Below are 122,805 nucleotides of genomic sequence, written 5' to 3'. Positions count from 1 at the left end.
TCAGCATAAGAAGACACTTGAGAAGGTGAAACGCTTCATGAACTCTCTTTTTGTCAAATTGACCAAATAGCCCTCACTTGAGCATGCCTTCCGGCCGATGGATTAGAATTTTATCAATAAAAAAAAAGTAATTAATTCAAGGTCATTTGAGAACCAATTCAGTTTATTTTTCACTTCTTCTTTTGCATGGACTCTCACCACCCTTGCCACAGGCAAAACAACCCATTAAACTTGGGGGCTGCAACATAGTGCAAATGCTTATAAAGTTCTGTTTTTAACGGTAATTTTCAAAATAAGTCATTCAAAACTCTATTCGCAGTCTTGAAGGTACAATATGTCAAAAATCCGAGTCACGTCCTATAAAAGTAAAAGTTGCTTGGTTGGTTTGAGGACTCGTTGGTTGGCAAAAGCATACACTAACTTTTTGCTTTCACTATTTCACCCAAGAGACTCTTAGGGGGCGTTTGTTTCCCCTCACTAACTCGGACTGGACTGGACTAGACTAGCTATTAGTCCAATACTGTGTTTGTTCCATGCTAGGACTAACATTAATGAGACTAAAGGGGACTAGCATGGACAAAACCCTTCACTAAGAGGTCTTAGTGAGACCCCCCAATAACCATGGGACTAGCTAAGACTATCCTCTATTTCTCGTCTTTGTCATGCTCAACGACCACTCTTGATAGACTCCTCGTTATCGCCGATCATCTAGATCAATCATTAACTTCTCGACTCGCTTTCAGATCCATTTCACAACCAACTTTCATATAAAATATACCAAATTGAAGCTGGGAGTGACAAGATTACGATTTTACTTGAATCGAGGCCAAAATGTGGTCGAATGTGGCCGGAAAATGGCCTGGAAGTCTCGGCCGGTTTGGGCTTCTTCAAATCCATAACAAATTTGAGCATGCAAAGCTAAGATCTCGGTCCAGGGATGGTGATGAATTTTTTGGCGATGCTAACTGGCCAAAAAACACATCGGGAAACCTGCAACTCGTCGGGAAAATTGGAGCCGTGAGGTTCCGTTCGAACAACACATAGCTAGAGAGGGAGGGACGACAGAGAAATAGAGACTGGAATCAATAAGGAGTTTGACCAGGAATGAGAAAGAGACATGAATTGAAAGGTCTGAGAGGAAAAAACGAAGGAGAGGGTGGGACGATGAGAGAAGAGGAAAAAAGTGGGACGGAAATGGTAGGAAAAGATGGAGAAAAAGATAAGATCATAATAAAATATTAATAATTTATATATTAAATAAAATAATATTAGAATTTGTTATTATCCAGCTTTTTAGTCCAATACTGCACCAAACGCTTCACTAAGTTAGTCCAGTTTAGTCTAGTCTAAGCCAGTCCAGCTTAGTCATTGAAGCTAATCCAGTCCGAGATAGTCCGACGCAACAAACGCCCCCTTACTGAGTAATGTAGGACAATCTCTGCACTCCAGCGCTATGTAATTTAGTCTTTATTCTTTAATCTACTTTTTTCATCTCTCATTTCTCCCACATATTCCTCTTATAACTCTTAACACAATAAAAATAAAAGCGAAAAACAAAACAATTATCAAAACGAACATTAAAGTACTAAAAAAACAAAATAATTATTTTCTATTTGCAACATTTTTGTTTTTGGCAATAAAGGGGACGGTCTGTTGGACAAGTAGACAAAACTTCTTTACCAATATATGCGAGCTAGGTGTGAACGGTGACCATCTCTCAGTGTGGTAATGCATATTTCAGGTAGGTATATAGTCGACTCATGTGTTTGGTTGTATATATAACGATGATGCATCGAGGAACTTGCTCCAACTTGAATTAGCTAAAAATCATGAAGTTATAGCCCTTGCGTGCACTTCTTTTGCCTTATATTTGGGGCTCCAAACTAAAAGTTTTCGTTGATTGAAAAAAATTACATGAAAATATAAGGAATATCACCCCAAACGGGTAAGTAATGAATCGCTTGTAAAGATGAATTACCAAATACATTAGGACTAACCTCATTTTACAACTTAAGGTTTGGAGTCATTTTCCAAAATGAGAACACGCAAATTTTCTCATATTGCGTTCATAATTATGCTAATTTAACTATTCTCTTAATTTTTACATCTAGTCAGCTGTTTAATGCTGACGTAACTTAGAATTAACTTAAATATGAAACGCATGAATTCCTTTCACAGTCAAATTACTCGTGTAATATCACACGTAACTACAACTAAAACCAAATTACTCACATTGAAGACAAGAACAATTCCATAACAAATGTTGCAATTTACGGTCCAATTCCATCAACCAAAAACCGACAAAGTCACATTCAATTCGTGAAATAGGCAGTCAATTTAAAAAGAAAAAAAAAGAAAAAAGAAAAAAAAGGGTGGTGCATCAAACCACTGAACTTTTCAAACTAGTTTTAGTAATTATGCTATTACCTCAAATGCACCCATCCAAAGATTAACTTCTGCCAACAAGATCTATTGTCATTGAGCAAAGGCTTTTTAAGTCAAAATAGTTTCTGATTCTCATTAAATTGTCACGTGAATGATCATATGATTATTTTTCAAGGGTATTATTGTCAAACCAACACCTTCATTTAATGAGGATACTGACAGATTTTTCACAGAATGACCAAAATGATTTAATGAGGATAATGACAGATTTTTCACAGAATGACCAAAATGATTTACACTGGACAAATTCAAGGATCACTTTTAACGATTTTCATTGTTAGACATCAGAATAAGGAATTATGTCAGTCTGAAGGATCATTTTGATTAAAAAACCTCCAACAAATAAATAAGATAAAAAAAAAAAAGGGACCTATGGCTTTGCCTTGAGAAACTATATGTAGTATATAGGGTCCCAACTAGCTAGCTAGCTGGTTTCACAGAAATTTAAGTGTGGGTTTCATAGTTATCAATTATTTCTGGGTTCACCTAAGGCACATGGATGGGGCATATACGTCCATGGGCTCAACATTTTCCTGAAACGAATGGAGCGTCTGAGATTGATGCTAACATAATTCAACATTGGTAATAGCTTATAACCGTTTTTATGTGGTGCAGGTGTAAACACCAAGGTCATACAATTAATAAGGTTGAAAACACATAGATCATAATAACAAATCCACTTTCAATATCTTGACTACAAGCGTATCAGAAACCCACGTTCACACGTAATAATGCATTTTGGTACTAGCTCGTGTGTTTTTCGTCAAATTTTTCTGTACTATGTATTGTTTAGTACTTAGGTTTGGAAAAAAAAAAACGATTCCTCATCTAATTTGCAAATACCTAATCCAAACTACCCTTTTAATTAATAGTGTTTGATTTAGTCAGGTTATTATCATATGGAAATTAAACATGCACGTGCATTTTGTTACATCCTCAATGCCAACAAACAAAGCAGCAAAATTTGGCATCATTAGCAGCTGCGTTGATTTCCATCCCGTGCCTGGTTTTCAATAACTATATAATTAATTAACCTTTTACGTTCTTGATTAATCTTGATAAGAAATTAAACGCTTTCCTTTTCAGGAAATATTTTAATAATGTAGTTGAAAGCGTAGGGGTAGGGACTTCATCTATTAAAGATTTAAAAAGAAAAAATATATATATATCTGAAAGAGAAAGAAGTTGAAAAGAAATGTAAAAGAGAGACGGGAAGAAAAAGAGAACATGAGAGTGAGATAATTTTATTTTTATTTTTAAAATTTAGAGGCGTGTTTTGATGACATGTTTGTAAAAGAAAACAAAAGAGCAAAATTGTTTATGCGAAATTACTTATTGGCTATGATTTTTTTTTCTAATATTTTCTTTTAGGATGATGTTATTCACACATTCATTTTACCTTTCATACATCTTTGTTAATTTTCGATTGTCGGATCGAATTAATCGAAGAAGATCAATAGACAAAAATTAATAAGGGTGTGAGAAGCAAAAAGGAGTGTGTCAATATCACTATACTTCTTCTAATTATGAATGGAAGGGTACAACGGTATTTTCATTAGTTTTTAGTTAACAAATAGCTTTTTTTTGGATGGTACTATCCAAACACTGGTTTTTTATCTCTCAAACACTCTTCTCAATTTTTGCTTATAAAATCAAATAAATTGCAGAAAATTAATTGACAAAAATTAACAAAGTGCGTGGGACATAGTAGTATAACTTAGGGTTTCCAATCATCTCGGCAACCTTCATGATCGGACGGCTCATGTTTGATCGTCCGGTCAATATTAATATCTACCATCCGCCGTCCAGAAAAAAAAAAAAATTGACTGTGCCGCCGTTGCCCACTGAAAAGCAACCAAACTCATAAACTTGGCAAGTTCTGATTGGCTGAGAGGAAAAGTTTGTGCCAAACCTAAATTAAGCTACGTTGACCGTAGGTGCTGTGTTGGCATTTGTGGGTCCTGCTTCCTCCACTCCGACAAGAGGCCACGACTGAGATTGAAACGTGGGTTAATGCGGTTCGCAGAAAATGTTGACCAAGTGAAGGTATGATAATTGATGGAATTGGATCTGCTACGAACCTTAGTGTCTGAATGCTAGATATCAATTCATTTGGACTGTTAATTGGTGTGTAAAAGAAATCAAAGTTGTTGATTTTGTGTGGTGGGCCAAGAAAATGAGTTAAAAAAAACCGTTAGATTCAATTTATACGGCCCAGATGAATTGCTTCTTAGGCTCCGGACATTAAGGTCCGAAGCCGATCCAAATCCGTTTATGATAATGTGATTACATTATTAATTATTTTTTATTAAATTTAAAAAAAGTAGGTTAGGCAATAAAAAATAATAAATAAGAGGAGGCTACAGCTGCCTAATTGCTCTCTTATTGTTTATTAATTCATTTTATTCTTCCATTGACCAAGACTTTGGATGGAGGCATAGAAATTTGGGTTTCAATCATTGGGGTAATATTTGTGTGCCAAATCATTACCTCAAAATGGTTTTTTTTTTTTTTTTTTTTTTTTTTTTTTGGGTGTTAATCATAACCTTTGGACTCGTTTGGAAGTGCTTTTAAAGTGATTGAAAATACTTTTGGTAAAAATATTTTTAAAACCAATTATCAGCAAAAACGAAAATGTTTCAAAAGCACTTGAAGTACTTTCAGGAAGCACTTCATGTGCTTTTGAAACTCAAAAATATTTTCTCTATAACGCTTTCGATTATTTTAAAAACACTTTCAAACGAGCTATATAATTTGGGAGTTTTTTTATTAAAAAAAATTATAACACACAGTTCAATTTATTCTAAGTACTCCTCACCACCAATAAGATTAGTCTACTAAAGGTAAGATGAAATATTAATGATATGTTGAGTGAAATTATACAACTTTCTACATTGACTAAAATGACATAAATACAACTTTCTACCTTTAACATACAATTTTTAGTACGATAATTATACTGTCACGTTTTAATTTACGTTTTAAAATATGAATGAGCGACACGATTGATATGATACACCCCGACCGAAATCAAGGTTCCTCTGTCTCCCAAATAGCCTCTTCCACCGAGTGATTTCTCCACAAAACTTTCACTAAACGCACGGTCTAATTTCTCATAACCTTGTCTTTCCAATCCAAAATAGTCACTGGCTCTTCATTATAAGTCAAATTTGGATTAATTTTCAAAGGTTGAGGAGGTAGTGACTATTCTAGATTGGAAACATAAGGTTTTGAGAAATTAGACTATGCGTTTAGTGAAAGTTTTGTGGAGAAATCACTCGGTGGAAGAGGTTACTTGGGAGACAGAGGAGCGTATGAAAGAGATGTATCCACGCTTGTTTTATGATTACTAATAGTTTGTATTTGTTGTGTGAATTTCGGGGACGAAATTTTCTTAAAGGGGGTAGGTTGTGACAGCCCGTCCCGAATGATTTTTATCAATAACGTGAAATGACGATTTTGCTCTTGAACGTTGTGTGGTTGTGTGTGTAAATGGGCTAAGCTTTTGGACCCATCTATTTTCAAACTAACACACCCCGACCAAAATCAAGGCGTGCTGGTCGTTTCGCGAAGGTGACGTAGCCATGTGCACAGTGCGGAAGAAATAATAATATAAAAATGCGAATAAATAAAAACCAAACTAACTGGAGCACGTACGTGTGAATTCACAATCAAAGCACAAGTAGCCTAAGTGCAGTCCAACAAGACAAATGCTAATTATACAACACCCAAAGGTGACCAAACAATGGTGGTCTTAAACACCTCGATCTGTGAGAGATGACGAGAGTTGAGAAGATGACCGTACGAGTGTACAGACGAATGGAAAAAAAATTCGAGAGGGAGGAGAGAGAGGGGCAACGAGATTGGATGTGTGTGTGTGCATGTGGTCCAGTTGGCAACCAAACAAAATCAACAAAATTTTACTTCCAATTAGGTCCAAAAAGTTAGGAAGAAAAATAGATAGGTCCAATTAGGTCCAATTGACGGAATATTCCTAACGGCGATTAACGGTGTCAGGTATGTTTAACGGAATATTCCTAATGGCAGTTAAGTTGCCGTCAGGGTTGGCCGTGTGTGGGGGCGCGTCTGGCCGTGCCCTTGCCGGCACGTGGATGGTCCAAAAATTATTTTAAAAATATGGGGATGTTTGTGGTGTTGATTAGATCACGTTGGTATATTCAAACACCTCATTTGAGCAATGTATGATAAGTTATTAGCTGGTTTCGTTTATGTGCTTTAAATTAACATTTATATAATTGTTTCGCATATAGGTGAGACCTATCCTTAGGACGAGTGTAGTCAATCGAGGCTTGGGGGCTATGACCCTTCCACATACCAATGAGTGGGCTTTTGGTTTTTCGTATATACCTATATACTTGAGATTTTTCCCAGAAAATCGATTTAAATGAAATTATTTTTAGAAATGCCATGCATATTGATTTATACGTAGATCATTGAATTAATATAGTGTGCATATTGTGATTTGACGTGGTGGACGCTTAGGTAAGTACCAGGTGAGTTGTAGATTGTTAAGGTAATTGAGGATTATGTGAGATGTGTTGAGAGCTCATAAACCTGCACCTCGGTGTTAGTGCTCCCACCCAGAGTTAGGGCATAGTCTTTCACATGATGTTCACCTCCCGCACCATACGCTCACCTTGGATCCAAGTTAGGTGCACAATCTTGTCGTACAGACCAGTATAGGTGGTTCCGACTCGTAGGTGAACCGTGATTATTCGCACAGTCTTCACGTGATCGTAGCGCTTGAGCGTATTTATTTACACCCAGTCTTATTATACATACCACTTTAGGTGGTTCTGACTCGTGTGCAAGTGTATTTGATGAGATGTGGATTTGAGCTGTATAGGTCACGTTAGGTAACTCCGGCTAGATGGATAAGCTCTAGATTCAACCATACAGGTCACGTTAGGTGACTCCGGTTGACATATCATTTGCATTGATTTATATCACATGGCTTACATATTTTATTGCTGAGATATTCGACATGGCATATTTGTGAATTTTTCTATTCTGAGCATGGTTGTGGTATAGTTATATATTCTATTTTCTAGGAAATTATACAGGTTTTACGGCGAGGGGTTACAATCTTTGATAATTGAAATGGTTTTTAAAAGCTTTGTTTTTGCCCACTCACACTTTCTGTTTTGGCGCCCCTCCAAGTTCTAGTTAGGAGTGCTTTTTGGTGGCTTGCGAGGAATTCACGACAGCTCTGACAGATTACCACCATTGTATGGTCACCTTTGGGTGTTGTATAATTAGTATTTGTCTTGCTGGACTGCACTTAGGCTACTTGTGCTCTGGTTGTGAATTCACACTTATTTCGTTTTGCACCTTATCTTATTTAGTGCTCTAGTTAGTTTGGTTTTTATTTCTTCGTATTTTTATATTATTATTGCTTCCGCACTGTGCACATGGCTACGTCACATTCGCGTGACGGTCAGCACGCCTTGATTTCGATCGGGATGTGCCATATATGTATGTATTGACGCCGAAAACTTCTCTGCAATATGACTAATAGCTTCTTTTCATCACATATTTCTAGTTACCATATGCATTCGCTTCTTTTTTTCTTTTCAAAGAGGAATAATTGGCATGGCATCTAGCTAGACCTAAAATGTCAGATTTAATTAGTTATTGATAATTGATCTTGTCTAGATTAAGGGCACTCTAATTAATTTAGGTATCTAACTATAGGCTTATTGGTGATCAAACTTGGGCTAATGATGGAATTAGTGCACCTAAATCAAACGATTTGGGATATTTATACAGACTAATTAGAACTATTGGGAACATGATTCAAAGTCCCTCTCCTTAATCAGACCAAATTCAAGCAATTCACAAACAAATCGGCAAAAGCTTATCGGATGCTTTTGAGTTGCTTAATCGAAAGTGGAAGCAAGTTGAAGCAAGTTGTTCCACTTAATTCTCACTTATCTTTGAGTGCATGGGGCACATCAAAAACCTAAAAGCTTATCTTTGCGAGAGTTGTGGAAACGCAGGATACAAAGAGAAGGGTTAGGACCACAGGTCCACAACCATCAGACAATAAACCGGCTTTCTTTCTTTCGAAAAAGGGGATCGGCTAATAGTTTTATCACTGTAGTCTACATTTTTCAAGACCAGAAAAACTCGTAAAGACATTTCAACATCTTTCTGACTATCACCGAGTGATTCATCAGCGTCAGAAATTAATCGAACCCCAAATATACAATATAGAATACAAATACAAAATTCGTTTCTAACCACTAAACTAACTATGGTGGTGCGGACAATACACCAGTTAGAAGTTATAACATTATCAAATACCTTTATTAGATGTACTGTTTCGTACTCTGCCAATAGTGTGACGACATTGACGAGACACAAATGCTACAGTGAAATTTACCACCCACTTGTTAGATAAATATCAACAATCAATGATAAATTTATATATGCTAATAAATAATAAATGTGAATAAATATCTTAACAAAGTAAGAACAAAAATGAAATAATATTAAATAGATAAATTGAAGATCGAGGCTTGCGTACCACATTGTCCTTGAAATAAAAATTTCATCCTTATTCAGTGCTTGTAGTGCTACAGACGTCTGCTTCACTAGGATTCAACGATCTAAGTCAGAATTCCAGCACTGGAAAACTTGACTTCTGGAGAATTTCCTTGTGGTTCTCTGAGTATGAATGTTTTGGATTGTAGAAGAAGAATATTACATTTATGTGTACTAAATACTATGCAGATGGATGTATATATTATAGGTTCATGCCTATATCAACAAGTATGAGAATGAGATGCGTCTGTTGGAAGCCATCTTCTCAAAGGGGTGCTTTGCTCTTTGGCATTCTTTCATCACTTCAAACTTCATTTGAAAAGATGTATGTTGATATAAAAATAATTATCAATTAATTAGTACACCCCAAAGTCCAACCCCAAGGTTGAGCCCAATTTTATGCTTCATGATCCATCACTTGAATAACTTTCTATAAGGAACAAAGCCTTATAAAGTGAGGGGACATTTTGGTAGTGACCATTTCCAACTATCTATTTGAGAATTATAGCATCTATATGCTCGTTTGGAAGTGTTTTTAAAATGACTGAAAATACTTGAAGTGTTTTTGGAACTAATCATTAACAAAAATACAAGTAAATTATGAGAAAAAAAAGCACTTAAAATGCTTTTGGAATCAAAAAATAATTTTAACCAAAAAGCTTTAAGTTATTTTAAAAATACGTTGAAACTAGGGCTGGAAAAAAATCCCAAAAATCCCAAACCAAACCGAAAAAATCCCAATCCCAAACCAAAAAAATCCCAAACCAAAATTCCCGAAATTTTCGGTATGTCATCCCGAACCAAACCGAAATTTTCGGTATGGGATTCGGTATTGCATCTCCATTTTTTCGGTATTCCCATACCGAATTGAAATAAATATTATATATATATATTATTTTTTCATTATAAGAGAATTATTTCAACCGTTCATTGTTTTAGATTTAATCTGTGCCGTTCATTTGTTTTTAGGTTAGATCCCCATTTCAATTTTCACTTCCGTTCGATTTCCTTACTTCCAGCAGCCTTCCTTCACGGCTTCACCAGACACTTATATGCAGCTTCAATATAGAAGAAATGCGATGTGGGACTAGTGTTGTGATATACCTTCTTTTAATTTGAGGAAAGCCAAATCAGTTATGATGTTGATGTTCGGTCCTTTGATCTACCTTTTCTGCCATCTATTGAGTGGATTATCCAGCCCCTTTGCCTGCTTAGACAGTCTAGTTTGAGATGATATAGTAGCTGTGAGTGCCTTTCGCACCGCGATCAGTCATTCAATGTCCACCAGGATTGCAGTTGTGGTGTAGCTTTGTATACTCGTCATACCATATGATGCATTACCATTGTCATTGCGTAAGTTTCATCTGGTGCCATAAGGTCACAGGGTTAACTTAGTTGTTTGGTTCATGTCTGCGAGAAATTGTGTTATCCTCGTTGTTTAGAAATAATTTATCAGTTATCTGTTATCCTTCATTGTAATCAATAATATTCTCAATGTTACATATCTGTAATGTTTTGCAGGTACGACTATTCGGGGTATGGGCAATCAACTGGAAAGGTCTGTTGGATATTTGAACAGTTTTTGTATTAACTAGTTGTTTGAGCACAGTGCATCACGTAAGTCCCATATTTTCATTGTTCCAGGCAAGTGAGCAGAATACATATGCAGATATTGAAGCTGCATATAAGTGTCTTGAAGAAAGCTATGGTACTAAGCAGGAAGATGTCAAATTAGTATAAAATTAAATAACAAATTGGCAGTTTGGGCCTAAAAGCATAATATGTCAAATTTTAGCCCAAAAACATAATATGTCAAATTTTAGTCCAAAAGCCCAAAAGCATTTCGGGATTCCCGATTTGTCCCGAAATCCCGAAATTATTTCGGGATTCCCGAAAATTGGGATTCCTGAAAATTTGGTTTGGGATTGGTATTGAATTTGGGATTCCCAAAAATTTCGGTTTGGGATTCGGGACAAGGGTTTCGGTATGGGATCCCATACCGAACCACCCCTAGTTGAAACGAGAGATATATTCCTCATATAATATTGTTGAAAGATAATATTTATAACTATATACCAATGACTAGTCTTCTGTGACATAAACATCGCTAATTAAATATATTTATTCTATTCTTTAAGATGTGATAGCTATCAGAAGTACCTTATATTTTATTTGAACAAATTATATATGATATCCGGGGGAGGCCGCAGATCTTCTTTTTCTTTCCTTTCTTTTTATTTGCTCTTAAAAAATGCAACATTATTTCTTCTTTTAAAATTATTTATCAAGAACATGTTTTTGTTGAGAAATCAGGATGATCATGACTGTATCGTTGACGAAATTATCATGTTAGATTCTTGGGGATAGATTTGAAACAATTTCTTATGGAGGAGGCAGTTGTAGGGTTATTATTTCATAGATTTGTTACCACCTAAGTTGATTTTTTTTTTTCACAATTATTTGTGCTTGATTTAATTATTGTTTGAAACACACAAGCACCATGAACAAAGTGCACGTTACCGTTTATATTAAGAGTGACAATTCTAGCCGACATAATATATAGTTCGAAACTTGCATGAAAAATTTGATGCGAACATGTTAAGAACGTAGCTAACATTGTCCAACTATTATTGTATTATTAGATTATTATTTTTGTATTTGGACCAAAAAAAAAAAAAAAAAACTTTTGTATCATTTTGCATGTTAATCAACTCATCGATTGATATGAACATAACACAAAAATATAAATTGGTATAATTTAAGACGATCCATTTCCACTTCTACCCTATATTATACAACACTCACAAATGATACAAATAACTAGGTCTTGCCATGGTGATGCTGACAACTACGATGATGAAACATATAGCTCAAACACACAAACCAGTTATTACGTAGATCGTTGATATGATGCCCATAAATTATTGATAATATATTAGTAGCAAAACATATTGACGAGTTATTGATCTTCTGCGGTTTCAAATATCAACACTACTAATACAAAATTTATGCTTTAACGCACATAAAATTTCTGCCACAACTATTCCAACTATTTAAACTCTCACTCTTTCTAATTGTGCGTTGCTCCGTTTCAATAATTTGAGCCTAAAATTGTAGTTTGGTGATCTATTCTAAATTAGATGGGCCGAAAATTCGAGCTTAAAGCCCATTTTCAGCCCATTCTCCTTTTAATTTGAGTTTGGGCTTCCTCCCAGGAGTCCTAGCGGCGGAGCTACATGTAATGATCCGAAGGAGACCAAACGACAGGAGCGCCAACCGCCACTAACGGTCAAGCCTATGGCTAAAATGCACCAACCTCCGAGCTCTCAAGCAAGTCTACGGCTCCATGGTGGTCAACGGCTTCAATTCGAACTATTCCGCCATACGAGAACTCATATTCTGCAGCGCCATGGAGATTTCAGGCACCATAAAGTATGCCATTCGATCATGGGTCTGAACCAGACACCTTCATGTGGAACACCATGATCAGAGGCTCAGCTCAGAGCCAAAACCCTTTAAATGCGGTTTTACTGTATACCCAGATGGAAAATCCTGCACTAAGCTTTCTTGGGTTAACATGGGAATGGGGATTCATGGGAAGGTTGTGAGGTTCAGCTTCGAGTCGAACACGTTGGCAAGCGCGCTTTTTGATGACTCGGCGAAGAGGGGGTTGTGCCGTGGTCACCCTTGACAGCAGGATATGCAAGAAGATGGAGAGTGCAAGGAAGCTCTTTGATGAGGTTCCGAAAGAGACGTGACTTGGAATGCAATGATTGCTGGTTATGTACTCTGCGCCTCAAATGAGCAGGCATTGCACATGTTTGACGAGATGAGAGAAATCTGGGAGAAAAGCCTGATGAAGTGACAATGTTTTTGAGTCTTTTTGTTAAGATTTATCTTTAGATTATTTATTTTTCAATAAAGTGGTTGCACATAGTTAGGAGACCTGTTTACCTAGTCTACAAGAAAATTCCTAAGTTGTAGGAGTCATGGTTAGGTTGTTAATCATGTTTATTTTTCATGCTGGAGTCGTGGTATGTAGTTCCACAAAATCTGCAAAGTGAACGTTATGTTGGTTGCAGCAGTAGACTCGTTTTTCTTATTTAAGTTGTAATTTCTCATTCAAAGTTGAATTAATGAAATTCAGAGCTTCTTAGCCATCTCTTTATCAGCAAGCTTAAGTTTACAGTTTCAAAAAGTTTAACCAACATTTGGCATCAGAGCCCCTACTAGGCATGTGTTGAGAATCTCACATAGAAGCAGCAGCTTTTGTCCTTGCAGTAGCAAGCATCCATGGCGTTTGACAAGCTAGCAGAGAATTTCGTTCAACCAGCGATTCCATGCTTCGACGGCCACTACGATCATTGGAGCATGTCGATGAAGAATTTCCTACGCTCCAAAGAGTATTGGGATCTTGTGGAAACGTGATATACTATACCCAAAGAAAGTACTATTATGGCTGCATAGCAACGGAAGCTTGAAGAACTGAAGTTGAAGGATTTGAAGATAAAGAATTACCTATTCTAATCAATTGATAGTGCGATTTTGGAGACTATTCTTCAGAAGGATACTTCCAAGCACATTTGGGACTCCATGAAGAAAAAGTACCAAGGGTCAGCAAGAGTGAAGCGTGCACAGCTTCAGGCCCTAAAACGAGACTTTGAGACTCTTCAAACAAAGAATGGAGAGTTTGTCATCGAGTATTTCGCAAGGACCATGGAGATTGCAAACAAAATATGAATCCATGGTGACAAGCTTGATGATGGCTCCATTGTAGATAAGATCCTGAGACCTATGGCTCCAAAGATTAACTATATCGTTTGCTATATTGAAGGGTCAAACGACACCGTGGAGATGTCGATTGATGAGCTCAGAAGCTCCTTGTTGGTCATGAGCAACAGCTGAACCGTGGCACCACAGAACTTGTTAACTTAGAAGAACAAGCTCTGAAAGCTTCTACCTTTTCTAAATCCTCAAGCTCAAGAGGAAGAGGCCAAGGTAGAGGTAAAGGAAGAAGTGGTCGAGGCAACCGAGATGGAGACAGATAACACCAAAGTTCTAAGAGATATGATGATCACTCTCAGAATAGAGGAAAATGACAAGTTGACAAGTCTGACATTGAGTGGTACAGGTGTGGAAATTATGGGCATTATCACAATGAATGCTACACGAAGTTGCCAAAAGACAAAGAGAAAGAAGAGAAGTCCAACTTTCTAAAAGAATGATGATGAGACACTTTTGATGGCTTTCCACGTCAAGGAAGAGATGGATTCATAAGTGTGGTATGTAGACACAGGTTGCAACATTCATATGAGTGGTTGTAAGTCATCATTTTCATTTCTGAATGAAAACTTTCAAATTACTGTGACCTATAAGGACTAAGAATAGGACTAAGAATGATTTTGTTGAAACAATTTCAAATGTGTTTTATGTGCCTAGTTTGAAAACAAATTTGTTAAGCGCTGGACAGTTACAAGAAAAAGGTTATATAATAACTCTTTAGAAAGATGCATATAAGATATATGATCCTGTAAGGGGTGCCATTACTGTGGTTCAAATGAGCCAAAACAGATTTTTTCCGCTGAAGATCAAGACTATCCAAACTTGTTTGAGGCTAAGAAAGACAATTCATCATAGCTGTGGCACTTTCGATATAGCCATTTGAATTCCAATGGCTTGAGGACACTGCATCAGTAGTAAATGGTGAATGGCCTTCCCATGATCACACCTCCATCTGAAGTCTGTGAAGAGTGTGTTGTAAGCAAACAACATCGTGATCAACTTCCCAAAGGAAAGGCTTGGAAAGCTCAAAACCTACTGGAGTTGGTGCATTAAGACATATGTGGTCCAATCAATCCAGTATCGAATGGTAAGAAGAATTTTTTTTACTTTTTATTGATGACTTCAATAGAAAGCCATAGGTGTATTTTTTACAGGAAAAATCAGAGGCTTTTAATGCATTTAAAAGCTTCAAGGCACTTGTTAAGAATGAAAGTGGAAGAATGATCAAAACCCTTCGAACTGATCATGGTGGTAAGTATTGCCCAAAAGAGTTTGAAGTTTTTTGTGATGAGCAAGGGATTCGAAGGCAACTCACTACTTCATATGCACCCCAGCAAAATGGTGTATCTGAGAGAAAAAAATCGAACCATTCTTAACATGGTCATAAACTTTTTAGTTAAGGGAGGAGTTCCTAAAAGTTTTTGGCCTGAAATAGTTTTATGGTCCATTCATGTTTTGAACAGGTGTCCCACTTTTTCTATTAAAAATATGACACCTGAGGAAGCTTGGAGTGGATAGAAACCCTCTATGGATCACTTTAAAGCGTTTGGGTGCATAGCATATGCACATATTCCAGACGAAGAAAGGAAGAAGCTCGACGACAAGGGTGCAAAGTGTGTCTTTCTTAAAGTTAGTGAACACTCCAAAGCCTACAAATTCTTCAACCCAACTACTGAGAAGGTGATTACCATCAGAGATATGATTTTTGATGAAGAAAAGACATGGGTTTGGTCTTGCAAAGACAAGCAGCAACATCAAATTCCAACTAACTTTGATGCAACAGACGATAGGATTGAGCAGTCTTTTAAGCCTGACGAAATCCCACTAGAAAATGCTCAGTCTGCAAATGCTCAACTACCTCAAGTTCAACGTCCAAGGAAGAGACCATCTTGGATGATTGATTATGGAAGTGGAGATAAACTCTCTGATAATGATACTACTGCATACTTTGCCTTGTTTGCAGATTATACTCCTCTCGCCTTTGAGGAAGCAATTGAGGACTCAAAAATGGAAAAAGGCAATGGATGCTGAAATTAAGTCAATTAAGAAAAATGATACATGGGAGATTACTAATTTGCCTAAAGGTCAGAAGACTATTGGTGTGAAGTGGGTTTTTAAAACCAAATTGAATGAGAAAGGTGAGGTGGACAAGCACAAGGCCCGTTTACTAGCAAAGGGATACAAGCAAGAATATGGTGTCGATTTCAAAGAAGTGTTTGCCCCATTTGCAAGGTAAGACACAATTCATTTGGTAATCTCTCTAGCTGTTTAAACTCCTGGCCTATTTTTCAATTAGATGTGAAATCTGCCTTTTTACATGGTGAATTGCAAGAACAAGTGTTTGTCGATCAACCTCGAGGCTATGTGCAGCAAGGTAAAGAGAAGAAGGTTCTAAGGTTGAAGAAGGCACTTTATGGGTTGAAACAAGCACCACGAGCTTGGTACAGCCGCGTAGATGCATATGTCAAACAATGCTTCCAAAAGTGTCCATATGAGCATACTTTGTACGTTAAGGTTGGTGATGAAGGTAAAATGCTCATTGTATGCCTTTATGTTGATGATCTAATTTATAATGGAAGTGGTGTTGATATGTATGATGATTTTAAGAAGTGTATGATGAAAGAGTTTGATATGAGTGACTTGGGACTGATGCACTACTTTCTTGGCATAGAAGTAGTACAATCAGCAATTGGTATTTTTATTTGCCAAAAAAAATATGTTCTGGAAGTATTGGAAAGGTTTCAAATGCTGAACTGCAACCCAATTGGAACTCCAGCAGAGGTAAGGATTAAAGTTGAGTAAAGATCCTGATGGGGAAAAAGTTGACAACACTTATTTCAAACAGATAGTTGGAAGTTTGATGTATCTAACTTCCACGAGGCCTGATATCATGCATTCTCTAAGCGTGATAAGTCGATATATAGAGAATCCCACTGAGATGCATCTCAGGGCAGCCAAAAGAGTCTTTCATTACCTGAAAGACACAACAGACTTTGAGATTCTTTATAAGAAAGGAAGAAAGTCAAGTTTCCATTGGTTTTACTGACAGTGATTACACAGGTGATATTGATGATCGTAAAAGCATTTCTGAAAATGTGTTTTTAATAACTTCAGGTGTAGTTTCATGGTCCTCGAAGAAGCAGCAAATTGTGACATTATCCACTACTGAAGCTGAGTTTGTGGCAGCTGCTTCATGTTCCTGCCAAGCTATTTGGTTGAGAAGAATGCTAGAAGTTCTTGGTAACCAGCAACAAGATTCAACAATTTATTGTGATAATGTTTCAGCAAATTTCCAAGAATCCAATTATGCATGGAAGAAGCAAACATATCGATGTTAGATACCATTTCTTGCATGATCTATGCAAAGATGGTGTGATTAAGTTGCAGTTCTGTAAGAATGAAGATCAAGCTGCTGATCTCATGACAAAACCTCTCAAACAATCAGTGTTCGAGAAGCTTAGAAGTATGCTTGGAGTTTGTTCAAGGGAAGGACTCGCACAGGAGTGAAGTGAAGATGAAGATCAATCCTAAACTGTTTTGTCTGTAGAAATCAGTTTAAGGGAGGGTGTTAAGATTTATCTTTAGATTATTTATTTTTCAATAAAGTGGTTGCATGTTGTTAGGAGACTTGTTTACCTAGTCTACAGGAGAATCCCTAAGTTGTAGGAGTAATAGTTAGGTTGTTAATCATGTTTATTTTTCATGTTGGAGTCGTGGAATGTAGTTCCACAAAATCTGCAAAGTGGACGTTATGTTGGTTGCAGCAGTAGACTTATTTTTCTTATTTAAGTTGTAATTTCTCATTCAAGTTGAATTAATGAAATTCATAGCTTCTTAGCCATCTCTTTGGCAGCTTAAGTTTACAGTTTCAAAAAGTTTAACCAACACTTTTGTCTGCGTGAAAGATATCAGAGATTTGGACGTAGGGCAATACATTCCGCTCTTCTGGAGATGGGTTCGGGAGATATGAGCATCATACTTGGAAATGCGCTTATAGATATATATATATTCTGGCGGATGAGGGACAAAATTGTGTCTTCATGGAATTCGGTGATGGGAGGGTTGGCATTTCATGGCCACACCAAGGAATCGGTTAATCTGTTTAAAGAGATGCGAAGGCTGAAATTCAGGCCTAACGAGATCATGTTGTTGGAGTTTTGGTTGCTTGCAGTCATGCCGGGAAAGTAGAAGAGGGGCGCAGATATTTCAATCTAATGAAGAATGTTTACAGAATCGTGCCAAACATAAAGCATTGCGGGTGCATGGTGGATTTGTTAGGGCGTGCCGGGCTATTAAATGAAGCATTTGAGTTCATAGAGAAAATGGAGATTGCTCCCAATGCCATTGTTTGGAGGAATCTGCTTGGGGCTTGTGGAGTTTATGGAAACCTTGAGCTGGGAAGGCATGCAAATAAGCGACTACTTGAAATGAGAAGGGATGAGACTGGGATTTCGTTCTATTATCTAACATATATGCTTCGCGAGGTGAGAGGCAAGGGGATGTAGAGGTGAAGAAGGAGCCTGGCTATAGCCTAATTGAAGCAGATAACAATGCTCTCGTGCATTTTTTGTCCGATTGCAAACCTAAGTCCTGTTAAAAACACCGTGGATTTAAGCCTCAGATTGTTGACCCAGTTCTCTGATGTCATTATAATGTGTAGTTCTAATAGAAAGTTTTGCTTCTTAAAGTTCTGATATGATTTGTAAATGAGTTTGAAACCTTCTTGGCTACCGGTCTTCGTTTGCATTCATTTTAGTTCGTTCTAAGAGCAACATTTTGTGTCCAAATAAAATGATAGACTGCATGCAATATAGCAGATTGAAATAGTTACACAAACCCGAATTCACAGTCGAATTGAGCAAGGAAAGAAAATGGAATACATTAACACAATATACATTTTGTATCAAATGGAAAAACAAACATCTTAGATGACACACGAGTCACGCAAATTCACTCTGTCACGTGAATCAACAAACTGACGCACGAAGCATGTGTTAAACGCTCAGCGCTTAGAGAGGGCCGCAGCTGACAGCAAGATTAAGAGCATGAACACAACAACTCCAACAAAAGATCCGATCAAAGAGCCAGAGATACGCTCACAGAAGGCGTTGAATTGTTGGCAAATAGTAAACCAATTCGCCTTGGCATTTCCCTCGTGTGCTAAGTACACAATAGCTGCTGCTGCAGAAGCACCTGCCATCAGAAGAGCAAGCATTGCCTGCACAGCGGTACAAAACTCACTTTCGTTAAGCGAACTTTAAGCGTAATGGATAGTACGATGTAAACTCGCAAAATCTTAATGAGGTATTACCGTGTCGAAGAAGATCAAGATAATCCTGCTCTTCTTAGCATTGCTTCGTATGATGTGGAAGACGGAAAGGGCTAGAGAAAACACCAGATAGGCGCACACAATGGAACTCGCAACCACGAAAAACCTGTTATTGTAAGAAGATTAAACTTCATTAGTTTATGCATTAGAAGGTCTACTATTTTATGAGCACAGAAAAGTTGGTGGTGAGGAAACATACGTGAATGTGGGAAGATCATCGTACTCAGCCCTGAACTGAAGGAACTGAGTGAAGAAAGGAAGCCTTTCCCGGGTGGTTCCCATGGCGATTGCGCTCACCAATGTCCCAAGAAACGCAACTATACGCAGAATGAAGTCGAGGATAGATGCTCCTCGATTCACCCCTGCGCTTGCAGTGGTTGAAGCTATCCCTTTGGAGTTGGACTCACCATGACCAAGCTCAATAGCTGCTCCTGCCTTCATGTTTCTCCAAATGTTTTTCGTGCTGGATTAAATTCGCGGTTTTTAATCGGTTTTGGAAACCCGAGTTGTGGAAGCTAATTGTTGTGCTTGGAACAGGAGTCGAAGGGGTGTTTATATGCATGCAGTAAACACATAAAGTCTCTCTCTACGTTTGCATCAGGACCTGAAAAGATTCATAAAAATTGAGAAATTTCAGGAAACTAATGAAAATGACTTGAAAACTTTAAGTTTTAACGATAATGACAAAATAAAGGGTAAAGTGAATAATATAAAAATTGATTTTTTAATATAAAAATGTGATTTTTCGTTATAGTGAACAGTACTAAAGCTCCCAAAAATTCTTCTTTGGGCGTACGGATCCATGAATTGTGAAGTGTATTACCTGCTCTCGTACTTGCTCTGATATACCAAATAAAAGAGGTCACCACACACTTCCAACTGCACCAACTTTGACCCCAATTTGGCAAAGTGAATCACGACCAAATTGGAAACATGTATATGATATAAGATTTTGAGACTTGACTTGCGGAAATTTCAGTGTGCTGGGAACACAGTTCAGTACACCTAATGTTATAATACAAGTGGTTGGATACTTGAATTTTTTTTTCAACCACTTGTATTACGATACTTGCTGTAGTGAACTGTGTTCTTGACACATAGAAAAAACTCTCCATACACCCATCATAAATTAAATTTAATCATTTTTTCGGAATTAAGAGTATTTACCTCTGTGTTCAAAGTCCTAATTTCAATTCTCTCTTCCTACTATCGCTTGTATAAAAACAATCCTGCTCTGCTAAGGCTCCATTTTGAGGACTTATGAGGACCTAATACATATTAGCCACAAAATTAGATTAGTTTAGATCCAAAAGCTTAAACTATTTGACAACTTAACAAAGTAAAACCAACTTGAAATTCATAAATCATTAAAAAAACATATTTTCTTGTTTTACATTATAAAGTTGTCAAATATTTTAAGCTTTTAGAACTAAATATTTATGTAATCTTGTGATACTTTTCATTTGGTCCTCAAATGTCCTCAAAAGAGGACCTTAGAAGAGCATGACTTTGTATATAAAAAAAAGGCAATAATAATAAATACTTTACTCCATTTTTACAACCATGATAAGATTTATCATCAAAGTTTCCCCACTCCATTAAACCTAATTATACAATCTTGGATGTTGGATCTAAACCTTTGAGTTTGACTCCTTTCCATTTAACAATTTTCCAAATTCCCCACCGTGTTCCACAACAATGTTATATATCTGGGTCGGTTTTTTCCCTCGAGTTGGTAAGCTTTTCTAGTTTATAATATCCTTGACCCCCCGAAAGCTGCGCCTGCATGCTGGAAAAACAAGCCAGCTCTCGCTTATCTTTCTACTCCATCCACACACTAGTGCTTGCTATGTTGTACGTACAACTGCATCTTGCCCTACTCACTACATACGCAGAATCAACAGCTTTTGAATTTCATTAAGAATTCGGGCTATCTCTTGATGTGCTGTATACCTGCGATTTTCCATTCATAATCATGAGAAGCACCCGAAGGTTAACCCAACAGGACTGAAGCCTAAATGTTCTGATTCTCGCATATATAGTTCCGCCCTTCTTGTTCCGAAACTGGTACATAGAGAACGCATAATCTTTTTCCCAGCCTGAACATCAGGTGCACACTTCGGCATAGAAACTCAACCAGATCATCAAAATCCTTCTCACAATAACCACAAGTAATGTCATAAAAGAACTGAGTTGCTAGGCCTGAGCTCAAAAGCCATAGCCTTCTTCACAAGATTTCTTGCTTCTTGTATCTTTCCATCCTTGCAAAGCAATCCAATGATTTTCTCAACTGTACGCACCTTCAAACCTCCCAAATCGACACCTAATTCCACCATAACCCAACTGTTGGATATATGTCAACAATCTGTGATATAATTATATAAGCTAATAAATAATAAATGCGAATAGGAAATTAACAGAGTATGAACAATGAAATAATATTGAACATAAATATTGAAGATCGAGGCTTGCGTACCGCAATGTCCTTGAAATAGAAATTTCATCCCTACTCAGTACTTGTAGTTTTACGGACGTATGCATCACCAAGATTCAACGATCAAGTCAGAATTCCAACACCGGAAAACTTGACTTCTGGCGAATTTCTATGTGGTTCTCTCAGTACGGATGTTTTGGATTATAGAAGAAGAATTGTATTTTCTGTGTTCTAAATGCCATGCAGATGGATGTATATATAGTGGGATTATGCCTGTTCGCAACAGGTATGAGAATGAGATGTGACTGTTGGGAGACATCTTTTCAGAAAGGTGTTGTGCTCTCTGTGTTTTTTTATTTCAAACTTCATCTGAAAAGATGTGTCTGTTCAAATAAAAAATAATTTAATTAAATTCAAAATTAATTAAAAAAATAATTAATTAAAGAATTTAATTTTCAGAGCCCAAGAGCCAAATTAATTATATATATTAATTATTAATTAATTATAAACTAATTAGTGCACCCCAAAACCCATCTTTTGATAATTAATTATATATATTAATTATTAATTAATTAGTACACCCCAAAGCCCAACCCCAAGGGTGAGCCTAATTTTATTCTCCAAAGCTTATCACTCCAATCACTTTTTATAAGGGACAAAGCCTTATAAAGTGAGGAAACCTTTTAGGAATAGCCAATGTGGGACAATGAAATTTCTACTCAAAATTTTCAACAATACCCCACATTTGAATGCAAATGTATGACTAGGCTGCCAAAAACTGAGAGAGAATAGACATGATATGTATCGGGTGAAGTGTCTTTTGGACTTGAACTTACCCTAGTGAAAACATATCGGGTTTACCTGGTGACGCAGTGGATGTGGAAGATCTTGAAGTGTTCACTGCAATAGTAAACCGAGACAATATGCTACACACATATCATATCTGCCACACGTCAATTCATACGGTTGTGTTCATTTTGGCCCTGAATATATCCCGGATTTTGTAGGAGTTTTAGAGAATTTAGCCATTTCATTTCTCATAAATGCGGCCCCATTTACTCCTATATAGGTGACATTAATTAAGAATAGTCTACCATATTCCTCTTGATAACAAGATATTAATGTCATTAAATGTATAAAACATAACCCCTTAAACTCAACAGACAACACACATTTTATCATAAGAATGGGTAAGTTGTGTGTTCAACGTTTGAATTAAACTCAACTAGTTTGCCTATTGAACCTAGACCATGGGATCTCCAATTAGCTAGGTTAGGTTTCCGCCTAGTTTGATTCATTGAATTGGCTTGAGACTCATTCTTCTCGATGTAAATAATATTTGCTCTCTTGGTAGGCCTTTTGTCAAAGGATCAGCTATATGTTCCTTTGACTTTACATAATCAATGGGTATTATTCCATTGGAGAGCAACTTCTTAAGAGTATTATGCCGACGCTTGATGTGTTGCGACTTTCCATTGTATACATGACTTTTGGCCATTGATTGTGCGGTCATACTGTCATAATGTATACATATAGCAGTTATAGGCTTTGGCCACACTGGAATATCCTCCAGAAAATGTTTGAGCCACTCGGCTTCGTCGCCAGCCAAGTCTAAAGCTATAAACTCGGACTCCATGGTGGAACTAGCTATACATTTCCGTTTAGAGGATTTCCAAGATATTGCTGCACCTCCTAAGGTAAAAACATATCCATTTGTCGACTTGGATTCCGTAGTGTCAGAAATCCAATTGGCATCACCGAAGCCTTCTACAACAGGTGGATACTTAGTGTAGTGTAATCCGTAGTTAAGTGTATTTTTCAAATACCTTAACACTCTTACTAAATCATCCCAATGCGCTTATGCCTGATTACTTGTATATCTACTAAGCCTACTTACTGCATAAGCTAAGTCGGGCCTAATTGAATTCATCAAGTACATTAGACTTCCAATTACTTAAGAATATTCAAGTTGAGATATGACATTGCCTTTATTTTTCTCCAACTTACATCCAGCATCAAAAGGAGTTGCAGCAAGTTTGCAGTCAACTTGACCAAACCTTCGTAATATTTTTTATGCATAATGGGATTGTGTAAGGACATACCCTTCACTATTTCTCTTAATTTGAATTCCTAAAATGACATTGGCTTGACCTAAGTCTTTCATTTCAAAATTCGAATTCAACATTTTCTTTTTTTTGTTTATTACATCTTTATCGTTTCCCATTATGAGCATACCATCCATATACAAGCAGACAATAAAGAAAGTTTTATCATTACTCTTAATGTAGACACATTTATCAGATTCATTTATTTTGAACCCATGTGTCAACAAAGTATGATCAAATATCTCGTGCCATTGTTTTGGTAATTAATTAATTTTATATATATTATTTATTAATTAATTAATTAATTAGTAAACCCTAAAGCCCAATCCCAAGGGTGAGCCCAATTTTAATCTCCAAAACCTATTACTCCCATCACTTTTTATAAGAGATAAAGTCTTATAAAGTGAGGAAACCTTTTGGGAATGACCAATGTGGGACAATAAATTTTTCTACTCAATTTCCAACACCAACAACCTTGAAAAAGCCAATTGCGGTTTCTTCATTTCCTTAATTAGGGACTAATTGCTGCCTCACTCTATCATACATCGAAACGGCCCCTTCTGATTCACCAGTAACAAACCCTTCAATCAAATCACTAAGAACATGAACACTCAATACAATTTCTTTGTTTTCCATTGTGGAAAGCAAGAATTCAACTTCTCTAAGCAACCCCTAACCCACTTGAAAATTCCCAACAAAGACTCAACCTTACTAGCTTCAAACCCAACTTTCCCACATCGTTGAGAGCTACTCTAGTAGGGCAGCTGTATCGACGTGTCCTTCGTGTAACTCTACCACGGTTCTCTTTTTAATTAATCTTTGATTTGAATAAATCATAGACGACTCAATAGACATCAATAAAGAGAAATGCAAAAAGAAAAAAAAAACAAAAGTGTGAAAATCACTATCCAAACCGAATATAACATTAAAAAATGGACTCAATTCTGAACAATATTGAAAAATGAGCTAAATTTTATATCATGTTTAAAAATTAGCCACCTGTGTGATTAGTTATCGATGATCCACCTAAGGGGTTGACTTGTGGAACTCTCAGAGAGCATCAAGGGGCAAGCATTGCCCTTGAGATGCAAAAACCGTAAGAGTTGACCTCAGTTGCTCTTAAACTCTAATCATCCACCAAAATCTTGAACTATATCAGCGTTGAAGTTCATCAAAAAGTGACTTCTCTCATTCCTCCCAAGTTATTAACAGAAAAGGTAAAAAAATGGATCCGAAGTCGAGTGCTTTTTTGATTGGAATAGTTGGTGCAGCAGTGACCTTGTCTGCTTATTCTCAGACTCTCGTCTCTCCAACTCAGTGCATCGGAGTTGGCCTCTTTGTTCTCATGTTTGGATTGCTGGTCAGGGAAGGTCTCATATCTCTTTAGCTAACCCCATCTATCGGTCTTAATTTCTTCCTTCGTTTCCCATTACGGTTTTGTAATTGATATGGTTCACACAAATTTTTCTTGGAGATTTGTATGATCTAGAGTTTGTTTCATAGTAGTTATTTGGATTGGGCTTTTGTTATATGTAATATGTATGTTTCTTTTTTCTATATGTCAATTATGATGCAAATCAAAGCTGCATAAGTGCAAATGGGAATACTTTTTTGAGAAAATAACTTGCTTCCAATTTATTTAAAGGAAATAATTTTCCTTTTGATTTAGGGAACTTTAACAAAAATATCTCGATACTATTCACTTGAACGAAAAACCATATTTTTACACTTAATATCAATTTTGATACTATTCACTTTACCCTTTATTTTATTCTTATCGTTAAAACTTAAAGTTTTCCATTCCTTTTTATTAGTTTTCCTTTTAATTTATTTAGCTCAAAACTATAGAAAGATACATTTAAGAGAGAACGAATGCAAAAAGGGCCCATAGATCTTCATATTTAGAGGCCAACATAGATTACATAACTATTGTATGGCATGAGACCATGGCGAAAATAATATATGTTCTTCTAAAAGAGAATTTTTTCCCCTTAAACAAGTCGTTATTTCAAGTTATTTATAAAAGAGCGATTTGAACTTTAATACAATGAGAGATTCGAACTTGAATATAACAAGAACGACACATTAAGACAACCAGCTTACATTTACTTGGTAATTAAGCCTACTTAAATAGTACAAGGTTAATTTGCCTAACCTACCTTGTTTTCGTACCGCTTTGATCAAATTATGCAACAGGTGGGTGTGAGCGGACCTTAGCACCATTTTTGTGAGGACTGATACATTAGTTTTCTCCCAAAAATCGCCATACCAAGGTTTGGTCGACGACTCCCAATGTAATAATCTCCTAATTATGAATCCCCAGTATTTCTCCAAATCATCGGTTGATTAAATACTTTGAATCAAATTTCTCCAATATTTCTCCAAAAGTGACCTTTTTTTCATAGATTATGCAAAAATATGGTAACACGTTCACGTTATGAGAAAAGTTAACCAATCCCAACTACCTCACATTCACCATTTATCATAAGCTACACACGACCTGTTTATATATACACGAAATTGCCCTAAAATAAATAAAGCATCAACTTAGCAGACAAGGACATTTCCTTCAAGTTGCAGTTATCTGTGATAATACCTAGTGAATGCAGAAAAAGAGAGGATAGTTGGACAGTAAAGCTCCATATACTATCCAACTTCTGTATCATGTAGAAAGTTTTAAAACATCGAACATAAGAAGCAGAAAGTTTCAAGTAAACTCACAGGAAATCGGATATATGCAAGCTGGCGACTTCCATCAGCAAAGTTTGGGAAAGATTAGATGAAAGAATGATGTTTTCCCTTACCTAATACAAGCGATATTCTACCGAAATTCAATCAAATTTATGATGGAGATATGCGAACTTGAGTGCATAAGGAAAGCGTATATACTCTAGTTAATGTGACTATGCCCAAATATCTAAATAAAAAAAATAATGCTAAATACATAAAGAAATAAACGAGATTTCCATAAAAATAGATAAACTAACCCTTCAAATTTGAGGTCACGCTCTCATGACTACAACTACCATCACTTCATGCATATACGGTGGTCCAGATCAGGGTTGTTATCGTCATCGTATCAATCTAGCATGAGAAAAGGAGGCAAAAATGTAGCCAGAGATGACTTGCCGATCATCTCGTTGTCACAAGATCATGTATCTTTCTGTATCATGTATATATGCATGAGATGATATCAACATACATGATACATCCCATAAATATGCAATGTATATATAGATATATATATATATACACACACATATATGTATACAAGATTAGGGTTGATACATAATATTGTAACTGAACATTGCTGCCGGCAAGTCATCCTTGGCTGCACTGCATACCTCATTCCCACATGCAAGACTTTAAGATGAAAAATACCATATACCTAGAATTATATGAAGTTTTACAACACAAATGAAGAGTATATGTTTGGCAGCAAAGCGAAAGAGGGGCCGACTTTCCCACAAGTCAACCAATCAAAGTAGATTTAACTGCAAGAAACTCAAAAAACAGAGGCAGGAATTTAGGGTTTTTTCCCCAAAGGAGAAAGACAACATTCCCAAGCAGAAAACGGAAACAAAACCCCTCTACTTATTTCAACAAGAAAACAAGCAAATTTCCCAAACAAGGAAGCTGTTAGAAACAGGTAGAGAAGAAGAAGCCGATTGGACTACAAAGTCCGATTGGCAGTGTTTGGACGAATAAGATATGAGCCAAGCATAAATATAGAGCAAACCCTAGAATCTACTGCCTACTAGACACTGTCTAGTAGTTGGCTAGCTGCACGTATTAAGAAATTGGACAAAGTGCTTTTCTCTGTATCCAAACAGTCCCAAGTATTAATGGTGTCAGCTGTTGCACAAGCAGAGCAACCCTAGAACTGTCCGATCCGGGTCCTTTTTCTAAGAAACTAGGGATCCCGCAATCGTATTCGTTTATGGTATATCGTGTTGTCAGAAATCATTTAAATTTTAAAATTCAAATATAAATAGTACCTAACGAAAATTGATCGCACGATGCATAATAAACGGACATGATTACAGAATCCCTAAGATCCTTAGGAAAGTCCAATAGGATCTGAGCAAGAAAATGAGTAATTTAGAGAGTTCTTAAGGGAGACGGATTGTCTGTCTTTTCATTTTCATACTCTCCCCATCTCTTTTGTTTATGTGGTCACAGTTAAAATATTGACATGAATTAACTGTAACTACACATTACAAAAAGGCATGAAAAAAGTACGAAACACATCACTTTGGATGTGACTTTTGCATGGGTGCATAAACCAAAGAGATATTGAAGCCTTAAAGATCCATACCCATCACCCTTAAAGTTTGCAATCTCTGACCGCTTTTTCTCACAACACCATTTAAGTCATGGCATTACTTCTAGGGATTTGATTTGCTTTCAGATTAATTGGTATGGCTCTCTTCAGAACGTGTACTATTGGTTAGGAATCGGTTAGGTGAGGTGCGTTAATTTACTGGATTTGGGTAAGGCCACATCCCAACCTAAGTTTTAGGGTTGGGGTTCCATTTTGACCAAGTCGAGAAATACTTATCTACCCCTAACCAGGACGGATCTATTAGAGCACTTCCAGTGTAAGAGCCCTTCCCCTTGGCTATTCACTATTTAATCCACCTCATGAACAGTAATTACCATTAATAAACAGTAATCACCTTTTGTATCTCCACCGTTGAACTTGAATAGCCCCGGTAATTGGTAGTAAAATATTAGTATTTTATTTATTTATAAAATAATTTTATTTGCAATCCAATCCCAATTGGCAGCTCCTCTCTCGTCCCTCCTTCCCTCTGTCTCATTCACTTTCCCAAATCCAATCCCAATTCGTTTTCTCAAGAATACAAAGAGGAGATTTTCTCTGCAAATTTGTGTGAGCTTTGAGAGGATGAAGGCTATGGAGGAAGTTGTGGAGGAAAAAGAAGTTAAGCCTTTGACCGCCGAGCAATTGGAGCTGTACGAGTCGCAGTCCGAGTCCGAGTCCAAATCCGACGACAGCGTAGACGAAGAAGAGGAGGACGCCGACGAGGACGACGACGCGGATGAGGGCGAAGAGGACGACGATGACGAAGAAGAGGACAATGACGTCAGCCCACGTCAGACAGCCCTCGGGCGCTCGGGCTGGCAGGAATCCACCGGCCTGGAGCTCGGGCCTGCTCGGGCTCGCTCGCCAGCCAACGCTGGACTTCCTCCCTCTGGCAATCAGGCACTGTTCCGCAGCCTGTCCCTCGAGCAGTTGCTCCCGCTGGAGCTGCTCTTAGAGGGTCTAGGTGGCTTCAGGACCACTCGAAAGCACAAATAAATAGTTGTGAGAACCTCCTAAGACCGCTCAAGTTTGGAGGAGAAAAGCAGCGACAGCTGCATTGCAGTTTAAAGAGAAGAATACTTTCATTTTAAATGATTTCACTAAAACGACGTTATTTTGACTCTTTTGAGCCAAGCCATTTGAAAAATAAAATAAAAACTCATCCTTTTTGATAAACCACGTGAGATCCTCACCTTTTTTAATTCAAAAAAAGGAAGAGATGTTTGAATGACTATTTCCACTCCCCGAATAATCTCTTTGGATCCTTTTTGTGAAGATCTCGAGAATCATTCAATCAAATCTATTCATGTACATCGTACGATTAGTTTTCGTCAAATACTGTTTATATTTAATTTTAAATAAAAAGATTTACTATAATTTCTAGTCGTACGACATAAGATGAACATATGCAATTGGAAGATCTTCATTCCACCTCCCCGACCTCCCAATCCCATTTCATTCACTTTTACAATTCCAATTCCCAAATTGGCAAATTGGCTAACCCCACCCAACCGACCCCCAGGCCAACACCAGATGCTCCACGCCTCCACCTATCTCCTCTCCCAAGCTCCTCCGCCACCGCCGCGACGACATCACAACTCTCACTCCGTTAAACCCTACAAGTTTCCGGGTCAATAGCGACTTTTTGTTTGTGGGGGGTTTTTAGAAATTGAGTTTTTGGATTTGTTTGAGTTTTTGTTTGATTAATATCAACAAGCAAAAATTAGATTTTTGTGTATTCAATATGAAATGCTAGAATTAAAGGGCGTTATAGAATTCAAGGACTCACTAGGTCTAGATCCCTGGAAAAAAAAACTGAAAACTTCTCTTTTTGGGGCTTTTATAAATTAAGAATTCAAATTTAAGTTTTAACAAATTGGCTGAGAATTGTAATCAAAACTCAAATGTTATATTAAAGATCAAATTTCACTTGCGTGAGCTCCAAATTTATTTTTATAAATGCAATATTAGGAAGAGAGAATCAAACTTAGGATCTTAAGTGCATAAAAGTAAATGTAAACTTGGAAGTTTTATTCATGTTTTGACCATCAAAATTCAATTGAAATTATATTTGTTAAAGTTTCAGAAAGATCTGCCAAATGGCTTCAATACTAATATTGTTCTCAACTTAACCACCTGTTTTCCAAGAGATGTGAGATTTTATCCTGAAAGACCTTAGTGCAATTGAAGTTGAACTATTTGATATAAGTTCTGACTTGGTTTCGTGCGATGGCCAATGTGGGACTCTTTGCTTTGTTCAACATGCCCCTCACGTCCGACCACTTTGGAATAGTTATGCGTGGAACTACATCAGTGATGTTTGTAGGTGAACCCAATAATTCAGATCTAATCTAAATACCCACTCTAATAGCATGTTAAAATTTCAAAAAAACAGGTCAAATAATCCAACACCGATATTATCCCCAACTAACCACATATGACCCAAAGAGGTGTGGAGTTTTATTCTAAAGAACTCGGTGCAATGAAAAGTTGAACCATTTGATATATGTTTTGTGAGAAAGTCGATGTAGAACTTTTTGCTTTATTCAACAATATTTAGACCCAAATATAACATTTTAGTCCAAACTTTCCACCAAATTGAAGCCTTAAAGTTGAAGGACGTTTACCTCAGCGTCACCATCATGTTCTGCAAGAGGGTCATCACTATATGTACTCAACAGCATTCCTGCAATTTTTATTTTGTGCAAGTAAAGTCATCATCTAGCTCTCGATCTAGTGGTACCTATTTCCGGTCTGATGGGTACTTACCTTCTAAATACTGAGACATCCAGAGGTTGTAATAATAAACACTGATAAGGCAATTTCTTGATTTCCTTTCAGACACTTGTGATAAAAACCCAAAGGGCAGAAAGCAAGCAATGGCTTCAAAACACATCACACCAACCCATAAACTGAACTACATGAGCAGCAAAGTGTAAACAAAGGAAATATATCAAAACTGCATTTCCAAGAAACTTAATCCATTCTGGTTGAAAGCAGACGGGCGTCGCCCCAACATGTATACAACCAGCACACATCCCCTTTCCTCCAAAGAGAAAAACAAACGCAAAAGTTAATTCCAACCAGTGCCACTAGGTACAACTAATATGCGAAAAGCTGCCAATCAGACTATGTACTCTGAGTATATATGCTTCTTAAATCGTGTTTGCAACAATCAATTCTTGTATCGTGATCATGCCAACGGGCAGAAATAGAACCTGCCAAATGCGCCATACAAGAGACTTAGATCACTTTTAACCATAGCTAGACAGTGACACGAGCATGCATAACATAGTAAATCAACCTACCACTTGAATCATCGAGTTTCAACCCCACAAATTTCCATCATGGCCTTCAAAAGTAAGATCTGAAGCTCCAGCATCCATCAAATTTGTACTTAACATAACATTGAAAGAAACTCCGAACTTACCTGAACATGAACAAAACTGGCAGCAGCAGAACTTAACAGAAAACTTGCAGTTAAATTTGGCGTTCAACCAAAAATTTCCCGGGATGGCAGAGTGTTTGATGCATGGCAGTTAAATTTGGTGTTCAACACGAACACCACCAGGCACACAGCTACCGTAGTCGTGTTGAGATTCAGCTTCAATTACACATCCTGCTCTATTAGCATTAATATATGTGTTTGGTATATGCAAAATACACAAATTCTTACTTAAAAACCCGTAACTAATTTCGGATTGGTAGAACTCAAAAAGAAAAATTGTGTGTGAGCGTGCGTTTGTATGGTATATGAACAATTCACACTTTTAAATCAGAACTAATTTCGGATTGGTAGACCTCAAAAAGAAAAATTGTGTGTGAGCATGCGTTTGTATGGTATATGAACAATTCACACTTTTAAATCAGAACTAATTTCGGATTGGTAGACCTCAAAAAAAGTTATTTTAATGCAGATGGATTTCAGAAACAGTCTGCTGTAAACCAAACTCATAATAAAAATGATACAGATGGATCATAAATGCCGGCAGTCAGATGATACGACAATCTGCTACATCACAAAGTAAGTGGTTAAGTTTTCAAGATCAACAACATAAAAATTAAAACAACAAAGTAATCAAACTACATAGCTGAGAAGCACAAATACAGAGGTAACATTGAAGTAACATGGCTTCATAACGTAAAAGTGTAACAGGAAAAACAGCAACATGGGCGGGCATGCTGGTATATAGGTTCTAGGGAAGCTTGGTAATTTTGGTTTCTTGGACTTATAAGTAGATTCGTCAAGGTGGGCCATGACTATGTCATATGCTGGTTCATCTTCCGGTTTAGGCAGACAGTAGGCTAGCTTCAGGCTTCATAGAACTCAGCTGTTTCGATGGGATGGGAAAGGCAAAAAAGGGAAAACATAAGCATCAGAATTTTATATACAGGGAGATTGGATAGGTTATGATTATCAAATGACTGGCCAAGGGGTAATGCCAGTTATAACAACAGACATGAAAATCTCAAAAGACAACCATAGTCTACCTGCTGGTACCATCATTAAACATAGTTTCTCCTCCGAGAAACAGGATTCTGGCTAGATAACCTGATATCATAAGCTTCAAATCAGGATTAATGCGTTTCAAGAACAGCATTTGTGGAAAAAGAAAGAAACACGGTACTTAATTATTAAACCCGAGATTAGAAGCCTACTGTGCTCATGAACAAACCCAGATAACTCTATTCAGAGATATTTGTGTCTAAAATTCGTTAAGTGTTACCACAAAGTCCCAAATTTAGAATTTTATGAATAACCAACTTGAGGTTGTACACTAACTGTGAAGTTGTCACCTAAATACAGCTAGCTACTTGATATATATTTGCACAAAAAGAGCAACAGAACACAAAAAAAATTTGAAAAAAAAGGAGGGGAGGATATGAAACTAATAAGAGGCAATTCAAGAATGAAAAGACAATGGAAGAAAGTTTTACCCAGAACTACCACTCCGCCCGGAAGAATAACCCCCGTAGGCTCCATAAGCGCTGCCGCTACCACCAATCTACATATGATTTGAAGAAAAAGTGTTGTCAAGTGAAAAAGAAGAAAAACTTTGTAAAGTGAAAATTAGTCACCTTATTCTTAGAAGAAAAGTCTAAAAATAGCAGTAAAAATATACCTGTGAACCACCATAACTTCCATAACTGTCATTAGCAGCAAAATCACTTGAGCCACCATAGCCAGCAGAATAAGAATGCCCACGACCATGTCTTTTACCATCCCTACTATCATAATTTGGACCATCTGGACCATCTGCTGACACAGGAAGATAAGGCAAAACTGGCAGGAATCCAGGCACTCCACCTTCCCTGTCGAAAAGGTTTGCTCTTAATCTGGTAACTACTTGTATAAGAGCATCCTTAACAATATCAAGTTCTCCAGAAATCTGTAAAATGAAACACAAAATTGTCAATATCTGTATGATACGAGCCAAATCAAGGAAACTCTAAACACATTATCAAAGAGAAAAAATTTCAAAATGACACGAGAAAATACGACAGTCAGGAAAATCCAGAGGCATGATGAAAAAGACTTTACCTGCACCATCTCATCATCTTCAGATGCAATTTTGGGAAGATTTTCCTTAGAAAGTATGCGAATATTAGCTTTGGTAAGTCTCCTCATCTCAGTTACAATAGCCCCACCTTTCCCAATTAGGCAGCCAATTCGTGATGTTGGAACAAGTAGGCGGGTTGTGAATGAGATAATTCCTGAATCTCTTTCTACTTTTTCACTGCATCTGGGTTGCAAACGCACTGCTGCTTCAATGGTTGCTGAGAATGAGTCTTCAAAGAACTGTAATGGTACATGTTAAAAAAAACAATGATGTAAATCCTCCACCGATACAACTCCACGCAAAAAACAAATGGAGCAGTAATTCACCTCTTTTGCTGATACATTAATTAAGCAATCATCTCCTTCAGTAGCTGAACTATCAACCTTAATAACAGCCCCCGAATCCTGTCTGATTTGGTTAATTATGGTACCACCCTTTCCAATCACACCTCCAATATTCGCAGTTGGACAAACCAAGCGAATAGAAAATTCTTTCGAGGATGCTTCATCTCTTGGAGCTGAGTACAAGGAGCGTGACCAGTCTCCAACATCACCTTTGTACCCCCCTCCATAAGGACCCATCATTGGAGCAATTCCCATTAGTGGGGGACCACCAGATGGACCCATGAGTGAACCACCAGGATACATAGGCACCGAAGAAGTAAGTAAATGCTGAGATCGTGATGGGTTATCATGAAGGCGAGATGCAATTTGAAAAAGAGCCTTCTTGACTAGTGGAGCTTCCCCAGATATCTGAATCCATGATCAATAACTTAATAAGCATACATATGAAAAGAATTTCCAGTACCTAGAAAACAAACAACTTGCACAAAGTGACTCCAAAGATTTCTCAACAATTCCACGTCTCACATTCTAACATAGCATGCTCCATCAAACCCTGACCACTTATTAAGGAAAAAGAAATAAACATCACACACATTTTACAAGCATGTAAGGTTAAGGGTCCAAAGAGTGGAATCGTGCAAATTAACATAACAGAAAGCACTATATAGACCAATAAGAACATGCAGAGCATTACTCTCTTCAGGTAAGATGTTGAAATGCTACCTAGAAATTTACCCATTAAAGACAAAAGCACCAAAAAAACCCGAATCGAATCATAAATTTAAGACATATCCGTATGCAAGAAACAGGAAAAGTTCAAAAATTCATTAAAAAGTTCAAAAACTTATTCAATATACCTGCACAAGCTCATCAGAGTTCAAGGCACAAGCAGGCAGATGGTCATCCTTGAGAATCCGAATCTGTGCACCGGTTTCACTCCGAATGTTCTGAACAATCTGCCCTCCTTTCCCAATAATGCAACCGATCTGATCAGACGGCACAAGAAGCCGCACAATCACATGGTGCCCCCCGCCACCACTACCGCCACCGTCCGCCTCCTCCTCGTTATTATTATGCGTGTCCTCAGCAATCACCCTATCATGGACCCTGAACAGAGCGTCCTGAGCCGGAGCCACACACGTCCCGCCATCTTCGAACCCATTCGTCTCATCGCTCGCACTGTAAATAGTAACAACCCGCTCCTCGCTGCCCGGCACCGTCTCCCCAATTCGAATCTTGGACTTGGTGTCCCCCCTCAGCTGCTTCACAATCTCTCCTCCTCTCCCAATTATGCTCCCAATCTTCTTCACTGGGCACAAGTACCGGTACACCGTGTCCTCCGCATCGATGATGAATTGCTCCCTTTCCTCGCCGGGATTTCTCCTTTTGTTTCCTCCTCCGCCGCCGTTGTCGGCGTACTCCGACTGCGAATGAGAACGTTTTCCATAACTATTTCTCTGACCTGCCATCGCTATCTATTTCCCAATCATTCAATCAACAAACAAAATCAGTGCGAAATCAGATTCAACTCTAATTTAGCAAAATTGGGTATACAGGAACCCTAAATTGGAGAAGAAAATCGAGTACCCTTTGAACGGAGAGAGATATCGATCGAACTGCCAGATTATGCTGTCTCTGCGTTTTGGAATCTTAGATTTAGATTTCTAGGGTTTTGACCGCCCTTTCTTTTTCTTTTGTTATATACTCAGCCTTACTACTATACACATTTTTGACCGCCCTTTCTCTTGTGAGGAAAATAAAACAATTAATTTTAAGTTATGTGTCATTTTTTTTTTTTTTTAACCGAACGATAAATTTGTTAAAATAAATATTAAATTAATCATTTATAGGATCCAAACCCATACTATTAACGGTTTAACTGCTTTTCATCACTGTAGTAAATGACCACTTACAGATATGTGTTTTCAATATTACGTATCATTTAATATTATTAATAATTTAACAAATTAAAAATTTTGTAATTTTTTATATTCTTAATCTTGATCATGCATTTTTGTATTATTTAATATTATGTATTATCGAAGACTTTTGTTTTTAATGTGGCGGTAGTTTTAGTGTTACCTGTCATTTGCACATAAAAAAATATATTGCAAGATCAAAAATTAGCCAGTATAAAATGTAAACTACCTTTGTTTCGTCACTTTTGTTTCATTGAAGCAACTTGTATTTTATGAACTTTGATAAAAAATTTAATTCAAGACGAGAGTTTAGGATAAATACTTGTATTCAACTCAGCCACCAGCTCTTACAAATTAAAAAAGATAATTAGCAATTTTCTCCCAAACAAAATGACTTTTAAACCCCTCTGCCTACTAAAATCGCGTTCATAAAAAAAATAAAATTCAGTGTGTCAAAAAATTAATACAATACATTAATTGTAATACATTTTACATTTCAAATTGTGTTTCGGTTACGTCGAAAAATTTCTCCACGGAGATGACGCAGTGTGAGTTGTCTCTTATCAATAATAATCCTCCCACCTGACGTCCCCAGTTTCTACCCAATCCAATCGACTCCCACACTTTCTCGACGGCCAAACACCCCAATCCCTCTCTAATCTCTCTCTCTCTTCCCCTAACCCTAACGCCCAACCCCCAACTTGGCCCACCCAATCTCCGCCCTATGTCGACATCGGGGACGCCGCAGTTCCGGTACACTCAGACGCCGTCGAAGGTGCTCCACCTCCGTAACCTCCCGTGGGAGTGCGCCGAGGAGGAGCTCATCGAGCTCTGCAAACCCTTCGGCAAGATCGTCAACACCAAGTGTAATGTCGGCGCCAATCGCAATCAGGCCTTCGTCGAATTCGTACGCCCCTCTTACTTTTCTCATTTCTAATTTCAGTGTTGTATATTGGATGTTAATAAATTTATTGAATTTTCCAGAATTTATGATTTTTAGCTTGAGGGTTTTATTGTTAGCTGCCTAATTTGTGTGAATTTTACTAGATTTACGAAAAAAATTCAGAATTTTAATGAAGTCTAGCTTCAGGGTTATCCAGTTTGCTGCCTAATATGTATGAATATGCTTATTTCTTGTAAGGATTTTAGTTTTTATATCTTTCGCATCTGGCAATGTTTATATGTTGATGAATGTGGTTTTTTATTTTACAGTCAGACCTAAACCAGGCCATCAATATGGTTTCGTATTATGCTTCATCCTCGGAGCCTGCGCAGGTCCGTGGTAAAACCGTTTACATTCAGTATTCAAATAGACACGAAATTGTCAACAACAAAAGTCCGGGAGATGTGCCCGGAAATGTCTTGTTGGTAACCATTGAGGGTGTTGAAGCTGGCGATGTGAGCATTGATGTTATTCACTTGGTAAGTGCTTTTTGGCCCACATTTGGACATATCTTCTAATAAGTTGCAAAACTTTGTTTCAACCTGCCTGATCCATGTCTAGAGATCATGATATGCTGAGGTGTTTTCTACGTCATGGGATTCTGTATAAACGTTCAAATTGTATTTTTTTTTGTATAACACATGTTACTTTTTTCGTTTTTACTGAAATCAGTTGAATCACAGAAGGTTTTCTCTTATTTAAATTACTTCGTTGGAAGCAGTTTGGAATTATTATCATGTACGTCATACTCCTTTGTAAGGTCACGCATATATGCACAGGTGTCATTCTGCACTTATAACTCATCTGTTCAGAATTTTTTTGCTGCCCTTAGTATTTTCATCTGGGAGGGTTTCTGCTGTTGTCTTGTTTCCTGTTATATCAATGTAATATGTTTATGATGAACTGAATCATTTTTCAGGTGTTCTCTGCTTTCGGGTTTGTGCACAAGATTGCTACTTTTGAAAAAGCAGCAGGCTTCCAGGTGTGTATTGGATGATCTTTCTTAGTATTGCATATGATTTGTACTCCAGATGCTTCATGCTTATTCTCTCATTTTAATTTTGCAGGCATTGATTCAGTTCAGTGATGCTGTCACCGCATCTATGGCAAGGAATGCGTTGGATGGAAGAAGTATACCCAGGCAAGCACATTACAAACGTTCCCTCCTCCCACCGTCATTTCTCATTGATATCAGTACATCTGGGAAAGTGTATATTGTTGCTAATTTTGACATGTAAGGCTTTGCATTCAGGTACTTGCTTCCGGAGAACGTCGGTTCATGCAACTTACGTATTTCATATTCCGCACATACCGATCTGAACATCAAGTTCCAGTCTCACCGAAGCAGGTAAGAAACAGACCCAACAGGTCAATAATCTATTTCTGGTTTTTATACTGGCTTCACTCTTCTGTGTCAGATTGTGACGATTGCTACACTCCTTCGCTGATTTTATTGCATGATAAATCAATTGCTAATTGGTGTGTGTGCTTTTTGTCATCTAGGGGTTAGTGAAGCTTGGTAGCCAGAACACAGATGTGTTGTCATGGCCATTTAGTAATTCCTTGATCTTATATAGTACCCTTTATGTATTTATTATTGCGGAAATGTACCAAATTAGCACTGTATTCAGTCTTCATCTTACACTATCACACGCTATACAATTCCTTCTATTTTTTTTTTTGTCATCACATTTTTCTTGGTGGGATGGCTTCTTGTCCAGCATATTGTCAATGTCATATATTTGCAACATACTTTCTTTATACTAAATTATTAGATTTGGAATAAGATACTGCTAGACAACAAATATTACTGACACTGTTAATGCATGGTGAAAATGTGTTTACATTCTTCTCATGATTATTAGAAATAATCACTTTTATTTAAATTTGACATAAATTTATTGGTAATATGCTTCTAACACAAAGTGTTTAGAGGCTAATGCACAGCCAAAAAAAGAAATGTAAAAACTTACATGCCAAAAGAGAAATGTAAAAACTTTCATGTCATAAATATTCTTATTCATTGCACGTAACATCTATAATTTGGAACTATCTATATTGTATTTTAGAGAACCCTCTTTTTCTACTAAAGCAGGTTAAATGGCGATTTAATCCTTCCAGTAGTTAATGAATTGAGTAATATATTAAATGTTAAGGACAATAAGGTGATTAAATAATACTTCCACAGAGCTCATCAAAGTTCGTTCTTGATAAGTGTTCTTCTATTCGATATCTTCCTTTCTTTTTTTATTTGGTGAAACACTATATACCTTTTTTATTTGGGTTTCAAATTGGCTTTTTAAATGTGTTTCTGATCTTAGGCAGTTTTTTAGACTCTCACATCAGTTTGTGCATGTAGTTGTGGCTTAATAAGTATGATTTTGGTTGCATTGATCCTGCAGGGACTATACAAATCCGCACCTTCCTGTAAATCCTACTGCAATAGAGGGAATTATGCAGGTTTCTTCTTGGTTTTAGAACATTCTTTTTAATGTGTATCATGCAGTATTGGGTATTACTACGTAAGCGATAAGGCCAACATTGCTCTGACTTTATTTCCATCTCCAGCCTACTGTAGGTCCTGATGGAAAGAGGAAGGAGGTGGAGAGTAACGTGCTTCTTGCTTCAATTGAAAATATGCAGTATGCTGTCACTGTGGATGTTATTCACACGGTTAGGATTTATACCTTTCATGCCTTTTTAGTGCTCAGAGTACTAAGAGGATTTATAGATATCATGATCCTTTCTTATATGCTACAGGTGTTCTCTGCGTTTGGCACTGTCCAAAAAATTGCTATATTTGAGAAGAATGGCCAAACACAAGCATTAGTTCAATACCCTGGTATTTCCTCTTTCAATACGACTTTTTGATTTGTCACTGATCTTTAAGAATTCAACTGTGGCTGACTTGTGAGTTGTTATTTTCAGATCTCAATACTGCAGCAGTTGCCAGAGAAGCTCTAGAGGGACACTGCATATATGATGGTGGCTATTGTAAGCTTCATCTATCATACTCTCGTCATACTGATCTCAATGTAAAGGTATAAATATGAGTTTTTGAGTTAAAACCGTTCATGAGAATAAAAATAAGAAGGAAAATGTAAAGATATCTTTGGAGGAATAAGTGGATCTATTCTTGGTCAAAAAACGATTTGGTCCTTAAAATGTATGCTTCTTGACACCTACTTTTCCATCTGATTATCTCAATGCATTACTCAAATATCTTTCCTGAGATTTTGATTGCTTGTATTTATTTTTACTTGCAGGCGTATAGCGACAAAAGTAGGGACTACACAATCCCAGATGCTAGTTTACTTGCGGCACAACAAGTTGCTGGTTACCCTCCTCCTCCAGGAGCTTGGCAGAATCCTCAGGCTGCTCCGATGTACCATGGCAATGAGTACAGTGGTGCAACTTCTGTGCAGGCCCAAGCTCCTCCAGGTCCTCCAGGACAATCCCCATCATGGGATCCAGCCATGCAGGGAGGCATATCAACGTTTGGTTCGTCTCCTAGCACCTTTCCTGGTCAACCATACCAAGCATCGTCTGGTCCTGTATATGCCTCTGCAGCAATGCCAGCGGGTTCTTCGCCTATCCAATCAGGCCCAACTTCTTCGGGTATGGGTTCTAGGGGAATGTCTCAGCCAGGCGTTCCACCCAATGTGCGACCTGGTGGTGGTGCTTCATCTCCAGGTGTTCGGCCTCCTGGTGCCTCACCATCCTACTACGGCCAATAGGATGTAGTATTTCAAAGAATGCTGGGTCTTGCCGGTCTCATCTTTTGTGTTTTTTGGTCGGGAATGTGTCCGGACGTTAAACTTTAAACCCCGAATTCAGTTTGCAGTGTTGGAAACTCAGCACTGCCCCTGCTTTGATTGGAACCCCTTCTTGTGGTTTTAGTTTGAATAGGCCATATGTATTGTTTTCCAATACATTTTTGTGTTTCCGCACCCTCGTAAGTCCTGGTACGGTTTTAATATGCTCAACAACAATTTGATGGTTCCTCAAGCTTGCTTATTCTTGGGATTCTATTGTGACGGTTTTTTAAACCAATCATGCACTGTCTCTTGTGTTTTTTAATCTCCAGTGCACGATTAGTTTGGACTGCAACGGTGACATCCGGTGCTGTTGAGTAGGGAACTCATTTTCACGAACCATATGGAAAGTTCAACCAAAGTAATATTGTACTGCAAAGAGTGATGTTATCCACACATTCTTTTTATTTCTTACACCTTCTGTTAATTTATGTTGTTTGATTTTTTCCAATTTATTCAATCTAACGGCCGAAAATTGAATAGAGTGTGTAGGAGGAAAAAAGAGATATGGACAGCACCACGCTCGTGCAAAGTCTGTAATGAAAGGTCGACTTCAGGGTTGGCCTACTTCGTTTAAAACAAGAGAGCTGTGCAGGCTTCTGGTTCAACTCAACACGAACAACCTTCTCACAGTACCAGTAGGGCATGTGAGTTACCATGTGATTCAGACAGTGGAGTATGAGAGCTGCCAACTGTCCGCCTCCAAACATAATCAAACCCGACGGAGGAGAAAAACTTAAATGCAACCGGATGTCATATGCCTTGTGCCTATCTCTCCGAGCGATGAGCACAAAGTGACATACGCTGATCGTGCCTAAGATTTTGCCGCGATGGTGACTGGAGAGCTCTCGGATCTCAAACATTCCACTATGTTTCTTTCCCAGATGCCTCGAGATATGCCAAGATTAATCAAACACAGCCAGCATTCGTTTTGTGGCTATACAGTATGAGATTCATACGGTTGTTTTTTCATTAGTTGTAATCTTTGTCAGTCTTTGCCTTTAACTAAAAACCGAAGTCTGTTTTCATCTTCATATATACATGGATGTCATTTTCTTTCATTGCATTTTCATGGAGAAGTGGGAGAAAGAGAAAACATGTGCCTTTGTCTATGTCGGCAGCAGATGCTTGTCATCTCAGGAACATGGCAAATCTTGACTTAGTGCTTCTGTAGAGTTACAAGTAATTAGTATATTGCAGACTGTCAATCCCCATTGATGATGATCATACTAATATAATCGGTAGCTAGACACAGTTGGAGATCCAATTTGTTTTAGTATTGTAATGTGTATCTTTTTATTTGAAAGACAATTATATTATTACGGAAGTGATTAAATTGGAGATCCAATTATATTATAATATTCTGCACCTTTTCTTATCATTTTGTTTATTAAATTTCTTTTCGATTATTCAATTCAGTAGTCAAAAACAACAGATGAAGGTGTAGAAAGTGAAAATGAAGCGCATAAATCACTATCCATTTTTAGGCTTTTTAGCCAAAATGGTCATTGAGAGTAGAGTAAGTACTCATTTTGGTCTTTGAGATTGTCCATTTTAATCATTTTGATCATTCCGTGAAAAATCTCTGTTAAATTAAGGGTATTTTTGTCAAATCAACCTCTTCACTTGAGCTGGTGATTTCTTCAATTTAACAGAAGTTTTTACAAAAGAACCAAAATGATTGACGTTGGACAATCTCAAGAACTACTTCTATTGATTTTAAATATCAAGGAACAAAATGGTAAGTTATATCAGTCTCCGAAACCATTTTGACTAAAAAGCTTATTATAAATGTTTAATTAATCAATAGTGAAAAGTTTTAAGAAGAAGTCATACATGGAATTGGATCCCATATAGATCCACTTTGTGGGGATCCTTAGGATCTTCACATATTAGCCATTTATTGTGTATCGTGCAGTCAGAAATCATTTAACTTTTTTTATTTAAAATTAAACATAAATAATATATGACAAAAATTAACTGCACGATGTACGATAAACGATTAGAACATGAGAATTCTTAAAATCCCTACAAAGTGAATCTAGAGAGGATCCAATTCCGTCGTACATCAAACAGCTTTCAATTCTAAGTACCACATTTCCTTAATCTGTCAAGCATTCATATGCTGTCAATTAGGTGGTGGTTGTCCTTTGCAACCTCATACATGGTCCACCAAAATAACTCCAAATAATTGAGAAAAGTTATTTCACTTCTAACATATGTTACATTCAGGTCCTTCTAATTTACAATGCAGCATTGTCTAAAGTTATGGTTCCTCCATGTTGGCTGGTGATGTCGTACCACATGCCAAGTTAAAAGTTTGCAAGAAGTCTGTTATCAAAAGTTAAATAAATAAATATATATATATCGATTGAGAGGAGGAATCCGAACTTCGAAAGCTTAGATAAATTAGGCCAAGAATGAGTTGGTCAAAATTCCAGCACTTGTTATGGGTACAATAAGCTTGAGCATGTAAGTAAGAAAGTAAATAAGAAAGTGACTAATGACATGTTTACTTATCAAGAATGACAGAGTAACAAACTTAAAACTTAATAAAAATGGGAAGGAATGAAAATCGGATCAATTACCTCATAGTAGGATCCAATTCTAAGAATTAACAGAACTTAGAAATCAGTTAGAAACTGGTAGCTCCAAAGAATGTGGTAATTTACCTTTGTGGTGATGAAAATGAAAGACAATGAAGGAGATTGAACATACACGTTTTGTGTTTATATATTACTCGATTTCATCCGGCTAACCAGACGTCATATGCCCGGTCAGAGCTAGACACAACAATAATTAACTGCAGCAATGAATTTTCTGAATGTATTTAGCTGTGCATTGGACTAATAACTAATTATGATATGGTCTAATGTGGTCTAACTTGATGGCTTAGTTAGGAGTGTAATCAAGGGTCTAATGCAGCATGCTTACGTTATTAACTAATAACGAAGAAGCGTAATTATGTTTTTGATGTGTCACTCAAGAAAGATACATGCATAATCATATACACCTACTAACATGCAAATCATGGTTTGTCTCCCTCTCTCTCTACATAATACATCATGTCTTTAATGTGTTAATTATTACATGAGAAGAGAGACTGGAAATAATAGGATTTTTCTCCGGTCACTCTACGCATGCATATGTATTACACTTTACGTCACAGTCAATAGACTCATCAAATTAATAACGCAGAATTGCCATCAAATGGCGTTCGAAAGGCAAGTGCATATGATCGAGAGGTATATACGGATTACGAAAGCATGCACCATCAGCATCAAACCCTAGTTACAATATTTTAATGTCCATATCATCAGTCACAAATATTGGCCGTTGTTTTCAAAGGTTTTGTGAGTTCAGTTACGTTCAAAATGATGCATACTAAGAGCAACTCCAGCGTGTGAAACTTCCCTCCAGGTAATACACTATGCTATCCATCTAATGAACAGTAACTACCATTAATGAACAGTAATCACATTTTGCATCTCCACCGTTGCACTTCAATAACCCTGGTAATAGGCAATAAAATATTAGTTTTTTTTATATAAAATAATACAAAATAATTTTAATTGTAATTTTGGATAAGATTTTTAATCGTTCTCGTTGCGCCATGTGTCATTATCTGAAGGATTATTAAATAATACAAAATAATTTTATTTTTAATTTCAGATAAGATTTTTAATCGTTCTCGTTGCGCCACTTGTCATAAAATCCGAAAAGACAATTATTGGGGATGGATTTCCTATAAGATTTTTAATCGTACTCGTTACGTCACATGTCATTATCCGAAAATACAATTATTGGTGATGGATTTTTGATAAGATTATTAACCAATCACGTCGCGCCACGTGTTATAATCTATTTACAATCTTTGAGGATAGATTTTATCAAATTTTTAACGAATGATGGCATGCCACGTGGCATTATCTACAACCTAATCCTTTTTTAATCCTCTGTAAATAATATATTGTTACTTGATCCAAGTAATTTTCCCCACTTCGAATATTAGTACTAGCTTGTGTCAAGGCGTCTCTCCACGTACTAAACGATTGGCTAAGTAATTTCCAACGACGACATCGATTATTTGGCTCTTTTCCCACCAATTTTCTCAAGATAATTGGTATGAATAAGACTCCAACCCAGCTAGTACACAACGCAACATCTTCAAGAAGCAACCAATTCGTACCTGCATCAGTAGTCATTTTGTTGAAAAAAAATGGATGGAAACTTTGAGAGAAAGAAATGAATGTGATTGAAAGTAATTGAGAAAATATGAAATTGTGGTGTAAGGTAGATGATAATGAGAAGGTATTTATAGAAAAGTAAAAACAATTTTTTACAAAAAAAAATTCAGATTTTTTTTTGAATTTTTTACAATTTTTTTTAATTTTTATTCAACTAATTAATCTCTGCCGTTGGATATAAAAAAAATTTGAATTCCAACACTCCAGATTGTGCCACGTGTCACAACAGTAACTTTTCTTAATTTTAAAACTATTTTTTTTTATTACCGTTGCATATCGGACGGCCCATTTTAAAGAGCCGTTGAGATCGAACGCACCGTGGGAAGCCACGTGGCTTCCCAACGGTAACTGAGGCCGACTGCTCTGCAAGCCCCTAGGGTCTAAAACTTGTCTGCTAACTCGCCCCCACGCACGAGTGAGGCACACGCACCTGACAGAAAAAAATTTAAAATTGTCACTAACGCTAGGCTGACGTCAGCCCTACGTCAGGTCCACCTTAGACTCGTGAGCTGGCAATTCCTCACAGGCCTCTTGCTAGGGCCTGACCAGTCCCTCGAGCTCCCAACGCTGAAGTGCTTCTGCCGGGCTATGGAGCCCTGTTTGGTCCACCTTCCCCCGAGCACCAGCCAACGCTGGAAGTGCTCTAACACTTGGGGTTGGGTGATTAATTAGACACTGTCTGTTAGACTTAGCTGTATACACACACGCACGTGCGCACACACACACATACATATATATATGTGCTGAGTGAGTGAGTGGTGCAGACATATGCTAACATCTGTCTTCTGACAATGCATGGTGAAAACCTTGGCCTCTGCCTTGTTGACCATGAAGACCAATCTAAACAACTTCTTCCAATCACAGAGTTCACTTCACTAATAAAAGAATAGCTTCAGTTGATTTTTACTAGGGAATGAACACAAATAGGACTAAAGCTGCACTAAGCGAAGAATAAAAGAGCGCTAAGTCGTGAAATTATACATTCGGTTTATTGTTTGTTTAGCATATATATTGCAGACTTGTATATAACGAAAGTTAATAACTAACTCTATTTGTGCATATTTATCTTTATACAGTCTCAAGATCTTCTATACACACATATAATTTCTCTTTTCTTTTCAATGTTGAGCAAACCCAAATTCTTGGTTTTGCAACAATCAGTATTGTCTAATGCCGATAAGGTCGTTGGTGTAGATCACGGAGACGAGAAAATTGAAAGCATTAAGGCCCACAAAATTTCGTCCAAAGATACGCTGTTTTCACATCGACTACTAGACAAGGTTTCTATTCTTTATGAAGTTGACATCAAATCAAGGTGCACATGCAGAATAAAGTTTCTGGACGTAAAGGTAAAAACCCACATGACCACTTTGCAAAATGGTTGTCCCTACTGCACACCACCATATGACCACAAGGCTACCCCATAGATTTAAAGTCACTCCCTCTCCATCTACTGTTTGGCTTGTAATAAATGATATCTATCTTTCCCGGACAAGGATGGTCTGCCCTCCCATTTCAGATGTCCTTTCGTGTCCTCCTATTTGTGTGATCACAGTTAAATCACGTCAATATTTTATATTACTATTCATTTTTGTCTTTTTATCTCTATTAAAAAAATAATATAAAATATTGATGTAGCTTAACCCTGACTACACAAAATAGGAAGGCACGGAAGGACACCGAAAGTGGGAGGGCAGACAATCCTTGTCCATCTTTCCCATACGCCTTGAGAGATTCTTAGCTATAGCCTATTCGGGTTGTATATTTTATTGTGTTTAACTTTCTTATTACGTAACTTGGTCACGTGTCGTGGAATGAATCCGATGAACTACATGACCGGTTAAAAGAAGAAGATAATAAACATGAAACGTTATACATGTGCGGTTATCCCATCAATGGTTGGTCCGAATGAACGGAATTTATTAGCAAATCTAACAACAGCAAGGCACACTTGTTGCAAATGAAAACTTTCAAGCCCTAGCTATTTGCAGTCTTTGCAGGCAGTAGTACAAAAAGAGTAAGTTGCCAACAACTACATGATCTGTTTTCAATAAAATTGGAGTTTGGACATGTAAACTCCATCATGCCAATACATTAAGAGTAAATATGAACAGCTCCTAAAATTTGCCATCTTCAGTATCTCTGCTTTCACAAACAGATTATTTTATTTTTTCTATGCATGACAGGAGAAAATTTTGAATAAGTCAGGGTATTCAACCACGTAATCTGTGGGACATCTCTCATAAAGACAATATCTCATACATTACAATATCTCATACATTTAGTTCTATGTCGGACTCCACATCAGTCCCCACCAGTATGAGAATTGCCCTATACACGTAGCCCTACAAAAATTTCTCGCATGTGAGGGTCATCTTGTTGGTAGAGAAGTTGAGCCAAGTTTACTCTCTGCCACACTTAAGGTTCACTACGGCAATTGCCAAATGGTGGAAACTTGAAAACCACGCGGTTTGAACCCTAAAAACCGCTCTCAGTCCCCAAAAACTGCATTGATTCTACTACAACAGCTATATAGCATGAGAGTCCCCAAAACCACTTAGCAGCATGCATGGTCCCAACAGCTCAAAAATTGTCAGCTGTTGTCATTTCAGGTGTGATGTTGACTGACTTCTATTTATTCTTCTTCAAAACAATCAAACCCTCCCTCCCTGCCTCTTCATTTCCTCACCACTTCTTCATCTATCAGCATTTCCTCACTGTAATAATTCTCTCTTTCCTCTTTCTCCTTTTCTCAATAATAGTACACTACTGTGTACTATTTATTACAAGCTATCTAGTTTTCTTCTATAAATTTAGTAATGCTAAAGAGTTCATAACTTCATACTCTCCTTGTTGTGCAGGAAAATGGCTTTTTTCGGGATTCTTGTAATTGGGTTTCTCTCACTTGTCTCTTCTGTTAATGGCTACTATGAAGGTTGCTCCAATGCTCATGCAACCTTTTATGGAGGTGGTGATGCTTCCGGCACAATGGGTATGCCTCACTCTATGATTTTGATTTAATGAACGGAATGGTTATTAGCACTACAAAATATTCATCATGTACTCCTTCATTCCTTACTTTTATTGACAAAAATACATGATAACAATTTCGGAGTGCCAATAACAGCTCTGGATAATTATTTATGTTAAAAGTGATACATTTGTTGCAAACTAGACTTTCACTTTATTCTATTTGTCCTTACTAGATTTGGGCATGCAATTTGTTTGTAGGTGGGGCTTGTGGGTATGGGAACCTCTACAGCCAGGGCTATGGGACTAACACAGCAGCTCTAAGCACTGCATTGTTCAACAATGGCTTGACCTGTGGAGCATGCTATCAGATCAGGTGTGTGAATGACCCACAGTGGTGCCTCCCTGGCTCCATCATAGTCACTGCCACAAACTTTTGCCCACCAGGTGGCTGGTGCGACCCTCCCCATCAACACTTTGATCTCTCTCAGCCTGTCTTCCTCCGCATTGCCCAATACAAAGCTGGGGTTGTCCCAGTGTCCTACAGAAGGTAAATTAAATCATTTGTCCCTAATGGGTTATCTTATAAGGTGCTGAGTACCAATGAGACCTAATTATGTTAAGATTTCAGAGACTTGGTCTAACATTGATATTAATTTTCCTCAACTTAACCACCTACGTAACTCAGGTTAAGGGTTTTATCACAAAGAGGTCATTATATTAGTAGTGGAACCACTATTATATACTATATTTTATTTTGTCAAGTTTCCGACATGTTTCCATTGTGCTTTGTAGGGTTAGATGCAGGAGAAGAGGAGGCATAAGGTTCACTGTGAATGGACACTCTTACTTCAACTTAGTCCTTGTGACAAACGTCGGTGGTGCTGGAGATGTGCAATCTGTGGCCATCAAGGGCTCCAGGACTCGGTGGCAAGCAATGTCAAGAAACTGGGGCCAAAACTGGCAGAGCAATTCTTACCTCAATGGACAAAGCCTCTCTTTTATTGTGACCACCAGTGATGGCCGCAGATTGGTTTCTTACAATGTTGCCCCTCCTAATTGGTCATTTGGTCAGACATATACTGGGAGACAGTTTCTCTATTAGTTAATTATCTCTCTATGTAAGGTTAGAAAAGCTTATTTTACTACTCCAGTTTGTTTAGCTGCATATGTGGTAAAAATTTAAGGGTAAAAGATGAAAAGGGTTTGCTTATAAGGGTGAAAAATGGAAAGGGTTGAGTGACCTCTTTCATTTGATAATAGATTTGTGAGTTTTTTCAGGTCATGGCTTGGATTATTCTGAAGCCTCACGGCCATATCTGCGAGAGAGAGAGAGAGAGAGAGAGAGAGAGAGTCTGTTTGTAAGGCAGTTTGGTAGTGGAAATTTACCACCCGCTGTTAGTTCATGAAGTTATGAATATTGAATAGAAGAGGTGTTTCTTTTACTAAGATTAGCAAATGCAGTAGCAGAAGAGGTCTTAAAATCAGCTTTGTGTAATGTCATTGTAATAAACTCGGGCTGCGTATTCTGCGCCTTTAATTACATTCTAAGCCGATATTAATCTAAACTACTCTAATTTATGGGATGAAACTTGAACTCAAGTGTAAGGGAGCATGCACATATTGTTTTGACTAACCAACCTAGTTAAGGTCTACAATTACGTTGGAGATTATAATTGAGTGTAAAAGATGAAGCATACTTTGTCTAGTCCACTGTGCTGGAAGAAAAATCTTAACTTATGTCTGGTGAAAAAAGGGAAAGAGATCATCTCCTAATCTCTTTCACCTAGGTCACTTAATCAAGTGATCCGGGTTCTTAAAATTTGATCTAACGATTAAAAACATGGGCTTCCTTTAAAAATTTTAGTAACTTTAGCCGTTGGATCAAATTTCAAGAGCCTGAATCATTTGATTAGGTTACCTAAGTGGAAGAGATTAGATGATAATCTCTTTCCGTGAAAAGAAGGAAAACCCCATAAGAGAATACATACATACATACATACATACATACATACATATATATTGCCATGTATATGTCATCCATTTTAATGCGGATAGTGAAATATTTATGTCATGTATATATCATCCATTTTAATGCAGATAATGAAATATTTTGGAGCTGTTGCAGAAAGTACGAATGGAATACAACATGGTGTCTCAAATCTCCATTCATCCATTTAGTAGTTGAAAAGTTCTTTATGGGATATAGAGGGTTTTTAACCCAGTTAGGTAGTTAAGAAGTCGAGGTTTTTACTATAAAATTAATGGACAATATGAGAAGTAGTTCAACAACCTATAAGCACATGCAATGTTCTTTATTTTCCTGATTTGGGATTCACTCTCAACACGCCCCCTCACATGTGGCGAATTTTCAAACCTAACGCGTGAACATATGGACAACACAAATTAAGTGACGTGTAGCACGTGTGGTAGTTAGGATTTACCTATGGGATAACCTGCTTTAAAATCATGAAGAAGTTGAGGTTCTACCATAAAAACAATTGATAATATAAGAAATAACCCAACTACTTATAAATACATGCAAAATTCTTCATTTCTCCGATGTAGAATTAACTCTCAACAGGTGAAAGTGAGGAATGTTTTTGGTGTAACAAATATGGAAAGCAGAGGCACCGACACTATAAAATTAATGGAGCCAGTGGTCAAATAAGAGATAGGGTTAGGGTTTCAAATGATTGCTGCAACTAATCTCTATGGGACTTCTGATTACATTTTTGTGTTTTAGAGTCCTAAGCTAGTAGGGTTCATATCTAATCTAATACAAAAGGGAGATTCTTGGCTATTCTGTCTATATTTATCCTGACGTCTATATCTCAAGAGAAAGTTTGATGTTAATTTTAAATAACATATCTTTGATTGTATGCTAATAGAAAGGAATCGGATCCCTTTCTGAGTTTACGAGGCTGAGCCTTCTGAGCAAAGGATCCGGAATGTTTAAATTTGATCAAACGGTTATAAATAAATGATCATTTTGAAAATTATAATAATTGCAACAGTTTGATCAAATTTTAACGATCTGAATTTCATTCCCTGAATATACCATTTGATGCTTCAATTTGAACAATTTAATTATTCTCATAATTGCACTGGAAAGTTATGTCACATCAAAATCACAACCGCATTGACATCTAGGCAAGCTGTACGCAGAATGCAGATGCCAAATGCGATCAAATTATCAAGTCAGGACAACCACATTTGACGTATAGCTCGAATCTTTTGGAACTTTTGGTGATTTCAAATTATAAAATCCAAGGAGAAACCCTTATCCCTGATTTATGGGATATAAAACTGGTTATGCGGCAGATTCTCACACAACATTAAATGCGGTGAATTTAGACTTAGATACGCGGCAACTACTACGTGATTTGATCTTTGAGTAAATTGATGATGATTAATTTGTAGGTGTTTTGGGACCTATGGTGCGTGACAGTAAAAGGGAACCTAATGTTTCATCAAACGATGTCACCAGCTGGTTGGTTGCATGACATGTATGGCCATCAAGATCACAAATCCGATACAGTTCAACTGTTCATCACTGCCAGCAAAATGCAACTCCCTGAAATGCTAGAATTAATTTGTACGTTATGAGCTGATTCTGATTTTTCATGTTTATTAGACTTATAAAATAAGATGCGCAGCTGATCTAACACTCTCCCATTCAACATACCTAATGGCCCTTGTTTGAAGTAGAGTGGGCTAATTACTGAAAAGACTTGCTGGTTCGGACTTGATCTTTGGCTCAAGTGTAGGGGTATTCTCAAGTACAACTAGAGGTATATTTCTATATTGGTACCTCTTTTATGTCACATAACACGTGATGAAAGAAATATTAATAAGATGATATATTATTGTTACAAGTTAGAATTTTTTGCAATATCGGAGAAGTTGTCACATTCACTGGGAGAACCACATCACCCTTACACCCATACACAAACAAAGGAGACCCCTTGTATTGCGGTATTCCATGGGCCATAAAATAACTTACAGTTGATGTGGTCTTCTTGATGAACACAAGTACACATGTAGAGGCTTAAAGCCCATAAAATGGTGTTGTACATTTACAAATCCATAGCCCAACCCAACATTCGCTGCTTGTTTCCAAAATGGGTACTTTGAGGATACATTAGGTGTAGTGTCAAAAATGGGAACTGAAGACATTCTTCCAAATGAACATACTTTTGCTGCCTGTGTTGAGAAGTCAGGTTTCAAAGACTTGGCAATGTTGGGAATGCTTTGATCAATATGTATCCCAAGTGTGGCAACATTCACGCAGCAAATGAATTGTTCTTGGATGTGACATATCGAGACTCTGTTACTTGGAATGCAATGATATCTGGATATTCCCATCGCAGGCTTGGCAAGGAAGCGCTGAATGTGTTTCAAACTGTCAAGACATGTTGCAAGCTGGAGACTGTCCTAACAAAATTACTTTTGTCGGGGTATGTTCTCTCTGCTTGTGCTCATTTGGGTTTGTGCAGGAAGGATTCTACTATTTGAACCAGTTAATGAAACAAATTGGCATTGCACCTGGACTAGAGCGCCATACTTGTATCGTAGGACTCCTCGGCAGGGCTGGCCAACTTGATCATGCTGAGAATTATATGAGGACCGTGCCAGTCAAGTGATTGTTTCTTGGAGAACTTTGCTCAACGCTTGTAATGTACATAAGAATTATGGTTTGGGAACGCAAGTAGCAGAGGTCGTCGTGCAAATGAGTTTCTACCTTTCAGGTGAAGACATCCGGTAGAAGGTCTTAAATTTCAGGTAGACGGGCCATAGGCTCACTCCAACAATACCGATATTGTCCCCGCTTAGCCATCTGCTCAATCCGTCAAGTATGAGGTTTTAATACAAAAGGCATCGGTGTTAGTTAGAGTGGGGTAATTCTATTTAAATGGCTTGTTCTCAAGCTTTCTGGCCAATGTGGGACAGATGAATTCTAACACTCCCCCCCACACGTGAGACCCCATTTTATTGGTCACACGTGAAGTTCGACACATTGGCAACCATGTGGAGTCAAGTCGGGGCTCACCCATTTGCACGGGGCCTTTGGGGACCCACCCATTAACGCAGCATCTCTTGGCCGACGTGGAGCCAAGTCGGGGCTCACCCGTTCGCGCACGGTCAAAAGGGACCTACCCGTTCACATGGCAGTACGGGCCCATCCTTTGGCTCTGATACCATCTTAAATTTATGGGTCATGGGCCCACTCTAACAACACCGATACTGTCTCCACTTGGTCACCTGCTCAATTCGTCAGGTGTGGGGTTTTATTGCAAAAGGTCTCGGGTTTAGTTAGAATGAGATAATTCTATTTAAATGGCTTGCTCTCAAGCCTTCTGGCCGATGTGGGACAGAGGAATTCTAACAGAAGACTTTGTTGAGTCACTTGATTATGCTACAAGAACCCAAGGCAAAGTCAAGTAAAGTGTAAAGGCAGATTAAGAATATATAGATTGGGGCTAGTTTTTCTTCACTCTACTGCTGTGTATCAGAATTAGAGCTCAGATTCTTCGTTTTATTTGATCGTCTGTCAAATTCCGTTGCAGACTCTCGTCTATTCACAAAAGTTCAAAGTTTCTTGTTTAGTATGTGTTATAAGTCATATAAATTTCTCTTTGATTCTTCATACGATATGATCTACCATAACGTTTCTCATCTTGCAATACAGTCTGTGCATGAAGTTCGTTTAATTTGTCATTAGTAATAATTTTACTGAGACGTCGTAAGAGACAGAATAGAAATGCATGAAATCTTAACTTGACTGTTAACTTATTAGCTAAAGAAAGAAGAAGAAAAAATTGATTCAGCAAAAGCTGGCCTCCATGACTTTTACAAACTCATTGAACTCTATTCTTCCATCTCCGTTTTTGTCAAAGCTTCTGATCATTTTCTGGCAGTCTTCTAGCTTTGATCCTTCCTTTAACCCCAATATGCAGAGAACTCGCTGCAACTCCCTTGCATCGATAAACCCATCTTTGTTCTCATCAAACACGTTAAAAGCTTCTTTCAATTCCCCCAAACTCGGCTCCTTCTCATCAAACAGCCCTGTAAGCTCATCGGAACTGAACGTCTCCGGCAGTTGCTCACCTTCTGGACCGCAAAAAATTCCCAAGCCTCCCATCACCTTCTGCACATCTTCTCTTCTCAAACTCCCATCATCTCTCTTCTCGCAGACCAGCTGCGGGCGCCTTGACTCAGAATCCAAGTTCTTCTCTTCCAAAAGCTTTGAGTTACAACAATTCTCTTGGGATTGGAGGAAAGCAGACTGAAACCTTGAAAAACCATTCTGAACTCGACTTGACCAGTTAGAAATCGTGTGCAACAAGATTTCATCGATCAAAACAAAGAACGGTAATGTGTTAGGATTAGTCAACGACGATCTCTTCTCCATTGTGATAGAGTGGTATAGGCTGAAAAGCTTGGATGTGGATATCAACAGAAGGAAAAACCGAGTTAGAAATCTCTAAGTGTGAGAAAGCTAATATATATATATATATATATATATAGAGAGAGAGAGAGAGAGAGAGAGAGAGAGAGAGAGAGAGAGGAGAGAGGGAGGGAGGGAGAGAAGAGTAGGGTATTGTTTTACATTAAGTTTCTGGTTTATGGGAGAGAGAAGAGGAGGGAGATGTTTTATAGAGACCAAGGATTGAGTCCTTGTGTTTGAAGCCACCAAATCAAAATAGTCAAACCCCGAAATACAAGGGAAGTTGCTTGTGAGTTGCTAATGCAGGTCTTTGGGAAGAAATGGTGGAAAGTTGAAGAAGTTGAAGGAGACATGGTCACCAAAGAAATTAGACATTTGGTAGAAAGTATATTGTGAGGAAGTTTGTTTGTTTTCTGTTGGAGGGAGTTGAAGAGGGTCCGGCTGGACTGCACTTGTTTTGGCTGTGTCCATTTTGGGGGTGTATGTGGAGATTTTGTGTTGGGGAATCAGACCGCTGACTAGTAAATCACTAGGAATTAGAAAATGGAAAAAAAATCTCTAAATGTGGATTTTGGGCGGCTCTTGGTTCACACTTTTTACAGTTCAATTTCCATGCACTGATTTTTTTTAAGAAAATTACTAGTTCATTTCCTTGAAATCAACCATCTATACTTACTTGCTAATTACAGTGTGAAAACGTTTGTAAAAATGAGTTATTTCTGCATATTTATCGACCTGTGATTTGATAGAATGAGCATAGTTACCTGCTGATTACAATCTATAAATTTTTCTTTTGTATTTTTGATGAGTTATTTGTGCATGTGTGTTAGTTGGCTCTTTTTATCCAAAATGGACGTTGATATTGACATAACTTCTCACTTTGGTCTCTGAGGTTTAAAATTGATAGAAGTGGTCCATGAAACTATCCATCATCAATCATTTTGATCATTTTGTGAGAAATCTCCATTAAATTAGGGGTATTTTTGTCAAATCAATACCTCTCCTTGAACTGGTGTTTTTTTTTTTTTTTTCCAATTTAACGGAGATTTTTCATATTATGACTAAAATGATTGACGGTGAACAATCTTAGATACCACTTTTATCGATTTTAAACTCCAGGAATCAAAGGGAATAGTTATGATAACCTCAGGGACCATTTTAGCTAAAGAAAATAATACCCGTACACCACTTTTCTCTATTGCAATTTTAAAGAAATATGTAGTGTTTTTTTTTACTGTCTGCAAATTGCCAAAAAAAAAAAAAAAAAACCAACCCGCGCACCTCTTTTTCCAGCCTTATTTATTTAGTCAAAATTGATTCTCCTTTTCGTATTATTGTTCGTTAAAGTAAACAATATCAGGAGTTTTTCGTTAAAATTTCTTACATTTAGGAAAACTAATGAAAAAAACTTAAAAACTTTGAGTTTTAACGATAAGGACAAAATAAAAGGTAAAGTGAATAGTATCATGATTGACTTTTTAGTGTAAAAATATGATTTTTCGTTAAAATGAACGGTACCAAGAACTTTTCGTTAAAATTTCCTTTACATTTCCCATCAATCTCACTATCTCTACCTGCAAAAGCAAATATTATATACTTGAGAGTTCAAACACAGACTCCTCCGGAAATTCCAAGTTAACTTTATTTGTTGGTAAAAGTTGTGGAAATTGCGATTCGAGTCGTAGAGTGTGGCTTTGGAATTTTGAAGTTTCCAAGGCTTTTCCACGTTGATATTTGGTCGTTTCTCATTCCAAACACGTTTGATTTTTTGACGTGCGAGAAGGGTCCAGTAGCTTTTACGTTCGGTCAGGTTCAGGCCTCTTCTTTTGATTGGATCCTACTGCCAATTTCTCAAAGCTCATATTGCCAAACATGATAAGACGTCCACCACTAAAAGTCAAATAATTGTTTGATTTAGAGCAGTTCCACCGTGTCTAAGGCCCCATAGGGCTATCCAATATGTTATCCATTTAGTTAACAGTAATTGCTCTTAATGAACCGTAAGGGGGCGTTTGTTGCGTCGGACTATCTCGGACTGGATTAGCTTCAAGGACTAAGCTGGACTGGCTTAGACTAGACTAAACTGGACTAACTTAGTGAAGCGTTTGGTGCAATATTGGACTAAGAAGCTGGATAATAACAAATTCTAGTATTATTTTATTTAATATATAAATTATTAATATTTTATTATGATCTTATCTTTTTCTCCATCTTTTCCTACCATTTCCGTCCCACTCTTTTCCTCTTCTCTCATCATCCCACCCTCTCCCTCTTTTTTTCCTCTCAGACCTCTCAATTCATGTCTCTTTCTCATTCCTGGTCAAACTCCTTATTGATTCCAGTCTCTATTTCTCTGTCCTTCCTCCCTCTCTAGCTATGCGTTGTTCGAACGGAACCTCACGACTCCAATTTTCCCGACGAGTTGCAGGTTTCTCGATGTGTTTTTTGGCCAACCCTCATTAAATTGGATGAAGTTAGCATCGCCAAAAAATTCATCACCATCCCTGGACCGAGATCTTAGCTTTGCATGCTCGAATCTGTCATGGATTTGAAGAAGCCCAAACAGGCCGAGACTTCCAGGCCATTTTCCGGCCACATTCGACCACATTTTGGCCTCAATTCAAGTAAAATCGTAATCTTGTCACTCCCAGCTTCAAATTGGTATATTTTATATGAAAGTTGGTTGTGAAATGGATCTGAAAGAGAGTCGGAAAGTTAATGATTGATCTAGGTGACCGGAGATGACGAGGAGTCTGTCGGGAGTGGTCGTTGAGCATGACACGGACGAGAAATAGAGGATAGTCTTAGCTAGTCCCATGGTTACTGGGGGGTCTCACTAAGACCTCTTAGTGAAGGGTTTTGTCCATGCTAGTCCCCTTTAGTCTCATTAATGTTAGTCTCAGCATGGAACAAACACAGTATTGGACTAATAGCTAGTCCAGTCCAGTCCAGTCCGACTTAGTGAGGGCAAACAAACGCCCCCTAATCGTCTTTTGCATCTTCATCCCTACACTAAATAGCCCTGACAATTGACAATAATATATTAGTATTTTTTATTTTATAAAATAATACAAAATAATCACTTGTGAGTTTTCTTTTACTTTGACCGGTTCCTTCACCTAGCCCTCTCTTTGATTTCCCTTACACTTTCTCTCTCTCTACCGACCTAACCTTTCCCCCTCATTTCTGAAACCTCTCTCTCTCTTTAATCTCTTTCATTCTCTTTCTACAGCTCTGAGAGCTCTCATCATTCCTCTTCTTTGAAACCGAAGCAAATCAAACTAACAAACTCTAAAATCTCAATCCCCTGGATGAGAGGAACTTGAATATATCATTGCATGCATCATCAGAGCACCATTTGGGTGATCCACCATTGAAGCCGAGAGCTTCAAGCTTCCATTGCTCAAACCCAGGTGAGATTATTGCCCTACTTTACCAAAAAAATGAAAAGTATGACTACCCTTCTTTTGATTTTCTCCATTTTTACTTTACCTAGCTTTTTGACCAATACAGAAGCAGATTATCTCTACCACATCTGCCCAATCACCACCACCTTCACCCCAAACTCCGCCTTCCAGTCCAACGTCAACCGCCTCATTTCCACCCTCTCCTCCAACGCCAACCGCTCCACCGGCTTCTACAATACCACAGTCCAAACCCCAAACAACGCCGTGTACGACCTCTTCCTTTGTTGTGGCGACGTCGTGGGCACCGACACTTTACATTTTTTTTTTAATTTTTTACATTTTTATTAATATTTTATATTTTTATTAATTTTATATTGTGGTTGACATCGCCCTGATGTCAGCCTTACGTTAGGTTACCTTCAGGCTCTCGGGATGGCAACTCGTGCCAGGCCTCTCCCTCGGGCCTGCACGGGCTCCATCGTCAGCACACGCTGGACCAAGTCTCTCGAGCTATCTGGCCATGTTCCAATGCCAATCCACTGGGCAATAGCCCACGGTGGAAGTGCTCTTAGGGGTGGGCACAGGCCGAGCCGAGCCCAAAATTAAAGGAACCGGACCGAACCTGTTTTGTAAATAACACGGGCGGGGCGATGTGGGTTTTAGATTTTTCAAAACGAGATCTGGACCTAACCCGGCCCTTTTAAAACGGGCCGGTTCCTACGGGTCCCCACGGGTCCTACAGTAGCTAGGTACAGACATCAAAACCTTCTCTTCCCCCTCTTTCTCCCTCTAGAACACATTTTCTCTCTCTAAAGCTCCCTCATTTCCAATGGAAGACGACGATGAATTTAGAGATCTCTACACCGACGTTCTTGGACCCTTTGAATTGTCCAAACCATTGTAATCATTTGCGCCGCAGCCTCACCAATCTTACGCCGCGCCCCAATCTTTCTACAGTCTGATCAATCCCAACATCCTTGACGAAAAGGACAAGATCCTTTTTGCAGCTCCGCACTCTAATCCTTCTGTTTCTCACCCCCCCAATTCTCAAACCCTAGCTCTCGCCACCTCTGTTCCAACCAATTCCGCTAGAGATGCCGCTTCAGTTCGTGGGTCTAGGTTTTTGTAGGCTAAAGATGTCAAATTGCCGAAAACCAATTCCGTGGATTTGAATATTGCTGGTAAAGATTTGGATTTGACGGAAAATGATGTGAATTTCGACATTGAGGAAACTAACAATATAGTTGTGAACTAAGAGAGGCGAAGATGACTGGGACAACGACAAATCCCGAGAATAACAAAAAGGTTGCTCATGGAGACCGACTGACCCCCCGACGACTCAACAGCGCTGTTGGCGACGACCTGAAGGCGTTACTGGTTGATAACAAGCAGCTCGACTGCTACAACCACTATAACACCAACAACGGCTATGTCTGAATGGACAGAGCTAGGAGAATTCAAGATTGAGGTAAAGGTGAGTCAAGATTTGGAGGCCGCTGTGCTTGAAGTTAGGATTTAGGACTTTGGAAGTCTGGAGAATTCTACATAACCTAAGAAATAAACGATGAAGATTTAATCTCCCTATAATGAATGGTGGAAACGGTTCTGGCCGGGGGCCCTTTTTCCCTGAAATTTGTACCCGCCCCGCCCCCACTACTTAAATGGACCCGTCTCACCCTGCCTCGTTTTGAATTTACAATATATGTACCCGCCTCGTACCCACCCGAATTGCAATTACCTGCCCTGACCCGCGGGTCTAGGACCCGTTTGCCCAGCCCTAGTTTGATTGGCACGACGAGTTTTATTCAAGCTATATTCTAATAGTATAAAGTACGGGAGAGGTTTGAATTTGGAATTATAAAGCAGATACTATGGGGGGAGCTACTAAGAGATCAGAATGGTCCCTAGTCCATCCTGCCTTTTTTTTTCTCGCTACTCTAACAAATCTTATTGTTGCATATCAATTTGATACTCTTAAAATTTTAAGTATTTTCTCAATCCATACTCTTTTTCGTTCCAGGCTAGGCCTCAATTTTCTCTCCATACCTCTTATTGCAGTGTAGACTTCACTTCTATCAACTTTTTTTTAGCTTTAACTTATATTTTACAAATTTTCTTGCTTACTCTTTACCTCGTATTCGGGTTTCTGAGTTCATACATTATTTTTAGTTCTCTCTATTGAACTTAGGGATTTTCAATTTTTATGCGAATTACTTCAATCTCCCATATTTTGAGCTCAAATTACTTATGTATGTGAGAGGCCTCCATAGATAAAATCCTAGCTCTACCACTAACGGACACATTACTTTAGTCAACTTAACTTCATTCTAATTCAGTGCATGATAAGAGTTGGTTGCATGCAACTATGTAAGTTCAATGCTACAATTATACTATGAGCCTTTTAGCCATGGGATTTGATTTTAACAAATTTTCAAATCTTTTAGTTTCAATCTCAACTATTCACTTTTCGTATCATTTAATGTTACGTAATATTGAAAAAAAAAATCTCATAAATATAGTCAATAGTAGTGGTGTTTCTCTTATAGGTATTAAAATCGTGAAAACTTCATTCGATCAAATAGAACAAGATTATATTATAATCCATATTTATATATAAACAAGTAATAGTCAAATCTAATGTTGAGACTAGGGTCGTGCACACTTTAAGTTATATTTTTTTTTATCAGAGTCGAAGTAAATGCCAATGTCGAATTCCCTCGCTATTTGCCCTGTTTCAGCAAAAGGTCAACTATACTTAAAAGAAAAATGTTAAGAAACTTTTTTTTTTTTTTAATTATATTTTGTAAACTACATGATCTTTTATATATATATATATATATATATATTTGTGCATATAAAAAAATGTTACGAAGACCTTTTTTCAAGACTATATGTTGCAAATCACATAACATTGTTTATATATTTGTGCATCAACAATAATGAGGCATCACTGCGTTATGACTTATTAGTGAGTTTGCAGGTAAAATTGTGTATTCAGTGTATTATTCATAACGTAGTGATGCCTCATTAACGTAGTGACGAAATCTTTAATTTTGAGCCTAAATTTTAATAGACTTTCCTACTCCTACCGGGATTTAAATCCTAATTTTTTTAGGACATGCGCTATTACCACGGAAGCTATTAAACCGGTTAAGCCTAACATTTTTAACCAAAAAATAGAAAGAAAGACAAATAGCAAACAAAGAGCCCTGTTATGATGTTCAAAGAAAAAAAGAAGTAACAAGAACTAAGATAAGAACTAAAATTTAGAGAGAGAATTACACGTTAGTTGACAAAGACCCTGAACTAATGAAATGATTCATATTTCACCATGAGTTAAACTAGCAAAAGTGAAAACCAACTGACATGACTTTATTTTTCTTGCCACAAAAGTTTGATCATCTTAGTTGAGCTGAGGAGGAGGGGTCAAGATATACCCTGTTCTCGGGTTCACATTCGGTTCTGGATCTGCATAATCCATCAATGTGATCATCTTCCTCGATTTTCCATCATTTTCCTGAGAAACAAACAGAAAATTTATTAACCACTCATCCTCCAAAATAAAGTAAAAAGTACCCAACAAAGGTGAAGGGACAAAGACTCTTACCTTTGAGACTAGAACCGAAGAATCTTCACCATGCTCAGCAGTCTCCACCAGCTTTCTCCCGAATCCTATAGAAAAACAAAACCAAATTCACAATTGGTCTTTCTGGAATAAAAAAAAAAATACTAGGAAGTGATTTCCGCACACTCTCTTCTACTTCTGCACGCCTCGGTAGAAGAAAATGATTGTGCGAAAGTCACTTTCCAAAATACGAAGTTCTCCAATGAAACAGTAGAAACGTTACAGTGTGTGTTACGTACCGTGAGAGAAACAGAGAGCGAGAAGGCAAGAAACAACGAGAAATCTCAGAAACCAATGACGACCCATTTTTTCCTGCAGAATTCTGGGAATTGGGTAGCTCTCGGAATTCTGAATACGATTTGGGATTTGATGAGATTTGAGGAAGAAATGGCAAAAGCCTGGAGCTTTAAAGTTTCCAGGAAACCGACTTATGAGCTTTCAGATCTGATAAAAAAAGAGAGTTAAATTTGGGGTGTAAATTATATGTTGGAAAGTATACGTATAGGGAGATTATTGGCTGGGGATAAAGGTGTGAAGAGGTCGATTCTTTCAATAACCCTATTTATACTCAACCACCTGAGGACTGAGGAGATCAGAAATTATGTAATAATACCTGAAATTAAAAGAGTAATATAGAGAAGATATTTTCGATGATACAGATAAGATAGAATTGAATATCCCAACTGTAACCCATTGAATCTTTTAGGACTGTTTTTTTGTAGTATTTTCCACGGTGCTATCTATCTATCTCTTTTTACTTTCTATACACTCATCTTAATTTTTGATCATCATATTGAATGAATTGAAAAAAAATAATAAGGAGTGTATAGAAGATAAAAAAAAGGTGTGTAGTATGGATAGCACCACCCTATTTGTAAAGAAAAAATAATTCAGGTTAACTCAAATTTTTAATGTCAATAAAAATTCATTTGACTATTAATGTAGAGTTTGTAAAAGTTGTTCATAAAGCCTGCATAATACTTCAGTTACCAAATTTGCAAGCTAAATGATGTGATTATAAATGATTAGATTATGAATTCAGTGTCGATTCTTATTAAGGATACATCATTTGGTTTGCAATTTGATTTAAAAAATTTGATCACCCTAGTATTACTCTTAATCTAATAATATGTTGTGAAATAATTTTAGGATGACAATCAAAGGACAATTGTAGCAACAAGTCCTAGGCTCCTAGCTACAGGGAAAATAAAATCCCAAAACAGCTGCTGTGAGAGTGCTCAATTTCTAGCAATTAGGACATTGGGATTATACACAATCTTTTATACTTATGTCCTTTTATTTTGGGGATAGGATTAAGTCGGTCAGTTGAATAATTAATCAAATTAATTAGTTTCGTACGACCAAAGATACTATGAAAGTTGACTTCTTTTTCTGTTTTTAATTTTAGATTCATATTTTATACGATACATCTTGAGTTCAATTGTTGATATTGATAAATCACACAATGATATTTTCAGAAAGATGAACAACAGTGATGAAGCCACCAGCTAGTTAATTTTAAAATAATAATTGTCACATCCCGGCCCGGAGGGGACCACTTTTCGGACCCGCTCCACCACCGTAGTACGATATTGTCCACTTTGGGCCCCGACCACGCTCTCACGGTTTTGTTTCTGGGAACTAACACGAGAACTTCCCAGTGGGTCACCCATCATGGGAGTGCTCTCGCGCGTTACTCGCTTAACTTCGAAGTTCCAACGGAACCCGAAGCCAATGAGCTCCCAAAAGGCCTCGTGCCAGGTAGGGATGAGAATCTACATATAAGGATCACTCCCCTGGGTGATGTAGGATGTCACAATCCACCCCCCTTAGGGGCCCGACGTCCTCGTCAGCACACTAGCGACCAGGGTTAGGCTCTGATACCAAATTGTCACATCCCGGCCCGGGGAGACCACTTCACAGGCCCGCTCCACCACCGTAGCACAATATTGTCTGCTTTGGGCCCCGACCACGCCCTCACAGTTTTGTTTCTGGGAACTCACACAAGAACTTTGGGAGTGCTATCGCGTGCTACTCGCTTAACTTCGGAGTTCCAACGGAACCTGAAACAAGTGAGCTCCCAAAAGGCCTCATGCTAGGTAGGAATGGGAATATACATATAAGAATCACTCTCCTGGGCAATGTGGGATGTCACAATAATAATAATAATAATAATTTGAGGATTAACATGGATAATTTTGCTTATTGTAAGTAAGCTTCTGAGTTAGTGAAAGGAAAAGGAGATGATGATATATAATGCTATTTATTATTAATTAAAATAATCAAACTTAACTTCTCATAATTAAAAGTGGGAAGCCATTAGTGTTTCCACAAATAAACTCTAATATTTTGTTGCTTTCCAGGCAAAGTGAAGCTTCGACCCCCTCTCAATCTGTGACCTGTCACTTGGTATTTGTTTATTTTATTTTTAAAGAGCAAAACCCTCTCTCAAATTTTAATATTTTTTATTGCATAATACAATTTTATTTTGTAGCTCGTAACCAGTGGGCAGCAAACTAGTTGAAAAGTTGTCACGCTTTCAGTCCACTGTATGTATAATGTATGCTATCATATCCATTTTTTTTCTTAAAAGGGAAATAATTAGTGGCAAATATACCCATAGTCAAGCATACTCACCAGTTTGAAGCTTCGAATATAAGACCTCATGTATGTTATCAATATTTGCTAGTTAATTTTTTTTTAATTATCAGCTAATGATTTTGCTATGGTAGTTCACGTTTTTGGAAGCCGAAAAAACTCATAGAGATATTTCAACCTTTCTCTGACCACCATAATGTGATACACTAGTGTCAGAAATCGAACCTAGAACGTGCCGTGTAAATACGGACCTGAAATTCATCTTTTTTATTATTTTTTATAATGGATTGGCTTACTGTATACAGCTTAATGGCTTGGAAAGAACCAGACAAAACATGGTACTTCCAAATGAGTTGACTTTACAAGTTACAAATCTCGATGATCTCTAACCTACAACATAAAGCTACCTACTATCTTACTACTTATGTAAATATGATCACATAACAAAAATATTAAGATTAGTCGCTCGTGCAAGTGTGATTTGATGACAATTCACGTTTGCAAGATCTACAAAACCAGAAAATTAAGATGTGTCTGCATGCGTTAGTTACTGATTATAGCACTCATCAACGACTGGTAACAATTAAATCAACTACCGCTTTGTGGACTGATCACAAAAGTTTCAAATTAAGAACAAGAAACCCTAATAGGTGTGGGGTTTAGGACTGGTGTAGCCGCAGGTTAGGAAACAGTGAAGGAGAACCACAACATTGGAGACTTCTATCGAGAGGCTATAATTTAAAGCATGCAATATTCACACGTAAGGCAGACTTCTATCGACCATCTAGGTTAGGTTGCGTGAGCTGACATTTACCATCAACTTGCACTACGAAAGTATTCGATCGGTAAGGTTGTCTTACCACGTCAACATATATAAAACGTAGGAATCACGAGATGGGACAAGATTAAAACTTAAGTATAGCAGTCTGGCGACACGTAGCTAGTCAGGTACTCTCATATGAGAATGTACCATGTGATTACAATTTGACTTCACGTAGGTATACCATACGAAGTATGATTCTCTCTCCTCCTATTATCATCTTATTCTCTCACACTCTTTTTCTTTGTCTTATTTTTTATATAAAAAATTCAAAACAAGATGTAAACGTGACGTAATCACAAGCGTTTATATAAAAAGATAAATTTGGAGAAGAGAGAATTATACTCTATGCCATACAGCTCCCAATAGGGGTGGGTTTGGTTCAAAACGGTTCGGTTTTTTGCCAAAACCGAAACCAAACCGAAATTTCGGTTCGGTTCATTTTTTTTTCGGTTTTTTTTTTTTCGGTTTTTTTCGGTTTCGGTTTTTTCCGGTTCGGTTTCGGTTTTTTTCGGTTTTTTATTTTTATTTTTAAATGATGTAAATGAAAGGAACCTACCTATCAACCTCCTAGTTCTCATATATCAGAGAATTGAGAGCCTCAAAATCCTGAATATATTCAAGTAATTCAACTACTTGTGATCAAGCAGAACGAATTCAAATTTTCAAAAGTTAAGCAAATACATAAACATATATTCTTCAAGGAAATGTACATCGCCAGGATTCAAAATTCAAAAACTTTAAAATTTACAAAATCATGAAATAACTCAACAAATTAACTGATCGATGCAAATCGAAAAAAAAAAGAAGCAATTGGGTTCTTCTAAATACCATAATCGGACTTCAATAACGCATGCCCAGTGCCCACATTCAAATTCATAGTCAAGTCCACAATAGATCTAGAAAATTCCAAAACATATTTAGAGAAAAATACAAACTTTTTCACCTTAAATTACATAAATTTCAAATGGGTAACCATACAATTAAAAACCTATGAACTGACAAATAAATAAAACCGCAACCTTTGTTGCAGCGATATAGCCATGATCGTCACAAGCTCTTTCAATTCCTCTTTTTGTCGGATCTCGAAAAGGGCGAGGGAAAATCATGGTTTGGAAGAAGGAATCCGCGAGGAGGACAGGAGAAGATTGGAGAGAGAGTGATTTGGAGGAAGAGAGGAAGGAGAAGGAGAGGGAGAGGGAGGGAGAGAGAGAGAGAAAGAGAGGAAGCAAAGGCAAAGAGGAAGCAGCGGACGGAACAGAGAGGTGTTTGAGATCTGAAATGAAATGGGAGTGAGACAGCTAGGGTTTGTAAAGTTAAGAAATTTTATAAAGCATTAAACATAAGAAACCTATAAATAAATTACTGGTACAATTATAACAACATAAAGCCTACAGTCAAGTTGGCTTGCAACAACCAAACCCCAACCCGTAGGGAAATGGTTAAAACCCCGACGGCAACATGTATTTTTTAGTATTTATATATGATTTTTTTTTCGGTTCGGTTCAATTCGGTTCGATTTCCAAACCTCAAAAACCGAAACCGAACCAACCAAATTCGGTTCGGTTCGGTTTTGTAGTTTCGGTTCGGTTTTTTTCGGCCTCGGTTCGGTTTGGTTTTCGGTTTTTTTCAGTTTTCGGTATTTTGAACCCACCCCTAGCTCCCAATGCACGAGACTCGCGCTCTACTGTGGGAGGAGCATTACTGGTTGTCAAATCAGATTGTCTTACTCAACTTTTTCTGTATGTATGTATGGACAGACAAACCACGTGATTTGGATGCTCGTATTGAAGTTTTTTCTCCTCAACTTCAAACAAATTTCCCTTCATGCAATTGACTGCAAACTGATAAATTGGCGAGACAAAATCCAGGAAATAGGGGAACCAAGAAAGCTCACATGTATGGGGTCCCAAGTCCAAGACCAGCAAATTCGAGCCATCCAAAAACTGGTGGTCAACCTTTCTCCTAAAGTACCCTACACCAAAAGCATCTCAATGTTCTTTGTTTGCAGTCACACGTTTTCTTTCATGATTTTCGTACGTCTCAAAACGTGACATGAATAACTACCAAGTACAAATCCAACATGCTTTGCTAAATTGCTTTAAAAGTTGAACTTCGTAAAACGCAAAGAAAAAAAAGAAGGATGGTGTTGTCCACACACATGTTTTTACTTGTTCATGTTCCTTTTAATTTTTGACTATCAGATCGAATAAATTAAAGAAGATCAACGGAAAAAAAAAATCATAGAATTATGTGAAAGATAAAAAAATGATGTGTGAATTCTGAATAGCACTGCCCAAAAAGAAAAGAGAGTGAAAACAACACTAACAAATGGAACAAGGAAAAGGCAAACTTTATGTCCACTTTCCAGCATTTTGGTGCCTTTTGGTTTTGAATTGAATGGAAAGTGAAGTGTAATAGCTCAATCCCACAGCCCATGAACAAAACTTACATGCAACTATAACGGTACAACACTGTTCTAAAAATCTCCGTCTAGGTGTTAAATAGTTGATCACCGCTCCGATTAATGCCTAGACGTTTGAAAATTAAGAAATGATGCCTAGACATGCTGAGGTGCCCACCTAAACTGACTAGGAATCCGCTTAGACCCACTAAGATTGCGACTTAGACAAAAAATAAATAACTTTCATTTTGCATTTTATTTTTTCAGTAAATTGTAATATACTTGTTAAATCCATAAATGAACACACATTATATGCTTGTTTCCCATGTTTTCATTATATTTCAATACATCATAATATTTCAATACATCATAATATATATATATATATATCATTCTATTATGTAGTTTATGATATAATTACATATATTATAGAAAAACACTCATTTACACAAAGTATAATAGATTTACTTAAATCCGCCTAGACGGTTAAGCACCAGCTAACCACCCGACTAGCACCTAGCGCCTTTTAGACACCTTTACAATAGCGGTAACTCACATCATAAGCTGGCACATACTAAGATATTATTACTAAGGTGTCGCAATTCATATAAATTTCTCTCCAACCGCATCTCGCATCCTCTATCATATTGTCGGTCTCCAGTAACTAGTTTCCATAGGGGCCGAGGTGGAGGCAGTAGTTGCATGTAGACTGGAGGCTGCCATGACCCCCAGCCTCCGTATGGCCCTATGTAACTGGCTTACAAAATTCTAAACTTTCATGTAGTTATGCTAGAAATGGCTAACAAATGTGTTACTAGTTATGTTAACAACAACAACAACAAAATCTTTTCTCAGTACGTGGGGTCGAGAAATGAACTCTCATGTTTACTTAACAAAAATGAACAATTGACAGTTAAAAGCGAATCGAGAAATCCAAATCTGAGATTTTCCTGCAGGAGGAAATTATGGTATTTAAGTGGATACAAGAAGAAAAATACTACATCTTCAATTAAAACCACAAATGAAAAGAAAGTTTTTTCATTTGAATCCCCATGTTATTTAATTACATATTTGGGATTATGCTACACAAACCTGAACTCTTCCAGTTCTCAATTTTACATGTAATTATATGTTCAAGAACTCGGCAAACCATCTAACTCAAAATACGCACGTTGCAAATATTCATAGTAGCACTCACAGGGGGGGAAATTAGTGGCTATTTCAGCTTAAGGTAAGATGGCTCCCAGCTCCTAATTAAGAGAAAAGGCCGCAAAATCCTCCTCTCGTTTCCTCCATTGACGGCTTTGATGTTTGGTTTTGTGGCCGACGATGGTTAATCAACAAGACTGCTGGGAGTAGGAAGGCGGTGTCATATTGTGTGGAGCAGTTGAACATTGCTGAACTGTTGGCAACAGTTGGAACAAACAAGAAGTGTATAATAAGCTACCGATTTTATGAGGTCTCCTGGAAATTGAGTGATCTAGACAATGCCGCTGGATTGGCTTGCAAGACCTGAGAGGCATCAGAGAGGTGATTCTTTTGATCACCCTTTGACTGGAAGGCCTTGAAGAGTCCCCCGCTGCTAACTGAATCAGCCTTATCATTCTTAATCCCCAATGTTGCCCATATAGAGCTTTTTGCAGCTTCACCCGGGTCATCAATCCTCAAAGTTTTTGGAATCCAAAGATTTCTCTCAGCACTCTTTTCTCTCGGTGGCACTTCTTCCTCAGAGCTATTTTGTTTCACAGTGTTCTCTTCTCTCGAATGTTTCCCCAAGGTGGGAGAGTTAGGACCAGAACTTGAAGCACTGTTGTTTGAAGACAATGGAGGAGGAAGCCAAGGGATACTCCAAGTACCTTGCACAGCACAACCCCAATAAGCTGCAGCAGGGTAGAAGGACATAGGATAACCTGGAGGGCAGAAAGCAGGTGGTGCGATGGGAGAGTTCCAAGGGTAAGGCCAAGGAGCCCCGGGAAAGCATGGTATTTGAGGTGGGAAGCCCTGATAATTATGCATTACTTGCTCTTGCGATCCAAATTTGCATGCCTCGTCCTTTGAATTTGAATCTGTCGCTGTTGATCCAGTCAAATGATCATCTCCAGTTACTCCAGCTCCATAAGAAGCTGGAGTCCTCAATCCTTCAGGTTTCTGAAATTCATTATGCGTACAGTTCTGTATATTTTTATCGGCTAGATGAAGGACAGAAGCCACTGATTCACAGAGGGGCGTATCCCTGCAAAATGTTAGGACAGTACCATTTGGTTGTACTGAAGGGTGGTGAACTCCATTGAGACCATCAGCTTGAGCATTCGGCATAGCTTCAGAGACAGTTATGTGACGATAGTGAGAAGCAGAATTCTTATTCTTACGACGACCGGCACCCACAGGCACATTCCTCATTGTCCCACCAGCTGTCCAGTATCTCTGGCAGTTCTTGCAGAAGTGCCGGGGTTGGTTGACATTGTAATTGTTGTAGTAACAAAACTTGGTGTCCATACTATTACAGCGGGGGCATGGAAGTATTTTATCTGGTTTCTTCAGGATCTTATCCTGCGAATTACTTGTCTCACTCTGTTCCTCTTCAGTCTTCTCAGTCTTTAGCGTGGCACTCTCCTTCTCAACAGGTGATTCACGGTTTACACCTATTCTGGATGCCGCATCTGGATTTGCTAACTCTTCCGAAGATAATGTTGGGATTCCATTTTCCTGTGTCTTTTGAATCGGTTTTTCCCCCAATGTGTCCTGAATTGATAAACAAATTAATTGAGAAGATGAGTTTCAAAACTGAGTATCGTTGAAATATAAACAAAATATTATCATTTATCCTTTATGTCTACTACGTTACTACAGGATACAAAAAAGGTCTGAAACTTAACTATCTACTGCTGGCATGCTGAATCGACTGAAACAATTAGACTCCTTATTACATGGCTGTGTTGAAAATCGAACTCCAATGCTTAAAAGTAAACACGACATGAAGGTTCCTGAGGATTTGCCTCTACATAAGGTATGAAACCCCTCTTTCTTTTTGACACAATAGCCTCCTTTGCCTTCATTACGAAGGAGTTTTAATCAATTTGGAGATGAGGGGTTAATGGCATCTTTAGAGAAACATTCAGATTCGTAGTACTAAGCCACTATGTAATGAGTAAAATAGCACCAGATATTCATATGTCATCCGAGTAGCGCATTGACCACACGAAAGTATTATAATTTATAAGCAGGCAGGCTAAAAGTAGAGATCAGTACTAGCTAACAGAGATCAGTACTAGCTAACAGAAGTTTCGGCCTCCGAATGCATCATGGTAGAAGCAGCAAATGATTAGCTTGTTTGTAGAGAATTTTTCCAAATCTTTTCAACCCTCAAATAGAAAGAAAAAAAACTATGAACACAAGCTACGAATCGATATCCCCAATACAAATGTAAAACAAGCAAAGTTTCAAAACACAACCTAACCCCAAATTGCCACAAATCATAAAGGGAATCCATTTAACAAAGCTCAGCTGAAATTTCAGAAAGGACACAAATGAAAAACCCAGAAAGTGCAAACAAAACCCATTTGAAACAGAAAAATTTCGAATGAGGTTGAGCGCTAACATAAGAAAGTTGCTTGCTTGATTAATCACTAGCAGAAAAAGTACAATGACAACACAAAGTAAAACAAATTCTTTGAAAAATAACTAGCAATCTCCAAAACAATTAAAAAGAAATAATCTGATAAGCATGCCTCAAGGCAAACAAGATTCGAACTTTGTAGCTGATAAGATTTAAAACCCACCTTCGAACCCCAAAGAAGCAAAAACAAGCAAAAAATATGTTCAAAAATCAATTGAAATGAATCACACAAAAAAAACCCCAAAAGCAAAAGCCAGAGCAGCATATCAAAAAGTCAACAAAAATCCTCCACAGAAAGCAACCCATGAATCCATTCGAGCTTCCAAACAATGCTCAACACTAAAAATAGAAAATTTCGGACACCCAAATCCCCAAATTCCATTACCTTGTTGTCATTGACCTCTTTCTCTTCCCGGTCTCTGTGGGCATTGACTTCGGGCGAAGAGTTGGAGGAGGAGGAGCCGGCGTGGTCCTGATCGACAGTCTCTTCCGCGACAGTCCCGGACGACGGATCGGGTTCCGGAGCTCTGGTAACTCCGACCGAGTCGCCGCCGGAGTTCAGCACCGAAATCGTCTTCCCGAAAAGATTGATCGCTGGGTCCTTTGCTGCCTCCGACATGTTTGCTACGCTTTTCTTTTCCTTTATTTTTTCTCATCAAACATTCGATTCGGAAAAAAACCTTAGAGAGAGAGTGCGTTTGTCGTCTATCTTCTCAGCTGTCTATGGAGGTGGTGTGCCACGTCATCGGGGAGGGGAATTCTGAGCCACAAGTTCAGTAGTGGTTTTTGAAAAATAATTTTTATTCTGTTTTTTCTTTCTGTCTTTACCTTTTTGCCCCCATCTCCATCTTACTAAACACTTTTCTTTTCTTTTCTTTTCTTTTTTTATTTTTTATTTTAAAAAGGACAACGGATGGCCGCTACGGTTATCCATTTTTTTTGGGAGCCGGGAAGACTCATAGAGGCATTTCAACCTCTCTCTAGCCACAAGTCTAACCTCTACATAAGCAACAAGTTTCGAACCCGAAATCTCCAGTTTTTTATTTCAAGGAAGACTATTCATGTAGATCATAAAATATAATGACTTGTAATCATTTTTACAGTAGTTGAGTCTACTATTCCATCAAATGAAATTGAGCATATATGATGCACTTTGATCCAAAATGTCCACCTGGACACTCGGATGGAGCTATGATGACTTCCTTACCTTCTAAGTGTCGAAAATCACAACTTGATTCGGGTGTCTGAATTGACATTGCGGGTCAGAGTTCCAGATGACGAAACCAATACAACTCAATTCAAGTGCTCAAGTGAATATTTAGAGTCGGGGTATGTAAATATTTCTCATACCTTTTCAAGATAGCTCTTCAGCATTTTATCCCAATTTTACTTTTAATTATTTTATCCCAATTACTTCATTTATAAATGTATTGCAAATATATTGAAATAAAAACAAGTTAACAAGTTTTTGTTCTGCAGTTATATTATATAAAATTTTGTTAAATGCAACATCTTTAGACTTTTCTTAGTAGGAGAGAATTGTTCAATTAAAAAAAGGGATATACATTTCTTTTAAATAAAAAATTATTAAACGAAATCAAATGTGGCACCAAATTGTACCTGAAATAGTATTTTAATTAAATATAGTTTGAAATGAAATTAATTATGAGTATGATTAGAACACCTATATTCCATATTTTTTCCACATGATAAATTATACTCCAAATTCTAAATGAAATTTTACTCAGTTTTAAGGTCTTTAAGGTCAAATGATAGCGTAAAGCACTTTTTTTTTTCTTTTATAAGAAAAAAAAATCCGAATTTTGCCGAGTCTTTGCCTTGTAGTTGCATAAATTGGCGTAGAAAACCAAGTCTATAAATTAATTGAATTATATATAAAAAGAGAAACAAATTTGGTGAAACATCATAATACCAAAAGCTCATCTATGCTTGCAACTTTTAAAAATAATAATGCATTCCAAGTGGTCATTTACCACAGTAGTAGAAATGTGTTACGCATTTATATAATGACGTGAGTTTAAATTTCATCGATGACGAATTTAACATCTAATCTAAAAAAAAACTATAGTTTGAAAGAAAAATAAGTAAAATAATTATAAAAAAAACAAAAAAAACAAAAAAGATAAAACAAAAAAAAAATTAAGAAAAAAATTAAGTAGATAGTGCTTTACTGCAATAATAAAAAATAATCATGACTATGCACCTAGGTGTGGGTCTGATTCATTCCGAACCCCATACCTTTGAACAAATAACAACTTAGAGCATCTCCAATAGAGATGTCAAAAAATAAATATCAAATGTTAATTTGATGGCTAACGTGGCAATGTCATTTTCTTTTTTTTCCAACCGATATTTTTTTGTTATAAATAATATTTATATAACTTATTTTAAAAAGAAATCAATTAAAATAAAATTTCAAGGTCCATAATTGGTGCATTAATGGGATCTACACAATAAAATAATTAAAAATTATTTGACATCACATTTTCTCATATGTTAATCCACATAGGATTGACATATCAATTAAAGTTTACTCATATCTTCAAATTCGATTACAAGACATTTCACTTAGAATTTAACATCTCATTTGAAAATGATCTCAGACACTAAAATTATAGTTTAAAAAACATATTTAAAAAATAAAATAAAAAGCAAATTGTAACACATGTTCGCTAGTCTATTAATTAAAGCAATTTTAGGCAGAAAAAGAAGTTGATAAAGAGTGCCAAGTCAGACCTACCTTTTAGTGGGCCCCGCCTGAAAAGTAAAGTGCAAAGTCACCAAAGGCGAACCCATGATTCAGGTCCACACATTTCATCACACGTGTCAAGGGAGGTATACGTGTGAAGCATCTCCTGGTTCTTGGGGCGAAACACCAAAAAAAATCCTGCTAACGGCTGTGATTTTGAAGAAATTTTTAGTTTTAACATGAATATGAATAGTATATTACGTATTTTTGTATAAGTGATGAAAAATTTTAATTTTTAAGTAATTAACATTTTAACATAAATATTTCACTATTTATATGAAGATACCATTTTATGTGACGATTATACTGAAAAATCTCTCGTGATTTTGCCTTTCAAACACACTCCTTTTGTGCTGACACGTGTACCGAACCCAAACCGGGAGCCTATCTTACCCTTTCCACGTGTGACGCGTAGCCGTCCGATTAGATGGAATATAACTTTTTTATATTTATTTCTATGTACTTTGTTTTATTGCTAACCACATGTTAATTTATTTTTTATTTTTTATGATTGATTCTTTTGGCCGGAAATAGTATTTAAGGTTGTTTATTTGTTTATTTTGTGCTTTTATATGCATCTTTTTTCTCTGAAAGGCATAAGGTTGGTTTTGAACCTTATATTTATATTTTAGATTTGAACCGGCCGATGACTTCGTTATGACAACTTGTTTTTTAAAAAGTCGGTGATCGTAGCAACACATGTATTTGAAGTGCATTTGAAAGAAACATCGTTTATGTATTTGTTGTATGAAGTATTTAAGTGTTTTTTTCGTTATTCAGTGCATTTTTACTTTAGTTTCTAAATCACTTTCTTCAAAAGTACTTTTAATCATTTTAAAAACACTTCCAAACATTATTGAAAATTTTGATAAAACTGAAAATAAAAAAAATAAATAAAATGCTAGGAATACGGGACAATGGATTGAATTGAAGTTCAAATCCAGTACAGATACTGTTATCTGGTCGAAATCAATTTGAGAAAGAGGAAGAAATTTGGGAAAATGAAAGTGTGCATTGGGCTTATTGTTGTAAAGTTTGATATTTGGGCTTTTATGTAGTTTGGTCCACTAATTTGGGCGATGCAAAAGGAATTAAATACCCATGAAATAGTATAGGTTAGAGAAAATATAACTTCACCTGGTTAAAGTTATTTCTAACATTAGGTTCTTAAAACTGACATAACTCCTCATTTTGATTATTGAGATTTAAAATCGATAGAAGTGGATTGTCCACCGTCAATCATGTTGGTCATTTCATGAAAAGTGTCTGTTAAATTAAGGGTATTTGTGTCAAATCAACCATTCTCCTTGAATTGGTGGTTTATTTAATTTAACGGGTATTTTCCTTAGAAGAACCAAAAAAATTGACGGTGAACAATCTTAGAGACTATTTTTATCGATTTTAAATCTCAATGACCAAAGATAAGAGTTATGATAATTTCAGAGATCATTTTAGCTACAAAAACCACCCTTTAATTTAGAATATTGTAGTTGACTTGTTAACACGACGTTTTCGTCAAGGTGAAGCACTCAGGAAAGTCAAGAAGCTTAAGGGCCACACGGCTAATGAAGGATATGATGCGTCCATTTGGTTGAAAATATGGCACTACGTACGTTGTACTTTGTCTTCTACCTTTCCTTAGTGCTTATGCAACCCAAAAGTGTTTGGTTCTTTCCATTTTACTTTGTTTGCCAATTGGCAATTGCCAACCCAAACGCGTAAATTCTTCATTTCGTTATTGCTTCCTTTTGTTCTCACTTGTTTGGTCTATTTCTTTACAAAGAAAGGCATTTATTCATCCATGGAAACCTATTTAATTTCAAACATGAACATTAAGATGTCTCAAAAACGCAAAAATAGAAAGCAATCTAACATGTTATACTGTTAAACCAGCAATATTTCATTTTTTGACATGAGGAGTTATGAATGGGGGAAGATGGATTTGATTCATAGTTTTTCAGGTATTGAATTATAAGTTCTAATGATAAACTCAAACTTTATTTATTTATTTCATGTCTCAATAAAAAAAAAAAAAATCGAGAATTGGCACAATCAAATATCATGTTTTAATAAACCGTGAAAGTTAAGAATATAAGAAACATTTTAATACACATTTCAGTTAAATATGCATGTCATAATCATGAACCACCACGAGGTGATTTAGTAGTTGTGGGTGAATTTTAAGCTCGTATTCCACATGGTACATCTTGGATTTAATATCTGGTGTTAGTGAATCACACGATGATGCCCAGAGAGTGAAACACCTTTGTGAGTGACCCACGACGGGTTGAACTGCAGTGACAAAGCTACTAACTGATCATTTTTAAGGCAAAAAAAATGTCATAATCATGACAACAATTTATCCAATTGAACTTTATGTTACGTTTGGCCAATCCCCCCAGCCCTAAGAAAGGTGGACTGTTGTGGTGCAACCACCAACTGATCCCTTTTTAAAAGAAAAAAAAAAAAAAAAAAAGAACATGGCATAACCATGACAACAATTTATATAATTAAACTTTATGTTATGTTTGGCCAGTCTTCCTGACTTTCGAAAATGTGAAATATCGTGGCAAAACTACCAAATGATAATTTTTGTTTTTTATTTTTTATTTTTAAAAGAACATGTCATAATCATGACAATTGCATAATTAGACTTTATACGTTTGGCCTCTCAAACATAAAATTCCTACTCCACCATCGATTAAGATGACTAATTCCACAAAAGAACATACCACCAAAGTTGGTTTCTTTTCCATCAATTCCTCATTGGGGTGACTTGGTCACCATCTTGACGAAAAAAAAAAAGAAAAAAAAAGAAAATCTCTTTTAATGCTTAAATATTCCAAATTATGCAAAAGTGGACCAAGCCCAATGAACTACCCCACAAATCATGCACACATCATTGTGCGGCAGCGGCAAAAGATGGAAAAGCCCATCTCCGACGCAGCCCACGTAATCCTCACAACTTGTCGCTCGGGATTTTCCAAAGCGTGTATAAACGAACCACGGAGAGAGAGAGGGAGGGATCGATAGTTTTACTAGTTCATTGCGGTAGAAGAAGAAGAAAAATGTGATAAAAAAACTCCCAGTAAATTCTTCTTCCTTGTCCGCTCTGCTTCCTCTGCTTCTCGAGCCGGCCAATCGCATCCAAACCCAATTCTCACTTTTCCAATTCGCTCAATTTGTTTTTTGTATTTCTGTATTGATCTCTCAAGTTCTTAGCTGTGAATTGGATTGAGGGGTTTGAGATGTCGAAACAGGATTGATTGGTTTTGATTTGGATTCGGGGCACCGACGAGTGGTTCAATCGGATCGTCAGGTGCAAATCGGATTTGGGTCGATCTTATTTTTCGGTATATGTTGGTGGGTTTTGAATTTTGATCCGATTTTGTTGATTGGATTGGAAATCAAAATTCTGGGTTCGATTTGAAATGGTATATTTCCATAGCTCAATCTCGGTCTGCAACTCCGTTGACCAACCAAACGCTCCCATGGCGGATTCAATGAGTTTAACCGACCCAAGTGCCAAATCTAAGCAAACCAACCATGTTCAAGGAAGAAGAAAGATACCCAATTCCCCCAATTGCTCAAAGACTCCTTCTTGCGATCGATCTCGATCGGCTTTGATCGATGTCGTGTTATTCATTGCGGTGGTTTGCGCTTTTGGATATTTGCTATTGCCGTATGTGAAGTTTGTATCTGTTAAGACAATTGAAATTGTGCGAATAATCATATATGTGCTGAGGGAGGAGGTTTCGAATGCTCCGTTGGTGTACGGATGTATGGGACTTAGCCTCTGCTGTGCGGCATTGGCCGCTTGGGCTCTGCTGGCCTGCACCAGCAGGAAATGTGGGAATCCCAATTGCAGGGGCCTCCGAAAGGCTGCTGAATTCGACATTCAGCTGGAGACGGAGGAGTGTGTGAAGAATTCGGCTTCGGTGGCTAAGGACGGAGTGAAGAAGGGCCTTTTTGAATTGCCCCGCGATCACCACCGCGAATTGGAGGCCGAGCTTAAGAAGATGGCGCCACCTAATGGGAGAGCAGTGCTTTTGTTTCGGGCTAGGTGCGGGTGTTCTGTTGGTAGATTGGAAGTTCCGGGACCGAAGAAGCTTAAAAAGATCAAGAAGTAGGATTATGATGAGTACACATGAGTAGTCATAATGCAGAGAAGAAGAGTGCCGTTCTGTAAGCCGTCTTCTTGGAACACAGTGTTGTTTTTAAATAAGCTTAGCTCATGGAATAAGTTGTAAGGATTATATACCCTTGGTTATAGCGGGGACTATAACAATCCCGTATTTACTTTCATTTCCTTTTGGTTATATGTTTTGTCTAAAGTTCTTGAATTTGAAATTTAAATTTGGTTCTCCATTGATTCAGTTCTTCGGTTCTTTTTCTTTTCGTTTATAGGATATGATTCTTCTGTCAGGTAAGATTGTCTTGAAATGGTTTCTCTGCATTTGCACAATAGTGTTTATCGATTTTTGATGTATCGTGCTCAGAGGTAGCGTAATTATACTTCCGTTGCAGAGAAGTGGTCTCTGATTCCGCAGTTTCAAGTTTTTGTTGAAATTTGCAGCTTACTTGGCCGTGTAAACTTCTAAAAGCAGGGAACTTTTTCATTCATATCATGCCAGGTGACAGTAATCTGGAAAACCTGGCTTAGAAAGCAGCGGTTCTGGTTCTATGAGTGGAAACTGATGAGGTAAACTCAAATGCGAGTCCCCGAAGGAACTAGCATTTGATTGTGACTGTATTGTGGTTGTGATACGCTTTGTCTACTCATGTTTGCACCACACTGCATAATTTGCTTTGCTGCTTTGCTTTATCTTAGTAATTTATTCTGCTTTAGGTTAGCTTTAAGCTTTATCATAAAGAAATCAGTCTGATAGGATAGCTAGTGCATGCACACATGAAGGTTCCTAGTGAAATATTAGACCCATTCTTCATTCATTTGCAATTGCAATGTGTTGTATGCTCCCTCGTCGATAAATTATGTTTCAAGATCCTTATCGAAAGAAGATTGAGGCCTTCTCATTCTGCTTCGAGTAGTAGAGAGTTTCGGGTTTGAAAATCCTCGGATGTAATTGTTTAGGTTGGAAAGAAATACGGGTGAAGATCATTTGGTTGTGATGGTGCAATTGCTGCTCTACCGGTTCACCTGCACGCGTGGGTGGCTGGCGGTACCTGGTTTCTAGACACAAGTTCTCGAACAAATTCACGGTGGACTGCGCGTATGCATTCGACGATGTTTGACATGTAAGGTTCAGAATGCTTGTAGTTAGATTACTAGCGAACTTTGTTGTTTGCTTTGATGGAATGAGCACAAGAGGATGAACTTAGTCCACCTTCAATCCTTGGGAGTGGGAAAGATGAAGGGACATGTTGGGCATAAGGAAGTTTCCTTTGCTTTGATGCAATCAAGAGATGGTGGTGGTGTTTCATTTTTTTTTAGTGAAATTCACTTTTGTGTTTTCTTTTCCAAGAATAAAGGGCTGAGGAAAAAGTTTCCCTTTCACTTTTTTTGGTTTCAATGTATGGTGGCTAAAAGTGGCACAACAATGAACACTTCTGCATTTGGGGATTGGGGTGACACAGTAATAGTATTTAAATTAATCGTTAAGCCCTCGGTAGTAGTATTTTAAATCACCGTCTATTTTAACGGTATTTCAAATTATTGTTCATGATAACGGTATTTCAAATTGATTACGCACAATCGAGCGGGAAAATTTAGGTGCGTAGTATTGTGTGGTCGACTTGGAAAGTATAAAACACGTTTCCCATTCTAATCACGAATATAATAAATATTTATATGGCGGATACGTCTATGTATGTATCTAATTGAAAAGGAAAATTTTATTTAAACCCAACTATTTTATCTTCAAACCCAACTTAAATATTTTTGCCAGTAAACTCTCCATTTTGCTCCGACTTTATTTAAAAAGTAAAAATAAATTAAAAGAACATGAACCCACGTATCTGCCCACAATTTTTCGCCGTCTTCTTCATTGACACGATCGTGAATCTCTTGTCGTCGGCGTCTCTTAACCACCCCCTCTTCCATATTATCTCCCTCCTCTATTTCTCACACTCTTCAACCATAATGCCGGCATCGGAGTCCTACAAGTTTCAGAGTGGTACAGAGCCGACAATGCGGAGAACCACGAATGTCTATGGCCGAGAAGGGATGGCGAAGTTGTCGATGAGGAAGGCGTTGAGATGAAGAGGGATCATTTATGTTGTATGAACAGTTCGAAGTCAAAACTTATGGAAACTGAATGGTGTGCCATATAAGGCAGTTGTGATGCTAAAAGAATTTGAATTAAAGTTGCCATGGAGAATCGCCGGTGAATCTGCTGTGGGGTTTGAGGTGGAAGAGAACCACTGGGTGTGGAAAGAGATTGCAGTTTTGTTTATTTCTTTTTTCAGTTTTAATCAAAGGGTGAATTAGGAATTTTAAGAAAATATTTTTTGTCTTAGGTGTAGAAAGAGGTTGAATGGGTTCCAATAAAATTTCCCAATTGAAAATGTTTGTGTTTTCTATATATGTCATTTTTTCTATAAGAGCAATGCTAAAGGAGAAAAACTTTGAACACAAAATCTCGAGTGCATGCTTTTTGATTATTTTTTTTAAGGCTTACCTGTAATAAGTCTTGACATATATTTAACCGTTGTATTTGATTTAATGATTTAAACTAAGTGATCAAGGATTGGCACTTAAAAAAAGAGTGCTACTAAGCCTACCCCAGTGTCTTATCACTTCACCCACTTTAAAATAATACTTTTATTGACAAATTTATCCTTGTATAAAATGACCTTTAAAGACTTAAAAACTAGCCAATCATATCTTGCCATAAGCCCCTTCTCCTCCTCAATTAGGATAAATCATTAGATAATTTAGTATTACTACATCAGCACATAACTTCCACTCAAAATTTAACACATATACAATTATTATACAGCTGGACTTAAAACTTATTTAACATAAAAATGAAATTAAAAAAAAAAAAAAATTGAAGAACCCCTTAACCACCACCTTCCCCGACCTCAGCCTCCACAACTTCACCCCATTTTAATTTCCTACCTAACTGCTTCAACCCCAAACACTACTGCTTCTTCCTCCTTCCCTCTCTTTATCCTCTCCCTCTCTCTTATGCATTGGCTTTCTCACCGATCGTCTCGCTCGCCATGGCTGAGACCTTCGCCAAATTCATCGAGGCTGTGCTCGGACAGCAAGCCCATCTCGTCCACTGATCTCCTATGCAGTCCTCCAAAGACTCAATCAAATGGGGACTTGAGAACCATCTCCCGATTCCCAAAACACGCCATTAAGGCGGACCAAGGATTTTGGGCGAGGAGGGGCGCTGGGTGTGTTTTTTTTAGGGGGGGTGGCGTTTGGGTTGAGGTTTGGGTGTGTTGATAGTGACGGTTCTGGGAATTTTTTGGGGAGGGGACTACTGTGATATTTGGAGTTGGAGTTGTTGGGCATATTTATTTAATGATAATTTTCATTTTTGTTAAATTATAATAAATTTTTTAAAGCAAGGAAAATTAGAAGAAGAAATATATAGGGTTATTTTGGGAATAATGGTGGGTGGGGAAAGAGTTTATGTGTGTTTTATCTTTTTATGGTAAGTGTGAATACAAGGTTAATGAAGAAATAAGACACTGAAGTGGGTATAACATCGCTTTAAAAAAATTATTACTCCATGTGAGATACAAAACCATATCCATGAATTGAGAAGCGAAATCCGCACCCCACTTTTCCAGAATCATCAAATAAATAAATAAATAAATAAAAAGGTACAAAAAGCGCACCGTTTTGGTTGACTGTCTAGTTTCTACCTCCAGAGCCTGCACAGAAATATAGAAGCTTTTCAGTTGGAAGGTGAGCAACTTCGAACTACCCGCATCTGAATTTTCCCGGCGGACTTCCCAATGCTGATCCTCTCTCCTACACCGCCGACCCCCTCGTCCCCCTCACTCTCCTCCTTTCCACCCTGAAACCGCACCGTTCCTATCCTCTCCTCCCAACTGCAACCTCGTCGTTTCACTGAACGGAGACTCCGGTGTTCCGTACGTTTCAAGGGTACCAACTTTCCTCACCAGCTCCATTTCTGATTCGCTGATCTAGTTCCATTTTTCAAATCATGGAGATCCCACTTTTGTGCTACGAAAATATTGCGTTGGATCAGTTCCAGAGCGGATCCAGCTTACATTTTTCGTTCTCGGATCCTAAGTTCTTCAGGCGGAGATCGTTATCTCTGTTTTCTGGGTACTGTTTCCAATTCAATCGACGAAAATGGAGGAACCCATTGCCGCATATCAAGTGTTCTTCCGTGGAGCAGGAGCTGAAGCCGCGTCCGAAGCCCCTGCCGTCGAAAATCGAGGTCGATGAGCCGAAGGCGGCGCCTTTGGAAGATACCCAGATCGTGAAACGCAATTCTGGGCTTTGTAGTCAGATTGAGAAGCTGGTTTTGTGTAGTCGGTACCGGGAAGCGCTTGAATTGTTCGAGATTTTGGAGTTTGAAGGTGGGTATGAATTGGCGGGTAGTACGTACGACGCGTTGGTGAGTGCTTGCATTAGTTTGAAATCGATTAGGGGGGTTAAGAGGGTTTCTCGTTACATGATTAGTAATGGGTTTGAATTGGATCAGTATATGAGTAACAGGGTGCTTCTTATGCATGTGAAATGCGGGATGATGGTTGATGCACGTAGATTGTTCGAGGAAATGCGTGAGAGAAACCAGGTTTCTTGGAACACGATAATCAGCGGCCTTGTGGATTCGGGGAATTTCATGGAGGCCTTCCATTTGTTTCAAATTATGTGGCACGAATTTTCTGACGCTGGATCACGGACTCTTGCCACCATGATTCGGGCATCAGCTAGTTTGGCACTCATTTTTGCTGGAAAACAGTTTCATTCCTGTTGTTTGAAGATGGGGCTGGGTTCTGATATTTTCGTGTCTTGTGCGTTGATCGATATGTACGGCAAGTGTGGGAGTATCGAAGATGCTCAATGTGTGTTCGATGAGATGCCGCGGAAGACGACAGTAGGATGGAATACTATCATTGCAGGTTATGCACTTCATGGTTACAGCGAGGAAGCTCTGAGTATGTACTATGACATGCGTGATTCTGGTGTTAAGATGGACCATTTCACATTTTCCATGATCATAAGAATCTGTGCAAGGTTGGCTTCACCGGAACATGCTAAGCAAGCTCATGCAGGTCTAGTTCGTCACGGTTTTGGGTTAGATATAGTGGCGAATACATCACTTGTAGACTTCTATTGCAAATGGGGAAGAATAGAAGACGCCCGTCATGTTTTTGATCAGATGCCCCTCAAGAATGTTATATCTTGGAATGCCTTGATCGCTGGATATGGTAATCATGGTCGGGGTGATGAGGCTGTTGAGATGTTTGAGAAGATGCTTCAGCAAGGAATGGTACCTAACCATGTTACATTTCTTGCTGTATTGTCTGCTTGCAGTCATTCTGGTTTATCAGAATGCGGATGGGAGATTTTTGAAGCAATGAGCAGGGATCACAAGATCAAGCCCCGGGCAATGCATTATGCTTGTATGATTGAATTGCTAGGTCGAGAAGGGCTTTTAGACGAAGCTTATGAACTAATAAGAGACGCTCCCTTTGATCCCACGGCAAATATGTGGGCTGCCCTGCTAACAGCTTGTCGAGTCCATAAGAATTTAGAGCTTGGAAAATTCGCTGCAGAGAAACTTTATGGGATGGAACCTGATAAGCTGAGTAATTATATTGTGCTCTTAAATATATACAACAGTTCTGGGAAGTTGAAGGAGGCTGCCGGTGTTGTTCAGACTTTAAGAAGAAAGGGTTTGAGAATGCTTCCGGCATGCACTTGGATTGAAATTAAAAAACAGGTAAATATTTTTCGTTATGGAGACAAAAGCCACACTGAAATAAGAGAGATTTACCAGAAAGTGGATGACTTGATGATCAAGATTTCAAAACACGGTTACATCCCTGAGGAGAAGTGTCTACTTCCTGATGTCGATGAACATGAGCAGACGTCATTTTACCACAGCGAGAAACTGGCCATAGCTTATGGTCTGATCAGTACTTCGGATGGGACACCACTGCAAATTGTACAGAGTCACCGTATTTGCCGAGACTGCCATTCTGCGGTTATGTTAATTGCTAGGGTTACGGGAAGGGAAATCGTAGTGAGGGACGCCAGCAGATTCCACCATTTCAAGGATGGGAGTTGCTCTTGTGGAAATTACTGGTGATGGCAGAGTTATTTGTGTACTCCTGTTTTGATTCCTCTTTGATTTATTTAATCGTACATTTACAAAAAAGAAAGTGATGAAAAAAAAAGAGAATGTGAAAATCACTTCCGGTAACTGTTGTACGAGTTCTCTCAGCCTTAGGGTTAAATACTATATGTTGTAAACAAAGAATAAAGGCAAATGAATAGAATCAAGGTCTTTTTATTCTTCTTCTTTATATTGCTTGCAAAAATTGTTGCCCTATGTAAGTTTTATCTTACACAGCCGGTACCAAGCCCGGATAAAGGAAAGGGAAGGGCGTCAGGTAGTCGACAACTGGCACTCCATTTTCACGTTGAATCCTTACGAGTCTATTGAGCTGATTATTTTTTCTTAAAAATTAAAAAAAAATTGTATGTTATGATATAAATCAATGTATATTAACAAATATATAAAATACAAACTAATTAATGAAAAATATCAATAGGAAACTACATATGATGAACACGACAAGGCTGACATAAAACAAGAACATCTTCAAAGACTACGAAATTGCCATAGTTGCGCCATATTGGTGATCATATTCACCCACATGTTGATCTCATCGTCTTCTTCTATCATTGCGGGCACGTCAAGCTTAGCATTGATCCTGCAGAGCGGCATGGCAGGTTTAACATTGATCCTGCAGAGCGGGCAGGAAGAGTGCTTGGCGATCCAGGTTCGAACACAAGCTGAGTGAAACTTATGCTTACAAGGCAATGTTATCTCCTTATCGACTTCTTCACAGTTCAAGCCTTCCGTGCAAATACTGTAGCACTGCCACTCATCCGACAACAATGGCTTCATCATCCACGCTTCCTCCATAAATGAACCTATGGATGCCACCGTCGCTACAGAAGCATTGTTGGATTCTTGGGACATCATCCTCGTCTTTATCTTTGCGTCTTCCGAATTATCAGACACGGTTTGATTAATATGCTTACTTATTGATGTTCGAATACAAGCCATTGTTATCTCCTTATTGGCTTCTTCACCGTTCAACCCTTCCAAGCAAATACCGCAATCATCCGACAGCAAAGGCTTCATCGTCCATGCTTCCTCCATGAGTGATCCTATGGATGCTGCCGCAAATACAGACGCGTTGCTGGATTCTTGGGACATCGTTGTTGTCTTCGAGTAAAATTTCTCCGAATTACTAGACACCTTGATTATTTGCTTGCTTATTGAGGAGTACTTGGCCTCTGTATAGAAAAGGCATGCTATTTCCTGCATCGTGAAGGACGAGTCCATCTCCCAAACTCTGTAGGAAACCTTTCTTTGGTTTGTTTTTGGAGGAAAGCAGAAGATGTAATCCTACTGATGAGTCGATTTCATATTATATATTTTACCTTATTTTTAGTATAATTTGGTAATTATTTTGGTAGAATTTTGATAATTTGCTTTATATTTTCAGCATAGGACATTCGACTTATTCCGAAGCGAAACGTAATCAAACGGACGAATTTTGGAGTGATTCAAATTGGAAGACGTTTGTATGTTCCTTAGCTTGTTCGTGTTAAAATTTCAGTAATTTCTACCAAGCGGTTATTTTCTGGTGATTAAATAAAAAAACATTGCGCGTTACTAAAAAGTGACATTTTGTGCAGAATTTTGGGTGAATTTACCAAGTCAATTTAGGATTATGTTTCCTAATTTATTTCAATTTATTTGGTTTCCTAGTTTTATTCTAAGACCTTTTAGTAGGAGGATTTTATTTAGAGTAGTATAAATAAGCCTTCTGGCCGACCCTTGATTTCTTCTTCATGCAATTTTTGGGGAGAAGATTTTGAGCAAAGTTTAGAGATTTCAAGACTTATATTTTCAAGGTGTTTTCATTATTTTTCTATTTCAATAAAGACTTTGTGATTTTTATTATGAATATGCGTAACTAATCATCTTTCCTAGGGCGAGGCCATAAGCCTTAGCATGAATATGTAGTATTTATTTAATTGTTTATGATATTATGTATGCATGCTTTAAATTATTAATCATTGTGTTTAAACTGTCTTTATGTCTTAATGATTCGTAACCATTAGGATGTTTATAATCCGATGCAATTCGGTTGGAATGCCACCGGAGGATTGAGTAGCTTCTTGTGATCGATAGTTGTAATTTCACCTAAGGCGAATGGCATGTCTTACGGGTTGCATTGTTTTTCAAGAGGTTTTCACAAAGCGTAATGAGTTATGCATATTTATATTTGATCTGAATGTCACAGACGAATTGCATGTTTAATATACGTTCTAACTTGAATGGCACAAGTAGGATATACTTTAGGACAACCTAACATTCAAAGTTGCATGTGTTATTCATAAGTAATTGGTAAAACTACATAAAATTGTTAAGGCGACGGCGGAATCCTAGTACTTTCTCACTTTGAATTATAAAAATTGTTTTTTTTTTCCTTCTTTAAAATTGCAGATTTTGGTTAACCTTTTTATATAATTTCGTTTTTCTTAATTTAGGTCATTAAATCAACCTTTTCCAATCTTCGTTTTCAAATAATTAACTAAGATTTTGATTTTGCATAATTTTAAATAATCCCTGTGGAAACGACCTCGCTTGAGCCGTTTATATTACAACTACCTTATTCTCTCACAAGTATTTTGTGTGTTTTTATTTCTACGGTGGTAAAAATCCTATCACCTACCAAGGATAAAAAATTATTGAAAGAGTAACTTTTCTTTTACTTGATGACATATATTGTAAATTATAAACTAAGGCGAGAAAAATTCAAACTTAAATGTAATTAAACAAGCACATTAATTACCTCAAAAACAAACACATTCATACAACTAACTGTCCTAACTCAAATGTGATTAACTGTCATAACTCATGACTAATTAGTTAGCCCACCAGGGGTGCAAAGTTTGATTGAAATTTATGATTCCGCTATTGGATTTCCATTTTGAATCCAAATACTTTTGAAACTTGGATGCATCGATATGGAAATTTGAATGCATATAGAAATTGGAAATTTGAATCCAAACATTTCTGAATCCATATGGAAATTGGAATGCATATAGGAATTCTGAACTTTCGACCTGAATTGTTTCAAATTTATGTTTCCAACTTATTGTGATAAATTTTTTTTTCCGTCTAAATATTCAAATATTTTATGGTTATTTATTAATTCTGTTTTTTTATTATTTAATTCTGTATTTTGATTATATTTTTTTATACAATTTATTCATTAGCTTTTACATTTAACGTACATTTATATATTGAAATGATGAACATAGTATACTACGAATCAATTGAATGTATACATGTTTAAACATACTAAATATTAAAAAAGAAAAATAAATTGCACAAATGTTCCAAAAATTTGAGATATTGATTAAACTTTTCCAAAAGTTCTGATTGGAAATTCCGATGCAATTAAAAAATGGAAATTGGACTTCAGCCTAAGCCGGCCGTTTCTTTTTTCTGTCAACATTCCAAGCTCCCCCTTGAAGGTCTCATTTTCCAGTGAGAACAATGAATGGGTTCGTTGACCTGCAATCTTGAGTTTCTTTAGGGGCTGTCGATCCTGTGCTTGTCAATGGCTTCTTCATCGTCGTCTTCATCTGCTATTGATTGGAAATATGATGTGTTCCTGCATTTCAGAGGGGAAGACACTCCAAAGACCTTCGTCGGCCATCTGTACAAAGCTCTAGTTCACAACTCAATCAACACCTTCATCGATGACGAAGAGCTCAGAAAAGGCAACGACCTTTCGCAGCTACTAAAAGCTATTAGCGGCTCGAGGCTTTCGATTGTAGTTTTTTCTCAAAACTATGCTTCTTCCAGATGGTGCTTAAAAGAACTTGTCCACATCCTGCACTGCATGGATACGCATGAGCAGATGGTGGTCCCTATTTTCTACGGAGTAGATCCATCTCATGTTCGTAAACTTGAGGGAAGTTTTGCGGAAGCTTTTTCTAAACATGAACACGATTCTAACGCCGACATGGAAGAGGTGCAGGGCTGGAGCTCCGCCCCGAGAAGAGTCCCCAATTTATCTGGTTGGATTCGCGAAATTACGAGTAACTCTCACTCCTTCATAATCTTATCAATTGTACGGGTTTAGAATTTTAGCTAGTTTCCTATTTTCGACATTACTGCTTGTTGCTCAGGTACTTTATAATAATACTGTTTTTCGAATTCCGCAGGGATGATGCCAAGCTTATTGAGTTGATTGTAGTGTTGAGAGTTATCCCATGCGGTGAGGGACAAGGTTTGCTATGTGCATATATGATCTTGGACTACTCTTCGTTTGACCAATTGGTTTTATGGTGGAACTCCAATTTCATCATGGTATCAGAGTAAGGTTGTCCATACGTGAAACCCAATGGCCATATGAGCTCCACGTCATCCAGTTGTTGTCCACATGTAGGCTTGAAAATCCGCCACAAGTGCGGGGGCGTGTTGAGAGTTGTCCCACATTGGTGAGGGACAAGGTTTGTTATATACTTATATGATCTTGAGCTACTCCCCATTTGGCCAATTGATTTTATGGTGGAACTCCAATTTCATCATGGTATCAGAGCGGGTTGTCCTCGTGTGAAGCCAAACGGCCACACGCACTCCACGTCATCCAGTTGTTGTCCACGTATAGGCTTGAAAATCAGCCACACATGCGGGGGTGTGTTGAGAGTTGTCCCACCTCGGTGAGAGACAATGTTTGTTATGTGCTTATATGGTCTTGGGCTACTCCCTATATTACCAATTAGTTTTACGGTAAAACCTCAATTTCATCACAAGAAACTGATCAACATCTCATCAAGTGAAAAGAATGGCTTGGTTGGAATGGATTTCCGCTTACAGAAAATGGATTCACTATTATGTCCCGAGGTGAATGATGTTCGCTTTGTTGGAATATGGGGTATAGGCGGTATAGGCAAAACCACCCATCGCCAGAGCTATGTATGACAGAATCAATCATCACTTTGAAGGTTGCTGCTTTCTCGATAATGTCAAGGGACGTTTCCCGACAGTTGATGCAGGTGAAGCACCACTCGATATGCAGGCAGAACTTCTATCTAGTATCACGAATACCAGGGTAGGGAGTTCAGAGATTTTGAGATATGGTTTTCAGAAGATGATGGCAAGAGTAGGTAAGAAAAAAGTTCTACTTGTTCTTGATAATGTAGAGAATTCAACCCAAATTGAATCCTTAATTGGAAAACAACCTTCATTTGGTGGCGGAAGTCGAATCATTATAACAACTCGAGACAGGCAATCGCTAAGTAGAGTCGGTGATCAGATATATAAGCCCGAATTGTTAAATGACGACGACGCTCTTGAACTTTTTATGCTGTACGCTTTCAGTACAAAGCAACCCACAGGAGAATACAATCATTGTCAAGCCATTTCATAAAATATGCTCAAGGTCTACCCTTAGCACTTAAAGTCTTGGGAGCTTTTCTCGATAACAAAAGTGTACTTGTGTGGAAAGACGAGTTAAAGAAAATCGAGAGAACCCCGCACTTGGGAATTCAGAAAGTCCTCAGAACGAGCTTCGATGGACTTGGCGATTTACAGAAGGAAATATTTCTTGATATTGCATGTTTCTTTAAACAAATGAAAAAAGATTATGCAACAAGCATTATGGAGGGTTGTGGCTTCCATCCCCATACTGGATTAGACGTTCTAGTTGGTAGAGCTCTTGTAGCTATCTCATCTGACGGTACACTCGAGATGCATGATTTACTAGAGGAAATGGGTTGCGAAATTGTTCGCTAAGAATGTATTAAAGAACCTGGGAAACGCAGTAGGTTGTGGAGATATGAAAATGTCTGTCATGTGTTAAATCAAAATACGGTAAAATACACATTATATTCTTGACCTCCTTCTTTTTCTTAAGTAGAAGTCATTAGTATAAATAAAGCTTCAACTTTGACCAAGAACAAATCCATAAGAAACATGCACTAGCTTTACAATCTTAATTAGGTTTGTACTCACTCAATTTGCAATTTTTGGTTATCCAAGCAACGGAAGCAGCTGAAAGTATAATTGTGCATTGGCCGCATTCAAACAATGTAATAGAATTAAATATGGCTTTTGTTAAAATGACATAACTAAGACTACTCATAGTCCACTCGTACTATTTACCATCAAAACCCCCAAGGGCTTATGAAAACCAATATGATTTCTTTCTGGAAAGTTAAGTTGTCTTTTCTTGTCCAATTGCCCTCTAAAGTCTTTGTCGTCCAAATTTAACCCGGAGAATCTTGTTGATCTTGACATGCAATATAGTCGCGTTGAACACCTTTGGAAAGGAACTAAGGTATGTACATTAATTCATCATTTACATATATATGTTTCTTTTAAATGTGTTTAGTTCGTTATGCCTTGTTATGTAACACATGTTTTCGCGAATGTTTTTCGACAGCCTCTGGAAAAGTTGAAAGTTATCAATCTAAAAGGCTCTCAACTGGAGGAAACTCCCGACTTCACCAAGGCAAGAAATCTTGAGAAACTAATTCTTGATGGTTGTACAAGTTTATCTGAGGTTCACCCATCCATTTGGGCTCTCGAAAAACTTGTCCTCTTGGATCTAAGTTGGTGCTACAGACTCCAGACTATTTCAAGCATCAGTTGTATGAAATCTCTTGAAACCCGTAATCTTTCTTTTTGCTCAAACATTGAGAAGTTCCCAGAGATTTTAAAAGTTATGCAGAAGCTTTCAAAGCTGTGTTTGCGAGGGACATCGATGAAAGAACTGCCTCGATCAATTAACAATCTTACTGGGCTTGTTACTTTGAACCTTGAATGCTGCAGAGAACTTGAGATGCATCCAAGCAGCATTGTTCAACTCAAGTCGCTTAAATTTCTTTATCTTTCTGGTTGTTCAAAGCTTGAGGCCTTTACGAAAAATGTGGAAAATATGGAAGGTTTAAAAGAGCTTTGCCTGGATGAAACATCCGTAAGAGAGCTTTGCCCATCAATTTTCTTTCTTCAAAACCTTAAGCGTTTGAGTCTGGAGCAGTGCACAAAACTTCATAGTCTTCCGAGCAGCATTCATATGAGATCCCTTCGAAACCTTAATCTTTCTGGCTGCTCAAATTTGGAGAGGTTTCCAGAAATTCCTGATGTTATGGAGAACCTATCAGAGCTTTATGTAGATGGGACTGGAATTGCAGAACTGCCATCATCCCTTAAAAATTTTACGGGGCTCGTTACTTTGAACCTGAAGGTTCTGAAAGATTTAAGGTTCTTCCAAGCAGCATTCGTATGAGATCTCTTCAAGCCCTAATTTTCCTATGATTCTAGAAGTTATGGAGAACCTATCAGAGCTTCACTTAGATTGGTTTGTTTACGCAACAAAATTTAAAAAAACTAAAGAGATAGATTGGTTATTACACCCGATACCATTGAATTATCTTACAGAGCATGAAGGATATATTCAAGATCGTCAAACCATTACCAACCGATATTTTCCATCGCTTCCTCATGTTTCAGGGATTGCAATCAAAGAATTGGCATCGGTAATTTATAATCTTACCGGGATTGTTACTTTGACGCTACGGTATAGCAAAGTCTTTAAGGGGGCGTTTGTTGCGCCGGACTATCTCGGACTGGATTAGCTTCAAGGACTAAACTGGACTGGCTTAGACTAGACTAAACTGGACTAACTTAGTGAAGCGTTTGGTGCAGTATTGGACTAAGAAGCTGGATAATAACAAATTCTAATATTATATTATTTAATATATAAATTATTAATATTTTATTATGATCTTATCTTTTTTTCCATCTTTTCCTACCATTTCCGTCCCACTCTTTTCCTTTTCTCTCATCGTCCCACCCTCTCCCTCTTTTTTTCCTCTTAGACCCCTCAATTCATGTCTCTTTCTCATTCCTGGTCAAACTCCTTATTGATTCCAGTCTCTGTTTCTCTATCCTCCCTCCCTCTCTAGTTATGCGTTGTTCGAACGGAACCTCACGGCTTCAATTTTTCCGACGAGTTGCAGGTTTCCCGATGTTTTTTTCGGCCAACCCTCGTTAAATTGGATGAAGTTAGCACCGCCAAAAAATTCATCACCATCCCTGGACCGAGATCTTAGCTTTGAATGCTCGAATCTGTCATGGATTTGAAGAAGTCCAAACAGGCCGAGACTTCCAGGCCATTTTCCGGCCACATTCGATCACATTTTAGCCTTGATTCAGGTAAAATCGTAATCTTGTCACTCCCAGCTTCAATTTGGTATATTTTATATGAAAGTTGGTTGGGAAATGGATCTGAAAGAGAGTCGGAAAGTTAATGATTGATCTAGGTGACCGGAGATGATGAGGAGTCTGTCGGGAGTGGTCGTTGAGCATGGCGAGGATGAGAAAGAGAGGATAGTCTTAGCTAGTCCCATGGTTATTGGGGGGTCTCGCTAAGACCTCTTAGTGAAGGGTTTTGTCCATGCTAGTCCCCTTTAGTCTCATTAATGTTAGCCCCAGCATGGAACAAACACAGTATATTGGACTAGTAGCTAGTCTAGTCCAGTCCAGTCCAACTTAGTGAGGGCAAACAAACGCCCCCTAAGAGTCTGACAAGCAGAATTTGTCAACTTAAGTCCCTTAATTATCTCTCTCTTTCTGGTTGTACGAAGTTTGAGGTGTTTCCGGACATTGTAGAAAATATGGAAAGATTAGCCAGCCTTGATCTGGATGAAACATCTATCAGAGAGCTTCCCCAGTCAATCGAACGGCTTCAGGGGCTTGTGTCGTTAAATCTGAAAAACTGCAAAAACCTTGTCCATCTTCCGGAAATTATCTGCAATTTGTTAAGTCTTGAATGGCTCACTCTCAGTGGGTGCTCAAAACTTTCTAAGTTGCCTGAGTACTTGTTGTATTTGAAGCGCCTTGATGTAGAGGGAACTGGTATAAGTAAAAAACAGCGATATTTCAGCACTTTGGGGGAGTTGGCTCAGTTTCGAAGCGCTGCACCTTTGATTGATATTGAGGGCTCAAGTATGAGCACAAAAAGGCGCTGGCTGATGGGCAAGTCCTCTAGAGCGATGATTTAGAAAATTTGAGTGATCTTGCAGAGTCAAGCTATGGGGAAGAAGAGTGAAGGCAGTTATATTTGGAGCACCTTGACATAGAGGTAATGAGGATTAAGGTAATTGGCGCATCGTCAGCACCCAAACTACATGAAGATTGAGGTGAATGAAGGTAGTAAGACTGCGGACTTGGGAGGAAATGGTGTTTTGTTTGCGACTCTTTCGAGTTTCAAGCTGGTCTCTATATTTTCAGGGCTCTTCTATTTAGTTTATTTTTTTACTTTTTCACTCATTCATTCTTCATCTGTGGCCTGTATTTGGTGTAGGAAGAGTGGGAAACCCCTTTAGGGGCGGCAATCACAACAAAACATGTCCAAAGATTGGGAAATTTTAACAGCTTGAGTTGACAGTTTTCGGTAGTATTTGTTAATGTGGGGTGGATAGCAGCTCCCGTTCGTTCAATCGAGAAAAAATTAATTAAGTTCTCTTTGATTTTCTTCACAGGCAAAGGTGCTTAAAATTTTTGTTTGTGAATATGTTTCCAAACGAGGAAAAGGTGACAAAAGTTTCAACAAGAGCCTCCATCCATAACTAACTAAGCTACTGGTGAATGCAAAGTTCGTCGACAATGAAATATGCAGACGTATCGAAATGCAAAAAGTTTCACCTGTGGCGTTAGCAACAAGCAATGACATAGCGATATCGTCACAGTTTCTGCACGAGCTCAGAAAACCGAAAACCTAAGAAAGTAGCACATAAGCAATTGAACCCCGCAAAACTGAGCACCATCCCCCCAAGAGATTTCTAAGCTCAGCTAGAATATGAGGCACCCATAAAAGCAAAAGGTCTAACCTCCTTATCAAGCCAATGCATTCGAGGAAGAAACCTGAGCACAGGGTTGGACGCAGATTGCCAGACTGCGAAAGTGAAAGCCAATGTGGTACAAGCGATTATTGCATTATCATCCGCAGAGAATACGGCATCCGATGTAACGCCCTGAATTAGCTTAAACCTGCTATTTAAATCGTCATCTTGGTTTATGCTAGAACTTAAGGTTTGGTTTTTTTGCTGGCCGGCTTTTTAGCTAAAATGGTTTTCAAGATATGGTATTTTTCAGTTTGGTCTATGAAATTTGAAATCAATAGAAATGGTTCTTGAAATTGTCCACTATCAATCATTATAATCATTTCTGTTAAAATTGAGGGTGCTTTTGTCAAATCAAATCCTTCACTTGAACGGGAATTATTATTAGAATTCCAAAAATCTCATTCTACACTCCAAACTTTCTATAGTATAAAAGAAAAATATACTTATGAGGAGTGTAGAATGAGATTTTTGAAGTGTCAATAACACTTCCCACTTGAACCGGTGGTTTCTTCAATTTAATAGAGACTTTCCACATAATGATCAAAATGATTGACGGTGGACAATTTTAAGAACTACTTTTATTGATTTTAAATTTCAAAAATTAAAATGAGAAGTTATGCTAACATGAGATACTATTTTCGCTGAAAAAAAGGCCGGTGACTTAGGAAAATACCATCAATTGGAGATGGAATTTCAGAGAAGGTTGGGGCCCCTCACACTTATGTCTTTACTTTGAAAGATTATGTATCATAATGTCCCAATCGTCTCATGAAAGATTTATGTAATACAGTGCTTTATAATGACAGAGTGTCATTCATGTTGTCATTTAGGAACAGTCTTCTAAAAAGTTAGGTGTAAAGTCAAAAAAAAAAAAAAAAAAAAAAGACTGAGAAAATGATAATATTCATGCGTCTGGTGTTTTGTAGTTAGTTGGCACGGGCCACCACAACACAAGGATGCGAATGATATGATGTTTAATATGTTCCAACCATTGAATAATTCGTAATTATTTAATCAGTGGATTAAATAGTAGTAATATTGGTGTTTCTTTTAAAGAAACGTACTAATTTACTTTGTTTCATTGCAGTCTGATGTTTTTAATGGTTTTGAATTTTTTTTAACTTTTTTAATAATAGTGTACGAATGATGAATGAAAATATATACGATCAAATCATTTAAAAAAATTATTATAAATATGTATTCGTACCAGAAGAAGGAAAAAAAAAACTAGTGTCATGTAGTATTACTCATATATATAAGATAAACATTATCTAATACCTAATTTAAACTAATTAAGTAACACAACATTTTAAAAAAAAGGAAAAAAGGTAACACGACTATATTATTCCATGAGTCTTTAGCACTCACGGAACCCTAATCAACCATTTCAATCGAATCCCACCTGTTGGTCTGATGTCCTCGCCCTTGTGCGGCCGCCTCCGCCCTCGTAGGCATCGAAAACCGGCAAAGCGGGCAGGAAGGACGCCTCTCGAGCCAGCTATCAATGCAAACCGGATGAAACCTATGGTCACATGGCATCTCCTTGGCTTCCTCCCCGACCTCCAACTTCTTCAGGCAGATACAGCACTCCGCCGACGTTTCCTCCGTCAGAGTCACCTTCGGCAAGGCCTCTATCGAAGCCTGGGTCGCCCCAGCCAAGGCCGTCACCAACGACAGGCGCGCCACAGCCGCCAAGGCAGCGGCGGGCGGGGGATTTGGATAAAAATAAGAGTCGAGGAAACTGTTGGGTTGGGGTGGTCCTCCTCCTTCTGCCATCGCTGGGGTAACTGGTAGGGCTAGTACAACGGACGTATTGTCGGAGTCGACGTCGTGTGCGTGCAGTGTGAAGGACGTTGTCGGTTGAGTAGCAGTGTTCGGTGGAGGGTCGGTGGAAGGGCCTGTGGGTTGCGATTGGGAAGACATTGCTTTTGTCGTCTTTGAAGCTTTAAGAATTAGAGAGAGCGAAAAGACCGAGTAGGGATCTAGATTTAGGCCAATATAAAGGGTGCGGTACCAATTAAAGTTAATTCTTTGAAGGAATAAGGCAAGCTTCCCACCTAGAGAAAATAGTTTAGTTTGGTCATGTTAATTATAAGGTTACAATTTCCCTACATCAAAATCCATTTTTTCAAAATATACAAGGAAAGAAGCTAAGGGTCGGTCAGTTAATGTTTTGCAACGGTCCTTTCTCCTTTGGGACAGGCGGGGGGTTTCTGAGTGCAACGGTCATTTCTCCTTTGAGAGAGGGTTGGTGTCTCGCATGCGACTGTTGACGAAGAGCTAATCATGCCTAATCCGTCTCTACCAAAAAAAAAAAAAAAGTTAATGTTTTGCAAAACTATTTTTCATTTTTCAGATATCAAAACGGGTAAAAAAGACATTCGGTAGACTATTTTGTGAAAATATAGTAGAAAACGAAAAATGCAAAAAAGAAATATTTAGTCTAAATTTTGTAGAACATCAAATTGTTGTTTCCTTTGTTTTTCAAAAACAATTTTCAAAATAATAAAAAAATAAAAGATATATTATAAAACAAAGTTAATATAAAATAACATCATGTATGCCACTACTATAATCATTATTATCACTACCACCACATTCTCCACCATCTCACCATCACCTCCACCACGGCCATAATTTTTCGTACTACCACCTCCCACCACCATTGTTGCCACTACAATATCTTCAACCATCATCAACATCGCCACCACTGCCACCACCACCTCCACTGTCTCAACGTTGCCACAACCTACATTACCGCCACCGTACGTCTTAACATGACCACCAAAACTTGTACCTTCACGCCACCATCACCACCACCATATTATGCATCGCCATAACACCACCACCATGGCCATTACTACCTCCACCATCTCATCGTTGTGGCCACCACCACTACCACCATCTCGCACCACCACCACCACCATCATCAAGGTGTCACCACATTCTCCAACCCATTACCCTCACTATGGCCACCACCACCTCCACCATCTCTGCCGCCATCATCCCTACCTCCCAACCACCATTTCACAACCTTTGTTAACACAACCATCCTCTTCCACCATCGCCATGACCACCATCATTCACTTCCCCATTGCCCTCTACCTTGCTATTGCCACCACCTGTATTCCACCACTGCTAATATCTTTATTCTCACCACTACTGCCACTATTCCAACCATCATTTCTATCAACACCACTCTCGTCTCAACAACACCATTTTTACCGCCACGGCAACCATTACTACCAAACATAAATTTTCTCTATAATATATATTCACATTTGATACCAGATGCGTTTTCAATGTTTTCGTTTTCCGAAATCATTTTCGGACTAAAGTACCATGCGCATTCTCAAATCCCATTTGTCATTCGTTTTACAAAACGGTTCTTAAACAATTGTTTTGTAAAACATTGCCGACATACCCTAACATTCCAAAAATTATACTTGAATTGAAATTCAAGACAACTAAAAATATCTAAAAAATAAAGGCGTGAATAAGCTAATAATTAGCTACAACTATGGTGTCCACTTTACACCTAGATTCGATTCCTCTTCTCATAGGATGAAGTTAGTTTAATTATTCAACTTTGTTTAAAAAATACTTGTCGGATTGTTTACAATTAAAGATAAAAATGTTTTCTGATTAGGGTGCAGAAGAAATCACTCTTTAACCACTTTTAATTCAAGTCATATTCTAATTACTTTAATCTAAATTTTAGAAAACAGAGTTTAAACTTAAATGCAAAAGGAGACTTAAGATACGCCAACCGAATTTTCGCACTCCCTTTTCGACTCTGCACTCTTGTATTTGCTTATTTTTTCTAGCTTTCGGATGGAGCCAACCGAATTTCCGATGCCCACCAATATAAAGCCCGCCCAACAGACTGGGCTGGCAGATCCGGTTCACAACATCCTCTCTCTCTCGCTCGCTCAAACTTACACATCACAACACACCCAACTGAAATAGGAGAGAAAAACCAGAGAGAGAGAGAAAGAGAACGGGGGTCGGTAGCTGATAATTGGCGTTGTGGTGGAGACCAGAGGTCAACCACCTCCTTCTTCCTGGAAACTCTAATCTCCCCGGAGCTGTATGGATCCGTCCGGGTCCACTCGTTTCGACATCTTTGAGATTTATCGCCGATTCTGCGGTAATCATTTTGCTCCACCCTTTTTTTTTTATTTATAATTTCTTTGATTGTTGTTTCACTGATTAAATTCTCCCAATTCGTATTTAGCTTTAATTCTTTCCATCATGGTTGTTCAACGGCTGTGAAATTTGAATTTTTGGTTTTTTTTTTTTTTTTTGGGGGTAGAAAGCCGCGGATTTGTTGAACCTTTAACTTCTTTCTAATGGGTTTCTGAAAGTTTTCAACTTGGTGCGAGAAATTTGAAAATAAATACGTTACCTTTGCGGTGTTTTCCTTACTGAAGTTGGGTTGTTAATTATTTTCTGTTTGGTTGCCGAGAAAGTGTGGAGAACACATGCATTGAGCTGATTTAACACGTGAATTTACTTGTTTGAGGTTCCATTGTGTGAAATACTGTATCTTTGTGATAGATATGGTGCAAAGGCTGTGTATTTCTTGCTGCCTTTGTCTTCGGGTCTTTGATCGACTATCAGTTTCATTGCTCGAAAGGTTACCCTTTTGTGCTAGCTAACTGCATTTGGCTGTGAATTATTACAAATGTTTTCGGTTATTATTAACTATCTTAGGAAATAAAGCAAATGCATTTCTGGTTTCATTTAGTTTTTACATGGCTATACTTACTCAAAAACTCTACCTGTATGCGGGAAGAATAGCTTTCTTTTCGTTAGGTATTTTCAGATATTTCTGTTTTCAATTTGATTAGATACGAGTTGTTTTAGTCTCCAGTTCTGTGTATAAGTATAACCAGTCATTATGTAAATTTCAGTTTAGATTGTTGATGAGTCTCGAGTAGGAATGCTGACCGTTAAATTGCAGATATCAGGACAGGAAATGGATATGGTCATGTGGAAGGTTATAGAGAAAATGATGATTCACAGATGGCTAAATATTCAAGGGAGGCGTTAACTCAGCTCTTAAATCTGCTGGAATCAAAACTACACGCTAGGTATATATCTTTGATTCTTTATATAGAAGCTAGAGTTAAGAGACAAAACATAATTTGGGGAGCCCTTAGGATGAGGTCATCCTGCATCATGCTTTTATTTTAGCCTTCGAGCATTTTGTTTCCCCTTTTCTTTATCAGTTGATTGAATAGTAAACTGTTTGCTTTGACAGGATATCAATTTTTGATGAAGTTCTCAAGCTAATGTTGCGTCTGGATTTGATGGTAAAATTTATTTATCGAAGTCTTTAAAGTAGATTCTTGTTAATTGATGTGTGAGGTTAGTTTACATGACTCAATGAGTTCCTGACAAAAGAAAAACCTCCCTCTGCAGGCAGACTTTTCTGAATACTCACGTTTCTATGACTTTGTTTTCTTCATGTGCCGTGAAAATGGTCAGAAGAATATCAGTAAGTTATCTTATTTTCTTCAACCCTCGATAGTTCTTAAATGTTTTTGTTCATTCCCTGCAATATGAACACCCTACTTTGCCTTTCTTGTTTTCTTGAATTATAACTTATTTTCTTCAACCCTCGATGGTTCTTAAACGTTTTTGTTCATTCCCTGCAATATGAACACCCTACTTTGCCTTTCTTGTTTTCTTGAATTATTTGCAGCTGTAAATAAGGCAGTGACTGCATGGAGATTCGTCCTAGCTGGGAGGTTTCGGTTGCTGAATCAGTGGTGTGATTTTGTTGAGGTACAAACATTCTAAGGTTTCTGTAACTCAATGCTTGCTACTACGTTTTGTAGATATAGTAATGATTGTCTTGCTAATGGTGACCATGGTTAGAAGTTCTAGAACCAAGAATTCATGGTTCTATGTCATGTAGTTGGTTGAGATATAAAGTTATATACAGACCGAAGCCAAATTGTCAACAGTGTAGTGGCTAGAACCAAGAATTCTGCATGTTAAATGCAAAATTATTTGAAATATGAGAACATAATGTTTTTGGGTTCATGTGCATGAAGTGTTTCTGTATTACAAGGCAACTAATCTTTGGTATTCCTCATAGAAAAATCAGCGGCATAACATCTCTGAAGATACATGGCGGCAAGTTTTAGCTTTTAGCCGCTGTGTGCACGAAAATCTGGAAGGGTATGATCCTGAAGGTATATATCATCAGTCTTACACTGATGCGTACTCTTTTCTATCTAAGCATGTTAGATTGTCAACAAATTACATGAATAACTATAAATAAATTCAAATTGCGCTTTGAGTCCATCAGATATGAGACTCCTATCTGAATGATCATTGCTTTAATCTTTTTTCAGGAGCTTGGCCTGTTTTAATAGATGACTTCGTTGAACATATGTACAGGTTTGATCTCTGTACCCTCATAATAATAGCTCATAATGTGAGTCTAAATACCCATAATGATAGGTCTACGTAAATGTATACTTGAACAGACTTTTTGTCTTGCAGGGTTTTGGGATCTAACAATAACTCTAGCTTCAACTGTAACTGCGGTGATTCAGAATCCTGGTCATGTACATATGATGACCCTCTTCCTGGTACGTCACTATACTTCCAAGCTCAGACCCATTTTTCACTACCTTAGCTAATGCCAGACTTGTGTTTGGTGGAACATCCCAAGCCGTCGCCCTAATAATATTGTGATGCAGGATTGAAGATTTTACCCGGTTTGAAGAGAAAGTTACCTGGGGACATGCAGATCGATGAAATGGTATCCTCACCCACCCTGTTCCCACACTGTACAGACTGGAATCCTGCATTAAGCACTAAAAAAAGTCGTGCGATGTCATGCATACCAGCAAACTGGGACGATACTACATCAGGAAATAGTGTGGATGATTCCATGGAAACCGTAAGACATAGCAGTCCACTGAATTCTTCAAAATCTCCATGCGCGGTTGAAGGTTGCCTGTTGAAGGGCTTTGCAGGACTGCTTTCTACACGTTCCTGTCTGCAGTTTGATCGGGAGAGGGGAGTTTCATTTTCGTAGAGTAGCAAACATCGAATGTGTCTTTTACAAGGAGATGCGGTTTGATATATTTGGATGCTTTGGAACACAAATTAGAGTTAGTCTATCTTATCAATTTGTTCGCTTAGCGTTCATAATAGTCTTCTATTCGGATTGATAAAACTAATAAATTTAATTTGTATTCCTGGTGTGTCCGAGTCTTATGGAAATTGCAACATAAGGTGACGTTTCTGAGGACCTACGCGTAACCAAGTTGACTAAGACAATGTGCTCCCATCTACCTCCAAGTTCGAAACTTTTTCTCATAGTTTAGATCAGATTAGAATATGGCTTCCAATAGCGATAAGAAGCAACACTGATTAAAAACATGAGTGAGAAACAACTATCATTTTTTCACTTTCGCATGCCAGACTGAGTACAAAGAGCAACCGTGTGATTGATCAGAAAAAAAGAAGAGTCCGAACAAAATTTACATGGTAACAACGACCGTAGTTATTTTCCTTAACAGAACCTTGGCGGGTCGATGTGCTCGGACAGAACTTGCAATAGCTCACCATTGGTACTTTGCAGCCACAAGAACCTCCTCATAATTCTGAGCAGCACGGTCCCAACTCAGGTCTTGCATCATCCCTCGTCTCTGGATTCCTTCCCAGCTCTGCTTGTACTCTCGGTAAGTATATAAGCAGTTCCCTAATGCATGGATTAGCTTACCGACCTCAGCGCTGTCAAATGTCCATCCAAGTCCCGACTCCTCGTACGGATTGAAAGGATGCACGGTATCTTTCAGTCCACCAACTGCATGAACAACTGGAACTGTCCCATAGTTCATAGCGTATAGTTGGTTCAGTCCACACGGCTCAAATCTTGACGGCATGAGCAAAATGTCTGCGCCGGCAGTTATCCTGTGAGCTGTTTGTACAGAAAACCCAACCCATCCCCTTACCTTGTCTTGGTGTTGGTGTTCGAATGCCCTGAGCATCTCTTCCAGGTCAGGTCTCCCAGAGCCTAACATGATTAGTTGCACATCCTGACCCATCATCCACGGAATTGCCTCTGCTATGAGATCGACACCCTTCTGGTGATCTAGCCTCCCAATGAAACCAATTACTGGGACATCCTCACGGATTGGTAAACCTAGTTCCTTCTGTAACGCCGCCTTACACTGAGCCTTGCCAAACTTAAGTGTCTCCAGGGAGTAGTTCGTGTAACCATCTGATTTCAAGAAAGCATCATGCTGTGGGTTCCATTCTTTTGTGTCAATTCCATTAACAATGCCTCTGAATTTCCAGTCATTCTCATTTATGATCCCATGTAATCCCCAACCACCTGCAACCGTTTTAAGCTCCCACGCATATCCATGACTTACAGTAACCACACGGTCTGCTGTCTTCAGACCAGCTGCAAAGATATTGAAGTGCTCACCTCCAATAGGGTCATACAATTTGAAAAGGTCCAGGTAGTGTCCCGGAAGATCAACGAAGGAGAAATCAGCTACTGGCCCCCGACCCTGGATAAAATACACTAGGAACTTAGTTCATAGCTTACTGTCTAACAACCTACAATGCAAATTTAGCTCATGTTTCCATTAGACAATAAAATGACTTGAAAATAAGTTTCAGTTAAATTAACTTTTATCAAAGGAACTAACCTGGTGAGCTATGTTATGGATTACAAGGATGGACCTTGTATATATCATTAAGCCATTGTCTCGATAATATGCCTTCAAATACACCGGCAACAATGCAGTATGCCAATCATTTGCAATGAAAGCCAAGTTCCCATCACCATAACAAGCACCACCACAGGGGACAAGCCAAGGGACCTGCAACCAGTTTTTTTGTTTTGTTATGTCTTAACAGATAAAATGGAAAATAGCATTTGCTAATTTAACTCTACAGAGTCTAAACAAAGGGGTGAGCTGGTGTACGTCAACTGCTGCCTTGCAAAATAACACCATGCGTTTTAAAATATCCTGCACCATAAATCCAAAGAAAAGTAACTCAATTTGCATTAAAATGGCAGGCAAATAACAGAGGTCCATATTGCAAAAAGGAATTTATAATCTTATTTAAAGTGACGATACCCCAAATCAACACTGTAATCAGCAAGAATCGAAACAGGATCACCATCAAGGTTGAGAAGCCAGCCAAGCTTAGGCTCAATTTATTTATTTGATTATATAGACTTAATCTATTTATTTGGTTATCTGTGCAGCCGCTGCAGCCTATCTTGTAAATGTTCACACACAAAGTTATCTACGTTTAGTTTACCTTCTCATTTCTAATAAAAAAAGGTTAAGATTAGAGTGTGTCTGAGCAAGTCCTAATCAATTCTAACCGATTCTTGAAAAAATATACTTTAAGGAATAAATCTTGAGCCGCACAAGGCTACATGAGGTCTAATTTAAAATCCCAAACCCAGCCTAAACTTTGTTTTTTGCTTAAGAAACTAAGCCCATCCGAGTACCATCTGGACAAACCTTACACATTTATATCCTGATACAATAGTAAACAATTAGCCAACCAATCTTCGTTAACGAGGAGTACAAATGACATAGATGTTAAAAGTTTTTAGAAGAAAGAGGTGTCACTAAGTCAGAGTCATTCTTTTAAGTGATAGTGGTTCTTCAATACAAGTCTCTAATGATAATTCTGTCGCATTAGCATGGCAAAAGTAATCTAATATTAATCTAAATAAGATGAACATTGTTTATCCCTCTTGAGAAGCAATTGAAGCTAAAATGAGAACAAAATATCTTACCTCACGCTTTCCTGCATATATATTATTCTCCATGTGACGGAACACAGCAGATTCAATGAAGACAAAATCTACACCATCAATATAGGCTTGGAAATATGCTACCTCCATATCCTGCAAAGTAAGTTATTTGTTAGACGAAGAGTAGTTAAAATGTATCTAATTCATAACTTTGATAGAATATTAGTTACAGTCAAATGCTGCAGATGCTGCCCACCTGGCCAGCAACTTTATATACTTTCCGAACTCCTGAATGTTGGGGTTCCGCATAATCACCATAAAGAGGTGCCACAACCTATGTGAGAGAGAGAGAGAGACTCTGGGTTTAACAGCCATTCAAAAATAAATCAAATGCAAGGTGCTGGAAATGTCAGTTTACTTCATCCCCATGCCTAATTCATTATATTCCCAGCTCATTTTCCATGAAACTACTGAACAGGGAAATTTGGGAAATAAGTTACATATTACAAAAGAGACATGCATTACCATGACCCTGTGTCCACGCCGAGCCAAAGCCTTTGGCAAAGCCCCAGCAACATCTCCAAGCCCACCTAAAAGAATTCTTCATTTTCAGTCTCTATAAAGGACATTGCCATCTCACAATCTGGTCCTACGGAACATTACCTGTTTTCGACCATGGAGCACATTCTGCAGCTACTAATATGACATTCATGACATTAGGACCCGCCAAAGGAGGGGGCTTTATGTCTTCAATGGTAAAACCAGCTGCCTCATCATGGACCTCCTCTACACTTGGTTCTTTCAGATCAACAAGCTCCTCATCTTTTAGCGTTGACGACTCAAGGTTTGTAAGAAAAGATGGCAAACCATCAGACCACTCTGTCTTGGAACTATCCGGATCCTTTTCTATTTCATCAAGCCCTCTACTAAGAGCAGAAGGCACGGTTTCGAACTCCTTTTCTTCAGTTGAATGCTCATAGCCGCTCGAAGCAATGCTGCCAATTTGGTCTTCAACCGTATCATCACCACTACTTGAAGAACTTTTTGCATTCGAAACCGATTCGTTCCCCTGTTCAAAAGAAGCTTCCTCTTCTTCTTGGCTTGTATCACTACTTTGTATAGAAGATACCAATTTCCTTCTTTCAGCAATCTGCAAACCCAAATTTGCTTATTCCAAATTTTGAACTATCCCAAACTACTAAAAACAGCATAAAAGATGCAATCTTGTGGCCTAAAATTATTTACTTTCTTTACAAAAGAGACTAATTTCTGAAATTACCTGTTGAAGCAGTTCTCTTTGAGTAGCAAGAACCTTCTTGCTCTTTTCAATGGTGGCCTGAAGGGGATCCTCCGGCTCGCCGCCGTCCTCACCTTGCGCGGAGCTCTTTCCAATCGCATTAAGCGGCTTAATCCTCCAAAGATTCCCTCTTGAGCACCAATCATTCTGTCCTCTGCACATTCCCACTGCTTCCGAAGACCCACCTGCAGAAGCATTGATCCCACCAACTTCAATGGAGCTTCTTGGACGTTTCGTCAAGAATGGGAATCTGAGCCGGCGATTAATAATGCTGCGAACAAGCACAGAGCTGTCAGTCTTGGTCTCTATTATAATAGGCAGAGACCCAATGGAAGCCATTAGACAGTGTGTTCGGCTAGCAGGAGGTCATAGACCGGATACAACACACTGAGGGCGATTCCGCTGAAAATAAAGCAAACCCAGTTGAGGAAATTCAATCAGAAACAAACCCAATCGAGGAAATTGTGGGAAAACGAAGCCGGATTGAACAATGATGACGAATCGGAGGCGAAACTGAAACGGGGGAAAGAGAAACCATGGACGGGGATAGAAAAAGCAACAGAACAATCGGGGAGGAGGGTCGTTGAGATGGGTCCCACTGAAGAAGGGGAAATCATGGAAGGGCTCAAATTTGCTGATGGAAATTGGGGAAGAAATGAGGTTGGTAGTGTCTACTGACCACAAACAGAGTCCTTGCTCAACCGTGATTCTTCTGCCAGACACTCTGCTTCTGTGGTGGGCCTGGGCTTCCTTGGCATCCTCGTGAAGCGAAAAAGGAGTATTTAACGAGGTTTATAGATATGGTGACATTGTCAAAAAAAATTTGGGTAAATTACATAATAACCCTTCAAGTTTGAGATCATTTACAACCTCATACAACATCTTTAAAACATTTCACTTTCATACCTCACGTACTATTTTATTTCAATATAACACCTCCGTTACATTTTTCATCCATTGATCCGTTAAGAGCTGATGTGGCTGCCACATTTGTACCACGTGGCTGCCATCTGTGTGCCACGTGGTAAAAAAAAAAAATTATTTTTTTTTTAAAAAACCTGAATCTTCTTAACCAAAAAGAAAAAAAAGTAAAAAAAAAAAAAAACGTAGAACCCACCCCACCTTCCCCGCAACCCCTCCCCACCCCTCTTCTCCCTCCCAAGCCAAGCCTTTCAACCACCTCCCTCATCTCCAACCCCTTCTCTCTTCTCACCCTCGTTTCCCTCACCTGCGTCAGAACCCCCGCCGACACGGCCTTGTTTTGGCTCTTCTCCGATGCCGAGCACATCGACAGTAGCTCTTCCGCTGCGTACTCTGCCACCCAGTCCAAGATCTTCATAATCGTCTTCACCAACAGCGGCACAGTCAGCCCGTGCACCTCAAACGCCCCGCAACCCTCGGGGACTCTGCATAACAGCTCGATCGTCGTGAGTGCACACTCTGAGTCGCATTTCTCGAAATCCACCAAGACATTGATTTTGAGGGTGCGGCGGTAGGCGATCGAATTTGGGATAATTAAAACAACGCTGTGGTGGATTTTGTCCACATTGCTAAGGGGTGATGGGAGATGGGGGAAGGGGTGGAAGTCAAAGGAGGTGAGGCAGTCGGTGGCTCTGTGGGATATGAGGATAAGGGCGCCATTTTTATGGGTGTGAGTTCTTCTAGGCGTCGGCTGTAAAGAGAGAAAGGAGGGTAGGGTGCAGGAGAATGAGGCGAGTTGTGGGGGAAGATGGGTTTTGGGAGGGAGAAGAGGGGTGGAGAGGGGTTGCGGGGAAGGTGGGGTAAGTTTTGCGTTTTTCAGGTTTTTTTTTTTTTTAAATAAATTTTTTTTGCCACATGGCACACAGGTGGCAGCCACGTGGTACAAATGTGATGGTCACGTAAGCTCTTAACAGATCAATGGATGGAAAATGTAACTGATGCACTATATTGAAATAAAATAGTAGGTGTTGTATGAAAGTGAAATGTTTTAAAGATGTTGTATGAAGTTGTAATAGACCTCAAACCTGAGGGGGTATTATGTAATTTACCCAAATTTTTTTTACACATAACATTATACTAGCCTTCACGCACGCGCATACAGAAGGCTTTTTTTGAATCACGGCATACTTGTAACATCCCACATCGCCCAGGGAAGTGGATTCTGTGAGCCTTATATGTATATTCTCATCTCTACCTAGCACGAGGCATTTTAGGAGCTCACTGGCTTCGGGTTCCATTGGAACTCCGAAATTCAACGAATAGCATGCGAGAACAATCCTATGATGGGTGACCCGTTGGGAAGTTCTCGTGTGAGTTCCCATAAACAAAACTGTGAGGGCGTAGTCGGGGCCCAAAGCAGACAATATCATGTTACGATGGTGGAGCGGGCCCGGGATGTGACAGTACACATGCGATTTACACGTTTTATATGTATTTATATGCGTAAATTGACAAAAGGAAATTTAAATATTTGGAGTAAATGAATAATTTTAGATCATGCTAGAAGAAACCTCTCATAAACCAACTAAAGCAACTGAATTCACATAATAAAATCAGTTTCTATAGAATTTACATTAAGAATAGATAAAATAATATTTAGTAAACAATTGATTGAATCATATTATTGCTAGCCCATTGTGAGACTAAGTCCACCCCTCCTCTTTAGTGTAGATAATATCGTTTGTTTAAAAAAAAAAACAATCATTTGACAATTAATTTAATCACATTATTATCCGCGTGCGAAATACCTTTTTTTTATAAAGAAAATAATATTTAAGAAACAACTGATTGAATCAAATTATTACTAACCTATTGTAAGATACTAATTTATAATATAAAAAAAACTTTACTAATTTATCATTGGTATTACGCGCCTCTTAAGATATTTTGAACAAAATATTCATCATTTTTCTTATTTTTTATTATATTTTTGTTTCCCATTCACATGGGCATCATCAACTTTCACTTATCCTTTCATTTTTCTTTTGGAGTTTTAACAAAAAGCTCGCGGTACTGTTCATTTTAACGAAAAACCACATTTTTACACTAAAAAGTTAATTATAGTACTATTCACTTTACCCTTTATTTTGTCCTTATTGTTAAAACTCAAAGTTTTCAAGCATTTTTTATTAGTTTTTTTTTTTTAAATTCTTTTCTCTCTTCCCACTTATATTTATATTATATTTTATGATGTTCAAATTACCAAATTACCCCTACATTATTTGATATATTATATTGGGTTGTTTTTGGATTTTTTTGGTTGAGGGGCAATTTTGTCCTAATATTTTTGTCAAATTTTTGAACACAATATTCATCATTTTCCTTATTTTATTATATTTTTCTGTTTCTTTCACATGGGCACCATCAACTTTCACTTATCCTTTCATTTTTTTTTTATTATTTTATCTCTTCCCACTTATATTTATATTATATTTTATGATGATCAAATTACCAAATTACCCCCTACATTATTTGATATATTATATTGGGCTGCTTTTGGATTTTTTTTTGTTGAGGGGCAATTTTGTCCTGATCTTTTGTCAAATGCGTGACCCCAAATTGGGGCTCTCGCTTTCTATTATATAAGATAGATTATTATATTAAACTATCGTTCAGTCTTGATAAAAATAAAAATAAAGACGGTCGTTTAGTCATAACTTGTTGTTTTATGTAAAAGGGTGTGCTAACCACACACTATTTTTTTTACTTTTCATACACTTCTTTTTACTTCTAACACACTTTTTATTAATTTCTGTCATTTGATCTTCAATTTATCTGATCTGACGGCTGAAAATTAAAAAAATGTATGACAAATAAAAAAAGATATGTGGATATCACACTTCTTATATAAATCGCACGGCACTAAAATGAATTTGTATTATCTAAAAGCGAGCACAATTCTGTTTATTGTTGTTCTATATTTTCTTTGATATAAAATAAAACAAAATAAAAATTGCCTCGCTTATTATATTGTTCAACATAGCGATATTCTTCTTAAAATTATACTAGTTTAGAAAGGAGGAGAAATAAAAAAATACAAAGATATTGACATAAATAGAATTAGATATAATAGCCACACATTGAATACAATCACCTCTTGTTATATATAATTATGTGAATGTGAATATATGTTTTTAATGCAACCATCATCCGCAGGAAAGATTCGAACTTATCCAAAGCAATGCTTAAACTAAACTGATCCATCCAAATGCAACGGTCCAAAACTATAGGTCATATTTTTCAACAACATTATTAAAAACGTTTAAGTAGACATATGAATTAATGAGCCATAGTCATCACCAGCTCAGACTCAGAGGTCGTGATTGAAGAATGAGGGTCTTATTCGGATTTTTATGTGAGAATTATAGGAATTTTTAAATTGTGTTCGTTCATCGTATATCGTGTAGTTAATTTTTGTTAAGTACTATTCATATTTAATTTTAAATAAAATTATTTAAAATTATTTTTAACCATACAATGTACGATAAACGAACACAATTTAAGAATTTTTAAAACTTACGTAAAGAGAATCCAAAAAGGATACCCATTAAGTCCGAGAAATAAAAAAGAACACAAACGAATTCCACGTTTTGCCTTTTGTTTTGTTTAATCTCTAATCCGCTGCCGCGTGTTTCTCGTTGAGTTTGACACCATTTGGTTTTGATAGATTTGAGGGAGAGCTTTCTCGATAATTCTTGAAATTAAAGGGGTGGGGTTGGAAATCTTTGTATACTATTTGTTACCTCACAGTTTAACATTAATTTTTATATTAATATTATAAATATTGTGTCAAAAATAATCGGTGACAAAGAGTCCACATTCCACTTTTGAGAGTGTTTTTAGCATTTCTCTTACAAGAAACATTTAAGAATATTTTTTTGCATTTCTTTAGAATTCTCGAGAATTGAAAGGTTGATGATTGAAATTGTGGAATAGTTTACAAAATAAGGAGCGTTATAGAGTATTCCTTCAAAGTGAAGCTTTTTGTAAATTCTTTATTATTTTATATTTTAACGTTAATTTTTGTGTTAATGTTGTGAAATATTGTATAAAAAGAAAGTTCATAGAGAATTTCATTTTTGAGAGTCTCTTTAGCATTTCTCTTACAAAATTAACATGTTAAGATAAAGTTTTAATCAAAGGAATTTGCTAGTTTTTTAAATCATGAAATGATAACAACTTTTCTATCTATTTGTTTAAATGATAAAGCAAACTTTCTTCTACTTATTTTCCAATCTTGATCAATCAAGTTGTTTGGTAATCACTTTCTTTATAGCTTTTGCTTAAACTTGAAAGTGCTTTAGTCAATCACTTTGTTTAAGAATAATGATAACAAACTTGAAAGTTGAAATGAATTGGTTCAATTGGTAGAATTTGGACACTAATTGGTTGTTGAAAGTTCAGCAGCCACTCGTATTGATACCTAATCATATTTAAACAACTTTCTAATTTGCGTTTATCATTTTAATTATTTTGACACTTTTCTAAATGTAATTACAAGATGGGTAATACTAGGGAGATTAAATTTGTAGACAAAATTTTAATAACTAAAGGACATGAAAATTGATGATTGATTTATTACTTAAATGTTGATAAACATACACATTCCTATTGACAACACATCGTTTAATTTACAAATTTTATTTTTTTAACTTTATCCTTCCAAGTGGCCGCTGAACTTCTAGTAGCCAAGTAGCGTTCGTAGAATTTCGTATTGACAGCCCACCCCTTCCGTTTGTCTGTAGACGGGGTTCCGGACAAAAGACCCTCTCCCAATGAACTGAAGGCTATATTGAGATTCTTAAAAGCGCTCCATACACGCTATTCTTATCTACTCTGCAGGAAAGACTCGAACTCGATGCAAAGCACTGCTTAAAATCAACTGACCTATCCAAGCAGTCCAAAACTATTGTACATTTTTTTTCCACAAAATCATTGAAAACGTGTATGTAGGCATATATCTTAATGAGTCACAGTCACCGCCAGCTCAGACTCAGTGGTAGTGATTGAAAAATTGAGATTCACTTTATATCTGTGTTCGAAATTTACAGACCAAAAAATTTGAATCGCTCAATTTTAATCATACGACTCTTATGACCTATTCCACTAGTCTCCTAGTTCATTTTACAAAATTCAAAAATTTTAATGATTCGGATCTTTTTTTTTCTTGAATGGTTTACATCTCTCGATCTGTGAACTCCAAAAACAAAAATTCAGAATCTCATTCCGTGATTGAATTCTATCTGTAAGAAATAAGAAAGAACACAAACGAATTTCACGTTTTGCCTTTTATTTCTAATATGCTACCACATGTTTCTCATTGAATTTGACACCGTGAAAAGTTGTAGTGTCTGTTGGTTTTGGTAGATATGACTTACGAGGTAGAGCCTTCTCGAGAATTAAGAGGTTGGTGATTGAAATTGTGGAATATTTTGCAAGATTAACATGTCAGGATTAAGTTTTCATCAAAGGAATTTTTTAGTATTTTGAATCATGAAATGATAACTTCTTCCCATGAGTAGGAGTATATCGCTGGATCCTCTTTATGAGGATACTGTGGATTCTTAAATCATATTCGTTTATTGTATATCGTGCGATCATAAATTATTATAAATTTTTTTATTTAAAATTAAATATAAACAATACTTAACAAAAACTGATTGTACGATTTATGATGAACGACTGTTATTGAAGGATCATGAGATCCTCACAAAGAGGATCCGGCGAAGATCCTCTCTCAACTTCTTCTATCTATTTGTTTAAATTTAAAAGACAACTGTCTTCTACTTATTTTTCAATCTTGATCAATCAAGTTGTTTTGTAATCACTTTCTTTATAGCTTTTTAAAAACTTCTTCTATCTATTTGTTTAAATTTAAAAGACAACTGTCTTCTACTTATTTTTCAATCTTGATCAATCAAGTTGTTTTGTAATCACTTTCTTTATAGCTTTTTCTTTTTAAACTTGAAAGTGCTTTAGTCAATCACCTTGTTTTCGAATAATGTTAACAAATTTGAAAGTTGAAATGAATTGGTTCAATTTTTTAAGCATGCCATAAAGTAATGTACATGTTTCTAAAAAAAGAGAAATTCTTACGTCTCATAGCCGGACCAACTAACTACCTAAATTTTTGTGTCGTCATTTTTGGGCCTTAGTTTTGGATTCTTATGTAATTTTTTGCTTTTGGTATAAATAGGAATCTTTACTCATGCATTATGTACATATGTGACGTTTTATTTGTACTAATCCTCCTTTTTTTTTTTTTTAGGCTGTTGTATCTCTCGGTTTTACCTATGGAGTCTTTGTAATTTGTTCATTTTTGTTATAAAAATTCCCTTTGACCAAAACAAAAAACTTTTACGTTGCAGACATAAAAAAAAGAAGGAGAAATTAGGTTCTCATCCTTCATTTTGCTACTCCATTGATTAAAATCCTATTCATTTTCAATTTTTGATTAAAGTCCTTGGGTATTAATAACATCATTAATTATTTCAATAATAAAATATTTTTTTATTTCTAAATATATTCATTTAATGTTAAAAATGTTACAATTGGTATATTTATATTTATGACTAAATTTTATATCATATATTTTTACTTTTAGTTTATACCCATTTTTAATTTGTAATTCTTTTTTAATTTGTACCAATTTTCTTTTCAGTTTTAATTTGTACCCATATATTAATTTCTTTTTGTGCCCATATTTTTTAAAGTTTATTTGTGTTTGTACCCATATATTTTTTTCATTTGTACTTTTTATTTTGCTAAATGTACCCATCCTAATTATATGTACCCATTCATGTAAAACTTTTTAATCTTAAAATGTACTCATTCTTAAATATACCAATTTGTTAGATGTAAAATGTACATTTTTTTTTATATAAAATCTATTCAATTTTTTTTCTAATCCATTTTTAAACTTATATGGGTAAATTCTTTTTTCTTTGATTTTAAAATGTATCCATGTCAAGTTTAATCGAAGAAATTTACTAATGTTATTAAGTCTAATATCTTTTTTTTTTTGGTGATTTTGAAGAATGTACCCATGTTTTGATACAATTAATTTTTGGTTAATTTTGATGAATGTACCCATATTTACACACACACAATAGTATATTTATATTTTAGTATTTTTAATCCCGCAAATTATGGTTTTTTTATTTAATCAACTAAAATTTCTAATTTTTAATTTAATTAAAAAATATAGTAACGTACATAGAAATAAATTATCACATTAATTTTAGGGGTCTTGATCAAAAATTAAAAACTAACAAGATTTCAATCAAAGAATATTCGTAACTAAGAACCGTATCCAAAGTCTCTCCAAAAAAAAAAATAATACTGCCCTAGTCTGTTTGGTTGTCAAGCCCAACATGGTCTACTGTCTGGTCTCTTCTTTTCTTTTTTTACTGTGTCAGTCTGTGTGCCCGACAAAAGACCCCTTCCCTCTGAAGGCTGTATTGAGATTCTTAAAAGCTCTAAACAAAAAATCAAATGGCAGAAACCAAACATAACCAATTGTACCGAAGAATTCTTGGATAAATCCAGTTTTGTCTGATCAGTTTTGTTCAAAGTGGAATCGAACCGGTCAAAATCTACTGTTAGATAATTGATTAACACTGAACCAAACTGAACCATAACCAACATTACATGCAATGGATCGGCTACACCTATTTACTCCAAGGGTCCTAGCTACTACCAATTGCAAAATCCCATTTACACACTTTGCATAATTTTGCAACAAATGCAAACCAAAGAAGTAACAATTCGTCCTTAAGTGAAAACTTCCATTTAAAAATTAGTACATATATATAGTTCATCCAGATGATTATTTAACGGAAGTAACACCATTTATTGACTAATTAATCAAAAAGTTAAAGGCATCCATCACTCTTCAGAGTCTTGAGAGCAGTTGGATTATGCATCGTATTGCAAAGCATAGGTCGTCGGGGTCGGGGCAGTGCCTGTCGGATCGCAACACTTAAAGCAATAGGGCTTTGGATTATGCACGCACAAGCAGCATGCACATCTCCCGTCACATTCTACAACATATTATTCAACAAACAAAATTAAGTCGATTAAATGTGTATAGTATATAATTAATTAATAATTAGAGTACTATTAGGGATTCATTAAACTTTTTAATTACATACTGGCGACGGCGGCCTTGGCGGAGGAAGACAGCCTGGTGTCGTTGAGATAAACTGCATATGTTTATGAGAGGTATGGGAGCCGCGTAGTTGCATGAGCCTTCATGGTCGTAGTCACAGTTATAAGCAGTACGACCGCCATGCAAAATACAATTTTGTTGACGCTGGCCGTTTCTCAGAAATATTAACAACTTAACAAGAATATAATTGATGGGTGGGTTCAATATCTAAAACTCATCCACCTTAATTTGGATGAGAAACTATATATGCTCGATTGTACAGATATATACACTACTTTTTAGACCAATATTGGAAGGTAAATTAATGATTATTTCAAATGAATATGGGAATTAGGCAAGGTAACGGTTACAACATATGTCATATATTTACTGATTAGGCAAATTAATGATTACAACATATGGTATATTTGATAATTATTTTGATTTTCTTTTGCAAATATAAAAGAAGATTCAAGCGATATTAGGAGAGGAAATCAAGTCAAGCACATGCCCTAGGTCAACTAATGATCTATCGATCAAATATATAAAGCATAAAATTTGCAACTTAAAATACTATTACTCAAAGCAAAATCATTGTCAAAGTGAATCATAATGCAACATATCAATATAACAAGAAATTTTTTATTGTACCGAATATACAGACGGATAAACTAAATATAATAATATAATTTATTGATGTACCGAACCAGGTTCTTGAGATACTTCTTTCCAATATAACATATATTATATATATAAACACAAACAACATAACATATTAATACAACTTACAGAAACACAAACGTCATTAACTAATAAAACAAATAAATTGTATCTCGAATTACGCATCTGCTTCATTCACGCAGCCATGCAGCCAATCCCGTAGCGAGTACTCGGAAACACAAGAAACAAGCCGCTGCACACGATTCCCACCATCAACGGGAAACTCTCCATCACTTCATCCATGTCCTTCTCGTGCCCCGGAAACAAACAGTCCGTCACGCGGCGGTCCGAAAATGCGATCGCCACGAACACCATGACGGACATAATGGCATGAACGAAGTCCGACAGCCCCAACTTGTACCTCTCCTCCTTCGGCACCTCCACCATCAAGCCCGGCTTAAACACCGCTAGCCCTTTCTGCGTCACGAACCCGTAGTATAACTTCCCGTCCGGACCACGGAAACTGTCCGTGAAGTGGAAGAAAAAGCATGAGAGGGCGCACATACCCAAGAGCCCGTACGTCATCATGGTGGTGACACGCGTGCACTCCCCGGTTCTGTAGATAGCGGGGAGAACCATCTCAAAGGTTAGGAGAGTGCCCGTGGGAAGAAAGTTGGCCAGCATTGAAGTCTTGGATAGGGTTTTCTGGACCCCTTTCGCAACGGCACGCCGTTTGCGGCCGTGCAAGTGGTCCGGGTTCAGTCGGAGCAGGGGCAGAGGCTGAGATGAAGAAGAAGGTGGCGGTGGCTTTGGTGGTGATTTGGTGGACTCGTCGTCGTGTGGATCCCCGTAGACTGCATTATTGTAGATTTTGATTCCGACGCCGTCAGTCGTTTGGTCCATTCTTGCAGTTGTTCTCTCTCTGGGAAAGTTCGATCGATTGGTTTTGTGGATATGGATTTTAACTTTGGAACGGTTTCTGAATTATATATATAAAGGTTTTGTCAATTCAAAATTTAGGTAGTCATCAACGGTTATTTGGAGAACTGTTAACTGGTTTATATAATTATCTGTTTTGTTTTTCCGAAAATAATTCAAATAATTTACAAACATATATATTTTTCCAGTTAATTCGAGGTCTCTAAATTTGATTCTCCATGTTAGCATACAACAACGATTAGATCATTTCCCCTATGACTAATAAAAAGAAGTTTCACGCTCTTGGAACGTCATGACTCATTAGAGTATTCTAAAGCATTGTCATGTAGACAAGCTAATACACATTTTAATCCAGCTACTTAGTATTACGGTCTAGTTAGTGGTATGATTTTTCACTTATAAGTAAAGATTTTAGGTTCGATTGTCACTAAAGATGAATTTGAACCACATTATGAGCTGGTTTGGTATTGTTGTGCTTTGAAAAAAAAAACTACTTTTGCTGTGCTGTGAGAATAAACAGCTGTGAAATAAAACAGTAAAGTGTTTGATAAACTTTTTTTGTAAAAGTGCTTTTAGCGACAGTGTTAAAATGTTTGGTAAATTTTTATGTAAAACCGCTGCGACAGTGTAAAATGACTAAAAAATATATGATATTGAATATTATATAATAATTTGTTTATCTTTTCTTTTATTATGACATTTATAAGATTTATATAAACTATTTATAAACAGTTGTGAGAGGATGGAAGAGAGACGTGGCAGGGTCGACGACGTAGTCGACAGTGATAATGTATAATTTATTTAATTGCTAAAGGCCATTTTGGGTATTGGAAAATTTCATTAAAGGCCTCAGCACCTCTTGCGAAATTGGCTTGCACAGAAGTTGGGCAAGCAAAAAAAGCCGATTTTTCAAAGTTGGGTTTTGCAGCTTTGTGATTTTGCCTTTTTTTTTCACCTTAAACTGTGAAAAAAAAAAGGTGAAGTTAAATGTTTACCAAACATAAAAAAGCTCTCAGCTTTTTTTGATACCCACTTTTTTTCAGAAGCACGTAAGTACCAAACCAGGGCTTAACCTAGTGTGAGACTTAACCCGCTCCCCTACTTTCTTAGTATTGATAATATCGTTTGTTAATAAAAAAAAAATACACATCTCAATGCATGATTTTGGAATTATCAAAAAAATAATGCTAGGGAGGAGAGATTTTTCAATATATCGGAAACACGGCATGGTAAACCAAGTGTAACAATACAATTGGTGGAAACTTTTTCTCAAGGGTGACCACAATTTGAGATTTTTTTCAGTATGCTAGAAACATGGCTCGATACACCAAGTGTTATAATACAAGTAGTTGTAAATTGTTTTTTTTCAAATATCCAACCAGTTGTATTATGACACTTGACGTACCGTATTCTCAGCACATTGAAAAATCTCTCCACAATTTTAGGCCATATTAGTTTACTATCTCATGTGGCAAGTGATGCATATAACTATCATCCAATAAGATAGATTCGATAATTGATGTGATATGTACATATCACTCATCCCATCAAATGATACAAAAATGTAATATCTCAATATTTTTTTTCTCAAATTAAGCTTTAGGAACGGTTATTAGCATTCCAAAAATCTCTTTCTACACTCCTCATAAGTGTATTTTTCTTTCTAATTTTAAAAAGTTTGGAGTGCCAATAACAATTATCTTAAACTTTAAGGAAAACTAATGAAAATAACTTGAGAACTTTGAGTTTTAATAAATAAAAAAAAAAGAAAATGTTGTAAGTGAATAGTACCAGAAGTGACTTTTTAGAGTAAAATTATTTTTTTTGTTAAACTGAACAGTATCGGAAATTTTTCGTTAGAACTCTCTAAAACTTTAACCTACATTATTGCTTTTTACTTTGTTGTATGCCGAGACTTCTCCCTAAATCCCAATCCCCAAATCCAAATGCATGGTTCGGCTTCCAATCCCAACCGCCAATAACTGTAATTCAAACTTGGGCTCCAAAAAGCAGCAATGTCTCCACCTCCTCAGCCTCTGCTCAACCTTCAAACACCTCTCTCAGATCCACGCCCAAATCCAAGTCTCCGGCTTTCAAAAAGACCACTTTCTCCTCACCCAGCTCGTCCGCTTCTGGGCCCTCTCTCCCGCCAAAAACTTCGCCTACGCCCGAACCCTCCTCCGCCACTCTGAGTCCTCACCGCCGTCGTCATGGAACTTCCTCGTCCGCGGCTATGCCTCCAGCGACTCCCCCTGAGAGGCCATCTGGGTCTTTCGCGCGATGCTCCGCAGCGGTGTTCGACCCAACCAGCTGACCTTCCCTTTCCTGATCAAGTGTTGCGCTTCGGCCGCTGCGCTGAAAGAAGGGAAGCAAGGGCATGTGGGAGTTGTGAAGTGTGGGTTGGACTGTGATGTGTATGTTCAGAACAATCTGGTTCATTTTTATGGTGAGTGTAAGAAAATTAAGGATGCGCGGAAAGTGTTTGATGAAATGTTTGAGAGAAGTGTTGTTTCATGTAATGCGGTTATAACCGCTTGCGTTGAGAATTTCTGGTTCGACGAGGGGATTGAATACTTTGTGAAGATGAGGAATTGTGGGTTTGAGCCGGATGAGACTACGATGGTGGTTGTGTTGAACGCGTCCTCGGAGCTTGGGAACTTGAGCATTGGGAGATGGGTTCATTCCCAAGTAATTGTAAGAGGGTTGGCTTTGAATTGTCAGTTGGGTACGGCGCTTGTGGACATGTATGCAAAGTCTGGGGCTTTGGGTTATGCTAGGATAGTTTTCGATAAGATGGAGACGCGGAATGTGTGGTCGTGGAGTGCCATGATAACAAAGGGGTAGGAAACAAAGTAAGAGAGAAGTTGCTTGAATTGGAGCCAAAGAGGGGGTGGGAATCTTGTGATGGCCGCAAACATGTTTGCCGAAGTTGGGATGTGGGACAAAGCCGCAAATTTGAGGAAGGTTACGAAAGAAAGACGAATGAAGAAGATGTTGGGGGGGGGGGGGGGGGGGGGGAGAGGGGAGTTGCGTTGAGTTAGGCGGGTCCGTCCATAAGTTCTTTTCTGGCTATGATTCCCAAGTTGCGTTGGTAATCAAAATCAGTTATCATGTAACCTCTTTTATTTCAAAATTCATTAATGGAATAGCACATTGCTGATTTTTCGTAAGTGTTGTCCGACATGGAACATTTTCCTCTGTGAACTCTCTGTATCTCGAATTGTGATTTGTAGGATCAAAGAAACGATGAATTTTTAATCATATTAGATGTAATGCATTACATTCTGGAGAGGGTCTTCTCCGAGTTATGGGATCGTTAATAAATGGAATTTCTTTGATGAAGAAGCCCTTTCGATCGCAAAGAAAGGAAATAAAGGAAGCATCTGTAGTTTCAATAACTAAAAACACTCCTGTTTACAAATCCTAGACCTCTCCAACTCTGAGTCTGTTTTTTCATACTATGCAGATTGGTACAAACTGCAGCAGCTTGCTGATATACTATCTCGAAAGAAAGAGAGGATGAATTTGAAAACTGCCACCGAAACAAATATATTGGCCACAAAGAGAATCCGTTTACAAGTGCCCTATTATTTCTACTAAAGATGTGTAAGTGCCAAATACAACTGCTGCAGCACTCAGTAGTAATATAAGCCCTATAATCAACATCTCAAATCCAAGGCGTCGATAAATACCTGAAATTTTAAGGTAGCAGAAGCACGGCAATATAATTGAAGCTGTTACACTCAAAAATGCTCCGACGAGTGACATGAGATAAGCGAAAAATGGTATAGCCAAAGCTACTATAACGGTGCTTGTCACCAAGGTGGTGCTGGCTAACATGCCGATGAGTCTCTTTTTGTAGTGACTCGGGAACCTCTTCTTTGCAGCATTCACAATTGGTGTAACCATCAAAGCATATTTGGATATGGGATTGACCAGCGTGGTGTATATCGCGACTTTTGAGCTGATTTTGTGAGTTGGGAGATTTAAAGTTATTTGTGATTGAACCGTAGATCCAAACATTAGGTAACCGAAAACTGCCATTGATGCATAACACATGGTGCACAAGATGAAGCATAGGAGAAGAACCTGCAACAAGGAAACAACAGATTGATAAAAATCCTGAAACAAAATAGAATGAATGTCACTTGGTAACAAGTTTCTACTTACATTGGAAAACTGACGTTTGTTTTTCATTGAAGTGTAGAGGGTCGGGAACACCGGATGCGCGCAGTAACAAAACGCGTACAAGCTAATAGCCGTAGGGATTCCATTCCACTTCAGTGGTGTGCCCTCTTCATGAAATCCAATTCCTTCAAAAGCACCAGTCCACAAAATCGAACCGAGGATGATGGCAGAGGCTAAAACTCCACTTGCAGATACGTAAGAAAGAAGGCTCAGGTTATCTAACCAAACTGTTGGCAGAATAATGAGGGCAACAACAATTATAAAGCACTGTTCTCCGCCAATTCTTAATCCGGCCACGTCTAATTCTACGCCGGGAAATAAATTGTTTAAGTTATCTCCTTCCAAAATTAGGAACCCTGTTGCAACCAAGTAGAGTTCTACATTCATGACAATCGACAGCAGTATTCTTCCCTTCTTCCCGAATGCACGTTCGCCTATGTCCGGATATGTTCTTATATCAGAATCCACATCCATGCATCTCTGGATTAACAAACCCGAGTAGAAGGCTGCAGCCGCAATTAAGAAAAGGAAGATCAAGCTTAGCCATCCTCCTGATGCTAGTGCATAAGGAACTGACAGTATCCCTACCCCTGAACACCGAAAAGAGCACAATTTTGGGCATTAAAACCTCACTTTTCTTGAGCTAGAAGTGAAGAACATTTTAAATGCACATGTAACGATATGAAATCATACGCAGATCAGAAGTCATGGTTCCACATGAACCTGGGATGTGATTTTCACACCCCACTTTTCTCCATATCCACTATTCGTTTTTCTAGCCTTTAGATTGAATAAATCAAAGGAGAATGAAGGGACAAAAGAAAAAGGAGAGGTGCAGAAAGGAGAAAACAAGAGTGTGAAAATCACCATCTGTAGTCTCAGATGAGGTTAGCTATCATCAGACTAACAGTATGAAAAATAAATAAATTTGTTCATAACTAAACTTGCTGAGTGCAAAATGAAGAGGCAATATATTCTAGCAAGGAACACCAAAAAAGTTGTTAAGATGATAATTTTATGCCTTAATTAAGCTTTCTTAAAAAAAAAATAATAATAATAATTTGAGAAGAAAAATTTGGCATAATTAATTAAGAAGTAGATAATTACCTGAGAGTGCATTGAGTCCATTGAAACAGGTTTTGAGGAAGGAGGTTGTGGCTCTAGTTTGGTGATGAAAGCTTGACTCTACTTCTTCTACTACCTTGCTTCCAGCTTGCTCATGCTGCCCCTCACCGAGAATAAGAGGCAAGCTCAAGGATGATGATGTTTCTAAAGGATCAGCATCCATGGAGAGAGAGAGAGAGAGAGAGAGAGAGAGAGAGAGAGTTGTCAAAAGAACTAGGAGTGAAGAGCAACAATGAATCCAGACATGTGCAATATGTGTAAGCAGGGGTAGTGATATGTGTATATATACGGAGTTTTAGAAATAGTTTTCAAATTGTATACTGTTTTTGTTTTCTCCTCATTAAAATTCATTAAGTTAATTCGGTGGAACTTATAATCTATCTTATATAGAAAGCCAGCGGAAAAGGTTACAGTGCAGCACAGTTTTTTTATGGCTAGATGACTAATTTACCCTTGCATAATTTGAAATATGATTTTGGGCAGGTTTTGAATTTTTTTGGGCTGACGGGCATTTTGGTCCACTTATTTTTGTCGAAGCGGATGACACCGAAATTTTTGTCTTATGTGTGACCCCAACTTCCACTGTTCATCACAGTGTTCTCCACTGTTCATCAGAGAAAAGAATAAAAAAATGAAAGCGAAAGGTGAAAATAATAAACAAATGATAAAATTGATGGCGCCCAAAAAAAATGATTGTTTTTTTCAATTTCCAAAAAAAAAAAACACATGATATCTTTCTCTATTTTTTATTTTTTTATTTTTAATTTTATCTTCTTATGTGTGTTTAGATTAATACAAACAATTAGGTCAGAGGCCTCATTAGGCGTGCTGCTTGCACTACTTTAAACTAGTCAATGGAAGAATAATTAAATCAAAGAATGGCTTTATAAAATATCGTCCAGTTTGTGGATCTGAAAATCTTTGATTCCAAAGGGATCAGGAATCCCAATGCAAAGAAAATGTTATTTAGCAAATAATCTATGGAAAATTCAATTTTGAAAGAGTATTTTAAGCATTTATCTAAAAACAGAGAGAACTGATATACACAAAAAAAAAAAAAAAAAAAAAAGGTTTATTTTTTGCCGTCGTCAAATGTCATAGATAAGCAGAAAAAGAAAATTGTTGTGATGAAATAATGTCCCAAAAGAAAAACCCTAACCAGCTAGGGTTTGAACGAAAACATAAATTTAGATTATCTCGATCTCTCTTATTATTGCCTATTGACTTTGAGTTTGATGCACAGAAAAGGATAAAGACGAGGAAAGTACCTGAAAAGGCATTTAGTCCATTGAAGCAAGCCATGTAAAATGAGGTGCGCACGTCATCGTCATGTAATTTGTCATGGTTTTCATGCAGGAGAAATCCATCACGGTTTCCTGCCTCCATGATCCAGAGCGAGACACAAATGGACACAGAAAGAGACAAAGAAAAGACTGTAAGTTGTTTAATTTGATGGGCGGCTCTAAAGGAAGAAGAAAAACCTGGACACTGCACAATTGATTAGAAACTTCATACAAATTAATGTATAAAGGGTAGAGTGTATTTTTAACTTGATCAGCTACAATCGTGGCTCTGGTGAATCAGTCTCAACCCACTTCCCCATTCTTTGGGAGGAGGCTGGAAAACACTCCACAAACAAGGCTCAAGGCCCCCAATCATTGCTGCACCACATCATCAAAACAATGATGTGGTATGACAATCATGGATTTTGAATGATATCGAGGAAAATTTTTTGAGTGTGACGGTCGCATCATCATATGATATTATTAATTCACGAGTTACAATAGGAGTAAATGATAATATGTAAATAGTTGATCAATAGTGAGGTGTGTCAATCATGTTCAATTAAGTTTAAATTTAATAACATCACTCAACATGCATGAGTCCTATTTGATATCATTTATCATAAAATAAAATTATTGTACGGTACTAAAATATTGTGGAGAAAAAGTGAAAGCCTGGACCATATAATTTGTTATGAAAGGATAAGGATAGGTATCCTATGATTCATATCGTGTTGATTTGGAAAAGAAAATCTAGTTGATAGGGTTGGATTTTCATTGAAAACTCGTATGTGGGAGGGTACTAGTTGCTAGTTGCTA

The 122,805-nt window shown here is 37.5% G+C and overlaps 13 protein-coding genes, 1 long non-coding RNA gene and 6 pseudogenes across 19 annotated transcripts; 10 read left to right on the top strand and 10 right to left on the bottom strand.

Annotated features, from left to right (window-relative positions):
• The first annotated feature begins 12,253 nt into the window (after positions 1-12,253).
• On the top strand, positions 12,254-18,391 carry LOC148689256 (pentatricopeptide repeat-containing protein At5g15300-like; annotated as a pseudogene).
• A 405-nt stretch (positions 18,392-18,796) lies between these two features.
• On the bottom strand, positions 18,797-19,564 carry LOC137749409 (casparian strip membrane protein 1-like). Its single transcript, XM_068489504.2, has 3 exons — positions 19,323-19,564; positions 19,106-19,229; positions 18,797-19,012 (listed from the first exon to the last, which is right to left on the bottom strand). Exons 1-3 carry the CDS (start codon positions 19,562-19,564, stop codon positions 18,797-18,799), a joined length of 582 nt encoding a protein of 193 aa, XP_068345605.2.
• Positions 19,565-24,698: 5,134 nt separating this feature from the next.
• Positions 24,699-25,283, top strand: LOC148689255 (uncharacterized). Its single transcript, XM_088689966.1, has one exon. The coding sequence runs from the start codon at positions 24,888-24,890 to the stop codon at positions 25,047-25,049; it is 162 nt and encodes a 53-aa protein (XP_088546092.1). The 5' UTR covers positions 24,699-24,887; the 3' UTR covers positions 25,050-25,283.
• Positions 25,284-30,515: 5,232 nt separating this feature from the next.
• LOC148689254 (uncharacterized) lies at positions 30,516-30,884 on the bottom strand. Its single transcript, XR_015958426.1, has 2 exons — positions 30,759-30,884; positions 30,516-30,675 (listed from the first exon to the last, which is right to left on the bottom strand). It is a non-coding gene; the product is annotated as an uncharacterized LOC148689254 (long non-coding RNA).
• Positions 30,885-30,923: 39 nt separating this feature from the next.
• LOC137707986 (RNA-binding KH domain-containing protein RCF3) lies at positions 30,924-35,643 on the bottom strand. Of its 3 annotated transcripts, XM_088689062.1 has the most exons (10): positions 35,482-35,643; positions 34,752-35,369; positions 33,877-34,302; positions 33,532-33,789; positions 33,113-33,379; positions 32,928-32,995; positions 32,481-32,541; positions 31,882-32,320; positions 31,298-31,790; positions 30,924-31,207 (listed from the first exon to the last, which is right to left on the bottom strand). In XM_088689062.1, exons 2-7 carry the CDS (start codon positions 35,361-35,363, stop codon positions 32,496-32,498), a joined length of 1,677 nt encoding a protein of 558 aa, XP_088545188.1. In that variant the 5' UTR covers positions 35,364-35,369; positions 35,482-35,643; the 3' UTR covers positions 30,924-31,207; positions 31,298-31,790; positions 31,882-32,320; positions 32,481-32,495. The 3 variants fall into 3 exon arrangements, with proteins under 3 accessions (XP_088545188.1, XP_068303047.2, XP_088545189.1); XM_068446946.2 differs by having other exon boundaries at positions 31,298-32,320; XM_088689063.1 differs by lacking the exons at positions 30,924-31,207; positions 31,298-31,790; positions 32,481-32,541 and having other exon boundaries at positions 31,941-32,320; positions 35,482-35,633.
• Positions 35,644-36,293: 650 nt separating this feature from the next.
• LOC137708235 (polypyrimidine tract-binding protein homolog 1) lies at positions 36,294-40,773 on the top strand. Its single transcript, XM_068447268.2, has 10 exons — positions 36,294-36,720; positions 37,026-37,235; positions 37,676-37,738; positions 37,824-37,897; positions 38,009-38,104; positions 39,159-39,216; positions 39,325-39,429; positions 39,517-39,598; positions 39,685-39,797; positions 40,023-40,773. The coding sequence occupies exons 1-10, from the start codon at positions 36,538-36,540 to the stop codon at positions 40,491-40,493; spliced, it is 1,455 nt and encodes a 484-aa protein (XP_068303369.1). The 5' UTR covers positions 36,294-36,537; the 3' UTR covers positions 40,494-40,773.
• Positions 40,774-46,947: 6,174 nt separating this feature from the next.
• LOC137707519 (expansin-A15) lies at positions 46,948-49,356 on the top strand. 2 transcript variants are annotated; one of them, XM_088689205.1, is made up of 4 exons: positions 46,948-47,537; positions 47,680-47,810; positions 48,050-48,338; positions 48,584-49,356. In XM_088689205.1, the coding sequence occupies exons 2-4, from the start codon at positions 47,684-47,686 to the stop codon at positions 48,891-48,893; spliced, it is 726 nt and encodes a 241-aa protein (XP_088545331.1). In that variant the 5' UTR covers positions 46,948-47,537; positions 47,680-47,683; the 3' UTR covers positions 48,894-49,356. The 2 variants fall into 2 exon arrangements, with proteins under 2 accessions (XP_088545331.1, XP_068302503.2); XM_068446402.2 differs by having other exon boundaries at positions 47,005-47,430.
• Positions 49,357-53,482: 4,126 nt separating this feature from the next.
• Positions 53,483-54,378, bottom strand: LOC137709557 (putative calcium-binding protein CML46). The gene has a single exon (XM_068448639.2). The coding sequence runs from the start codon at positions 54,201-54,203 to the stop codon at positions 53,616-53,618; it is 588 nt and encodes a 195-aa protein (XP_068304740.2). The 5' UTR covers positions 54,204-54,378; the 3' UTR covers positions 53,483-53,615.
• Positions 54,379-60,839: 6,461 nt separating this feature from the next.
• LOC148689253 (uncharacterized) lies at positions 60,840-61,876 on the bottom strand. Its single transcript, XM_088688869.1, has 3 exons — positions 61,511-61,876; positions 61,254-61,318; positions 60,840-61,163 (listed from the first exon to the last, which is right to left on the bottom strand). Exons 1-3 carry the CDS (start codon positions 61,575-61,577, stop codon positions 61,050-61,052), a joined length of 246 nt encoding a protein of 81 aa, XP_088544995.1. The 5' UTR covers positions 61,578-61,876; the 3' UTR covers positions 60,840-61,049.
• A 6,198-nt stretch (positions 61,877-68,074) lies between these two features.
• On the bottom strand, positions 68,075-71,470 carry LOC137708131 (cyclic dof factor 1-like). The gene is made up of 2 exons (XM_068447130.2): positions 71,095-71,470; positions 68,075-69,835 (listed from the first exon to the last, which is right to left on the bottom strand). Exons 1-2 carry the CDS (start codon positions 71,326-71,328, stop codon positions 68,546-68,548), a joined length of 1,524 nt encoding a protein of 507 aa, XP_068303231.2. The 5' UTR covers positions 71,329-71,470; the 3' UTR covers positions 68,075-68,545.
• Positions 71,471-76,475: 5,005 nt separating this feature from the next.
• LOC137708339 (uncharacterized) lies at positions 76,476-77,855 on the top strand. Its single transcript, XM_068447395.2, has one exon. The coding sequence runs from the start codon at positions 76,911-76,913 to the stop codon at positions 77,607-77,609; it is 699 nt and encodes a 232-aa protein (XP_068303496.1). The 5' UTR covers positions 76,476-76,910; the 3' UTR covers positions 77,610-77,855.
• A 1,671-nt stretch (positions 77,856-79,526) lies between these two features.
• Positions 79,527-83,964, top strand: LOC137708746 (pentatricopeptide repeat-containing protein At5g50390, chloroplastic pseudogene; annotated as a pseudogene). Its single transcript, XR_015958807.1, has one exon. The product of XR_015958807.1 is annotated as a pentatricopeptide repeat-containing protein At5g50390, chloroplastic pseudogene (transcript).
• Positions 83,965-87,309: 3,345 nt separating this feature from the next.
• LOC148689252 (TMV resistance protein N pseudogene) lies at positions 87,310-87,945 on the top strand (annotated as a pseudogene).
• A 632-nt stretch (positions 87,946-88,577) lies between these two features.
• On the top strand, positions 88,578-90,987 carry LOC137709258 (disease resistance protein Roq1-like; annotated as a pseudogene).
• Positions 90,988-94,981: 3,994 nt separating this feature from the next.
• On the bottom strand, positions 94,982-95,530 carry LOC148689251 (E3 ubiquitin-protein ligase MPSR1-like). The gene has a single exon (XM_088689428.1). It carries the CDS (start codon positions 95,528-95,530, stop codon positions 94,982-94,984), a length of 549 nt encoding a protein of 182 aa, XP_088545554.1.
• Positions 95,531-97,374: 1,844 nt separating this feature from the next.
• LOC137707456 (defective in cullin neddylation protein AAR3) lies at positions 97,375-100,836 on the top strand. Its single transcript, XM_068446331.2, has 9 exons — positions 97,375-97,757; positions 98,574-98,703; positions 98,874-98,925; positions 99,035-99,110; positions 99,318-99,400; positions 99,717-99,813; positions 99,976-100,021; positions 100,127-100,215; positions 100,327-100,836. The coding sequence occupies exons 1-9, from the start codon at positions 97,700-97,702 to the stop codon at positions 100,665-100,667; spliced, it is 972 nt and encodes a 323-aa protein (XP_068302432.2). The 5' UTR covers positions 97,375-97,699; the 3' UTR covers positions 100,668-100,836.
• Positions 100,837-101,018: 182 nt separating this feature from the next.
• Positions 101,019-105,425, bottom strand: LOC137707455 (starch synthase 2, chloroplastic/amyloplastic). 2 transcript variants are annotated; one of them, XM_068446329.2, is made up of 9 exons: positions 105,111-105,425; positions 104,644-104,932; positions 104,028-104,514; positions 103,890-103,954; positions 103,621-103,698; positions 103,407-103,517; positions 102,574-102,618; positions 102,295-102,468; positions 101,019-102,153 (listed from the first exon to the last, which is right to left on the bottom strand). In XM_068446329.2, the coding sequence occupies exons 1-9, from the start codon at positions 105,197-105,199 to the stop codon at positions 101,197-101,199; spliced, it is 2,295 nt and encodes a 764-aa protein (XP_068302430.2). In that variant the 5' UTR covers positions 105,200-105,425; the 3' UTR covers positions 101,019-101,196. The 2 variants fall into 2 exon arrangements, with proteins under 2 accessions (XP_068302430.2, XP_088544864.1); XM_088688738.1 differs by having other exon boundaries at positions 104,644-105,144.
• Positions 105,426-114,464: 9,039 nt separating this feature from the next.
• Positions 114,465-115,410, bottom strand: LOC137749323 (protein DMP9 pseudogene; annotated as a pseudogene).
• A 1,876-nt stretch (positions 115,411-117,286) lies between these two features.
• Positions 117,287-118,375, top strand: LOC148689250 (pentatricopeptide repeat-containing protein At2g36730 pseudogene; annotated as a pseudogene).
• Positions 118,376-118,761: 386 nt separating this feature from the next.
• On the bottom strand, positions 118,762-120,982 carry LOC137708496 (amino acid transporter AVT1I). The gene is made up of 3 exons (XM_068447588.2): positions 120,686-120,982; positions 119,561-120,168; positions 118,762-119,479 (listed from the first exon to the last, which is right to left on the bottom strand). Exons 1-3 carry the CDS (start codon positions 120,864-120,866, stop codon positions 118,964-118,966), a joined length of 1,305 nt encoding a protein of 434 aa, XP_068303689.2. The 5' UTR covers positions 120,867-120,982; the 3' UTR covers positions 118,762-118,963.
• Between the last annotated feature and the right edge of the window lie 1,823 nt (positions 120,983-122,805).

The sequence above is a fragment of the Pyrus communis genome, chromosome 17, assembly GCF_041283825.1.
Source record: "Pyrus communis isolate YQ-2024b chromosome 17, ASM4128382v1, whole genome shotgun sequence".
NCBI lineage: Eukaryota > Viridiplantae > Streptophyta > Magnoliopsida > Rosales > Rosaceae > Pyrus > Pyrus communis.
Note: the sequence above shows the minus strand (reverse complement) of the source record. Positions and strands in the feature narration are given on the sequence as shown.

Excerpts from the sequence above, each read along its gene's own strand:
- LOC137749409 (XM_068489504.2), bottom strand. The coding sequence starts at position 19,564 with ATGAAGGCAGGAGCAGCTATTGAGCTTGGTCATGGTGAGTCCAACTCC. Across the intron at positions 19,230-19,322 it reads GATGATCTTCCCACATTCAC|GTTTTTCGTGGTTGCGAGTT; the intron begins GTATGTTTCCTC and ends TTACAATAACAG. Across the intron at positions 19,013-19,105 it reads TCTTGATCTTCTTCGACACG|GCAATGCTTGCTCTTCTGAT; the intron begins GTAATACCTCAT and ends ACCGCTGTGCAG.
- LOC148689255 (XM_088689966.1), top strand. The coding sequence starts at position 24,888 with ATGGATCCGAAGTCGAGTGCTTTTTTGATTGGAATAGTTGGTGCAGCA.
- LOC137707986 (XM_068446946.2), bottom strand. The coding sequence starts at position 35,363 with ATGGCAGGTCAGAGAAATAGTTATGGAAAACGTTCTCATTCGCAGTCG. Across the intron at positions 34,303-34,751 it reads ACTCTGATGAGCTTGTGCAG|ATATCTGGGGAAGCTCCACT; the intron begins GTATATTGAATA and ends TCATGGATTCAG. Across the intron at positions 33,790-33,876 it reads TTAATGTATCAGCAAAAGAG|TTCTTTGAAGACTCATTCTC; the intron begins GTGAATTACTGC and ends GTACCATTACAG.
- LOC137708235 (XM_068447268.2), top strand. The coding sequence starts at position 36,538 with ATGTCGACATCGGGGACGCCGCAGTTCCGGTACACTCAGACGCCGTCG. Across the intron at positions 37,739-37,823 it reads AAAAAGCAGCAGGCTTCCAG|GCATTGATTCAGTTCAGTGA; the intron begins GTGTGTATTGGA and ends TTAATTTTGCAG. Across the intron at positions 39,217-39,324 it reads CAATAGAGGGAATTATGCAG|CCTACTGTAGGTCCTGATGG; the intron begins GTTTCTTCTTGG and ends TTCCATCTCCAG.
- LOC137707519 (XM_068446402.2), top strand. The coding sequence starts at position 47,384 with ATGCATGGTCCCAACAGCTCAAAAATTGTCAGCTGTTGTCATTTCAG. Across the intron at positions 47,431-47,679 it reads GTCAGCTGTTGTCATTTCAG|GAAAATGGCTTTTTTCGGGA; the intron begins GTGTGATGTTGA and ends CTTGTTGTGCAG. Across the intron at positions 47,811-48,049 it reads TGATGCTTCCGGCACAATGG|GTGGGGCTTGTGGGTATGGG; the intron begins GTATGCCTCACT and ends ATTTGTTTGTAG.
- LOC137709557 (XM_068448639.2), bottom strand. The coding sequence starts at position 54,203 with ATGGAGAAGAGATCGTCGTTGACTAATCCTAACACATTACCGTTCTTT.
- LOC148689253 (XM_088688869.1), bottom strand. The coding sequence starts at position 61,577 with ATGGGTCGTCATTGGTTTCTGAGATTTCTCGTTGTTTCTTGCCTTCTC. Across the intron at positions 61,319-61,510 it reads CGCTCTCTGTTTCTCTCACG|GATTCGGGAGAAAGCTGGTG; the intron begins GTACGTAACACA and ends GTTTTTCTATAG. Across the intron at positions 61,164-61,253 it reads CTTCGGTTCTAGTCTCAAAG|GAAAATGATGGAAAATCGAG; the intron begins GTAAGAGTCTTT and ends TTTGTTTCTCAG.
- LOC137708131 (XM_068447130.2), bottom strand. The coding sequence starts at position 71,328 with ATGTCGGAGGCAGCAAAGGACCCAGCGATCAATCTTTTCGGGAAGACG. Across the intron at positions 69,836-71,094 it reads AAGAGGTCAATGACAACAAG|GACACATTGGGGGAAAAACC; the intron begins GTAATGGAATTT and ends TTATCAATTCAG.
- LOC137708339 (XM_068447395.2), top strand. The coding sequence starts at position 76,911 with ATGGTATATTTCCATAGCTCAATCTCGGTCTGCAACTCCGTTGACCAA.
- LOC148689251 (XM_088689428.1), bottom strand. The coding sequence starts at position 95,530 with ATGTCTTCCCAATCGCAACCCACAGGCCCTTCCACCGACCCTCCACCG.
- LOC137707456 (XM_068446331.2), top strand. The coding sequence starts at position 97,700 with ATGGATCCGTCCGGGTCCACTCGTTTCGACATCTTTGAGATTTATCGC. Across the intron at positions 98,704-98,873 it reads GAATCAAAACTACACGCTAG|GATATCAATTTTTGATGAAG; the intron begins GTATATATCTTT and ends TTGCTTTGACAG. Across the intron at positions 100,022-100,126 it reads TTCGTTGAACATATGTACAG|GGTTTTGGGATCTAACAATA; the intron begins GTTTGATCTCTG and ends TTTGTCTTGCAG.
- LOC137707455 (XM_068446329.2), bottom strand. The coding sequence starts at position 105,199 with ATGGTTTCTCTTTCCCCCGTTTCAGTTTCGCCTCCGATTCGTCATCAT. Across the intron at positions 103,955-104,027 it reads TGCTCCATGGTCGAAAACAG|GTGGGCTTGGAGATGTTGCT; the intron begins GTAATGTTCCGT and ends GAATTCTTTTAG. Across the intron at positions 103,518-103,620 it reads TATATAAAGTTGCTGGCCAG|GATATGGAGGTAGCATATTT; the intron begins GTGGGCAGCATC and ends CTTACTTTGCAG.
- LOC137708496 (XM_068447588.2), bottom strand. The coding sequence starts at position 120,866 with ATGGATGCTGATCCTTTAGAAACATCATCATCCTTGAGCTTGCCTCTT. Across the intron at positions 120,169-120,685 it reads TGGACTCAATGCACTCTCAG|GGGTAGGGATACTGTCAGTT; the intron begins GTAATTATCTAC and ends TTCGGTGTTCAG. Across the intron at positions 119,480-119,560 it reads ACAAACGTCAGTTTTCCAAT|GTTCTTCTCCTATGCTTCAT; the intron begins GTAAGTAGAAAC and ends TCCTTGTTGCAG.